Source organism: Aythya marila (genome assembly GCF_965140915.1).
Source record: "Aythya marila genome assembly, chromosome: 21".
NCBI lineage: Eukaryota > Metazoa > Chordata > Aves > Anseriformes > Anatidae > Aythya > Aythya marila.
The window spans coordinates 2,983,539-3,121,762 of record NC_139062.1 but is presented as its reverse complement, the minus strand read 5'-3'; the positions used below and the strand labels follow the sequence as shown (position 1 = coordinate 3,121,762).

The 138,224-nt window shown below is 59.3% G+C and overlaps 2 protein-coding genes across 6 annotated transcripts in view; both read right to left on the bottom strand.

Moving 5' to 3' along the window:
- LOC309886151 (tyrosine-protein phosphatase non-receptor type 11-like) overlaps positions 1-34,729 on the bottom strand; it is a 37,638-nt gene extending 2,909 nt beyond the window's left edge. For 2 of the 3 annotated variants that reach the window (XM_082776739.1, XM_082776740.1), the window contains exons 1-14: positions 34,627-34,729; positions 13,660-13,782; positions 5,920-6,114; positions 4,638-4,830; positions 4,440-4,559; positions 4,071-4,184; positions 3,587-3,683; positions 3,167-3,246; positions 2,401-2,556; positions 1,752-1,883; positions 1,431-1,585; positions 1,067-1,134; positions 363-514; positions 39-139 (exon numbers count right to left, since the gene is read on the bottom strand). In XM_082776739.1, coding sequence (XP_082632865.1) covers positions 39-139; positions 363-514; positions 1,067-1,134; positions 1,431-1,585; positions 1,752-1,883; positions 2,401-2,556; positions 3,167-3,246; positions 3,587-3,683; positions 4,071-4,184; positions 4,440-4,559; positions 4,638-4,830; positions 5,920-6,114; positions 13,660-13,782; positions 34,627-34,640 — 1,700 coding nt within the window. In that variant the 5' untranslated portion in view covers positions 34,641-34,729. Of the gene's footprint in view, positions 1-38; positions 140-362; positions 515-1,066; positions 1,135-1,430; positions 1,586-1,751; positions 1,884-2,400; positions 2,557-3,166; positions 3,247-3,586; positions 3,684-4,070; positions 4,185-4,439; positions 4,560-4,637; positions 4,831-5,919; positions 6,115-13,659; positions 13,783-25,820; positions 25,993-34,626 lie in introns of those variants that run through there. The other variant, XM_082776741.1, reaches the window with a different exon arrangement.
- A 4,474-nt stretch (positions 34,730-39,203) lies between these two features.
- On the bottom strand, positions 39,204-112,447 carry AGRN (agrin; the record flags this gene model as incomplete). Of its 3 annotated transcripts, XM_082776866.1 has the most annotated exons (38): positions 39,204-40,380; positions 40,493-40,697; positions 41,350-41,453; positions 42,049-42,273; positions 44,927-45,014; positions 45,444-45,633; positions 45,814-45,930; positions 47,466-47,577; positions 47,702-47,866; positions 48,131-48,227; positions 48,353-48,487; positions 48,938-49,167; positions 49,465-49,680; positions 50,180-50,372; positions 51,034-51,378; positions 51,613-51,732; positions 52,025-52,139; positions 52,989-53,116; positions 54,225-54,359; positions 54,448-54,834; positions 55,014-55,119; positions 55,395-55,519; positions 55,718-55,861; positions 56,399-56,563; positions 57,824-57,937; positions 58,143-58,248; positions 58,382-58,527; positions 59,779-59,979; positions 60,540-60,734; positions 61,903-62,124; positions 65,789-65,995; positions 66,107-66,331; positions 67,024-67,248; positions 68,151-68,366; positions 75,986-76,033; positions 82,975-82,995; positions 105,818-106,079; positions 112,262-112,447. In XM_082776866.1, 37 exons carry the CDS (start codon positions 112,445-112,447, stop codon positions 40,540-40,542), a joined length of 6,174 nt encoding a protein of 2,057 aa, XP_082632992.1. In that variant the 3' UTR covers positions 39,204-40,380; positions 40,493-40,539. The 3 variants fall into 3 exon arrangements, with proteins under 3 accessions (XP_082632992.1, XP_082632991.1, XP_082632993.1); XM_082776865.1 differs by having other exon boundaries at positions 39,204-40,697; XM_082776867.1 differs by lacking the exon at positions 82,975-82,995 and having other exon boundaries at positions 39,204-40,697; positions 112,262-112,392.
- Between the last annotated feature and the right edge of the window lie 25,777 nt (positions 112,448-138,224).

The following is a 138,224-nucleotide window of genomic DNA, read 5'->3' as shown; positions in this document are numbered from 1 at the left end:
ACGGGATTTTTTAGACCCAGCAGAGACATCCAGCTTACACAGACTGGGCCCGTGGCGAAGGAGGCTGCCCTTTGGCTCGGCCTTTTTCCATAGGAGAGTAGCCGATATTCAAGTAGTCTCGCTCTTTCCTTTTATTCCTCTGGAAGAGAAAGCAGAGACATTAAAACCCCAGTCAGAGCTGAGGCAGAAGAAAAGCCCTACAGCATCCCAAAGCCAGCAGGGAGCAGTGGGTGCGGGTTTATTTCCACGTGCTCAAAGCAGGATTTTGGTCCCAGTCCGAGGGAGGCAGGGGAAGCGGTCGCGGTGCCTGGCGTGCGCCACGGTCTGCCCCTGGATTTCCAACCCAGCTGAACAGGACTCACCTGTTCTTCTTCCAACCTCTTCTGCTCAGCCTCAATGAACTGCTGGACTGCCATGTAAACGAACTTGTACTGTGCCTCCGTCTGCACCATGCCCGAGCGCTGCCTGCGTACCATCTGGATAGTTTTGGGGATGTCGATGTCGCAGTCCAAGCCTGCTCGAGGTGAGAGAGGGAGGTTTGAGGGAGCGGCAATGGGGTTGAAAAAATTATTCATGCTTGTGTGGTTTAAGAAATAGGCTCCTAATGGCCCCTGGAGCAGACCCAGAGCTGCCCAAGGAGAGTGCTGCAATAGCGCTGGGGCTTCAGGTAAGGGTGGCAGCCCTCCCATCCAGAAGGGTTTGGGGGACTCCTCTCCAAAAGGGCTTCTGGAGTTACATGCCAATAAGAGAGGGCTGCCCAGGAAACCTTGAAATGCTGGCCCCATTTATGCCAAAAAGAAAATTCTCCCAAAAGAATGGCCCATGCGCACACCCACTACTTGGGGCTGGGGCACAGCTCAGTGCTGCAGGGATGGAGCAACATTTCTTGGCTCACAGGCTACAAAAGCCCCTCTCACCCCACATGCAGACCTGTCCTGTGTCCAAAACGAGTTAAACCCACTGCTGGGAGATTGTGGACCCCCTGCTTGCACAAGAGCAGGGTTATCCCCTAAGAGGGCAGGGTCAGGCAAACAGTGGAAGCCACGAGGTGTGCACGGGGCCGTACCTTGCCTGTGGATAATATCCACCAGAATGTCTATCACGATGATGGTGCCTGTGCGTCCTATTCCAGCACTGGAGAGAGAAAAGGAAAAACGACTGCAGGAGGAGCCTTTGCCCCATTGATCGTCGCAGCTCCCACAGTCAGCCCCATCCCTGGTCCATCCCAGATGGATTTGGAATAGCTGCTAGAAAACCAGCCTGGGCAAAAGCTGAGCTTTTCAGGCCACCAGGGTCTAGCAGGCTGCATTGGAGCTAGCAACTTCAGAGCACGAACCCACCACCAGTTTGTGTGATAACCCAGCTGTGAGTAATGAAAGGAAAAGACACGAGGTTCCCCTTCCCCACGGCACCGCCCCGCTGGCTCGTACCTGCAGTGCACTATGATCGGCCCCGTGTCAGGAATGCTTCGCTGTGCCCGGTTCACTTGGTCCAGAAAGCTGAGAACCCCTCCCGGCTCGTTGGGCACCCCGTGGTCCGGCCAGCTGAAATACTGATAGTGCTTCACCACCCGGGGACGCTCGTCCTGCGGGGAGCAGAGACCCACCGCCTGGTCAGGACACCCCTTCCTTCCCTTCTGCTTAACAAAACCGGGGCAAAACGGCCCAGAACTTCAGCACTGGGTAAAAATCCCCGGGATCTCTCAGCTCCAGGCCTTTCAAACAGCGTGGGGACAGCAGCAGGGGACTCACCCTGTCCGTGCGCGCGATCTCCAGCTCCCGCAGGTAGTAGCCCTGGGCCTCGCGCTCGCTCACGTTGCGCACGCAGATGCAGCCGTACTCCTTGGCGCAGCCCTTGTCTGGCCAGTAGCGGAAACATTTGTTCTGCAGCAACGTGGGAGAGATGCTCGTTAGTGGGGAGCTGGGGAGGGACCCCCGAACGCCTCGCCGGGGACGCTGCTGCGCTCCGTGAGCAGCCCTGGGGTGAAGTTTTAAGGGGAACCACACGTTTCCTCGAGCTGTGCTGGGAAGGGGCAGTCCTAGAAGTGTTGCTTCATGGAATTCCTCTCCCCTTTTGCAAGAGCAGAGCTGTCCCAGCGGGGCTTGAAAGACAACTTTCCTCCCTCACACAGCCTGTGACTCCCTCCCCTGCAAGGTCCCCATCATTACAGGCAGGGACCTGCAGCTGTCCAGGCAGGATAACGCACTCAGGTCGACCACCCAAGATTATTTCATTACTGATTCCGCTTCACGTGCTCACACAAGCCCCTGCTAAGCACCCAGCCTGGCTCTGCACCACCCTTTCAGCTCTGAAGGCCTGGCTTTGGGACTACTCCCTGCATCCAGCCTCACAGGCTGGCACGTGACGTAGGTGACGTTCAGGCTTGGTGGCGGTGCTCACCCTGCCCCGCTCCACTTCCTTGGTTGTCATCACGATGACGTGGCTGTTCTCTTGGTACACCATGGTCCAGAAGTCGTTCACGGTGGTCTGCAGGCAGCCCTGGGTGGCTATGTAGATCTTGCAGTGCTCCGAGTTCCTTCCATCCTCAGGGATGCTCTGAGGAGCAAAGGAGAAGGGGGAAGAAAAGCCAATGAGACCAGAGTGAGGGATTGAGAATAGTTTAGCAGCAAAGCCAGCACACCTTGCCGGGCAGGATTTCTGAGCTAGGTGATTCTCCTCCACTCGCTGCCCTTGTGGACAGGAGCCGCTCCCATCACCAGCTTCAGCAGAAGCTGATGTCCCCAACAAATGGTGCCAGCTCGCCACCAGGGGCTTTGTACTGAGCTGTAAGACATTTCTGAGCATGCACTCAAGCCACCTGGCAGCTGCAGAAGCTGGCTGGGATGAAGCGACCATGAAGGTTTCCCTAAGGCTGGTGCTAAAATGCCTCGGCGCTGCTGGAAATACACCTCTGGGCAGCTCTTCGCTTTCGGGTGACAATTATAATTTGACCTCAGAGATAATGGCCAGTGACAGAGTCTGGGACAGTCCCCTAGGACCTCCTGAGCAGGTAAGGAAAGGAGGGGATCGAGATCAACTCTTGGATGAGGGCAAATAGGACTTGGTAGAATGGAGAGATCCCTTGGGGATACGGCAGAAAAAGACCCTGGGGATGCAGATGGCTCCTGATGGCAGCCCCCTGTGCTGTCCTCCCCTCCCCAGGTACCTTGATGTAGTTGGCGTTGATGTAGTCAGACCCAGGCACGCTCTCGTCCACGTCTCGGAGCGCCACCCGCGTGGTGTCGACTGAAGGAGAAGAGCCCGGAGTGAGCAGGGAAAGCAGCAGCCTCCAGCATCTCTTTTGGAGATTCTGGCTCTGTGTGACTTTTGGAGCTACACTCGAGCTCCATGAAACAAGCTTGGGCTCCCAGCACCAAGTGGATAGCGGTGCACTGATTTCCCAAGCAAAAGGGTAACAAAGGGGATGGAAAAGGCCACGAGCTACCCAGACCACTCCCATGGGACACAGCACACCTCTGTCCAGCTCAGCCATGATCAGAAAGCTCTGCTGGGTTAACTAGCCCCGGAGAAGGCTTCAGGGAGAAAAAAAAAAAAAAAAACAAGCCTATATTCAGCGACTCCTTACAGGGAAGGATGTTCTTGTAGCGATTCTTCGCCTTGTTCTCGGGTCGCTGTCCCTCCTTCCTGGGGTAGAGGAGCTTGCACTCCTGCTGCTGCAGCATCTGTGGGGCAAATCACACAAAACAAACTGTTCTGGGTAGAAAAGGGGCTCGGAGGTTCTCTCGGATAACTGCTTGGCTTCCCAATGCTACAAAGAGCAGAGCGCTGGCAGGAGAGGGCAGGGAGCCAGGATGCAGCCTGGTGGGGGAGTTAATAGGGGGAGAAGGCACAGACCTCTGCAGGATGAGGAAGGAGAAACTGCCTCAGACATAGAAAAGACAAGGAAAAAAAAGGACCAGGAAGCAACTCAGTTAAACACAGAAAAAGGGGAAAGGAGCAACAGCACCACAAAGAGCTGTTCATTGGGGAACCACAGCACTGCCATGCAGGGATGATATTCTTCACTCGTAGGTACTACCAGTGGGACAGAGCACAGCAGCATCCCATACCTCAAACTCTTCCCAGAAGCCCTGCTTGGCCTTCTCGCTATGATCTGCCATTTTGTTCAGCTCCTTCACCCTGTTCTCAATGTTGGCCGCGTTGATGCGCGTGGCATTGAATGGCTGAAAGACAGACGGAGACAGAAAAGAAATCAATGTAAAGAACAGGAAGACAGATCTCGTCCCTTGAAAAATCAGTTCCTGAATCCCAGGGGGTTTCAGGCAGGAGCTGGGTCCATCCCTGAGATCTTTGTGGCAGTGGAGAGCCCGGACAAGAGGGAGAAGTGGCCAGCAGAAGGTGCTGGGGCAGACACGTGCACTCACCCAGGAGCTTGCACCAGCTCCAAACCAACACCTACGTGCTACAGCAGCTGTTACCTGCTTGAGATGAACCACGGCTCCAGATTTCTCCACCATGGGGTTCTTCTTATAGTGCTCCACCAGGTCCGTGAGCGTGTCAAACCTCTCTCCTCCTCCCACGTCGTACTTCCCATCTGGCTGCAGGAGGGCGACAGAAGCACGGTGAGACTCGAAGGCGCCGGGTCACCCACCCGGGGAGGACAGCACATGGCCCACCTGGTAGTGGATCATCACGTGGGTGACGTGGGGTTTCCTGTCCCCCGTCTCCATCTTATCCTCGTTTGTCAGCACCGACAGCACGAAGTCTCCCGGTTTGCTCTGGCTCTCCCGCACCAGAAAGCTGCCCGGCTTCCCCTTCTCCGTCAGAAGTTTCTCTGCCTCCTTGCCAGTCAGGTGCCCGTGGTACCACCTGGAGAGCAGCGTTAGAGAAGAAAGTCAGCTCAGGAAGGTGCAAGAGCCTTGCCTCTAGGCGAGAGCTGCACCAGCTGCTTGGGAAGATGCTGGTGGGACACCGCCTCTGTGCTCCTGGTCTGGCTGCTCGCCCCCCTGGCATCACCAGACGGAGTGATTTTAGAAGTGACGTCCCTCTAATGCTTCACAATGTCACATTGGTATCTTGGCCTGAGGCTGGAAGAGGCAGGATTTTGCTCAGCCCTCCAGCCAAACATGAAATGGCATCAGGAGGTCGAACCACCACGGACAGTGAGCATCAGGGATCCATCCTCACCTAGGGATTTGTGGTGGAGCAGTAAGAAACATGATTCTGGCAGTTCTTACTGGAAGGTAGCTATGTTTTTCTTTATTTTTTTTTAATATTGAAGACAAATAGAATGCTTGGAGCCAGTAGGCTGAACCAAACAGACAGCACAGCCAATGCTGACACGGAGCAAGAGGCTTTGATGCAGTTTGGGAACAATTTTTGCACAGGTTCTCCTTGCTGTGGTCAGTGCCATCACCTCCCAGGATGAAGTTGACAGAGCAGCAGTCAGTGACGCTGAGCCTTTCAAATCCCCCTCCCAGCCATGCCAAGCCTGGCTGGGAAGACCTTTAAAGAGCAAAACCCCTTCCTGCAGGCCTGAGGTCTGCACAAGAGCAGGATGGAGCAGCGCTGAGGTGGCTCAGTACTGCTTATGGCGCTGCTGCTGTTCAGGGCCACGTCTCGGAAATGCTATGATCCTGACGCATCCCGCTATATTCTGACACCACCGTCATTTCTTATATTTAGAGGACTTGGAGCCTTTTCCCTCTCCTCTCCCCGGTGCTGTTGGATGTGTGGTCTGGAGCACAGACCTTTCTGGAGCTCCTTTGCCAAGCCAGCCTCTTCTTGGCGGCAGAGCAGGGGGAAACCCAGCCGAAGGGGCTTTCCACTTCTCCGCAGCTTCTTCTAACGTGAGTGGCTGCCCGGCTGCTGCCCACTGGGATTTGGGACTAGCAGCAAAACCCCATGAGCTGGAGGGGATTCCCAGTGCCCCGGCTCTCATCAGAGAGCATAACTCACCTCTCCGAGGTGGGGTCCTGGCAGTTGAGGGGGTATTTCAGCTCGATGACGTTGCTGTTCTTCTCCCGCAGCAGCCCCTGCTGCTCGGTGTAGTACTGCACCAGCTCCGCAAGGGTGGCAAACTTCTCCCCTCCGTACAGGTCATAGTAATCCCCCGTGTTCTGGATCTTAATGTGTGTCACCTCATCATTCCTCCTGTGGACGGGAGGCAAACAAGGCTTTAAGGGGAGCAGAATGGAAACCAGGAGGAATGCCTGGCTTCCAGCTGCACCATGAGCTCCCTGCTCACGTGGGTGCTGCTGAGCACCTCGGCCCTGTTTTCAGCCAAGGATTTTCAGCCAAGAACGGCCTCAGCACCTCCAAAACTCCCAGCCTGATCTGCTTCCCAGCCAGCCTGTAGAGAAGAGGTGAAAAATTCATGCCCTGCCTTCCCCTCTGCTTCCTGCACCACTTATCCTCTCGGCCAGATGAGGCTGCCACCTTGCTCTGTTTACAACAAACCATATTCTACATAAGGGAGCGCTTGCTGTCATCTAAATAGCTCTAAAAAAACAAGAGACAGAAAAAAAAATCACCCATACTTGGCCTGGTATTCAGAAACCCTACAAACTACAGAAAGGGTTAATGTTTCCTCTCTCCAGTGATGCCCCTCAGGGAATATGGGGAGGTCTGGGGGGTGCCTTTATCAGCCTCCCCCCTCCGAAGGCCACCCCAACCTTCCTGAGAAGCAGGGTAATTGCATTTTAAATGCAATCAGCAGCAGTCCCCCCCCAGCCCAGCAGCTAGGGCTGGAAGCCCGTGGCTTGATGGACGAGCCGGGTCAGGGAGATTTGTAAATCTGGGCAAATTTCTCATTTTCTTTACCGTGCCGAGCTGCTCCCAGCCTCTCTCAATTTGTTGCCAAAGCAACCACGACGGCGAGATGCAGGAGACCCGAGGTGGTGCTAGCAGCCTATCAGGTCGGCCAGAAAAGCCGTTTCATGAAGTGTGAAATTAGAAATGCTACGGCGGTCTGTGCACAAGGTTAAATGGGAGAACGAGCTCTCCCAGCTGCGGTACCGCTCCCCATTTCTGCAGCAGGGCACGGCCCCACGCAGGGCAGGCAGCGCAGCAGCAGCCCAGGTTTCTGGACGCCAACCCCAGCTCCACAAAACCACCTCCTGCTCCGTTTCCTCGGTCTGCAGGTGCCAAAAGGCCAGGCAGCAGAGAACAAGAGGCTCACAGAGCTGTGGGGCTGCAGGATAGTGAGCGAAGGGCACGCCTGTGACGGTACAGCAGCCCTGACAGTGACAGGAGGGTCATCGAATCCTTAGGATGTGCTCATGTCGCCCAGAGCTGTGGCTGCCTTTAGGTACCTCCTGCCAGGGATTCTGCAACTTCCACCTGCCTCAAAGGTTTTAATAGCCACCAATTTTGCCTTTTGAGGGGCTTATTTGTTTTGGGGCCACGCAGATGAAACCCTGACTGCCCACTGAGATGTCCTAGAGCATGAGAAACGAGAGGAGGCCAAGGTGGAGCTGGGCAATGGGGTCTCTGTGTGCTGAGCCTCCCAGAGCCCACAGAAGCACTGGCAGCTCCATGTACCATCCCCTGGGACTGCCTTTTGCAGAGACACGGCCTGAGGCCAGCAGCACTCGTAGCCACATTCGAGGCACAGTGTCACGAGGTCCTTCCCAAAACGCTGCCCTGACAGATGGCCCCAACCCCATGCGCTCCGTCCCAGCTGCTAGCGAGGACCTCGTCAGCGTGTAACCCCTAATTGCGCTTAGTGCTCACGCAGCTCTTCTTGGATGCTTCATTTGGCTCGGGTTGGGCATCGAGGTGACTTCCAATTAGCACCACCCCAGGGGAGATGACCAGCCGAGCGTGAACACAGACCGCATCCACAGCGCTACCATCACCCCGCAGCGGGGCAAAACCAGCAAGGGGCTGACAAACGGGGCCTGAGCTGTGAAAAATTGGCATCTGGGTCTCGACCAGGCACTCTGCCCCTGGTGGCAAGGCTTTGGAGACTGGCCCGAGCCATGTACAAGACGGGAAGCACTGCATGAGACACTGTTATCTCGTCCTGGCCCATCTGCTGAGCTCGGCCTAGCACCTCGCTTCAACCACCGCATCGTCGCAGCCTCCAGAGCTTGGCAGCGTTTGCATCTAGGGCACGAGCAGAGCTCACCAGATGGAAACGAGAACTGGCAGGGAAATTGAGAAGCCGCAGGAGGAGCTGGCACATGGCTTCGGCCAGCAGCCGGGCCTGGATGAAGCTGTGCTCGTGCCTCTTGGCCTGAGGCTCCCCAGTTCCCCGCGTCCCAGCCCCATCGCAGACCGACAAAGGCTCGGTTCACAGAGCCACCCCCACGGCCTTCGAGCACTTGGGGGATGAAAAGCAGGGGAATAATCAGGGTCATTCATCCCACCAGCCCCCAAGGTCAGGCTAAGCACAAAGGGCATTCATCGGCTCCCCTCTCCCTCCTTTTCTTCTCGCAGACCTCGCGTCACCTCTGCAGCCCCAAACGGGGCAGCACTGGGCTCCGCACCAGCAGCATCCACGATGCTGTGCCCTCAGCGTGCTGAATGGTGAAAGAAAGCACAAAAAGACACCCGAGCACCCAGCTGCCTTGTGCCGGAGGGCTCGGCTGCTCCGAACAGCTTTGTACAAGGATGTTATGCTGTTTGGTCACAGCCACCAACATCTTGGGCGGCTTCAGAGGCAAGCAAGAGCTGCCTCTGTCCCCTGCGAAGCTTCTGTGTGCTATCAGAGTGGACTGCCATCCTCTCCAGGCTTTCAGCAGAGAGTTGTGTTAGTCCTAGAGAAGCAGGGAATCGAGCAGTTGCATCTTCACCTTCGCTATGCAACAGGCAATTTGCAACCCAGAGAGAAAAAGAGAGGAGCTCGTGCACAATCTCCCAGCAAGTCGTAGAAAAACTAGAAGCTGAGACTCCCCTGCCAGTCCCACGCTGCCCACAAGATAACCATCCTCGCTTCAGCACCTTACTTCAGCCTTGCTTCACCCCTCTGGCATGTCCTCAGCAAAGGAAACATGTTCCAGCCCCATCCCAGCTCTGCTCTGTGCCATCTTCAATGCAGGAACTCAAGTGCCTGTTAGTATTCAGGAGCGATTTGGCACCACATGCGGGATAATTTGGAAAAAAATAATTCACTGCCACTCAACGCTATGAGCTCTAAAATGAAAACTGTTTCCCAAACCCATCCAATGTGCAATTTAAATACAAAATGAGAACATTTGTTGAATTGCTGCCTTTAGTTTACAATAAGCAGCAGAGTGGTTATTCCTGTCACAGTGCAAATAAGACCCGTTTTTCACGAACAGCACAACTCCTCCCTAGATATCCAGGAGTTTCCTGATCCAAAATATTCCAACTTGAGAATTTGAGTCTAACGTTTTCAGTCCACACTGCACTGACCACCAGTGCAGATGCAGTCTGCTCTTCTTTATAATGAAGTACAGTCAAGGACTTGGAAAAAAACAAAAACAAACAAACAAAAAACCAACCCTACCAAATAGACCTTTTTTTTTTTTTTTTTAATCACTGAAGGCAGAACCACCTCAAACATCAGAAATACATTTCTCTGCATCCCAAGGAGTCTTCTTCAGTCATGTGCTTTTCCTGCCTGCGTCAGACAGAAGACCTAGAGCTTCACAGCACACATGTATGACCCCTCTGATAAGATGCAAAAAGCAGCCCAGAAAAAAAAAACAAACTGAACGATCTGCTTCCAGATAAATCCCAGCCACTCCAAGACAGGAGGAAAGGCTCGATGTAGCTGTCAGAGGAGAAGATACTTTCTTAAGAGAAGAGAGGCCTTGTGATGAACGCACTAGGCTAAGACATGATGATCTAGTGCTGTCGAGTACCTCCTGAGCAAGGACTTTCAAAGTAAGCCAGGATCCGTCATCTCTTTCCCAGCTGTACCACAAAGACCAGCGCTTCCTTTCGCTGGTTGGCCTAGCTTGGAAAAAGCAGAATCAGTCCTACCTCTCCCTAAATATTTGCACAGCCTCACAGGGCCTAAATCGGGTTGGTAGGTGCTGTTAGGACGAGACACAAAGACAAGAAGAGAGCCTCTCGCAAGCCTCCTTCCATTTTTCTCCAGACTCAGCCTTCTTCCTCTGCTGCATCTGGATTGCCTGCAGGCAGCGACTCAACCAACGCAACCTGCCTGTGGTATTGATTTAGTCCTTTTTGTGGAGCACATACTCAATAGGACAAAAAAATCTTCCTTCATTGCGTGTCTTAACCTGTACCCACAGTGCGTTTGTTCATGTCTTTTAGGAAAAAAAGGAAAAAAAAAAAAAGAACAAAACCCAGTCCGTTTAAATGTCAGAATGCTCGGTGGAAGTGTTAATAAGGAAGCTGCTCTGGGAGAGCACAGCTCTAACACGATTTCGTTACCAGAAGCACACTTTGCACTGCATCCCATGAGCGAGCATGGGAACTGTTCCCATAAAACCCGACCCAGTGACCAAGTGAGCAGCGTCTCCTCAAGATGGTTCCTAAATGTCCTGGCATCCTCATCTCTGTTGTGCCCACAGGCCAAGCACCACTCGGGCAAACTTTCAGGATGCCTTCTCCTTTTGTTCAAGCTCTTTACCCAGCCCTGGCCAGGTCCGTAAGAAGCTGCAGAAGCAGTGGAAATATCTGGGCTTCTGCAAACACACCTTGGCAGATCCAGGTGTGCACTGCAGTGCTGGAGATATGGAGCATTTCTCCTCCAAAATCAGGAAAAATCACAAAAATCTGGATACCTATTCAGAGGCCCAGCCCCATGCAGGCTCAGGAGCTGAGGCTTCCCTGGCATCACTGCCCACATCCTCACTCAGCACAGGTTTTGTGAGCCCCCAAGGGACAGCACGAAGCGTTGGGGTGCTGGCAACCTCTGCAGGAGCCAACCCCTGCCACAAGAAGCATCTCCCCCAGCCAGCGATGTGTTGATACAGAGCTGTCTGATTTTCTGGGCTTAGGCAGCACTGAAATACTTCCAGAAAGCAGAGCTGCAGCGGCTGCACGGAACAAAACGAGACAGCTTGCATGTAGGCACAGCGCTTATTACCGCTGCCGTACTCAGGATGACTTCTCCATCATCTCCACCTCCAGCCCAAGCTGCCAGAGCACTTCCCCCCCCCTACTGATGCACTCCACATGTTTGCAAGGAAAAAAAAAAAACAAAAAAAAAAAAACAAAGCCTTAAGAGCACCAGCTGCTGTAATGGAAAAGGCTGAAAGGGTACAAAGGGCTAAAGAAAGGAAGGAGAATTAGACACGGAACTTCACGGAAACCTCCTCGTAACTTCTGCAGTGCTATTCCCCAGCTCCTCTTCTGGATACGCACCAGCACACGGGTCAGCTGGTGGGTGGTCTGCTCAGCCAACGCTCCAGCGCCTGCTTTCTTTGCAGCCCACGGCCTCTCTCATTAAGCTGCCTTTCCCCTCGCTGGCTCTCAGAAACCCTTGAAGGAGCTGGAAGGAGGGCGAGAGAAGAGGAAGAGGTTTTGCTTGCTCCCCTAAGAGCACTCTCACCCACTAACACATCTATTTTAGGTGTTGTTTCAAAAATATCTGTATTATTCCTTTGTAAGCCTTTCATATTTTTTTTGGAAAGAATATACATGCATTGCCCTGTCCAGATGCAATTCTAGGTGAGAATAACACCACACTGTCCCACCTGTATGTGTATAATGTAACAGAGAAAGGCTCTCCAGCTTTCTGAGCCCTTAAATCTGCTCACTGTGTACTCTATCAGATGCTTTGGGGAATTAGAGCTGCAACACCTCTGCAGGTGTCTTGGGGCCATCGATTTCAGTGAGACAAGAGCACGTTGCTCAGATGAAGTATAAGCAAAATCAATCCCTAACCTGGACGACGGGACAACCCCTGCCTCAAGCGTCAGGCCAGAGTGATGGCACGAGCCGGGGAGGGGTTTACTCGTAGGTAAAAGCAGTCGCTGAACATAAATTCTTTCCTCGTCTTCAATTCACGATGCCTCTAAGCTTTGTGTCACGTTTCACGTGCCTTCCTGGAAACACCGTACGTGTCACGGCTTTGGGTTACTGAGAACTGTGAGAACTGGTCAGACTTTCCACCAGGGTACAGCACGAGTGGGCTGGGGCGCAATGGTTCGGTGGCACGGCGCTAGGGCACGCCGTGCTGCTCTGCCCCGTGCTCTTCGTGATTGAAGGGCAGTAGCTTTGCGGTTTTTACGACCGAAATGATGCTGTCGTTAAATATTTTCTGCCACACAAGGATCGCCCAGTGGTAGGAAGTGGCCCAGCCCCCCCGAAAACCTGCTGCAGCGAGGGGTAAAGAGATAAAAGCACCAATAACGCTGCTCTGGGGCTCCCCGGGGGAGGCAGCGGGCTGGGACAGGGGGAAGGTGACAAACCACAGCAGCAGCAACGTGCATGGTCTTCTCCTGAGTCACGGGACGGGGCTGAGGGACAGAAACTCTGCCAAGCCGTGGCGTGACTCCCCGGCAGAAGGCACCAGCACAGCAACGCAGGCGTGGGCACGACTCGCCCGGCAGAGCGATTGACTCTGCTAATTCGGGGTAATTAGGCTGCTGGCCGGGTATCTGCCCACGTCACGACACCGCTGCACAGGCAAAACCTGCGTCTGCTTGCACGTCGCCCGGCTGAGCGGGCGCTGTCAGGACTCACTGCATGGCCAGGCATCGCCCTGACTCAGAACACGACACCAGAAGAGCTCACGTGAAGCCAGCCCCCTGCTTCACCCGTATTCCCTCGCTGCTGCTGCTGGCTCGAGGCAGCTCTCCGTGACCGAGTTTATTTCCCATACTAATTACGCAGTTTCCTGTCTCTCTCATTAGCTCGCCGCCGCCTCTGATTGCAAGCTCAGGGGCGAGCCAGCGGGGTCGGATCCCACCCCTGGCAGCACCCCACAATAGCTGGGCTGGGTCCTGCCCGCTGGGATGCTCCATGCCCCGATGGCTGGAGAGGAGAGAAGTGGCTGGGTGCATTCCCCTGGCTAAAAAAAAAAGGCAGCACGGAAAAAACAAGGCAGCTGCAAACTCGCAGCAAGCTAAGAAATAACTGCACCTCGCAGACAGGGCAGGTTCTAGTCCAGAGATGACTGCAAGGGGGGAAATAAACTTGAAGAGGGGGAAATAACTTGAAGGGGGGAGAAAGGAAAGCAAGAGATGCTCCATCCCTTTCGTCATTTGCACAGTCTCTGCACACAGCGTGGCGGGAGGATGCATAAACTCACTGGGGTTTGCTAAACAAAACGAGGGTTGTTTAAATTAAACAGAAGCCACCAAAAAAAAAAAAAAAAAAAAAAAAAGAGAGGTCCGGCTACAAGTGCCTGGAGGAACCTCTGCAGAGCTCTTTCCCTGTGAGGCCCCAGCTGGATGGAAAGAGCTCGGCCACAACCTCCTCCTCTCGTCTTGGGGACGTGCTGGGTCAGCGCTGCTCCTGTCCCCCCTGCCAGCTCTACCTGCTCATCGCCTGCGCCAAGGCCATCAGCAGAGCTGCAGCTCTCCCTTTCCAAGAGCTTTGCTCCTACGGGACACCAGAGCAAGGTGCACAGCCCTGGGAACACTGCACCATGCGGTCCCGCTCCCTTATGGGGTCTGCACGGGATCCCCTGATGATTCATTCCTGCTGGGACCGAAGATGCTCTTCCCAGAAATTTAAGCACGTTGCCTCCCCTCCTCTGGCATCGAAGGCCCCAAAAGCACACGCAGCAATCTGCTACCAGCTGCTTACCTGACAGAGAGGGTGAAATCCCCGGGGTTGCTCTTGCTGGGCCGAGCCAGAAAGCTGCCATGGACGCCCCTGGTCAGGAGCAGCTTCTCTGCCTCGATGCCGCTGATGTTGGGATGAAACCACCTGCAGAGGGACAACGGGATGTGAGCTACGTGAGTAGCAGCCCATGGGGCAGATGCCATCCTCCTGCCTGCAGTGCTGGCACCGTCCCTCCACCCACCAGCTCCCCATGGCAGCTGCCCCCCAAAAAAAACCCCAACTCATGTGTCACAGCGCAGGAAACCTCAGATATCCCCCAGGAGAGACCTCTTTGCTCTGCCCTCCTCTTCCTCGGAGCAGGAGCCCCGCAAGCTTTCTGTAGTGCCCCTCTATAGGAAGCCACCAGATGGTTTTTGACTTTTTTTTTGGGTCTGATCCCAGCTGGCTGGGCTCAAATCAATTTGCTGCCAGATGGGCTGACCCCAGGAAAAGTCCTGCATCTCCCCGAGGGCACTCGAGGCATTTCTTTAAGGGCTGCCGGGTGGGTTTTACAGCAGAGGACCTGCAAAAAGAAAAGCTCCACCATCAAGAGCACTGAGTTTTTCAGTCTCCTAAGCAAGAGCACAGCCTCAACCCTTCAGTCTCCCCGCTAAAATCCACTTACAAAGAGGGGATGCCCTGGCTGGGGAGAAGAAAGGGGTTCCACTGAGACCCCATCAAGACAGAAAGCCGTGCTCCGGACTGCAACACGAGGCAGGGACGAGCCCTGACACTACAAAAGGGATTTTAATTGCTGGAGCAAACCCAGCGACTCGGTTGCATCTCATCCAAGGCAGCTTCGCCTCTCCAGCTCAAGACGAAGCAGCTGCTCCTCAACCCCTCAACAGCTGGAGTCGAAGCTGTGGCGACACAATCACCTTTCCCGTGAGCACAGAGGAAAAAAAATGACCCAAACCGTGCCGCTGCTGTGCCAAAAAACCACAATTCTCTGCAAGGGACCAGCGCACAGCCCAGGGAAGGAGGCTTTTTGCACGGGGCTGGAAAGCATTAGTGCACGGACGTAATGGGATGGCCTAGGAAAGAGGCAGCTGACCCGCAGGGAAAAGATGTTTCATTTATATTGCACGCTGCTTGAAGGCAGTCTTTGTGCTTTCAGTGTCATCAAACCAGCGACTGCCCTCGCTTGTGATGCTATCAGCCTCGATCAAGTTCTCTTGATGGAATCACAAGAGCTGGTGTTTCCCCACGGCTTTAAGGCGTGATAAATATGCAGAGCGGCTTAATGATTTCCCATGTGGCACCAGCTTCGTGGCTCGATTTTTCGGAAGCCACCGAGAATCCACTGCCTAAATGCCAGGCTCTTTTGAGTAATCTCACGACCCACACACGGGCTGATAGCTGCTCAGCTCGGAAATTCTCTCCTGCTTTCGCTCCGGCACCCGTTTCCACGTGGCACCGCTGCGATGTTCCTCCTGAGCAAAGAGGAGGAGAGGAGCCCTGGCTGATACTGCCTTCTGGGCAGTGCCAGCTGCAAGAGAATTAAGCTGCAGTGGCTCTGAGCCCTCTTTGGAGAGCAGGATGAGAGCGCACGAGTTCCTGCACAGGCGGACGGGTCGGCGGCACCACCTCTCAGCCCAGCGGCTCGAAACCGCAGCGCTGAATTTTCCAAGCAAAGCGAAACACGGCCCTCGAGAGAAGCATCTCTGGAAATTGTGAGTAAGCTAGCTTCTTGTACACAGCTGTCCCGGGGCTCGGAGCAGCTGACACGCCGTCCCCACAAAGGGGTTTGTGACTTGGTCTCGGTTGCTGCAGAGAAATTCGCAGCCCAGCATCTCGCCGAGCGCCTGCCTGGGGAAATACACCCCAAGACTGGATCTACAAACATAAGCGCGCTCGTCAGAGTGTGTTTGTCTCCCAGATACACAGAGAAAAGGTCGAGAAATGTCACGGCCTCCTCCACAATTTGGGATTTCCTCCCTCACACCACAACCCAAACAGTTTTGATGAAAGATCCTTGAGTTCTGGAGGAAGGCGGCGCCGTTCGGAAAGGGCCACGCAAGCAGATGGCAAGCAGGGCTCCCGGCGCTTCCGAGCCTCGTGTTCCCGACATCACCAGTGACACCCTTTTACAAACCCACCCTGCACAGGGCCGGCACTTAACTGCTCTGCAAAACTGCTGCTGGCACGGGAACGGAGCCTCTAATGGAGCTTAATGGAGCTCGGGGGCACGGCGGAGTTGCCGAAAGCGAGGCAGAACGGCAAAAATAACAGCGCAGCGCGGCAGGAAAAAGCCAAGACAACATCGTGGGTAAAGCTGTAGGAGGAGAGCCCTGGCAGGCACGTACTGGCAGCCAAAAGTGTGCTCTAGGGCTGAAAATATCTGGGTTGGTGTGACAGCAGTGCCAGAGGGGTGCTCAGCGCTCAAGGGTTGCCACCATGGGAACCACGCACACCTACACATCGTCCCCATCCCCTTATCACTCACGGATCCCAATGAGGGGGCCAGGACCTTGTGGCTGCCTCCCAAAACAGAAGGATGGGTGTTTGGGGAGGGAGGAAGGTTACCCATCACCTTTGGGGGCAGATCAGGGGGCCTGTCGGCTTTGATGTGCTCTTGGTGCCACCGAATAGAAACCTAACTGCTGAACGCCTTTTCTCTCCATCACTCCCACTGCTTGGACAGGGACCAAAGCACACAAGCACACACAGGCCGCTTGTTATTTAGCTCGCAAGAAGCACAAACAATGGGCTGGGGAGAAAATCTCCGCAGCCCTCGCAAGCAGGAGAAGGCAGGGAGGCAGCTTCCAAATCCCGAAGCAAAACAGAGAGGAGGAGGAACAAAAAATGGGGAAAACAAACCTCTGTAAACATCAGTTTGTACCTCTCCCCTGGCTCTGCAGAAGAAAGAAAACCTGGGGAAAGGGATGGTTTCAAACTCAGGGTCGTCTCCATTTGGGAATCCCAGCTCTGAAATCCATCACTTTCTCCCCGGAGGCTTTTCTGCCTGGATTACATGGAAATTAGCAAAAAACCACGAGGTTTGTCCCAGCGCAAATCCTCGCCCCTGCTGCAGCTCCGAGCTGCAGACAACTCAAATCCACCTCTCCCCCTCCCAGGATCTTCTGGCACACCTATTCCCAGCTGTCAGCCCTGCTCCTGTAAACAGCGGATTAAAAACCGAGAGCAAGACCGGCTAAAACAGGATTTGAGGCTCTTTACGGCTGTTTTTCACAACGTTTTTATACCAAAGTGCATTTGTTGGTAAGCAAAACCAAGCCCCAACGCAGCAGGGGAGAAGCAAGCACCAACCCTGGTGGAGGGAGGGCACCAAAACCTGCACAGAGCAAGCACCGGGCTTCGAGTCCAACCTCCTGCACTTATATTTATGTGCCGAGCTGCAACATTTTGGGAAAAAATGGGAAAAGAAAAGCCAACAAAGAGGATCCAAAACAGATCCCCGACCTAGGAGAGCAAAAAGGGTTATTATTAACATCAATGGCAGCTAATGACAGGCGTTAGCGTGCAGCAGGGCACGGGCAGCCCTTCGGTCGCGAGCTGTTTTGTGGAGCTGAGTCACGCCTGAAGAATTGCTTTAAATAATAAAAAAAAAGGGGATCTCGCCACTTTTCGTGCCTCCTGCTACAAGTCAACATGCGCCCTGCCTGCTGCAGGCAGCGCTGCCTTCTTGCAGAGGAACGAGTTTCCCTTCCACCCGCCAAGCCATCTAGAATAAAAGTTGAATTAAAAACATAGAGATATCGAGTGCCTGTCAGGAACCAAAGCTAGGCAAAAAAAATGTATTGAAATAAAGATAGAAAGCAGGCTTGCACGCAGCGTTAGGTGCCCAGGACTGCCTGCTGGGACGTCGCCCAGGCTGCCCGGGGGCTGGGATTCAGATGGGAATTGCCAGCACGTGGTGGGAGCTCAGACATCAGCCTGGGCTGGCTTACACCAGGCCACACGGCACGTTCAGAAGCAGCAAGCACGCTCTGATGACCACCAGCATGCTAGCGAAGCCCACAACAAAAACCTGGTGTGAGCACAGGCACTGGGCACTAGCGGGACACGTTTGGAGCATCCCTCCCCTACTGGGAGCCCCCACAGCACAGCTCCAGCTCCTAACAGCTGCCCAGCACCCCAAAACACTCCCGTTTCAGACCTACACAAGCAAATGTAGGCTCAGGACAGCTTCTCCAGCTGGGGTTTACCCACTGGAATAAAAGGGCAAACCCTCAACGGGTGATTGCCCCCTAGGCATTACAGCAAGGGCTCGATGTGATGGCACCGAGGTGAAAGGCACAGCAGTCCCCGGGGTGGGAGCAGGGCTCCAGCAGAGGCTCTGGAGAAGGAAACCTTCCTGCACATTAAAAATTCCCCCCTAATTTCTCTTTCATTATTGACGAGGTCCACGCAGCGTTACTCATTTCCTCCCGACCACACGCATCACGCTTTTTTCTGCTGCAAGCGCAGCCCTGGCGCCCTTGGGACAGAGTGGAACAGAGAGTTCACAACGCTGTCAGACCCTCGGAAACGTATAAAATCAGGCATTTTGATAAGCCTTGCCGGGAACCCCTGTATTCTAAACACGTTTTTTTGTTAGGCTTGGAGAAGATCAAAGCAAACGTGGCTCAAGAGCCGCCGCCTACGCGCCGCGTGTGGTTAGCGCTGGGTGGCTGAACACCACGGGGACCTGGCTGGCCGAGGGGCTGGCAAAGGGGGATGAGGGGACCAAAACCCTCAGGTTGCCCCCCCCCAGGAGCTGCTGGTGGCCCTGTTTCCCCGGGAGAAGGCAGGGCAGGATGAGGACCCAGCAGCCAAGCAGATAAAGGAGCGGTGCTTCTTCCAGCAGAGAAACAGGGAGGTGGGCTGGGGAGAGCTGGTGTCACTGAGGGCACCGACTCTGCTTCCTATTTAGCAGCTAGGAAGGAAACTTCAGAGCTGCTTAAAGGATCCCTGAGCTGATTTTCTGTTTAAAAGGAGGAGGAAGAGCCATCAGTTTGTGTTTGCGCGCAGCTGAGACGCTCCCTTCGGTGCCAAACATGAAGCAGACGCATAGCGTGAGCTCTCACCACACAGTTTAAGCAGCAGTGGTGCTGAGACAGGCACAGAATTCACTCTCTGCAAGGTTTTTAATCCTTGGAACGGTCCTAAAAGGTGCAAACATCTGGGCTGAGTGAATGATGCCGTCCTGTGCCTGCAAGAGCCCTATGGACGGCGAGGAACACCCCTGGCTTGGAGAACCAAGCAATAAATCCTCTTTTTGAAGGGTATCTCCAGAGGTTTGCCCCAGACCCTGCTGCCTCCAGGAGCAGCGAGGCTCAGCACAGCACCATTTGCTCTCTACGGCTTTGCAGCTCCCCAAAGAGCAGCAGAAATTCGCTTGGGTCTGAGGAGCTCATGGATTACCTGGGGGCATAGAAGATGCTCAGGGTCACCTCGCCCAGGCTTTTTCTTTAGATCCACCAGGGCTGAAAGTTTCCTCTGCCCAAAATACAGACACCCCAATGCTTGCTTGGCAGACGGGGACTCATTCTGCAGCAGCTCCAGCACCAGGGGGTGATGCTGACACCGACTCCCCTGCGAGGAGCCGCTGAGCAAGATGCTAAAACACTGGCCATGGGCAAAAACCTACAGCAAGGTGACATAGCACATCCCAGACAGCTGGAAAAAAAAAATCAAATAAATAAATCAAAATGACAGCCCTTGCTAAAGGGATGAAAATAAGCAGCTGCATGTTAGCTGGGGAGGGGCCGCACTCATCCTGCTCCATTACGGCTCAATTTAGCGAGGCGTGCAGAGCCAATGCTGCTGTTCTCCTGGTGTTTCCGTACCGAATTATTAGCGTCCACGTCTTCATTGAAAGCTGCTCTCCACGGGCACGCCTGCATCTCGCAAACCCTCCTCTGTTGTCTCTGGTCTGGCTCAATCCAAGCCCCAGCAGAAGCCTCGTTACGCCAAGCGGAGCCCCAGGGGGGGCGCGCTAAATAAACACACCCCGCACACATCCCCCCTCGCTGCCACGTACAGGTAAATATTTTCCTTTTCCTAAAGCAATTAGCCTTGTGACGGCTCGTCACGCCGCCGCGCAACACCTGACATCCCCCAAGACTGCTGGAAACAGCTTTGAAACCACCCCCGAAAATTCTCGTTGCATTTCCAAGTCGGCGCATCCGTTTCCGAAGCAGGTGCACGAGGGGCTCGCGATCTCTGGGGTGCTTGTGCCTTCCCCTTGTCTTTTTCCAGAGCATTTCCTAATGGATTCCTGTCTCAGGCGAGAATAATTTATCTGAGGGGGTGTAACACTTGATTTTCACCAATTTTTACTACAATCTAGATGCCTGACATCCCTTTAGCTCATTGGAGCCCAACCTGTGCGCAAACCAAGTTCTCAGCACCAGCTCAAAGCAAACTGCACGTTTGCGCAGCAGCTCTGGCGTGCCTCCCCCCCTTGTTTAAAGATTTAAGGCTGGTTTAAGCATCTTTTTCTTTTTTTTTTTTTTTCCATAAAACTTCAAGGCGTATGGTTAGTGAGAGTGTGTGCACGGAGGGACTTCCCCAGAGAACACAGCAGCAGAACAACGCAGACACCGTGTCGGAGAGGAGGGACCGGCAGCGGCGGGCACAGCCAGCTTGGCACCGTGGGTTGGGCTTATTAACATCCTGCTAATTAGCCCAACCACCTTCATTACAAGGCTCGGGTCATAGGAGCTCTCGCCCTGCTCCAAAGCAGCAGGAGGGCCAGGGAAATGACCCAGAGCCCTGGTTCTGGGCACCGCAGCCCTGGGGAAGTCCCCGGTGCTGGTTTCAGCAGCCTCAAGGGACAAGCAGCCAGGCTTTCCTTCCCCTCCCAGCACCTTTGGGTGGCTTTTCCAGCCAGTGGCCATGCCAGGACCCAACACCGAGGCACGAGCAGCTTCCCCACTGCACTCAGCAGCCCCTGGATGGGGCTGGACCCTCCTGAAACCCCCCCAGCCCTGCTGCAGGACACCCCACGGGCAGGGGACATCCCCGGCCAGGACACCCCACTGATACCTGAGCTGCAGCAGCGTACCCAGAGCTCCTCCATGGCACGCTCAGAGGGTTTTTGACCCAACCCCATGTGTTTTGCTTGGAAACTTTGGTTTGGAAACGGCACAGCCAGGAATGGTTTCACACGCAGCTCCTCAGAGCTTTGCCATGAACATCACACACCGGGCACAGCGCCTTGAGGCAAAGCAACTGGGTTGAGCTGGAGAGCAGCAGCACCTCGCCACGGCACCAGCTTCATGAATTTGTCATTTAATCCATGTTCAGGCCCGGGGACCTGCAGGAGGGTCCCCGGGCACAGTCCCCAGCTGCCCCCTGGTTGTCCTGAGGCAGGAGAGCGCACGTGCAAAGCCCAAAGCCAGCAGCAGCAGCAGGCACGGGCTCTCTCCTCCAGCCCTTGCAGAGGTGTAGCAGGATGCGGCTCCCTCCTGGCAGCAAGCTGCTGCAGACGAGTTGATTTACCAGCTCCGGAAACCCAGCTGGCATTAAGTTAATTACTCTAAATCCACATCTGTCCCATCTCCGTGACACACGCAGGAGGCTGCGCTCATCCTCTCCCTCTGATTCAGCCCCTTTATCTGCACTGTTCCAGTCCCTGCTTGCCATTGGCACCTCTTCCTCTTTTTAGGCCCTGTCCCATTCTTCCTCCTCCTGATCCATCCACCCCACCTCCCAAAAGCAGCAAAATCCTGTCCGTAACTAGCAGCCCATCAAAGGTACACATCAGTTCCTCTGCCTGGGATGGATGCGGGTACAAACTCAGCCTCCAGAGCGCCTGGCACATAAAATCAAACCATTTAAGTTGGAAAAGACCTCTGGGATCAGCCAGTCTGACCCTAAACACAGGGCCAAGGCCCTATGGTAGCATGGACCAGAGGCAGCATGGCCTGAAAATCACCCAGCGCTTCATGTTCCCATTAAATACCACCTCTAAGCCAGGCCATTAGGGCTGGAAGGAAAATACACCATCCAAGGGACCTGCAAAGCCTCAAAACTCGCAGGCTGACGTAGGGACAATGTCCATGGCCTCCATCCCTGCCTGCCTGCTTGGGGAGAAGGAAAGTCTGCGAGCACCAGCTGCCCCCTCTAAAGGGCTGCGAGCTGCGATGGGAAGAGTCAAAAATGCAATCCCACAGCCACCTGTCAGCTCTCGGGGGGGGGAAATCCAAGGCTATTACCCAGGTCATCAGCTCAGAAATAGCCATTTCCAGAAGAAAAGCCAGAAAAATGTTAAAAAAAAAAAAAAAAAAAACAACCTGCAGATGCAGGCACTCCCTTCTTGGTGAGCGCTTCTGCCCGCTGCGCAGGGCGCATCATTTTTGTCCTGTACACTGAAGAAGCCGGGGTGATCTTTACAGACAAAAGGTCACGTTTTCATGCTTCTCGTTAGATAGTCACCATGCCCGCCTTACCATGGGGACAGAAAACAAGGGGGAAAAAACACTCATCTTGGGATTTTTCGCTTTGACCCAGCCAGCACTCGCCAGGCGGAGCTGAGACAGCTCCACCAGCAGCCTCCTGCTGATGGCAACGCCTGTGGCACAGGGATGCTCCTCGTGCCAGCTAGCAGGGACCAACCATGGACATCTGCACCAGAGCAGGGCCACGGAGGAGCAGCTAGGAGGATTTTGTGCCGTGGGGCACGCAAACCGCCCCGGTTCTGACATCGGTTCATCTGCATGCCCGGAGGGCGGCTCGGAGGAGAGGCTGATTTCGGAGGATCACTGCCTCCAGCAGCCAAATCCAGGCTGGGCCGTACCCAAAGGCCACCAGGCTGCCTCCAGCCACCCCAGCACATGCAGGCAAAGCCTTCAGACAGCCTGGTCCTATCTCCGAGGCTTCCTCACAGCCCATCCCACAGCGCCGATATGGAAAACCTCGTCCACCACCATCTCTTGCACCCCGCAGATAAAGGCCTGACGGCGGCAAGGAGAGGAAACCACGGGCAAAATTAAGATCGGGGTGGACAAAAATACATCTTTGAGGATGCCAGTTTGTTCTGCAGGGCTAGAGCGAACAGCAAGGCGGTGGAGCGTGCGAGCTGGCCTTCCACTGCTGTGAAAAGCCGAGCTGCGACGTGCTCTTTGCATGGCTGCATGAAGGATGTGAGAGAGACGGCACCTGCCTGCTGCCTTCCCCTCGTCCTGCTCCAGTGAGCGGCTTTCAGCAGCATCACTGCACCTGCCCTGGTCCCACTGGGTCCATCTCCTCCCAGGAGACACAGGCTGTGCGCCCTGGTGCACGTGGGCAAGAAACGAGAGGCATTACGGCCGTGTCTGCCACCACCCCAGTATCAAGATCTGCAAATATTGGGTCTAGCAGCTCAGGTCCCGAGGGCAGCAGCTCGCAAGGACTCGAGGATTCAGACGTTGCTTAGCCCTTGCTGAAGGCAGGTCCCCTCTGTAGCTGCAGGGAGAGATGCCTCGAGGAGAGAGCAAGCCCCTGTCCTTCCCCGGGGTGCCAGGTGAGAAGGGAAAGGGGAAAACCTGACCCCACGTTGCTGTAGGGCACCACATCGTACCCCCTGTGGCAACACAAAATTCATAACCTGGCTGGAGCAAAGCACCTGAGCATCTCGGGATGCAGCAGACGTGGCATATTAACACCCACCTCCACGTCTATATCTGTTGGTGGTGTTTCTCCCCTTTCCTAATAAAATAGGAATTGGAGATAAGCAAAGGGGCAACTCCAAAACTAGCTGGGCTGCTCAGAAAACCAGCCACGCACACAAACACAGCCCCTCTTTGCTCCAAGGACGCGGGTCAGGCTTGCAGGACACACATGGTTCGGGTGGAAGGGCGTTACACAAACCTTAAATTAACTCAAATTATTCGACCTGTGTAATTGAGGCTCAGGGCAGAGGCTGCAGGGCAAGCCTCCTGCCCACATCTCCTCAGAGGGTGCTCTGTGATAAAGGATAAATCTTACAATTTGTCCCCTTGCCACCTCCTCCTTCGCATTGCTTGTACCAGAAAGGATTTTGGCTCTCAGCTTAACAGCTGGTGAAGCACAGGTCTGAAACAGCCAGGGAGATAAAACTCCACATCTCTAGGCCACCTGCAGCAAAGAACCGACCCCAGCCCGCACCAAGCACCACGGATGCTGGCGCCCATCCACCTGGCAGCTCTGCAGGGGGACATTGGGGTCCCGTTGGTGCTCCAGCTGGCACAAATCACCGCCGATCGAGCTGCAGGATGAGGGCCGAGTGCCCCAAGGGCACTAAGTCTCTCATTGAGGCACTTTGGGTTTGTTTTTAAAGAAAGCAGCAGAAAACCATACAGGATACGCACGGTGCTAATTTCCCCCTTCGGCGTCCAAATATTTGCTCACCTCAGAAATCAGCAGGCTGCTTCCTCAAAAATGTGCCCTGCTGCCAAGGCAGGGCCTTCTCCTGCCCTCTGCCCAGCTCTGCAACCCAGCCAAGCTCCGTGCACGGCCGTGGGTGCGCTGCCTCCATCCCTCCTGCCTCTGCTCGTAGGGGGACAGATCCTTTGGTCCTTCCCTGCCTGAATAGAAAAGGCAATCCCAAACGTTTGGAGGCTTTCTGTGGCAGGGAAAGGCTGCCGGTTTGAAATCCACCGTGCATTTTATTCCTGCTGATGTCTAAACCCTGGCTTTGCCAGCTGGAGCGCTCGGGCCAGGTACCGCAAAGCTTTCCACGCCCCGGGCTCGGCGCACGCCGCACGGATGGAGAGGAGAGGGATGGCGACACGAGACCGAAACCGCTGGGGGGGGAAAAAGGTACAAGCTGTGCCTCTTCTCCATTTCCACAGGATGGGAGAGGCAGATCCAGCTCTGTCTGGCCGCCCTGCACCTCCACACCCAGCCGTACCCACCTGCACCCGCAGCAAGCCGAGAGCTGGGGCTCCTCCAAGGCGCCCAGAGGATTTACACCCAGGCTCCCTTAATTAAACAAGGTGTAGCTGCGTCCCTCCAGCTGCTCTGGATGGAGGCACCAGCCCCCTGAGGTGTGGGAGGTGATTTTTTTTTTCAGCTGCAGCTTCCACGTTTCCTGAATTAGCTCCCCAAATTGAAATTAAATTGAAGCTCAAGCTGCGTTGGCATCGGGCTCTGTGTTAGGACCACCGTAAAAATGTGCTGTGCTTTACCCTCAGCCAGGCATTACCTCCTGGTCCAAAAAAGGTTTGATAGGAGGAGAAATATTGCTTGAGCTTCCCCCGTTCATGGAAGTTTCCTGGCCTGCCCATTGCAGATGTTTTCGTTCTCACAAAGCGAGCTAAAATTAAATTGCAGGCCCACCTGCCAGACTGTTGGGGCATTAAAAATACACAGCTCTATCTCACCAGCCAGCAACGAAACCAGCCCAGCTGCTGTCTGAGTGACAGCCTTCCTCCCGGAGCAGGAAAAAGTTTGTTTAGCTCTTCGCTGTGACCCAGCGGAGCAGAACACACCCAGGGCAGAGAGGAGAAGCTGAGAAATCAGTGAGTGGCACCAGGTGGGCGAGGGGGCTGGAGGAAAGCCTCGGGATGCTCCGGCCAAGGGACCATTTCACACCCCTACCCAGAGCCTTCCATGTCTCATATGCCTTGAACAACCCCTCCCTGCTCCACAAGACGCCCTTCTCTCTAAATTTTGCTTGTTTTATAACCACAAAATTCAGCCAGAGGTGCCCAGCCCCCCTGGAAGCCCGGTGCCCCCGTGCCGGCAAGGTGGCCGGCAGCACCCAAAGGCACGGCGCACCAAGAGATAAGCGAGCAAGCATCCAGGCAGCCTTGCTCACAATGCAATACACGATACAGATCTAATAACAACCCCGAAATAACCTCCTGCTCGCTGGGGTAACCTCTCCCGGGCACCGCCAGCCTTATCAGCGAGCCCTGTTAATAATTGCGGTGATCACGCTCATGAAACTGCTCGCGCGGCGCTGGAGCCAGCACGAGGAGAAAGCCACCAGCACCCGAGTGACGAGGGGTAATTTCCAGTGGAGAATCTTACACGGCTGCAGAGACCTTGCCAGCTAACGAGCCCTGTTAATCACCGTGCCCACGCTTTTGTTAGTAGCTTCACACAGAACCAGAGGTTTTCTTGCGACCGAAGCGCTGCAGACGACCTCCACGCCGCGTCCCCGTCGCCTTGCTCCCACTCAGATTTCCCATCTCCGAAAGAAACAGAAGCACGCAGAGCAGACATCCTACCTCACCATCCCTGGCCAAGGCTCCTGGCCCCGCGGAGAGATTTCCTCGGTCCCCAGAAACCGCAGGAGAGCTCGAAAAGGCCAAAAGGGTCGCGGGGTACGGGAGGTGGGGACGGCTTGGTTAGGACGTCCCAGCCTCCAGCATCCCCCGCGGGGCTGGCCGAGGTGGCGGAGCGAAGAAGTGACAGCGAGTTATTTACCCAAAAAAAAAAAAAAAAAAAAAGCTTGTTCTGGACGGGAGAGGGGGAGGAGAGAAGAAAAGGAAGTCATCTCCTCCTCTTATCGGCACCAGCCCGGCAGCTGTGAGCTGGGTTTTGGTGGGGACTGGGAGGGCGAGCACCACGCGCATGGGGTGTGTCGGCTGGGGGGCAGCCCAAACGGCAGGGAAAGAGAGCAAAAAGGGAGGGTAACGGGCAAAGTGGCATCCCTTGGAGGTCCTGTATGTGGACAACACCCCCTCACCCCATTATATCTTCCTCCTGCAGGAGATTTCTGCCCTGGCACCGAGTGGCTCTGCACGACTCAGAAACGGGGGCTGATCCTGCCAGGGATGGGGCTGCCACACACCCTCAAGAGGAACAAGGGTCTCAGGACGTTCAGATGTCCCCAGGCATCTGTTGATTTGGGGGATTTCGAATTTAAGCTTAAGAAGCCGTCCCTGACCCGGTTCCTCTGCCATCCAAGGTGGGATTCGCAAGGTGGGGTTGACCCCGAGGCACCCGGGCTGGAGACCTTGTAAAAGGGATTTCTGCAGGACGAGGACCACGACAGCCCTACACACTGCACGGCAGGACAAAACCCTTCCCCTGCCCACATCCTCAGCATCCTTCCATTACCAGCTTCCTAGGGCAGGAGAAACAAGACCTCAGCTATCCTGCGGGCAGGCAACCAACTAAACACACATCCATGGAGGCATTAAACATCCAGGAGCACGGCCGCCTCTGCCTGAGCCTTGAGCCCATTATCCTACAGCCACTCAGCACAATTAGGGCTGCTTTGTGGCTAGCCCTTCATGTGCCAGCAGAGCAGCTGGGGCACGGAGGAGATGGGGATGACAACAGCCCCAACCGCAGCGCTCCAGCCCAGCCCTGGGGGGGGTGGCAGAGGAGGAAATGCCAGGCAGGGCTGGGATCACCCCCAGCCGTGTGGGATTGCACCCAAAGGACCTAGCTGGGCCCAGCAGGAGGTGGAGAGCTCAACCTCCCAGCCCAGGGCATTGGAGACGTGGCACTGGATCAGGACCTGCGCCCCCAGGCCAGCCGGTGCTTTATAACGCACGGCACTTCCCTCCTTCCATAACACCACCCCCAGCGATGGGCAGGAATCAGAGATGCTGGAGATAAAAGCTGTGAAAAGGGGCGAAAAAAAATAGGTTTTGTTGTATTAGCCTTCCGTGGAAGTCCTTTTCCACAGTAGGTCTTGTCCAAACGTGGTTGGATAAACCACCAGCGGGGCTCTTTTCTCTGTCCTCACCCAACCTCGCACCCGAGTCCACCCCCTTCAAATCCCAGACCCGCTGCACCCCAGGGATCAGACGGGACGCCAAAAATCTACCCGACCCCTCCAAAACTGCACCTCCCTCCCGAACTGCCCTCCTTGAAGCACGCCAGTTCCTCCCCGCTTTGAACAGCGAAACGACAGCACCCAAAGTTTCCGCTGCTGCAGCAGCAGCGCTGAAGCACCCAGTTCTGACGCCAGCCCCCACAAGAACAGGACCGAAACCCCACTCCGAGCCGTGGGTGACGGCAGGAGGTGAGGTGGGGTGGGGTGGGGTGGGGTGAGCCTGGTGGTGGCATCGCTGCTGCAGCACGGCTCCTCTCGCACGGGCGAAAAAAACCCTGCTAAAGACGCACTAGGGCGCAAGGAGCTGCCATCCGCATGGCCAGCGGGCAGGGAACGGGCTTGCAACGCCCACCCAGCTCCAAAATCCTGCCCTCTCGCCAGGCTCATCCCAAGCCCTGCTTCCCAGGAGGGGTTTGGAACCAGCACAGAGCCCGGCAAGGCGCTGGGTGCCACCAGTGCCCGCACGGCGCTGGGGACACCTCCCTGCCCAGTGGCAGACCCTGGCCAAAACCTCAGCTGGGGCTGTTTTAAGTTCCTTTGCTCCATCTGGTGGCTGCAAAGCTTTTGAAAGCTTTGCTCCCTCGCGGGACCCGCTCCTCGTGGTCTAAAAGGGGTGGGTGAAGAGAGGCTCGGGATGAGCCACGCTGCGCCGGGTGAGCCCTCTCCTCCAAGGAGCTGGTGGCCTCTGGATTGCCCCACGCTGGATCAATGGGGTCATTGTAAACCTGGATGCAATTGGGGTTCCTCACACAAAGCCCAAGCATGGCCATCCTCAAAGCACGTGAATTCTGGGGCCGAGCAAAGCTGCAGTGGCAGGGCTGGAGATTGGGCACAGCGCAGAGCCACCTCCCCTGGTGGACGATGAAATTAGGATGTTTTCCTAAGCTTAAACCCTCAAACCTGGGCTATGGGAAGACAAACGTCCTCCATTCCACCAGGAGCACAAGATTTACTGTCAGGATGCTGCCAGGAACACCCTGAGCCATTCCCCCAGGAGCAGAAGAAACCCAAAACCAGCCCCAAGGCAACGCAGCCGGCCGAGCAGCTCGGGGTGGGTTCATTTCCCCAGACCCCTTCCCCACTCAGCTGGCTCCTCGCTCCCCAAGCAGGACAAAACGAGGAGATAAAGGCAATAAAGAAGAGAAAAAGAAACAGGGAAGAGCAGAACCCGGGGGCACAGGGTGACCTACAGCACCGTGGCTGCCCCAGGTGGCACCGGGAGGGTCCCGCGGTGCCGTCCCCACCGCCCTGCCAGAGCCCAGGGCATCACGTGCGGGCCTGCTGAGCCCAGAAATCCTCAGCTTGCAGGATTATATAACCCAGCGAGCTAATTAAAACCGAGGGGGGCTATTTTGGAGCTACGGGCAGGGTGACAAGACAAAAATATAGCCCGTAACAGGCCCACGTCCCCTTTGAAGAGTTGCCAAGGCTATTTTTTACCTAGATACATCACGAAGAATCGGAGGGAGAAAAAAAAAAATAAAAAAAAATAAAAATACCAGGGCTATATTTAGAATTTAATCAGTGGCAGGGCTTGTTACACTTCTTAGAGAGGAGACCGATGGAAATATTTCAGGAGGGTGGGAGGAAGGAGGTGGTGGTGGTGGGGGGGGAGAGAAATAAAGACAAAAATAAAATTTGTAATAATAATAATACAAGAAATCCAAGGCCAAAGATAGCCCCGGCATCTCCCTTACATGGAAGAGATGCTGCTGGAATGGCGTGAAGGGGGATTTTCGGTTGTTGTGAAACCAAATCTTGTGCTGTCAGGCGTCCCACCCTCCTGACACCCCTGCGGGCAGGCGGCATGTCCCGAGGGAAGGGCTGTTCCGTGCCCGTGCCAAGCACCCACAGCTCCCTCAGGCTGCCCCAGCTGTCCCCGCTTCCCTTTGTCACATGCGCCCGGTGTGACAGCTCTGGTGGGGACACAAAAAAAAAAAAAAAAGAGCTGGAGGTGGCCACAGGGCAGTGGTTGCAGGGCCACGGGTCCCTTGGAGATGGCAGCTGGCGGAGGTGGCACTGCCCAGCGCCTCGTGCCACCACGCGCACTCCTCCCGATGTTTCCCCAGCTAGAACCCATCCATTTTGTAAAATAAATACTTTTTTTAAATATTTAAAATCTCGTTGGAGCAGAGGGGAGCTGCACATTCCCATCTTCTTGCCCATATCCATGAAAACGCGCTGGGTTAAAGCATCCGGGGCACGGCAGTTCCCTTGAAAGCCAACTGGAACCTCAGCCCGAACCAAAAAGGGAACTTCCAAGCACATTGTTTTGGAGAGAGGAAGGAAAAAAGAAAAAAAAAAGAAAAAAGAAAAAGCCACGTTTGCTTTGGCACCACAGATGCAAACTGCAGCTCGCAGCCGGGCACCAAAGGGGACCCCGTAGGCAGCGGGGCCAGGACCAGGAGGGGCTCTGGGGGCTATGGCAAGGTTGAAATTTAAGTGAAAAACCACTGCTGGAGCAGCCTGGGGAGGCGGGTGGGCTGCTAAACGGAGTCACAGCACTGTGCTAGCGGCGTGATGACCGGACACTGGGAATGTAAGCAATTTCCAGACCTTACACCCCAAGGTCACAGGCAGGATCTGGGCGAGCCTGATAGGAACGAGGAACGGATTGGGTTGCACGAAGGGCCCTCACGCAGCAGCAGCACCGATATCTTCTCCAACAGATGACACGAAGAGGGGCATGGAGGTGCCTGGAGCGCAGGGGGAAGCCACAACCATGCCTGCTGAGCTCCCAAGAGGCTGGGCAGCTGCACAAACCCCTCGCCGTGCGGGAGAGGGAGCGCACGGATGGAGGCGCACACCGATGGGGACACCTCTCCACTGGTACCTGGCCTGGTGTCTTTTCTCCCAGGCCACCAAACAGCTCACAGAGCAGCCTGCTTCTTCCTCGGGGAGATAAGAGCCAGCAAGGCAGAGCCAGCAGGGGCTGGGCACCAGAAAGCCTCCAGCAGACGCTTGCAGAGAGGCCGGCTCCTCACCTGATAACACAATCAGGGCAGGCGCAGTGAGCCCCTGCGCCTTCGAGCAAGCTCAGCTCACCCTTTCTCCCCCCCGCCATCCCTGCAATGAGGGAGATAAATGTAATTTCTGCTCGCCCTGAGGCTGCCCCAGCCCCAAGCTGTTGCACGGGGAGCTGCTGTGATTCGCCCCGGGCACGCGCGCTCCTGCTGTGGCCACGGATGGCCCAGGGGCCTGGCACACGAGGGCATTTCGAAGGCGATGTCGCAGGAGGTGAGGCTCATCCACAGCTTACCCAAACACCAGGAAAATCCCCAGGAAATCCCCTGGGACCCAGAACCCAACACTCACGACCCCCCAGCCCACCTGGGGGATCCCACAACTGGACCCCAGCGGTGCCCTTTGCACGTGGGGGCTGCACGGGACACCTGCGACAGCTCCTGCTGCAGGAGAGCAGCAGCTCCAGAAGGCCAGCAGGAGACCCCGCAGCACACATCTCCTCCAAACATCCCCCTCGGCCACCACGAGCAGGCAGAGGTCTTTGCAGAGCACTCCTGCTACAAGCAGCAGCGTGAGCCGCTTGCATAAAATTAAAAAAAAAATTGCATGTACAGGAAACGCACAGTTCCCGATTTCCAGCTCGGTTTAATGCGAAGAATTTCCTTCTTCCCTTCAGACTCACGCAGGAAGCCTGCAAACACAGCAGCCCCGTAATCTGATTAAGCCCCGTCCTACGCACGTTTCCTGGAACGGTGCAGGGCTGCGGGAGCCACTTTCCATCCCTCCCCGGCGCGCATCCCGCGGGGCAGCAAGTGCAGCCCTGCCCGAGCCCCCGCCTTCGGTCACGGTCACGGCAGCGAGAAAACAACAGAAAAAAGCAATTCCTACTGCAGGGAAAATCAAAGGAAAGGATTTAAAGTGATGCCTAAAGGACGGCAGCCTTCAGGGTGCTTCTCTCCATACGCATCCCAGAGTGTAGGGGGTTTTTTTGGGGACCAGATGGTGTGGGGTTGTTTGGGTTTTGGCTCCATTAGGCCCCTAGGGTGGGGAGGGAACCCGAATTTGGGAAATCAGATTTCTGGGGGAAATCAGCATTTGGGAAATTGGATTTTAGCAAGCCTTTTTGGGAGTCAAAGGGCACCTACAGCGCACAGGAGGAGGGCGAGCCCCAGAAAGGCACCCCTCGGCTGCAGCTCTGCACCCATGGGTGCAGCCTAAAAAGGGGCTGGGCTGGTGGGTTGCTCACGGGGAGGCAAAGGTGATCGGCACCAGGGATGGAGGAGCCCTTTGGCCAGCCCTGGTGCTTTTTTGGTGGCTTTTCAGTGGGTTTTGGCACCAAGGAGCATCTCCAGCTGGTGCCGGCAGCGCCAGTGGCACCGAGCGGTTCCCTTTCCGCAGACCCACACTGCACACCTGGGATCCCTCGCGGCTCTGCAGGGCTCTGATTCATTCGATTCCCGAGAAGAACCATCTCCCAGGAAGCCGAATAAAGCAAACCCTGCTGGAAGAAGCGGCCAGCAGCTCCGGCACCACCCAGCCACAAAGGAAACTCGCCCTGCGCGCGGCGCTGCGAGGCTGGCTTCCCCTCCCGTGCGCCTTGCCTTCGACTGCCGCTGCAGACGGCGAGGAATTCTGCTTGGCAGCTCTCAAAAGAGATACAGCTGCATCCCAGAAACGTGTTCCAGGGTCGAGAGCGCTTCATTTGTCTTGGGACCATAACAAGAGCAGCTCGCTGCCTTGGGGGAAACCATAGGATGCTGGAAAAATCACCGAGGGCCCGATCCAAAGCCCTCTCTCTGGCAAGGTTAGCTTTCCTGCTCCGAGCTGGGCCATTAACCGTTCTCGTTCCCTCCCTGGAGAAGGGCAGAAGTGGTGTATTTATGCATTTCGTGACCCGCAGTAATGCACTTGCCCTATCTGGAAATAAACAGCGGACTGGGAGCTCGTAGCTGAATTGTGACTTCTGCTGGCTCAGCATCTCCCACCCCTCGCCTTCCCGTCCTGGCAGGCTTCGTACACATTTTGTGCAATTTCCCTTGCACAAAAGTCCCCGGGCTCAGCTGAGGCATCTCAGGGCTGCAGGGGGATGCTGCTGGCACAGCCTGGTGGGATGCAGATGGATGGCTCACAAGGAAGACAACGAGGGGGCACATCCGAGGTCGCCCATAGAGTCACCTGCTTCGATTCTCCCTCCCAGGGATCCCCAAACACCTGATCCTGGCCACTGTGGGGCCACCGTGGCCCCAAACCCTGCCCCTGGTTTCGGGGCAGAGCTGAGCGCGTTGGGTGCCTCAGATGCTCAGAAACGTGGCCACCACGGGCACGGGGACCGCACAGCACCACCCTGGAGGATGCGCACAGGATGGCGTCGTGGCCAACCCTGAGCTGCCAGCCCTGCTTTGTTAATAGCAACGAGCAACCCGAGATGTCAGAGTGAGCCACAGCGTCCCAGGGAACCTGACTGGGAAGAAAAAGCCTGCCCCAAAGGCCAGGGGCTTCTGACCTCCAAACCCCGCTGCACCCCGTGCCAGCAAAGCCAGGAAGGGGACAGAAAGGGGTTGTCGTCTGCTCAGGCTTTGAGAACCAACACAGCCGGGCCCTGGCAGCAGCTCGGAGCGGGGTTTGCGACAGCTCTGTGGTTTAGGCTGACGGCAAGCAGCTCGTTCTCCCCGCAGCAGGGCTCGGTTCTCCCTCGTGTCACCCACGTGCCCCGACGTTTCATCACCGCCTCCCCGGCCAGGCCCAGCACGGGGAGAGCGAGCAGCGGCTCCCAGCCCTTGGCACGGCTGCCAGGGCGGCTTCCCAGATGGGCTGAGCACCCAGAAATGGGTTTGTTTCGCCCTCCGCGTGGCCTCCCCGAAAAGATTTGGCACGCGTGGGCACCATCCTGGGGGTAAAGCCGTTCCTTCAGCCAGGGAGGCGCCGCACCTCCACCTGGTCCCCCCCTTGGATGCGCTCCCGTGCAGGGAGGGGAGCTGGGAAGCAGCACCCAGCGCTCAGCACCAGCCTCCCTGGTGCCAGCAGCCCCTCTCCAAAACCTGGCCGCGCACCCCACAGCACCCACCCCATGGGCACGGCCACGGGGATGTTTAGGGCAGGTGCTGAGCCCGGTGGGTGCAGCTGGGCTCGACCAGGAGGCAGGCAGAAGGGGGAGATGCCATCCCGAACAAGCGGGCACCCTGCATTTTAGGCCAGCCCCCGGCACAAAGCCTCTCCGCACCAAACCCTATAACTGGACAGGGTTTTTTTGGGGCTCCTGTAAGCAGCCCGCTGGCCTGGAGGGTGGAGCGAGCAGGGTAGAGGCACCGCAGGCAAATATTGACTTGCCTGTGGGCACGGAGAGCGCTACCAAAAGGAAATCCAGGGGCCCCGAGCCCCAGCTTTATGTTCCATCACCCATCAGCGTGCGTTTTACATAGGGGAAAAACTGATGAGCCCGGCCTCCTCCTAAACTTCTGGGTGCTTTGAGCCACAGATGCTCGCAGAAGACCTGTTGTGCAGGGGACACAGCGAGTGCTGCATGGCAGAGAGACCCCAAAACCCCACAAACCCTCAGCGGTGGCACTGCAGGAGTGCCCGTGAGCAGGATCTGGAGGTGCTGTGTGCTCCAGAGGGCCCATGCCCTGTCCTGTACCAGCACCAAAGGAGCCCTCTGCCCTGTGACCCATCCCATTTCTCAGCCTGAAGCACCCACCCGTCAGCTCCCAAACCCCAAACCTGCTCTGGGGACACCACCAGGCAGCTGCCTTCTCCTCCTGGAGCCACCCCAGGGAAGGGACGATGTCCCCAAGTCCCCCAGGCTCCGGCTGCCACCATGGGAAAGGGGCTGAAGCCACAAAACAGAAGCTGGGGGAGGCACCAGCACCTCGCCAGAGGCACCAAAGCACCTCACCCTGCTCCCGCACCCCACAAAGCTGCTCCTATCAAGTTGGGGCCCCCTGGGGACCCCCCACTCCGTGTTTTTTTGGGGGCACAGGGGCAGGTAGAGCATCACCAGGTGCTTGGGGGCAGGCTCAGGGAGCTCTTCCGCAAAGCAGGCGCGGGGCTGGGGGAAGCAGAAAGGGGGGAGAAAAAGGATTTGGGGGGGGAGAACAAGGATTTGGGGGGGTATGGGACCCAGCTTCACCTCCTCCCCCCCCAAATTTCCTTTGCTCGCCTCCCCAAACGCGTGGGCACGCACCCGTGGGGAGCCGCGCGCGGAGGGGACCCAGGCGTGGGGAGCCGGAGAGGCACCGGGGGGTGCCGGGGGGGGGTCGTGGAGGTGGCCCCCAGCCCCTTACCTGCGGGAGGTCATGGCTCGGCACGGCTCGGCACGGCTCAGCCCCGCTCCGCACCGCGCTGCTGCCGCCGCCGCACCCCGGCGGGGCGGCCGGGCTCCGGGGAAACCCCTCCCAGTGACGTAGGGGAATCCCCGCCCTCTGCCCCGCCCCTAACATAGTGGGGGGGACACGGAGAGACACCCCCGAAGGCAATTTGGGTACCCCCGGGGGCGATTTGGGCACCCCCGGGGTAAATTTGGGTACCCCCGGGGTGTCCCGTCGGGGGGCGCAGCCTCCTCTCATCCAGCCTCCAGTCCACTCCTGGCCTCCGGTTCCTCCTCGCAGCCCGGTTTTGGCTCTGAAAACCCCTGAAAAAAATGAATACAAAGCCAAAAGGAAAAGAAAAAGCACCAAAAAATGGCACCGGGCACCATCCGGAGACCCCCGGTGTTACCCCATCGCCCCCCAGCTCGGGGGCTGCTTTGGTGTCCTGGGGGTCCCAGGAGGGGTCCCAAAAGTGTGGGGGGGTGGAAGTGGTGACCCCAAGCTGCTGCTGGGGCAGGGGTGCTGGGTTTGTGGGAGGGTTTGTGCAAACAGAGCTCATTTTGCTGTAGGAAACGTAAATTCGGGCGTTTTTAACCGACTCGCATCAAACGGACGGAAAAGGCAGAAATTGCCCCAAACGCGTGCCCTGAATCTGGCACCTTTTGTGAAGGCCGGGTGAGAAAACAAAGCCAGCTGTCCCAGAGGGAGAAAAAAACCAGGACGCAGCCAGCTACCTCCCCCCTGGCCCGGCCTGGCTGTAGCGGCAAAAATAGCAATTTCTGACTATAATAAGACTCAGCGAATTCCGCGGCTATTCGGGGAATACCCGGGGAGCTGGCAGCGGGCTGCATCCCTGCCCCGTGTGCCTCCAGATGGCTCCCGGGGCAGCGAGGAGCACAGGGGGCAAATCCAGACCCCGATACCAAGGAGCCCTGTCCTCCCCTTCCCCATTTCTCCCCCCTCTGTCTGACCGGGGGCTCCTTTCGCAGCACTGAGAGCTCATTGTGAGATCCACACTGCGGCTCTGTCTGCGTGACCCCTCTGCTCCATCCCCGGCTCTGTCTCGGTCACTGTCTGGCTGGGAGAGGTTTTGGGGCAAGCCAGGCTCTTTCCCTGCTCTGCATCCCCCAAAAAAAGGTTTTCTGCCCCATTTCTTGCTGCCAGGTGGTCGCCGGAGGCACCTGCTCCTTGGGAGGCACGATGCTTGTCTTGAATTTACAGAGCGCGCACCCAGGCTGGGGGAGTGCCTCAGTGCTTGCAGTGAGGACAGCTTCTAAAGATCCCATTTAAGCTGTGGCGAGCACCCAGAGCTGCCCAAAATCTTTTGGAATTCCCTCCTGAAGCCTTGTGTGCTCGTCTGCAGGGCCGGCTGGGCACCTGCGCATCGCAGGGACCTCCAGCACAGGCTGGAAGAGCCTGTTCAGGGTTCAAGCTGTCCACCTACAAACACTGCAGCCCTGATTTTTTCTCCGAATTATCCCGTTTCCTAATCTGGAGATGTGGAGGTGCATCGCCACGATGTTTTTTTTTGTGCTGCTTCAGCAGGTGGGCAGCACGCGGTGCGAACTGGGGAGCTGCCATCCCAGGCTGTGTTGCAGCAGAGCAGGGAAAGGCATCCCTGGGGATGGACGGGACCACCCAAATCCAACTGCCCTCTCATCCCTCAAGCCCCCTTGCCCCCAAGGAGAGCAGAGCCAGGCTGCCAGGCCTGCCACGCACACGCCGTGATCCCGAGGGTGCTGAGCAGGCTGCACGGGGCTGCCAGCAAGCCTGGCCGCACCATTCCCCTGAGTCACGCCTGCTGCCTGCCCAAGCGTGCCCCCAGCGCGGCTCTTCCCCTTCTTTCCTTCCTCTTTCCCCTCACAAAGGGTTTTTCCAGCGTGTTGTTAAAAAAAAAAAAAAAAAAAAAAAGAAGCCACACATCCAGCTGTCAGAGCTCGGCTTTTCATTCCGGCCGAGACAACGCCAGCTTTTTCTCCTCCCGCTCCGCAGCGAGCTGGCGGCGAGCCTGGGAAAGAGGCACTGACTTTGCAAGCCCGTGCCTGCTGGAGCATAATAAGGTCATTGTCGAGAAGACGCGGCACCAGGAGGCTGATCTGGAGCGCAACACGGCCCCGGTGGAGAGTTGTGCAAGCCCCGTGGCCGCGCCAACACTGGCCCCATTGTTTGCCGCCGGGAGCCGACAAGCCGGTTCCTGCGGAGCCGCTGCAGACGGCGATCAAATGTGCGTCGTCGCCGGGTATCAGGACGCGCTGTGCCAAATTAGCGGCCTCCCAAATGGCAGGATACCCGGACACCCACATCCCATCACCACGAGGTCCTGATGGGGCGAAGCTCCTTGAAGCTCCTGGCCCCGCGGCGTGGTAAAGCGCCAGGGGCAGAGCGAGCGCTGGAGAGGCCCCGCCGAGACCCGTTGGGAACAGGAACCTGGGTGCTGGGATGTCTGAAACCACATCCTGCTTGCATATACACGTGCTGGCGGCTGCCTTTCCAGGGCTCCTCAGCTTGCTGAGGGCAAAAACCCCGGGGGAGAGGGCTGGTGGGGAGAGGGGGGCTGCGGGAGCAGCGCTCGGGGCGTGCAGGCACGGTGCCGTGCCAAACCCCTGCTGAAATTGCAGCCCTGGAGGGAATAAAAGCATGCGTGGCAAGGAAGGAGAAGCTAGGGCGTATTCGGACAGGTGGACACGGAGTAAAATCAGGTGGTGAGAGGAGGATAAAGCCCCAAAATCTCTGGCTACGAGCACTGGGTGGCATCCACGAAGACAGGATGGAGGAAACGCAGCAGGCACCTGCACGGATAGGGAGCAAGCAGGGCGCACGGGAAGGAATAAAAAAGCACCAGGCCCCTTAAAAACATCTTTAATAGTTCTCAAACTTTATTTCATGGTGATTGACGAAAGACACAAGTTAGTAATGGTTATATCATGCTGCTCCTCTACTGTGCATTGCCCTTCAGAATTCATACAGCAGTTCACAACGGTCATTAATTTACCCTATAAATGAAGCCACGTGGACATCGAAATTTAAAAAAAAAAAAAAAAAAAAAAAAAAGGAAAAAAAAAAACAAACTTCAATGTCTGTTTTGTTTTTATGTACATACATGATATAAATGCTATTAAAAATAAAGCCCAAGTTAAGTGCATGGCCCCTAGGGAGCACTGCTGAATCTGACCTTGGTTCAAGATGCTCGACCACGAGGACGCGGCGTCCTGTTTTAAGGCATTTCCAAGCCCCAGCAAAAGCAGACAGAGTTTGCGTTGGCTTTTTTTCTTTTTTTTTGATGTTTGTTTCGATTTTTTTTCTTTTCTTTTCTTTTTTTTTTTTTTTTTTTTCCTGCAGTGACCCTGGCTTCATTTCAGTGGCATTGTGGAAAATTAGCAGCTTCCTCCGTGCGCGCCCAACTCCCTCTGCACCTCCAGCTCCAGCTGGCACGGTCGCATCTCCCGGCTCAATCCCCTTGCTCCAAACACCACATGAGGGTCTCGCAAATCCTCCCACCCCATCCAACACCCCTGGACAGCTTCTGGCTTGCTGCACATCCCGATCAAAATGTTCCCCCCTAGCCTGGCCTGCCTATATAGATGCCACACAGCCTATATACAGCAGCCACTTAAAATGTGGGATTGCCACGCACACACCCAGGTACACACACAAATTCGGGTGTCCTCTTCTCACCAGGGGCACGATATCCCCTCTAACATATCCCCTCTCTAACATTTTGCCACCATTTTAGAGGAATGACAACAGGTTAAAGCAGATTTCTCCCAGGTTTCAGTGGGCTGGGGGCAGGTGGTGCCATGGTTTTGTTTCCTTGGGTGGCAGGAAAATTTCCAGAGGAATCGATTGAGAAAATTGAGGATTTTGATTGATAACTGAGGAGATAAAGGGAAAAAAAAAATGGGAAGAAGGAGGGAAGAGGAGAAATTCTGGGAAGGACCACCAGCAGCCCTGCCTTGCTAAGCATCATCCTGCCCCCTGAAAAGGGAACCGCAGAACGGGGCTGGCTGAGGTGCTGGGCACAGCTTTTGTGTCCTGCAGGTGAGTGGTTCTGACTTCTGAAAAGGAGCCCATGCAGCCTTTAAATTAAAAAAATAAAAAATGGAAAGAAAAAGCAGGCTGAGTGGTTCGCTGCCGTGCTGTTCCCCTTCATTAGGTCCGTGTTCAGAGCTCGCCCTGCGAAAAGCGATTCGACTTCTCACAGCTCGAAGGTCAGTGCTCGGAAACAACACTTGGAGAGGGAAGGGAAGCCAGGAGGTGAGCTGGGAATGGGTGGGAAAATGGCAAAATGATGGCAAAATGAATGGCAAAAAATGGCAAAATGATCCCCAGGACATCCAGCACCACGCGATTGCCGGCAGGGTCCTAATTCTGTGCGCTCCACGAAGTAGGATGGGCACAAAGCAACGCCACCACGGTGTCCCCATCCCTGGCAAGGGGACACAGATGCAAGGCAGCAGCAGGAATTTCTTCCCATGGAGAAGGAACCTGAGAGCAGGGGGCCTTTTTTTTTTCATATCCACCACCCCTTTGCTTTCCTCCTACATGGAGGAGACCCGGTGTTGGCACCACGTGTGTGCAGGCTCACAGGCACTCGCAACATCCATCCACCCAAGCACACACGCTGGCCGTGCAGCTGGCATCGTGGCATCACTTTTAGGACTTTTTTGGGCGAAGACAAGAGCTTAAAACCTCCCAAACTCTCCCGCCCAGCCGCTCGCTGTGCCCGTTTCCATCGGAGCTGCTGCCGCTGCTGGGCTGGTGGCATCCAGAGGGGCTTCGGTTGCGGCGTGGAAGCCCCCGCATAGCACCGGGTGTTGCAAAAGCTTCAGGTCAAGATGCAAAAAGGACGTGGGCCAGGAAAGGACAGGTCCAAGAGATTTTTTTTTTAGTGGAAAGGGGCCTGATCCCATCCCCTCGCAGCCTGTTTGTGGTGCAGGGAGAGCGCTCCCGGCTCTTGGAGAGGTGCTGCAAGCGCTCAGCGGCGCACGGGAGGGCAGCGTTTGGTACGGGGCAGCTCTGGGAAGAGCAGCCAGGGCGAGCAGGAGGTGAGGACGTGGCTGGGTAAAGGCAAAGCGTGGAAATGAGGTTTCACAGCTGCTTCTGCACGTGTCCAAGAAGAAGAGGAGGAGGAGGAGAGCCAACAGAGAAACCCAAATTTCTCCCGCAGCCCCTTCTCAGTCCAGCACACAGTCATAAGACAACCAAAGAGCAATGCTTTCCTGCCTGCTCAGAGCAGACCTTGGTCTCTCTTCCAGTGCATGGCATCCCTGATTCGAACAGAGCATAAAGGAGAAAAGCACTTGAGATCCTTACACACATAAATTAGAGTGAGAGGAAGGGGGGAGGAGGGAGATGGGGCGAATACGGGGCCGGGAGGAGGCTCGCCAGAGCCAGACCCCGGAGCAGTGGGGCCATCCCCACCTGATGGCCACATCCCAGCTCAGCCAGCACGCAAAAAGGGGCTTTGGGGCCAGGCCTGAGAAAGGCAAGTGGCCAAGCCACTAAGGGCTTGCCAGCACCAGCATCCTTTTCCCCCCGTGGCGTGAACAACGACCCAAGAACGCAAGTAAGGAGGGGAAAAAAAATAAAATAAAAAAAGAAGCTTCAAGTATGGATGAGATTTACAATGCGGGTGCAACGGGGAAGTTCTTCTGTCACTTCTTGGAGACTTGGTTCAAGGTTTGTTCTTTGTTGCTGCTGCTTGCTTAGAGTCTGACCGACCTGGATAGACTGCAACCGAACAAATAACCCAACAAAAAGGTGTTTCCTCCCCCCCCTTTTCCCCCCCCTCCCCCCCAAAAATATAAAAAGCAATAAGTTTACAAAAATAGAAAATAATTACAGCAATAGGCAGGAGGGAGGGAAGGAGAAGGAAGGGTCCCTGGGGGTCTATTTGGCTGAGCAGTGTAATATCGTGGGGTTGTTTAAAGCGTCCTCCACCAGATGCAGTTCCTGGCGGTCGACAACCACGTCCCGTATACAGCCAACAAAGCCGGTGCTGTAAGCCTTGGGCAGCTTGTGGGCCACGCCGAGCTTCTCCATCCCCCCTGCAAGAAAGAAAGGAGAGCTGGGGGGGTGCGAGGACAGCGGGCACGCCGCCGCGCCCCAGCACCCTGCCCAGCCAGCAGGGCGCACCTGGGAACCAGGCTCAAAAAACTGGCCAGAAATATTATATTCTGTATTATTATCATCATTATTATCATTATTATCATTATTTTTATAATTATTATCATTATTATTATCATTATTTTAATCGGGTAAATGCCAGTTCCACCCAACACACACGTAGGTTTCCTAAAGACGCCTAAAATGGTAACGTGCGTTTTTAGATATCGGTTCAACCTGAAACATTTCACGTCGAGGTTGATCAATCACAAAGCCTTCTGGCAGAGCCAGCAGGGAAGCCAAGCCAAAGCTTCTCATGGAAAAAAATTTGCTTTCCCCATGACTTCTAGGCTGCTTTCAGCACCAGGAATAGCATCTGGGATGCTGCCTGCTCAGGGGCGAGGCTGCGTTTTTGGATACGGGCTCTCTGGAAGCCACGTTAGACCTGGAGCTCCAAATTTAGACTGGGAGAAGAGATGTTTCTGGAAGGTCAAATGTGGCAAAGCCACCCGGGGGGCCAAGGATCCCATAGGAACAAGCCTGGGAGCCTCATATCCCACCTGGGGGGGCTCCCCCTGTGTGCCCCCAACGTACCCAGCCACAGGGCCCCGTCCGTGTCCAGCTGCGTGGCGCCGAGCGGAGAGGAGCCAGCGACGGGGGCTTCGTTGCCAACTTGCAGGGACCCTTCTCTCTGCACCCTGCTCCGGCGGGGAGGGAAGGAGAGACACAAATTAACCACCCCGCAGGCAAAAAGTTACCCCTAGAAAATAAAATACCCGTGGGCTTTCTGCAAGACCCACCGCTGCTGCACCCCAACTGGATGCTCCGGCACACCCCGGCCACCCCACAACCTCCCCAAAACCCACCCAAATCCTCCTCCAAAGGGCAGAAATGACCCCAAAAGGGGCAGAAATCCCCCCCGAGGTGGAGAAATCCACTCCCCAGGAGCAGAAATCCCCGGCACGCCAACCACGCCAGCCAGCCACCACTCCCCATGCCACCCGAGCGCGGGGCCGAGCAGCGTGCCGGCGCCTCCGCCAACCCGAAGAGAAGGCACGAAGCCCTCCGCACCTCCCCGAGCCCGTCCCGTTGGCACTTCCCAGAATTTCGGGCAGGCGTGTCGCAGCACGCGCCCCATTGCCCACATGCCTCTCCTCTATTCTTATCCCAGGAGAGCGGTGACCCCCGGGGACCCCCGGGAGCGGGGCCAGAGCCGTGACTCAGGCTCTCGACCCTAAATCACCGCTGGCCCGTCCCGGAGCCACCCGTGGTGGCCCTGCCAACCCTTCCCACCTGGAGGCTTTGATGTGGACCCAACGGTTGGTGTTGACGGGGACCGTGGAGCGCAGGACGACGGGCTTGGAGCCCAGGTCGTAGGTCATCTGCACGAAGCCGTCGACGATGGCGAGGGCGATGTAGTCGGAGCGCTCCAGCCCCTTCCCGCTCCACAGGATCAGGCCCTGCGTGGCCTCCGTCTTGATGCTCAGCTCGAAGCGGTTGGACTGCAGGGCCTTCTCGCTGCGCCGGGAGGCGGGAGGACAGGGAGAAGGGTTAAAACATGGCCGCGAAAAGCACGAGCCTGTGGGGTCTAAGAGAGGGTCCACTGGAGGTCCCCAACCCAGCTCCCACCCATAAAATTGGTGCCAGAGACGGATGGGGGCACCTGGGCTCTGCCCTCCTGAGCCTGAAGGCACTGGGGATGCAAAGACCAGGGCAGGAGCTGCCCAGTTCCCTTGAGAATGACTTATTTTTTCCCCAAAAGTCCAAATTGAATGCCCCCATTTTGCCCTCCGTGGAGGCACCGAGCCCTGCAAGCTGCGGCACCCCAGGCTGGCTCGACCAAAACCCAGTGGGAACCCAAGGGGGTGGAGAGCGTCCAGAGGCAGCAAAACCTTCCCCCTCCTGGACGCAGCACCTTTCTCCAAGGGAGGAATGAAGGACAGGATTTTCCCCACACTGGCCTTCCCATTTTTGCTCAATCCCTTCTGGAATGGGCCAAAAAAAAAAGGCTTTTGGCTACGTGGCCATACGGAGTTGCCAACTGCCACGTCACCAACACGTGCACACGGACAGGACAACACAAACAACACGGGGGGCTTTTTATTCCCAAGGGACACTGCTGGACAAGGGCACCACGTGCCCCAGCCTCCCCCTCACCCATTTTTGCCTTCTCATGTCTCCCCCAGGAGCAAGGGCCAGAGCCGGAGCTGCTGCTCCTCTGCTGGAGCTCCCTCCACGTTCGCCCTCATCATGTTCGGAGCCGGATCCCTTAGGGATAAAAAGCCCGGAGCAGGGACACACGGAGCAGGCATGGACACACAGACACGCAGGGTGACAGCAGAGCACGGGGAACGAGCTGGAAGCCTGGCACGGACTCACCTGGGCTCGACGGGGTAGTCCTCGTCGGGACTTAAGATGCGGGAAGAAAGGGGAGCGTGCCATAAGCGCGGGGCGGCGCGGGGACCCTGCCCTCCCACCCAGCACCCACCAGCAGGGAGCCCGGACCCTCACGGTCCTCGGGGCTGAGCTTTTAGGCAGCCGGGGGGGTTTGCAAGTCGCTGTTTTAGCTGGGGTGGGCACTAGGATGTCACCAAGCAAATGCCCCCTTGGGTCGCCCAGCTCGCCCGCGCTGCGCCGCTGGGGTGCGCGGATGGGGATGGGGAAAAGCGGTGCTGGGGAAGGGACCCCTTGGTCCTGAGCGACCAGCACCCCAAAAGGGCAGCCCCCCAGCTGGCTTTTGGGGCCAGCAGCGGTCATGTAAGGCTGCTGTGAGTCAGTGCGTGGAGAAGGGGAAACCCAGAGCCACAGCTGCGCTGCTGGCACTGCCTGCGGGCGTTTGGGGCTCCCGCGCCGCAGCCAGCTCCAGCCATCCGTGGGGATAAAAATGGGTGTTGGAGACAAAATGTACGGGCATGTCGCGGCCGGCAGCGCCCCGGGAAGCAACTGGAGCCTTAATCCTGCCCCAGGCACTCCCGCTGGCTGGCCCCAGGGAGATGGGATAGCTTTTTATGGGCAGCCCAAGGAGCCCTTCAGGGCCCCAGCTGCCAAAATCCCGGCTGAGGGACCCGCGGAGAAGCTCTGAGCTCCCTTTGCAGGACGAGGCATGCACGGCCGAAACGGGCACAGGCTGGCTCAGGTGGGGAGCAGCTGGGAAGGGCGACCTTCCCCACGGGGGCAGGATGCAAAGGCAGCAGCTTTCTGCTGGGCTGCAGGCTCGTGGCTCCTCGGTGCCGCCCCTCTAAGCCCCCGTCTGCCTGCCCGAGCCCTCCTGCCGCCCCCCGTGCTGTGCTGCACATCACCTGGAGCACACATCCAGGCTCGGGAAGGTTTTCCCAGCACGGCCAGGCTGGATGCATCCATTTTATGATAATATAGAATACCCATAATGATCAAAACTCATGCTGGGAAGCCAAGGCAGGCCTAGCCCCGCTCGCTTCCCTCTCCAACGCTTTGCTGCTGATGGGAGAGGTTCCCCCCGGGACCTTCCCTCCTCCATCCTCACCCATCTGAAGGCTGAATTGCAGCTGGGACAACATCTCCCCGCAGCAAAGGGGACTCACACAGCTCCCACAGCCCCCTGAGAGCCAGCAGAGCTGTGAGATCCTTGCCCCGAAGCGGGGATCCCACCCACAGCAGCCCCCGGCGGGTGCCCCCCTGCCTGCCCAATGGATGGGCTGGGGTCAGGGTGCTGGTGGGGTTGGTCTGGGGAGGGGGCGCGGGCTGTACTTACGCAGGGATCTCATTTGTCAGGTGGCTTGGAAATGAAAAATAGGGACACTGAGAAGAGACAGACAGACAGACAGACAGACAGAGCGACAGACGGGACGCAGACGCTGTCCTTGGGGAGCGGGGAGGGGCGCAGGGGGCGAGGGAGGGAGCGCAGCACCCTCCCTGCTCAGCACCGTGGGGCTGGGAATCACCATGTCCAGCCTCGTCCCACCCCAAACCAAAGCGTGCCCCCCAAAAAGAGGGGGAGCACCCAGCCCCGACGTTGGCCAGGCGCTGCGCTGCCATCGGGGCAGCTTTTTACTGGCTGGAACTTGAGGGGAACCCAGCCCTGGTTTGGCTCGCCCCGAATTTGGGCGCTGCTTTTCGGGCATCCTTCAGCCCCGTGGTTGCTCCTGCCCAAACCCTGATTCCTCCTCCTGGCCGTGGCTGGGCTCAGCGTTACCTCCTGGTCACGGCGTTGTGGTACTCCATGTACGTCCTGCCGTCAAACGCGATGGCCTCGGCGTCTCCAGCTGCCTTCTCGATGATCACTGGAGGGGGAAAAACGGGGAGCTGCCATGGAACAGAGCGTGGCCAGGCCAGGAAAACCTCCCTTTATCCCCATCTGCCATGCCCGGGGACATGCCAGCACTGAGCCAGCCCCTGGAGAGGTTTTACTGGGGTTTTAGGGCTGGTGAGCTGGGAGCAGGATCCTGTTTTTGCAGCCAGCCGACCTGAAACCCGCAGCTTTGGTGGCTTGCTGGCTGAAATCGGGGAGGAAGCTGGTGGCTTGGTGGTGGGCACGGCTTGGGGAGGGAAGGGAAAAGGGTCCCTGAGGCCAGGAGCCATCAACTCCTGCCTAACACCAATCTCTGCGCACGGAGCAGGAGCTGGGGTTGGCACCGTGCTGCCAGCACCCCCTAGGGCCACGCTGGAGCTTTGGGGTCGTGGGGAGGGGGTCCCAGCCCCTCCAGCCTCACCTTTCTCGCAGTGAGCCCCGGAGAAGCCCCTCTGGCAGGCACACTCGTAGCTCTCCAGCCGGGGGCTGCAGGTGCCCCCGTTTTGGCAAGGGTTGGGCTTCTGGGTGCAGGGGTGGGCTCGGAAGGGGGAGATCTCCATGGCGCTGCGGATGTTGGGCTCCTTCAGCACGGGCACCCCCTTGACGGAGATCTGCCAAAGGGGGAAGCACAGGGTCAGCCCTCGCCCCCGCGACCCCCACGGCACGTCCCTGCCCCTCCTCCTGCCGTTCCCAGCCCGTTGTGCCCCCCGGGACCGGCGAATCCCCCGTGCGGACGGGACGGCACCCCCGGAACCCAGCCGCCCTCCCCAAGCTGCCCGGCGGGGCCTTACCCTCTGCACGGCTCCGCTGAAGCCCGAGGAGATGGCGGCTGCTCGGGCCAGCTTGCTGAAATCGGGGGCTCCCCCCACGTAGAACGGCTCCTTCAGGTTCAGGAAGGTGTGGGGCACCTGGCGAGGAGACACGGCGAGACAAGAGGAGACGTGAGGCCTCGCTACGGCACCAGCCTCCTCCCTCCAGGGTGCATCCCCAGGCACATCAAGCCGGGGCACCGAAGCCATCTCCAAAGCCCCTGGGCTCTCAGGGGGCAGCCCCTGCCCCGTCCCAGTTGGCCACCGGTAGCCACTGGCCACCAAAAGGCCACCAAGGACCACGGGGAGAAGGCGAGCGCTGCGCATTTGGCACCAGGGGAGGCTGAAAGGGGCTGAGGAGCTCCGAAAAACCTCCAGCTGCGAGGTCTCGCCTGGCAGCAGGAGAGCCAGGGAAGGATTTTCCTGCGAATTTAATTTGGGGAGATGATGCTCCAACGCTCTCGGGCTTGGAGGGCTCAGGATTTGTGTGACAGGAGACGAAATATTGCTCCTGTCTCACCGGGGCAGCTGCTGGAACCCAAACTCATAGCAAAGGGATCCGGCTGGGATTTGGGGACAGAGATCCTCAGGTCTGGGGACAGAGATCCCCAGATTTGGAGAAGGAGATCCCCAGATTTGGGGACAGAGAGCCTGCGGCCCCACAGCAGGAGCCGCGTCCCCTCCTGTGCCCCCCGGAAGGGTGCGGGGATGCGGTGACGTGAGTCTCTAGCTAATGCTTCGTGGAGTTAACAGGAACATGACTGGATTAATTGAGATGCTTCCGAAATAACGACAAGGAAATGCGACGACTGGCTGGAGATGGATGGAGGGAGAGGGAACGGGTGTCGCTAAGCTACGGGGGTCCTAAAAATGCTTGGGGCGAGGGGAAGGGAGCAAGGGGTAGAGGTCTGGATGGAAAACAGAAAGAGAGCGACGTGCCGATGGCAGATGGGATGGAGGTGGCAGGTGATACTTATCTGTACCTTACGGGATTTCTGGGATCCAGACAGCAGGGGAGGGAAAAATACAAATCAGAGGGAGAGAAAGAGAAAGAGAGAGAAACGGGAGGTCAGTGGGTAACGTAACGTGCAGGGCTGCCGCCGGCAGGGGGCACGAGGCACGGGGGCAGCGGGTGGCCAGGGTTGGCGTCCCCAGGGCCATGGCTTGGGCACGGAGAGGAGCAGGGAGGGGACAGGGCATGGTGAGAGGCAGGAGGCGAGCTGCTGGTTGGGGAACAGAGCGGGGAAGGAGGGATTCGGCAGCAGGAGAGCGGTCGGGTTTTAGCTGCTGGGTGGCTTCTTCCTGCGTGCGCGCAAAGGGCTCCGAGAGTTGTGCAAAAAGGGGCTCTGAGAGTCACAAAAACGGGCTGAGCATCATGGAAAAGGGCCCAGAGAGTCGTGAAAAGGGGCTCCAAGAGCCACAGGGTGGCCACGTCCCCTGCAAAGCTCTGCGTGGAGGAGGGACAAGGAGGGACGAGGCGCTGGGAGGGCGCAGGGCTGCTGTCCCGCAGCATCCTCCTCTCCCAGGTCCCCAAATCCCCCTCCACGCACTCCTCCAACCCTTTTCACACCTCCGGGGATAAAAGCCCATGGCTCTGAGAGCTCTGATCGTCTCCCCCTGCCCTGTGGACGTACCGGTGACTCTCCCATCACCCGCTCGCCGTTGTTGATCCTCATCACCCCCTTGCGCCCGTTCCTCTCCAACAAAACGCTGATCCAGGTGTTGAGGGGAACTGGCTCCTTGCTCCTGGCGGGGAGAAGGGCGGAGAAAAAGTGGGTGAGAGCCCTGCTGGGATGGGCACAGCCCCTGGGGCCAGTGCTGGCCACGGGAAGCCCCCCCTGGCCCTTTCCCTGCCCCCAGCCCCCGTTACCTGAGCACGGCCGCCCCTTTGCCCAGGTCGTATCTGTACTCCAGGTAGCCGTCGTGTAAGGCCAGGGACACAAAGTCCCCCTTGCCATCGGTCTTCTGCCCGTTGTAGAAGATCATGCCGCTGGGGCTCTTGGCCAGGAACACCACTTCCATGGACATTTTGTCCCTGGGGGCAGAAGGATGAGGGAAACCCTCCAAACCAGCCACCCACACGCTTCTTTCCTCCACCCCAGAGCCCTCTGCCACCCGTCCGAGCCCGTGGAAGGACCTGGCACAGAGGAGGTGCCTCTGCCACCTTCAGGATGGCAGCCAGCAGTGCCGGCTCCTCCAGCCCCCCACGCCTCGGGCACAGCCCTTCTGGTGAGATTTGGGGTCCTGCGGGCAAAACCCCGCTGGTTTCAGCGCCGGTGCCGCGTGGCCGAGCACTTACTGCAGGTCGGGAACGAAGCTCTGCAGCCCGCTCAGCTCCAGGTAGGAGAAGCCGTTGAACTCCGGGAGGAAGGGCATGCTGAGGTCCTGCTCAATCACTGGGCAAAAAAGCAGGGAAAACGGTGAGGAAGAGGAGGCCGAGCAGCCCCAACCAACGAGCGCAGGCTCCCGGCCACGTGGGGATGGGGAAATCAGAGCCCCAGCCCCGCCGTCCCTGGCTCACCTCGCTCGCAGAAGTCCCCTTCGCGCCCCATGGGGCAGGCGCACATGAATCCCCCCTCGGGCAGCACCAGGCAGGTGGCGGAGACGTGGCACGGCGTCGGCTCGCACGGGTTCCTCTCGTCGGCACACGTGGGACCTGCGGCACCAGGGGTCACGTCGGCACCCCCAACGGCCGGCGGGCACCAGACGGGCAGAGACACCCCAAATTTTGGGGTGGGCGCACGACGGGAGGGCTCCTGGGGGCCCTGAGAATCTTTTTGTCCCATCCCAGGTTGGGTTCACACGGCCCCAGAAGCCCCCCTGCGGTTGACCCCACAAAAGGGGGAGGTGTACGGCCCTTGCCAAAGTGCACTGAGCTGCCCTAAAATACCATGGGGGATTTTTGGGGACAGATCCTGACCCTTATCTCATCCACGTCTGGATAGCTCTGTGCCCAAAACCGATTCCACCTTCGTTGGACACGACTTTATCCTACAAATCTGAGAATCACTGCCAAGACTTCGCCGCACCCTCCTCCTCCCCGTGACCCCAAAACCTCTGCGACCCCTCAGGACCCCCCAGCAACCTCCCCCCCGTCCCCGTGTACCCGTGTAGGCGTGCAGACACTCGCAGTGGAACATCTCGGCCTCCTTGACGTGGCAGATGCCGCCGTGGTGGCAGGGGTTGGGGTGGCAGGGGTCGTTGCCGCACTCGCCCACCCCGCTGCCATACAGCACGTCGCTGCCCTTCTCCCGCAGGTCATAGAGCTGGTTGTTCACATCCAGGAGGCGGATGCAACCCTTCAAGCCCCCCGTGGCCGCCGTGCGCTCCGCCACCCTGAGGGGGACAGAGGGCACACGGTGGGTTGGGGCTTTTGGGAAAAACAGGGGGGACCCCACACGCGCTCGGGTGATGCTTTCAGGGGAATCAGCGGAAAAAAACCCTCTTGGAGGGCGCTGATCCCCGTTAGGGATGCTGCAGGCTATGAGGGATGCTGCGCCCTAATAGGGATGCTGCACCCCACACCAGGGGTGCTGTACCCCATTAGCGATGCCGCACCCCACCACGGATACTCCACCCCTCCACGATGCTCCCCGGGGATCCCCCACACCCCGCAGCCATCCCCCTGCTCACGCAGCCATCTGATCCTCGGGCGCTCCCCCGATGAAGAGGTCGGTGTCGAGGTTGAGGCCGTCGGTGCCCGGGGGGCTCTCCCCGCCGACGTGGGGCTCGCCGTCCACGGCCAGCACGCCGCTGCGCCGGTTGCGGTTCACCACCAGCTGGTGCCACTTGCCGGGCTCCACGCGCACCTTGCTGCTCACCACCCCGGTGCCGGAGCCGGTGTTAAACCTGGAGGGGATGGGGAAAGCTCATGGCCGCAGCCCGGAGGCGTTGGGAGCACCCAGCCTCCTCCCCAAAAGTCTGCCAAAATCCTGCCTGGGTTTTGGGGGCTCCAAAGCTCTTCCCTCCACCTCACCTCGCCTGGAATCCGTGCCTTTTGGGAACTGGAAATGTAATTTCAGCTCGGATTCCTGTTTTTTTTCTCCCCCCCCCCCTTTTTTTTTTTTATTTTTTTTTTATTTTTCCCCTGAATTTCTTCTCCTGGTGCCAGAAGGGTGCCAAAAAAAGAGCTCTCGCTTGCCCAGAAGCCACCCTCCCACGCCTCTCAGCTTTTCAGCGTTCAAACCGAAACAAGCAAGTTAATCCTCTTGAAAAGCGCCAGAATCCCCTTCAATTTTCCCAACACACCAGGAAAAATAAAGAAAACATTCATCCTCTTAACCACTGAATGCTCCCCTCCCTCAACCTGGCAGCCTGTGCCACGGGGACGGGGAACGAGGGCACGCACCGGAGCTCCACGAAGCCTCCGACCAGAGCGAGGGAGATGAAATCCTTGCCGTGGCTCTGCCCGTTGTAGAGCAGCAGCCCGCTGAGCTCCACGGCCCTGAACTCGACGGCGATGCGCACGGTGTGGTACGCCTTCATCGTCTTGAAGGCCAGGTAGGACTTGCCCCCGAAGCTGGGGATGAAGTACCGGATCGCTGCCGGGGGTGAAGCAGAGGATGGAAATGAGGATGGAGAGGGGATGAAGCCTCCCAGACAGCGGGACCGGTGGCCCCCAACACCTCTCGTGATGGCAAGCCCTAAAAAGATCGCTCCCAGGCTTTAGGGATCCCATGGGGCTGCCTCCAAAATATTCAATTTTTAATATTCAAATTAACAAGACCGGCACGGAGCTCAGCATCCCCGTGCTCAGGGCGCTGGGGTGGCACAGCCAGAGAGAAATTGCTCCTGGCACCTTCTCCCCTTAAAACCTCGCCTCTTACGGCTCACACAGCCTGCTTTGGGTCACCGGCACTGCTTACGGGTTGGGTTTGGGGGTGCCCCACATCTCTCCGTGCCCAAGCAGCCGGCGCGGGCTGCAGCAGCCTCCCTGCACCAGCCCCAAAAGTTTCCTGGGGAGACCGTGCCAGAAAACGGGCTGCGCTTTCCCAGCTGGATCCTCTCTGCATCCTACGAGCCCAAACTTTGCAACAAAAACCCCGAGGAGAATCCCTTCCCTGCTTTTTTAGGGGGCACCTTGCTGTCCCCGCTTCACACCCTCCCCACCCCACGGCCACGCACCCGCTGCCGACACCCGCAGGGCTGCTCTGCCGGAAAAATAAAAGCTCCTGTTGCCCGTTTCTCCTACTTTTCACCTACGTTTCTCGCAGACGGCCCCCCCTTTGCCCGCCGGGCAGCTGCAGGTGAAATCCTGCCCGTCGTCCTCGCAGGTGCCCCCGTGCAGGCAGGGGTGGGAGTCGCAGGGGCGCGGGGGCTTCTTGGTGCCGGGGGGCTTGCGGCGAGGGGCGGCGGGGAGCGTGGAGCTGGGTCTCCGGGTGCTCAGGGGGCCGGGCGGCTTGGTGCTGGCTCGAACCGCGGCGTCCTGGCGCAAACCCTGGGCCGTGGTGGCCGCCGAGGCCGTGGTGTACCTGCGGGTGGTGGCCGGGGCCATGGTGGTGGCCGTGGTGGTGGTGACGGTGGTGGTGAAGAGCCTGGGGATCCAGTCTGCAAGGCAGCGAAGAGCAGGGAGGGGTCGGGGTTTTTGCAAAATGCTCCGGAGAGAGGGGGAAAGGAGGTTGGGGTTGGGGTGAGGAGGGAGAGGGGAGGCTGCTTGGAGGCTCTGCTGGTTGTGGTGTGTGCCAAAAGGAGGGGAGCCCCCATCCTCTGCCCTACAGACCCCGCAGAGAGGCTGGGCTCTGCCCCGGGGGTGTCCCCGCTGTGCCCAACCCGCGGGCTCACCGAAATCCATGAATTTGACGTGCTCCTGCTGGGGCCTCTTCACCAGGATGGTTTTCTTCTTGGAAGCTCGGATCTGCTTCAGCAGGGCCGCCTGGACGTCCGCCGCCGTGTAGGACGTGGCTGCTCCCAGCCAGGAGGAGAAAAGAGGAGGATGAGCGTGAGGATGCGAGCATTTCCCTTTGTGCCCTCTCCGTGATGTGCCTGAACCATTCCTTGTCCCCAAAAAAATGCTTCCAGCCTTCCAGGCACAGCCCCTCCCAGCACCTCTTGGTTTTGGGGGACACCTGGCACGCCCCTGGCTCATTTTTACGGGGCTTTTTGGTGCTCGTGCTGGTTTCGGAGGCTGGCAGCATCCTTGGGAGCGATGCCCCGTCCCAGGCTGATGGGGAATCACCGCCGGGAAGGGTCTTACCTGGGTCAAAGTGGGACTCCACGATGACACGGACAGCGCTGCTCTGCCCCAGGTCCCGCACGCGGATGCTCTTGAAATCCTTCTTGATGTCGGAGCTGCGGAACAGCTCATCCAGCTGCCAGAGGGGAGGGGAGGGAGGAGAGACAGACTGAGCAGTGGGCACGGGCTTGGGTTCCTTGTGATGCTGTTACCCCACCCAGGGCTTCTTTGGTGTGCCCAGACACACACAGGGCTCCGAGCCCCTTGCTCCAGGCGCTGGAGATGCAGGGGGCTGGCTCTATAAAGGTAGAAAACTGGATTTTTTTTTTTTAAATCCCAAGCTGTGCAGCTGAACCAGAAGGGCAAAGGTCCGTGGGACGTGGTGTTGCCTGCAGGCTTTCTTGGAGTTACAGAAGCTTTGGGAAAATCCAGGGCGTTAGGCAGAACCTCTTGTTGGGCAGCCCCACCACCGAGATCAAGCTGAAAAAGGAGCAGCTCGGCCCCAGCACGTGGTGAAGGACGCGACCCACCGACACGGCACGGGGAAGAGCCTCGAATGCACGTAGGCTAGGAATAAAATTCACCGAGGGTACCTGCTGGGCACAAGCGGGCTGTGTCCCAGCTCCTTACACTCTTAAGCGCCCACCCCGGAGAGGAGCCGTGCTCGCCCCCAGCCTCCACAGGCTAAATTCATCTAAAAAAATAAAACCAGAAGAACGTGGGGCGGTGCTCCTCTGAGAGCAAAGAGGTTTTTGTGCTCTCGGGTGATGGAAAGCAAGGGCGAAGTCGCTGAGCATGGAGAGGAGAAGCGGGGGACCCGGGGGTGATGCTGGCGCACCCAGGGCGCAGCGCCCGGCCCCCACCTTTGTGGGGTGGCTGCCCCAAATTGCAGGCTCCTTTTTTTTTTTTTTTTTTTTTTTTTTTCCCTCTTGCCAAGCCCAGAAAGGCCCTTCGGCAGCCTCCTGCCCCCGTGGCCAGGACTCACCGCGCTCTCGATGCTCCTGGCCGTCTCCCCGAAGAGCTCCGACTTGGGGTCAGCCATCTCGGGGGTGTAGAAGAGCTCCTGGCCTTCCACCTCCTCCAAGATGAGCACTCCTTGGAAGACTTTGGTAGCTGAGGGGAGGGAGGGCAGAAAAGACAAAGCTTTTTCAGTGGGCTGGCGGGGAGGGGGCGGGCGTGGGGCTGAGAGCCGCGAGGAGCGTTTCGAGTCCCTGGGGGGGGGGGGGATTTAGGGGGATGGCAGTGCGCGGGTAGTGCCAGTGTCGGGGTTAGTCTGGATGGGTCTGGGAGAGCGCCATGGAGGATTAGTATCAGAGGGTGCTGGAGCGGATGGCAAAGACCAGGCTGGAGATGGCAGCTTTTACCATACGGTTTCCTCTGAGCTCCGGCCCGGAGAGAGCAGCAGCCCCCCTGCACCGGCTGAGTAACAAGAGAAAGACGTTAGCCAGAGCAGCACACAGGGCAACGCGGCGGGATCGGACGCGCGCATGCAACCGCGGGGCACGGCGGGGCCAAACTGGGCCGGGAGAGGCGCGGGGAGACCCCGCCAGCGGGCTGCGGGGAGCCTGGAGATCCCCCAAAAACCTCCCCGAGGTGTGGGTGCCTTCCTGGAGGAGCCGCCTCAAGGAGATCCCTGCTGGGGGTAAAGTGGGTGAAGAGTTTCGGAGCTCCTTGCGCGGGGTCCAAAGGAAAAGGGGGTGCCCAAGGAGGAGCTCCAAGAGGAGACGCCTGGGAAAATGCCCCAATGCAGCATTTTTTTGGGCAAATGTGGGCACACATTTACTGTGGATGAGCACAGGTCTCTGTGTCTCCTTGCCATGGGCACTGTGAGGCCAGCACCAGTCACCAGCACCCCAGCGGCTCTCCCTCCTGCCCTGGCACTGGGCTGCTCCTGCTAAGCCCAGCTCCACCAGGTAAAAGGGAATCCGACCGATTCCCTCATCCCCCTGCGCGCCAGGAATGCGCTAAAAAAATAATAATAATTAAAAAAAAAAGTGGTGGAAGTTTGAAGGCTGAGATATTCGAGGGAGAAAGAGGTCGGCTAAACGAAGAAAACCACCGAGCAGCGCACACGTGGCTGGCCGAAGGGGACCGTGGCGGGGGACACAACGCCCGCTGGCCACCACGGCTCCGGCACGTCCACGGGGACAACCCCGCCGGCACCAGCTCGGGACCTGGAAGAGCTCAGCCCGACTCAAAAGCCCCACAAGGACCGACTCACCCGGACAGTTGCTGCCCTCTGCGTCGGCGGCGGCCGTCTTGCCGTCGGAGCAGCAGCCGAGCGGGGTGTTGTAGCACGTTGCCCTCTCGATGGCCGGCGTGGGGGCTACCTGGCTTTCTTCCGCCTCCTCTTCCCCTGCAGGGCACGAAGGAGAACCTTAAGGACCCCAAATCCGTCAGACCACGAGGATGCCGAGCTCCTGAGAGCCAAAGTGGCCGCTCACCGGCAGAGCCGGCCCCGCTGGCCTCTTGGTCACCGCTGGTGCCCATCTCCTGGTCCCCGCTGCCCTCGGCGCTGCCCGATTCCACGTAGGCAGGCTGGGTGGTGGCCAGGACCACCGGAGAAGTGGCCAGAGGGCGGACGGTGGTCTTGGCCACCCCGTGGGTCATCCAGGGGGTGGTGGCCGGCCTGGTCGTGGTGACGCGCCTGGTTGTAGGGTGAGCTCTTGGGGTGGGCTTGGCTTCTTCCGTCAGCGGGGGGCTGCTGGCCAGCTCGGTGGGCTCTGGAGCCCGGGTGCTCAGCTGCAGCGGCGGAGGAAGGATGAGTTTGTCCAAGGGGAGGGTGGGCAGCGGCGTGGGAGGCGCCGAGTGGCTCGTGTGGGTGATGGACTCTGCGAGGAGCAGCGAGAAAACGAGCTGAGGAAAGGGCAGGTTTGGGAAAAGCTACCCGTGACGCCGGGGTGCACGGTGCAAAGCAGGGGCAGGGCAGGAGGAGGTAGCCCCGAGGCTGGGAGCAGCCTCGGGGCACGGAGGTGGCCCTGTCCTGGCGCTGGGGACAGCAGGGACTCACCGTGGCACTGCCCCGTGTGCTTCACCGTGATGAGCTGCCCCTGCCGGCACGCGATGGTCTGCAGCTGGCACTGGTCCCCGTAGGTGACACCATCGGAGCCACACACCTAGCAGGGCGACGGGGCAAGGCGTGAGCTGCGTCTGCTCTCTGCTAAACCCCTGGGCAAAATTAAACCTGCCCCCAAATTCCCTGGAGAGCAGCTCAGAGGTGCCACCGATGCCCTTTGCCGGGGACACCCACGTGTGTGGCACGTCCCCAAACCACGCAGCGAGGAGGCTGCCTGCTCCTGCTGGGCAGGGGGAGACCTCGAAGTCCCAGGGCCGGCAGCACCAACCCAGCCATGCATCCCTGCGCCCCCAGCCCCTCGGCGATGCCCCCAACCTTGGTCATGTTGGCCTCGGAGCAGAGCGGGGACGGGCACTCGCAGTGCGCAAAGCCGTTCACCTCCACGCAGGAGGCGCCGAACTCGCAGCTCATCTCCTCGCAGGATTTGGGGGCCGATGGGTCTGGGGGAGGGAGAGAAGGAGGAAAAGGGGATAAAAAGCCTGTGCCAACCTTAAAACAAACCGATGATCAAAGCCAAGAGGCGATGCTGGATCCAATCCCCTCTCCCCTCCCAGGGACTCGGCAGAGCAGCACCTCTGTCCCCACATGTCCCCAGCACCTCTGTCCCCACGTGTCCCCCTGGGCCGTGGCTCCCGCACCTTTCTCGCAGCCGGTCATGCCCAGCTTGCTGCCGTTGGGGCACTGGTTGCACTTCATGCCGGTGATTCCCGTCTTGCAGGAGCACAGCCCCGTCATCTGCTCGCAGTCGTCGCGCACCGAGCCCACCGGGTCGCAGTTACAGGCTGGGCAGGGAGGGGAAAAAGAAAAAAGGTTCTGCTGGGGGGCTGGCAGCAGTCAGTCCTCCAAAAAAAACGAGGAGAAGGATGCGGGGAGAACCACGATGCCGGCTGTGACCCTGTGCTCACCCTCCCAAAGAATTGGATTTAAAGGCTCCAGGTACGAGCAAACGAGGTGTACGCTCGGGGAGCCTTGTCAGCAGCGCAGGTACAAAGCTGCCTGCATGTTTCTAGCTTTTGCTTTCTGGCATCCATCTCCAGCTACTCAATCCTGCCGTGCTGGTGCTCCTGGGGCCGGGGAGGAAGCCAGGAGCTTGCCTGGAGCACCGAGCATCCCTACCCTACAGCGGCACCGTGTCCATCACCCGGCTCCCCGCGATTCCAGCGAGAAACGGGCAAAACCACATTCCCTGCTGAGAGTTTCTTTACAGAAACAGCTGTCGCCAGCACGAGGGTTCCCGGTTTTAAATGGCACGATGGCCCCAGAGTGCCCAGAGCCTTGCCAACAGCAGGAGACCCAGGGCGAGGGGTGCCGGCACTCACGCGTGCAGCCGCTCTTGCTGTCGGTGACGATGCCGCGGAAATTCCAGAAGCCGGGCTCGCAGCGGTCGCACTTGAGGCCCCCCACGCCCGGTTTGCAGGAGCACTGCCCCGTGGCGGGGTCGCAGGCCCCCCCGTAGGAGCCGTAGGGGTTGCACTGGCAGGTGCCTGCGAGCAAAAGGGAGGCCGTGAGGATAAATCCTTGCCGAGGAGGATGGGAGCCGCCGCGGGGAGCACGGAGCCACCCGTGCTGCTGAAAGCCTCCTCCTGCTCCAGCTGCAAAGGGCAGGACCTCCAGGGAGGGCCCCACTGGCTTTGCTCTCATCTACAGCTCCTTTCACATCGACATCAAAGGGGGAGGAAGCTCTTAGGGGTTTATTATTAATTCATTGATTGGGAACTCGGCGGAGGGAAGCGATCCGAAGACGGACGGAGAGGCGCCCCCTGAATCCCCAGGGAGGGGTGGAAAAGGGGACGTGGGACAGAGCTGGAGAGCAGCACAGGTGGGACAGAAACCGGTGGGATCCCGTATGGGTGGAAAAAGAGGTGGGAAGCTGTCCCCATGGCTGGAAGGGCAGGGGACAGCGTGGCCAGGGGCGCACGGGAGCATCACCAGGAGCCACCAGGGCGATGCTGAAGGCGAGACGCTCCGTCTCCTCCCCGACCTGCTCCCGCTGTCTGGGCTGGCCCCTCTTGGCCCCAGGAAGAGGCAGCGGCCGAACGCTGCTGCTTTTTAAATGATCTGGCACATCAAGCAGCACTGCAGCCTCGTCGGGCAGCTACAGCCCAGGCACAGCTCGACTCACGTCTCCGCGGGGCGATGGGGATCCCTGACAGGCAGGCGCAGCCTCAGCTGTTAACAGCTCGCTAATGCCTCTCAAAACGGGCCTTCTGCTCAAGCCCCGTAATTATTTAATAAATATTAATGAAACGTTTGCCCGGCTCAGCTCCCTGCACGGTGTCACCAAGCAGTCACGGGTCCCGGGGTGAAGGGCCGCGAGGGAACCCGAGGGCGCTGCCCCAGCTCAGGCAGAGCCCGGCATCGTTTGTCCTGCCCCAGCTTCCAGCAATGGGATGAAGGCACAAAAAAGGGCACGGCCTGGCCCCAGGGGCACCTTCTGCTGCGTCCAGGACAGGCTCAGCACCAGGCAAATCCTCAGCAACCTCCCTGAACTGCAGGGGGCTTAGATGGAAGATCACCGCTAGGAGATGGCGAAGGGAGCGCGCACACCTCCGTGCGCACACGCTGCCCATGAAACTGAGGACAAACGGAGGCTTTTTGAGCCTTTGGAAATCCCTCGCTAGCTCAGGAATGGGGAGGACCAACCTCTCTTCATTTCCCCTGCGATGGGACCCCAGGGATCCCCTCCCTGCCTTCCAGTCACCCTCAAGGGCCCCCTGTGCCCCCTAAAAATGAGCGTCACTTACTTGGGCACCCCGCTGCGCCCACGCCGAGCGCCAAGGTGGTGTTGTCCGGGCAGCACCCGTAGATGGTTTGGCTGCAGTGCACCACCAGGAGGGGCGGCGGGGTGGTGGCCAGGGCTGCGGAGGAAAGCAGAGAGGCACGCGGGTTATTTTGGCTGCCCCCAGGCAGCGCAGTGCATCGAGCAGCCAGCAGCACCCCTGCAAAACCACGGGGTCCTCGCGGGGATGCTGGGGAAGGGGTGACAAAACGAGGTCCTGGCTTTGGCCAGGGGAAGGACGGGGCACAAAACAGGGCCACGGGGGCACCGCCGCGGGGTCTCACCGCGGCAGGCTCCTTGGCTGGTGACGTAGAGGTCCTGGCGCTTTTCGCACCGCGTCTTCTTCAGCTCGCACTCGTTGGCGTAGGTCACGCCGTCAGAGCCACAGACCTGGCGGGACAGCGCGGGGAGCTGCTCAGGGCAGGTCCCCCAGCCATAGGATCCCCTCTCAAGCCCCGGGATGCACGTGGAGAGAGGAATCCGGGTTGGAGAGAGAGCCCCAAAAAATGCCCGGCGTGCTCACCGGGCTGCGCGGCACCGCCAGGCAGGTGAAGTCGCAGACGCAGCGCTCGTCCTCCGCGTCCTCGTCCCACCAGCCCCCGTACTGCCGGCACCGCTCCTGCTCGCACTCGCTCCCGTCTCCAGAGCCCGAACCCCCCGAGCCGCACTCTGGAGCAGAAGAAATTTGGGGTGAGAAGGGATCCTGGCCACCGGGGCAGGGCTGGAGGGGAAAAGACGCCCCCTCCAAACCCATCACAGCAGGTTTAACCTCAAAGGCATGGAGTTATGGAGGAGTTTAGTTTGGAAGGAGCCTTTGGAGATCATCTCGTCCCCTCAGCTCAGCAGGGAGAGTGCTGCCGCCACCGCAAACACGCAGGGCAGAGGGATGGATGGGGTCTGGGCTGGCTCCGACGGCCAGCCAGGCACAAATTCCTGGCTCGGCAGGCAGGCAAACAACATAAAAACCCTGTCCCCGGCCCGGCTGCCTCTTCGTAAGATGCTCAGAGCTCCGGCAGCAAGAATAGAGATGTTGCTGATTTCAAAGGCTTCTTTAATTAAAAGGAAAAAAAATATAAAAAAAAAAAAAAAAAGAGAGAAGGGAAAAAAAAAAAAGTGAAGCGAAAAAGAAAAAAAAAAAGGAAAACCTGCCCCTTTTTATTGAGCGATCAAAGGCTGGGAGCTGGCATTACACAGGGAATTATTTAAGATCTTCTCCCAGGGGGACATCAACCTGCAGCTCCCGAAGGAGGGCCGTGATCAAACACCGTGCTCTGCCTCGCCGTCTCCCCAAGCCCTGCCGTGCTCTGAGGATTTTATTTTTTTTTTCTGGTGCAACGAGCTGGGGAAGCTCAGCTGGCCGGGCTGGCACGTCCCAGCAGCCAGGATTTGGAGAGGTTGAAGCTCTCAGCCACTGTTAACACCCCCAACGGGGGGCTCGGGGGGTCCTGGGCAGCAGCAAAGCGAGTCAAAGGGCTGGAGGCTTCCTTCCAGGGGGTGCTGATGTGCTTTTCCCAAAGCACCCGGAGATGGGGAAAGGATGGGGTTGAAGGAGTGGGATCGTGGCTAGCAACGGGGGATGCCACAGCCGATCTCCTCCCCAGCTCTGCCCGGCTTTTTTTGGGGGGAAGGACTCGGAAAAAGCAGCCTGGGGGTGGGTTTTCCCCAGCTGCCCAAACCCAGCTGGGATGATCCCAGCGGAGAAATGGATTTGGGACCATCAGGGAGCACAAATCCCCCCCCGAAGGGGGACGATGAGCATCGCAGGGTGACCTCAAGCACCCCACGAGAGGGTCCGGACACGGAACGCGCGCGGAGAGCCAGCACCCCGCCACCCGAAACACCACCGCTCCCCCAAAATAAACCCTGGGGAGCAGGAAATGAAAGCGGCCACACGTCTCCGGGGGCAGGGCAGCGACCTACCGTCCTCGCAGGGCCCCATCCTGGCCACCTCGATGCTCTGCTGGCGCTGGCAGGCGGCCGCCCGCAGCTCGCAGCGGTTGCCGTAGGTGAGCCCGTCGGTGCCGCACACTTGGCCCGGGGGCTGCCCCTCGCAGCGGGGGCAGACGCACTGGCCCCCCACGCACGTGCTGCCGAAGGAGCAGACGGTGCTGCCGCAGGATTCTGTGGGGACAGGGGGGGCGAGGAATCCCATTTTAAGGCCCTGCTGGGGGAGGTCGGGCTCCGTCAGGCACCTCTCCGGGATTTGGAGAGGGGCTGCGCGCTCCAGCCCCCGCAGCGCCAGGCTGGGCGGGTGGGATGGGGGCTCCGAGGCTTTAAATTCGTTAAGGAATTAGCACAGGCAGCTCGTGAGGAGGGAGGGAACAGGCAGGCAGAGAGGAATTAACCCCCAGGGACGGAGGGGAGGGGGAGCTGCCGGAATCTGTGCCACCAAACAGCCCCTCGGTGCTTCCCATTTTGGTGTCCCATAATAACGTGTTTTCAGCCCGATTTCCTCGCTCGGCTCAGCCAAAGCACAAAGCCACCCCCGTCCCCAACCCGGGGTGTCTCTGGTGCCTCCCACGGTGCCACAAACACCCGGGGAACCTCGGGTGGCCATGCCCGGGCACCCTGAGTAGGCAGGGAAGGGGGGAAGGGGGGGGAGGGGGGGGCTGCCCATCCTCTCCCCAAAACGCCACCGAAAGGAGCGAGAAGAGGGACGAAGGGGACCTTGCCAGACTCACTGCAGTCGCCTTGGGCAGCCACCAAGATGTTCTTCTGCTGCGTGCACGCCCGGACGTGGAGCTCGCACTCGCTGCCGTAGGTGTTGCCGTCCGTGCCGCAGACGGGCTGCGAGGAGGGCACGCACTCGGTGGGGCACACGCACCTCCCCGTCTCCGCCTCGCAGATGGCCCCGAACTGGCACTTGCCACAGCGGTCTGCAGGGGCGAGGAGCATAAAAAAATAAAAGAAAAAGAAAAAGAAAAGCAGGTTAGAGCAGCGGGGAGGGCATCGCTCTCTAACCAAGCTCTGCGCTGGAATAAAATCCCCACCGCAGCCCCCTCGCCCGCGCGGGTCCTCGCTGGGCCAGGAGGTGAGGCTGGGGGAGGCAGAGGGAGGAGAACTGCTGGAAAAAGCTGTCAGGGCCAGGAGAAATCGTGATGAAATGTCCCCGGTGCTGGGAGTTGTTACAGCTAAATGAGAGGGCGCGGGGCCGAGCGCAATTAGCAGGTTGATAAATTAGCGGTGGCTGAGGGGTGCGGGGCGCAGGCTCCTGGGGACAGGGGAGGCAGGACTTGAACACGAGAAGCCAGCACGGTGAGAGGTTTTTATTGCAAGCCCCGAAGCCAATTTGCTTCCCAAAACAGGGTGTGGGTGCTCCCCAGGGGCACCGCTGCCTCCCTGCCCAGCACCCTGGGGTGGCCGCGCTCCTGGGGATGTGACACGAAGGTGACACCGCCGCCTGCTGCAGCCACGGGGGGAGATCCAGAGGCTGGTTTCATACAGGGAAGGGAACAGCCCCAGCCCGGGACCAGGCTGGGCTCCAAAATCCACCACTGGCTCCCTGCGTGCAGGTCCAAGATCCTGCAGATTGTTTTTTTTCCTCATTTTCCTTTCACCCAGCAGGAAGGGGAAACGCCTTGAAGGCACCGAGGCCGGTTTCGGCAGGGCCACGGGGCTGTGCCACGCCGAGCTGGCAGGCACAAAGACAGGGCTCCCAACACCCACCCTGCAGATTGAGGGCAAAACAGCAGCATTTTGACAAAAAAGTGCAGGAGCCCAGCCCTGCGTGCGCACCCTGGCACCCTGCGCGAGGGGCTGAGCGCTCTGCCCGTGGGCAAACACTTTTCTGCCTGGCAAAGCTGCGCTGGCACGAGCGGAGAGCTGGCAGATGGAAGAGCTGCACGCGGGGCTCGGCTGCACACCAGAGCTCTTGCTACGAAACAGGACGGATCCTGCACCCTCCGGGTGAGCTCGCTGCATCCCAAACCACCCGGCAGCACCCTCCGGGGGCGAGGACACGCGCCGATGCCACCCTCCCCTCCTTTCCCCGTGCACCCACAGCACAAAGGCACCCGGGCGGCCCCGCTGGGGGCACCTCCTTACCGCAGGGCCCCTTGTGCTTCACCCTGATCTCCCTCCTGAGGACGCAGGCCATGGAGTCGAGCTCGCAGGGGTTGCCGTAGGTGCGGTTGTCGCTGCCGCAGACGGGGTCGTAGCGGCCCTGGCACACCTGCTGGCACTCGCACACGGGCTCCCGGTTCTTCACCACGCACGTGGCCCCGAAAGTGCACTCCACGCTCACGCAGGGGCTGGGGGTGCCCAGGTCTGCAGAGGGGAGAGAGGAGAGATGGGGAGCGGGGATCAGCCCGCTGCGTGCCGGGCACCCCCGGGCACGGTGCACGGCGAGGCATGCCAGCATCTCCAGCACCCCCCCTGCCTCCCCAAAAAAGCCTGGGCAATCACGCAGAGCTCCTGGCCTCACAGCAGCCCCCGTTCCTCCCGTTCCCTCCCCACGTGCCCTGCTGAGCGTCCCCCCCATGCTCGGTGGAGGTTGGGGTGGGAAGCAGGCACGAGGTTTTCCCCCTGCGTGCCCGGCTGCTCTCCTCCATCCCGCGTCCCTCGAGGGGGCAGCCAGGCTCTGATCATCCCTGCAGATTTTTTATGGCTTCCTGAGCCCCCCCCCAAAGATATTGGGGTCTCCCTGGCATCGGCAGGCATTGTTCTGGGGTTGGGGGGGGCAGCACAGGCTGCAGGCTCCCCTTCGGCAGCAGCCAGCACCCCCTCGCTCCGCGCAGCCGGAGAGGTTTGGAGACGGCACCAGGGCTGAGCTGGCGCTGCCTGGGGACCCAAGAGAAAATCCCTGAGGACACGGGGGGGGGAGGAAAGGACGTGGACTGAACGAGGACACAGCGAGAGGAAGGATGTGGGGACAGACAGGGGTGAGATGGATGCAGGCGCAGGCGCGGCGCGGCCCCCGTGGCGAGGAGCAGCGGGGCAGGCAGGGGGCGGGGGGCCAGGCAGAGCCCCCCCAGCTGCCAGCACGGCCTGGGGGTGCTGGTTTGCCTCCCCTGCTGGGCACAAGGGGGTGCAGGTGCAGGGCATGACCGCGGTTTGAGCCCTCTGGAGCTTGGCTGCGTGCAAGAAACCAGCCTGGAACGGGGGCACCGGTCAGGCTGAATTTGGGATCTTGATTTTTTTTTTTTTTTTCTCTTTGGGAAGTCCCTGCCAAGTCAGAGCTTAGAGCAAAGGAGGATGATTCGGGCACGGGGTCACTGCCTGGACCCTGCCTTCCCACCCGTCCTCAATTTCCCTGAGGCTGAAGGGTTTACAAGCAGTTCCCGAGCACCAGGAACCTCTCTCGCCCTAAGACGCTGCTCACACCCCCTGCTTGTGGGCCCCTGGAAACCAAAACCAAGCACCCGTACCATCAGCACATCCCCCAAACACCCACGGGGCAGCGTGCTTGTATGGAGAAAGAGCCCAAAATGTGGGGTTTTTGTCCTGGGGAGGGAGCAAATGGGAGCATGGAGAGGTGCCAGGGCTGGGGCACAACGCAGCCCTGACATTTGGTGCCCTCCCTAAGCAGAAACCCCCCCCGAGAGGTGGCACCGGAGGCTCCTTCACAGCCCAAAATCAGCCTGTGAAGCTCCCCTGGGTGCCCGCAGAAGTCAGTGGGGTTTTGGCCCTGGTTTTGGCACGGGTGGATGCAACGAGGAGCTAACCAAGCCCCTGGAGCTGGGGACCCCGAGCTCTCCTGCAAGCCTGGGGCTGGCGAAAGGGAAGAGGCTCCGAGGCTGCGCACAGCCCCTGGCATCACACCCAAAGGGCTCCACCACCAGCTTTATGGGGCCGTAACGGGGTTTTCCTGGGGGAGAACCCCACGTGAGCGCAGCCAGCTCCTCGGTGCTGCCAAAAAGGGGCTTCGCTGGGTGCTGGGGGGGCCACCCCAGCGAGCGCAAATCGCCGCGGGGAGCAAGGGGACGAGCGCAGGAAGGAGCAGGAGGGAAAAGGGGGGAAAAAGGAGAGGGAAAATCAACCGGGAGCAGTCCAGGGTGATGGATCGGCCAGAGCGGGGCTTGCAGAGGAGGGGGGGGGTCTTGAAAAACCCACTCTCATTAACCCCTAAGGGTCAAGGCACAGCCAGCAGCAGCCGAGCCCCCGCTGGGTGTCTCCGTCGCGGTGCGGGGTAAGGGGATGGGGGCGAAACCGGGGGGACCTCTCCGTCCCAGGGGCTCTTTAGCAAAACTGGCGAGGGAGGGAGCGGCGGGGAGAGGCCAGGGCTGCCACTGGCTACGGAGAAGGGGAGAAAGCCGACCTCCTAGCAGAGATGTCCGGGTAGGGAGCAGAAGGGTGCTGCGAGGACACAACTCCTTCCTCCGCACAGGCAGCGCTGTAAAACACAAGACACAGACGAAAGAGGAAAGAGAGAGAGCGGAGGGGAAAGAGAGCAAAAAGAGAGGCAGGGAGGAAAAGACAGATGCAACTCCAGAAAACCTTCCCTCCGCCTCCTGTCCGCACCGGCCTCAGCCCCAGCCCTCCTTCCTCAGCTGCCCCGACACGGGGTGAGAGCAGGGAAGGATCCAAAAGAGGGGCTGGGCTGTTGTGCTTGGCTTTGCCTCTTTGCCTTTGCTGCTGGAAAAGGCCACGGCTGGGCTTAAGAGGTGGGGAGGTGGGAGAGGTTCCAACGCAGCCCCCGGGTGCCCCCTGCATCCTCCAAAATAATAAAAAATAAAAAGGAGCTGTGGACACCTGGGCTGGGGCATCTCCGTGTCTGCTCCCACTGCCTGCTGGCCTCGCTCCATGAAGATCGTGTCCAGGATGCCAGCCGGGGAGCAGGGCAACTCCCAGCAATTCCCCCAAAATCTGGGGTGCCTTCCAAGCCCAGCTGAACACGGCAGCCCCTCCAACGCTGGCCACGGGCACCTCACATCTTGCTTTGTCCCCATCCTCCTCCCACAGCAGGGACAAGGGAGGCAGAAAAGCGCCCTGGCTGCCCTCCCCGTGCAAAGAACCAGGGGACCTGACTCAGAAGCATCCAAAAGCCAGAAAGATGCTAAAACGGGCGATTCAAAATAACAGTCATCGTTACGCTGAGTGGGATTTTGGGAGCCTGACAAGCAATTTTCCAGCAGCTGGGCCTGGCAGGATTAAAACGGAGCGCGGGAGCGCAAAGCCAGCAGAACAGACCCAAAAAAACGCCGGGCGGCCTTTCCAAGTGCTTCAGGAGGGTTTGAAGCCCTGATCCCTTAAAGAACATCAGCTTAGGACGACGTCCTGAACCTCCGGCGAAATCAAAGCCAGGCTGAAACCACCGGCCCTTCGACCTCATGCAAACCAAGCTCGCTGCTCGATCTTCTTCATTTTTTTCCATGCAAAAATCTTAAAAAAAAAAAATAAATAAATAAAAAAAATCGGACGTTCCCAACGTCCTAGGGCCCTGAAACCCCCTCCTATAAGATCTGTTTCCATTGGGAAGGTCAAAAGCTGCTCGTGGAGATGTGACAAAGCCACGCTGAGACCTCCGGAGAGCGGGAGCGCTGGGGCTGGATCCTGCGGGAGAGGACCTGGAGCCGAGAGAGGTGGGCATGGAGGGGAAGCATGGCAGGAGCTCGGGGTCTGGCACTACCCTGGGGGCGAGGAATGAGCGGGGTGGGCTGCGGGGGGACCCACACGGCGATGGGGACGTGGGGGGTGGAGGCGGTGGATGAGAGGAGCTGGCGGATCCCAGCGAGCAGAGCGGAGAGAGAGATGAGAGCGAGGAGGAACACAGAAAAAACACACACACACATGGGACACCGGGCTGCTGGAAGGCAAAAAAAAAAAAAAACCACGAGGAGCCGCTAACGGGGGGTGGCCGGCCGGCCCTAAAACCGAGGTGGGCACCCAGCCACACCACTTACCTGCTGCGCCCCGGCACCGACCCCGGGACGGGGTTGCCGGGACGGGAACGAGAGGTGCGGGCGGGCGGCCCGGCGGCACCGGTGCTTACCACAGGGTCCGCTGTGCTTGACGGGGACGGCAGCTTTCTGCTGGCACTCGGCTTTCTGGCGCTCGCACTCGTTGCCGTAGGTGCGGCCGTCGCGGGCGCAGAGGGGCCGGTAGGCGCCGTGGCAGGAGAGGCGCTCGCAGGAGCAGCGCGCGGCGCCGCGGCGGTTCAGGCAGACCCCGTTGAACTTGCACTCCTCCTTGCATTTGTCTGCGGGGAGGGAATTCGGCTGCCGGGCTCGCCTCGAGGATGGGGAGCGCAGGGAGGTGGATGGAGGGTGAGTGTTCCCGTCCCCCCCCCCAAGGGGTTGGGGTTACTCACCCTGCTGCTGGCACTGCCCCGATCGCACCTTCTGGATCTCCAGCCCCCGCAGGGCCCCCGAGCGCCCCATCACGCACTCGTTGTCGTACGTCACCCCGTCGTCCCCGCACACCGGCTCCCGTTTCGGGGGGCAGTTTTCGGGGCGGGGGAGCAGCTCGGCTCTCCGGGTGCGGGGGTTCACCCGGCACACGCGGTTCATGTCGTTGAGGATGCCCTTGCAGGGATCTGCACGGAGAGGAGGAGGAGGAGGAGGAGGTCAGGCACGCTCGAATCCTGCCCAAGGAGGTGCTTCCAAAAAGCCCCCCCAGCCCCCACGCACCCCTGGGTGTCCACCTTGGGGTTCAGGGTGCCGGTCTCCCCCCCAAGATCCCCATCTGGGGGGGCTCGTGTCGCTCAGAGCCGCTCACTGGGGACACGCACCCTACCCGAGGTGACCACGGAGGGGATGAGCTGTTTAATTTTTGAGCGTTTCCAACATTTTAATCCTGTTCTATGAAATCCCTGAATTTAATCCCTGAGGAGCTGAAAGGAGCCGTGATGCTCCGAGCCTCCCCTCTTACCCCAGAAACCGGGAGCACCCAGGGTGCCACCAGCCCCGTTGCGCCTCCCACTTGCACCCCGTCGCCCTACGTGGGGCTGAGCAATTGATTTCAGCTCTGCAGCCTGCCCAAAAACACTTCCACGCCTTCCCCCGGGGACAAACGGGGCCTGGCACGTTTCCTGGTGATCTCACGGCTTCCCTAACGAGCACGGTTGCTTTTAATTAGCAGCACCCATCGCCAGACAAAGAGGAAGCAGCATCCTCGGAGCGGCAGCACCGCCGGATTTCCCCCCCCAGGACCATGCCTCAACTTCTCCCGGCGCACACACACAAAAAAAAATAAATATGTGATGTCCACCGGGGGCTGGGGACTCACCGCAGGCTCCGTCAAACTTCTTGAAGACGTTCTCCTGCTTGTCGCAGGCGTGCTTGTTGAGGTCGCACTCGCTGCGGTAGTCCTTGCCGTCGCTGCCGCAGACGAGGCTCTCGGCCACGCCGCTGCAGGACGCGGGGCAGACGCACTTGGCCCCCTGGCCGTCGGCCGAGCGCACGCACGTGCTGCCGAAGCTGCACGTCACCTCGGCGCAGGGGTCCTTGGAGCCTGGGGGAGGATACGGTGTGAGCATCGCCGGCGTTTCCCCGACAGCTGCCTCCAAAACCCCGAGCGTCCTCCGCTTGGATCCTGGGGGGATGCTGGAGCGAGCACCCAGCCCCGCAGCTGCGGCGTCCACCCCGGGGATGAGGATGGGGAACCCGCAGCAAGCAGGGACGGGGAGCTCAGCCCCTGCTCGCTGCACCCCCAAACCCCCTCACCGCCAGCCCCTCGCCCTCCACGAGCCCCGAGAGCCTCCTGCTCCAGCACGAGGGTCCTCGAGGCACCTCCGCAAGCCATAATTAGAGGAAGAGCTTAAGGAGCAATTTCCTCCCCGCCAGGGGATTGCCAGAGTTTGTTTGCCAGCTCCTTTTTTTTTTCTTTTTTTTTTTTTTTTTTTTTTAAAAATTCATCACTTTTTCACGATGATGATTTTAAATAAATCACCCGGCGCTCTCCCCTCCTCTACCCAGCGCCCCGGCAGGGGGGCCGGGTGCGGGTTTCTTGCAAGCCAAGCGCGCGCCGCGTGCGAGAAAGGTCAAGTTAATTTACTCGCAGACGAGGAGGCCGGGGTCTCATTTACACAGCTCTCTGCTCCCAGCTGCTGAATGCCAGCCAGGGGAAGGGCTTTCATCAGCCCACCCAGCCCGTGCGCACGCCGCCGCAGGGGTGAGGCGCGGCGGGGAGGCTGAGCTGGCTGCGAGGGGGCTGCTCCCAGCGGGTCTCCATCTCCACAACACCCCCAGGACGTCACCGTGCCCGCTTCTTACACCCTGCTGGTGTTTCTCTCCTCGTCTTTTCCCCACAAGTCCGTGCCCAGCCACCCAAGAGCATCCCCACCGTGGGGTGGGAAGCATCGCCGACCCGGCACCCCCCTCGCCTCCTGGCCCCAGCCCCGGCGCGGTGCTCACCACAGGGTCCCTTGCTGATGACCTTGATGCGCCTCTGCTGGTTGCACTGGGCTTTCTCCAGCTCGCACTCGTTGCTGTAGGTGGAGTAGTCGGAGCCGCAGACGGGAGCCACCACCACGGGGCAGGCGGTCTTCTTGCAGACGCAGGAGGCCTGGGAGGGGTCGGTGGGGCTCCTCTCGCACACCGCCCCGAACCCGCACAGCATCCCTCGGCAGGCTGGGGACACAGACGGGGGACACCTGAGGCACAGCACGCCCGAGATGTGGGGCAGAGCCCGGCTCGGGGGGCTGCAGCCCACCGGGGACCGGGTTGGGGATGGCAGAGGATGCTCCAGGCGCAGGGCGGGGAGGGGGGTGCCATCTCCAGCTGTCCCCTCGTTGACACCCAGGGGGAAAAAGGGACGTCAAGGGATGGAAAGGGAAATATCCTCGTGTGGGACGCGTCGCCCTGCACGCGCTGCTTTATTTGGTGCTGTTTATGCAAAGCAGCTCGAGCCCGTGGCTGGAGTGTCTCGGAGAGGAGCCGCACGGATCTCTTATCACCTCCGCTAATCAGAGCAGCCAGCGCAGACCAGTTCAGCATCTGAATTGCAAATGCAGCAGGGAACGGCGTTTTTACGCTCGGGGGAGGGAGAGGATGGGTGTCCCCAAACCCAAATGGGGCAGGTGAGACGGGGAGCAAGAGACACCCGAGCCTGTGCCAGCGCCGCGCACCCCGCGCACAGCCTGCGTTGGAGATGGAGCCTGACCTACATAATGGCAGAACCAGGAGTCGTAAAAGGCAAAATAAAATGAGCCCGACAGTGGCTCATTTACACTTCAATTCCCGGGCATTTGCCTTCGACCGCCTTGAGATTTTGAGCTCATATGCACAGCAACAACGCGCCACTAAGAGACTAATATCATCAAATAAAGAAGAACTCTCTTTCTCTCCTGCCCAATATCTAAAAGCAATTTATCATTTTTATGAAGCGCTCTGGATAGTCTCTCCCGCTCTTGCCATTGCTGCTCTTTCTCTCTCCCTTCTGTTTTTTGTTTTTTTAATAGAGATAAGCCTGTTGAGCTCTGAGCTCTGGAGGTGCAGGGGAGGACAGGGAGGGATGCGAGCAGCAGGACCCATCCTGTCCCCATGGAGCAGGAGAGTGACCAACCTTTCCTGCACCCCGATGAGGAGCTGGAGGGCAGCTGGAGGGCCTGAAGATGTGCCCAGGGACATCAAACCGCCCCATGGGCAGTGCCTTCCCGCACCGTACCTCAATTTCTGCCCCCAAAGGAGCAGTGCCCACCAGCATCTGCAAACCCCCACCTGCTTTGCACCGCGCTGCTGTCCCGGAGAGATGGAGCAGGGTTAAAAACACAACAGGAGCCCATGGGTGCTCTGCCCGGCCCTTCGGGATGCGCCAGCTCCAGCATCACGCAGACAGACCAGGAAAACCAGAAGGGAAAAGTGCCCAAAATTTTCAAGGAGGTGGCACAGCTCGCACATCCCTCCCACTTCTCCCTCTGGGGACCACTGTGCCAGCAGCGAGGTGTCCCCGTCAGACGGGACTTCTGGAGGGGTTAAACCCCTGCCAATGGTCTCGACCCTTCTCCGAAGGACCTTTGGGGGTTGTTAATTTGGATTTGGAGCCAAACTCTTAGCGCGATCGGCGTTGTACTTGGGTCGCCCATGCGTATTTAAGGGCTCGGTTTGAAGTGATAAAAGCAGTGGTGAAAGACAAAAAGGCCACAAAGTCAATGGGGCCAGGTCACAGAAGGAAAGCGGATGGTTTATCAGAAATGAGGTCTCTGCTCCTCCACCTGGAACCTCGTTCCCAACATACAAACCAAAGAGGTGATAAAGGGCATTTATTCACCTCCCGGCCCTAAGAGGGAGGTAATTCCCATTCCCGTGAGCTCCATCCCCACACACCACGGGCTGCCAGGCACACAGCGCTCGGGGACAAAGCTCTGGGTGTCCCCAAAGCCACCAGGGCAGCACAGGGTGGCGGGGCGCAGCGGGGCCAAGCACTGGAGCACGCTGCGGCTGGGGACCCTGCATCGCTGATTTTCCGTCCTCGGGCCGAGAAACAAAGCAAGACACACACAAATGCTTCAAACCAGAAACAAATCGTGATGGGCAAATTGGCTGTTTGGGTTTCTTTCCCTTCTAATCGCCACCAATGCCTCCGCTGAGGGAGCCTGCTCGTTCCCAGCAGGAGATTTTTAAAGCTCGCCCACCCAACACCGCGATGCGCTCGGGTGGCGCGAGCTCAGAACTGCCCCGAATAAACCCAAACGCCTCGAATCCCCTTCCGTGGGGTGGGAGGTTGGGATTGAGAGGGGTTTTCCTCCTTCCAGGCACCTCGAAGCTCTCGAGGAGCAGCCCCAGCGAGGTGTCTGTGCACCGCTCAGCCGGGCGGAACAAAAGGTAGGGCTTGGCTCGCTGCAACCGCGCCGAACGGCAGCCAAGCCCCGCTCCATCTCCGAGCAGCACCGGAGCAGAAATAGGATAAATAAGCAATAACAACAATAACCCTAATAACAATCATAAGAGGTGCACCTGCTGAAGAGGAGTGGGAGAGCAGAAGGTGTTTGGGACAAATAAGGCAGGCTGAGCCAAGCAGCGTGGTGCCCGCGGGAGGACAGGACGCGAAGGAGGAGGGGGTTGGAGGAGATCAGAGCTCAGCTGGGATGCACGGAGGAAAATGAGGGGTTTTTCCATCTGCTGGTTAATTGGGGAAGGGGAGAGGGCACAGCCAAAGCGTTTACCCTTTGCTCTGAGCGGTGCAAAGCAGGGGGTGGCACCTGGAGGGGTTTGGGGAGAGGGAGGATGGGGGCACACACACAGAGCCGCCCGTGGGAACGCCTTGGTTCTCCTGTTTGCAAAAAAAAAGAGACGTGGATAATAATAATCATCAAGTCCCTGATGTCAGTAGGTAAATAACTCGCTGCCAGTAGTGGGGATAAATAGCAAGCTGCCTTTGTCGAGTGCTTTGAGATCTCGAGGTGAAGAGCTCTGCCTAATAAGCCCCGAGCGTTCGCATTACGTTTACGATTATTGTTATTAAAGTGGAGAAACATTTTAATGTCAAAATTGCTCTTTTCCACCGAGCAGGGAAGAAAAAGAAACCCACACCGGAGCAGCAGCGTGCGGGGATTGCTTCCTGCACCCCCAAGGTCCCCCCCACATCCCCGGGGTGATGCCTGCAAAGGTGCAGGAGGCTGCACCCCACTGAGCGCCACCGCGGGGACACCCTGGTGACGTGCCACGTCCCCAAACACCTACATGGCAGAGGTGAAGCTGCCTTCATGGGGCAGGCAAGAAGCGTTCACAGCGCTCCTGAAGCAAATCTCCTCCCGGGGAGGGTGGTAGGGCTTTGGGATGGCGGAGCCCCCAGCCCTGGGGGCATTTCGGGGAGGTGGGGACGTGGCACTAAGGGACGTGGCTCGGTGATGGGACACCGTAGGTCAGGCTGATGGCTGGGCTTGGTGGTCCTGAAGGTCTTTTCCAGCCCCTGTGATTCCAACAAGGCACTGAGGATACATTTTGAAGGGGCTGCCGACACGAGCACGGCGGCAGCAGGCGCAACGGCAAAGGGCGAGAGCAGATGCACCACAAATCCCCGGGGGCTTCCGTTTGGAGACGGGAGGACGCCCCACCGGGGGATCTCAGCGAGCAAAAACCCTCCGTGGGCCAGCACGAGGACATCACGGACAAAAATAAAAAACAGGACAGGGGGGAGCAAGCCCAAAGCAGGACCGAGCTGGTGCCGGGATGGGAAGGGAGGCCGGGGCCGGAGCGGTGCGCGCGTGTCGGGGCGGCGAGGGCCGGCATTAATTCTGCATGAGCCCGGCACACGTTGCCATGGAGATCGGCGAGGCTGGCGCTCCCGCCGCGCCGCTCATCTGGTGCGCATCGACTGCTCGCCGGGCCCCCCCCCTCTCCCCGCCAGCAATATTAATTACGGCCCCGGGAGGCGGCACGGGGAGGGCTGCGCTCCCCTGCGCTGGGCACGTCTTCGTGGGCACCAGGACGAGTCACCAAAGCACCCGAAGTTTCCCAGTTTGGAGAAGGGAAGGTCCTAAAGAAGCAGGGAGAGCGGCAGGTGTCCCGTTTGGGAAGCCCTGTGATGCTCTCAGCTCGCCGAGGAGCGAGCTTGGACAGCTCCGGATATGAGACAGCTCTGGGAAGCCAAGCATCTCCTCCAGGACCACAGCTGGGGGGCTCAGCACCTCCAAACCCACTCCTGGGCAGAACCCCAGCAGCTTGGTGCCCACCAGCCCCAACCTTTCAGAGCCCAGCACCCGAAATTCCCCTTCTTGAGAGCCACCAAAACGTGTGCTGAGCGCTGCAGCCCCAGCTCCCCACCTGGAGCAAACAGCCCGGCCCCGGGGGGCAGAGGAGGGGTGGGGAGAGCCGACCGCACGCTCCCGTAATTAAGAGAGGAGGGGGCGGCGAGAGGACGAGCTTTGGGGAGATCTGAAAGCAAAATCTCGTGCTGGAGGCAGCGAGGAAGGTGAAAGTGGTGCCGGGGGCGGGCAGGGCAGGGGGGAGGTTAAAGCATCGCCTCCTCGGGATCTGAAACATCAAAGCCGCTCTCGCGAATCCAACACCATCTTAAAAGGCTCCTCATTAATCTGTCACCAGCCCCGCTGCGAGAACGGCTCCGAGCAGCTCCAAATCAGCTGGAAGGATTCGTCAGCACAGAGGGGAGAGGTTGGGGAGGAGCCCTCGCAGCGGGGTCCTGCCCGTCCCAGCACACGGAACCCCCCCCGGGGAGCTGCACGGCACCAAAACCTGGAGCCCGACGCGCACCCCGGTGGGACGCACAGGGGAGAGGCGAGGGGAAAACACCTGGGGATGGCTCCGAGCTGCTCCCACCCTCCTGCTGGAGCAGAAAGGGGTGTTTACAAGCTGCTCCCACCCTCCTGCTCCAGCAGAACCGTCTGTTTACAAAGCAGGGAGATGAGAGGCGAGGAGGCTGCAGCCGGCTGGGTGCCTGCGGGGAGGACGGCTCCTCCCCAGCCGCAGCAGCAGGTCCAAAGCCTGTCCCCATCTGTGCCACCCGGCCAGCACAGCACGCTGCCCTTTGCTGCCCTTTGCTGAGGCTGCAGGCTCTGGCCAGCCCTCGTGCAAGGTCTGCGTGCAGCTTGCTGGACCCACGCTGCTGCTCCTTCCCCCCCCCAGCCCAGCACAGGGCACCCCCAGCATCCCCAAAACGCGTGGCCACGTGTACCAACAGCTCCTGCTCTCAGCCAACACCTCCCCGGCACCAAAGCAGGTCTGTGTCACCCCAACTCGGTGACACACTCCTGCAAAAAATAAAATAAAAGCAGCGCTCGCAGGTCAAGGCGCCCTCGTGCAGAGCGCAGAGCCCGGCCGCGCGCGCTACCTGGGGAGCTGGCAGCGAGGCACAACGAGACCGAGGGGGAGAGAAGAAAAAGCAGCTCCACGGTGTTGTTTCTTGGCCACCAGGCTCCGAGACTAAATGGCACATCCTGGGAGATGCCAGGCAGGGATAAGGGGGCAGCAGGGTAAATTTAAGGGATTGCAATCCTAGCCAGGAGCTGATTTAGGGAGAAGTGGCAGCACCTGTGCAGGTGCCCCCCATCTGCTCCTCCTCCAATGCTTAAGCCACCTGATGTGAAAGCACAAATTGATCCCCAGGAGAAAGCTCAAACTTTACTGCAAATGGAGAGGAAAATGCTCTCGAGAGAGCAAAAGTGGTGCCTTAGCTGCTGCCGCCTCACCTGCCGCTCAGCTGTTTGAGCTGTGCTTAGCAGCTCTCCTCTCTCCACAGCAACCCTGCGCTGCTCCGAGCTGCCCGGGCTGAGGCAGGAGCCACGGGCACATTTGGGGTGCTCAGGGGGGACGCGCCAAACGTTTCGGGTCCCCACGGTGCTGGCATCCCCATGGGATGTCCCCTCCTGGTGCCTCCGCAACCACGTCGAGCGCTGCGCCCCCGGCCTGGCACGGCACGTTGGGGTGGCATCGCTCCATCCGTGCTCAAAAGAAAAACGTGGCCAGCCCTCTCCAATGTTTCCAAACCCATCAGGACGGGACCTGAGGCTTTCCCCCTGCTGCTTGGCACCCGCAGAGGTGCACGGATGCTAGCAGAAGGTGGCACACCCCAAGCGAGCCCTCCACAAGGGATGCTTGCTAGAGGAAAGCTCTGGTTGACCCCTCACCAAGACCAGGACCATGCAGGGGCACGGTGGGGCTGAAATTGCTCTCCCTGAGCAACCTCCCGAAAGAATTGCACCTCCTGCACGTGACCCCACACCAAGGGATGCTGTAGAAAGAGCTCCAGCCCCTCCTCACGGATGCTGGAGGAACGAGGAGCAGGGGTGGCACCCTCCAGATCCTCGCCCCGGGGGGTGCAGGAGGGCGCAGCCACCCCGCACTGCACCTGCCCCAACCCCAAAAAAACCACAGCCAGCCCTGGGGGGGGCTGCGGCTGAGCCAACACCGCCCCCGCTCCCCCTGGTGCAGGGAACAGAGGAGCATCAACCAACCCCAGCTACTCCAAAGAGCACCCAACAAACACCCCCAGCACCTTACCAGGCCACCTCTTCGCCCCCCTACCCAAAAAAAAAAATAAAGCCCCCCAGGACCACGAGGCGCATGAGGATGCGCCTCACCTGGCCAGGCAGCGCTTTCCCCATCTCCACCGGGGACCTGAGATTTTTGGGAGCCTGGCATCTGGCTGGGCCGGGCTGCTCATATTTTGGAGCCCCGAGCTAGGAGTTACACCTACGTGCGTTTTTATTTTTCGCTTCAGATGTCTCCACCGGTCCAATTATAGATTAATCACATTTTATCTCGCATCCGTTTCTCCCCCGCCTCCCTCCCCGCCCCCACCGGCGAAGGGAAAGAGAGAAACAAACGGGTTATTAATTGGCTGCAGCTCTCGGCCGGGCTCTTATCTGGGCACATGAAACGAGGGAGGGTGGGGAAGAGGAGGTTGAGGATCCTGCCAGCAGAAGGCAGGGCATTTTAAGCCCGATTTTCAAAGAAAACACAGCTCGTAGGGCGCCGTCCGCTGAGCACATGCTTGGAGCATGGCCTCGGAGAGCGAAACTCCACGAGTGCGGGGATCTGGGGGGCTTTTGGGGGGCTTTGGTGAGCCGTACTGGGCAAGGTCAGCACCTGGAGGACTGCCTGGTGCTGTTAAGAGGGGATGGGAAGGCTGGGGAACTGTGCTCCTGGTGCTGGAAAAGCTGGCGCCGCCGAAATCCCTGCTCCCCAAAGCACACCCCGTGGCGCAGGGCGACTCCTGCCTGCTCAGGTGCCACCTGGAGCCTGCAAAACCCACCCCGACCCCTTCCCCAGCCAGCCCAGGACCTGCTGTGCGCAGGGAATCGCCACGTCCCCATCACCCATGAGGTGGGCATCCCTCCCCACGTGTCCTGCAAGGGGTCTCGGGGCAGGGAAGGATGCGGCTGGCTGCCCGGCCACGTGCGTAAAACCCTATAGGACACCAAGGGGATGAGCACAGCACAACCCCAGAGCTCAGGTCCCTTTCCTGAGCCCCCACGGCCCCAGCAGACGAACCTACAGAGCTGCTGGAGCACCTGGAGCTCCCCACCTCCTCCTCCAGCCCTTCCTCAGCTGCGGGACGGGCTGCTGCAACACGCAAGCAGCAGTGCGAGGAGCGAGGCTGTGCCATCCCTTTTATTCCGTGGGGAAAAAAAACATCCCCGGGGAGGGGGAGGGCGAGGGCAGGGAGCACGGCACCGTCAGCTGCTCTGCACCGGGCACAGAGACTGCAAAATAGATCACTGGGTCACCGAGGCTCCAGGACTTTGCTTCTAGGGGAAGCAAGCTCCAGCGGGCTGAAGGGGGGTACTCACCATCTCGTGGGGTCGGCGGGGTCTGGGTAAAATAGCTATTGGGCTTGTCTGCAAAGAAAAAAAGAATGGGGCAATCAGTAGGGTTAGTGGACACGGCGCCCTCCTCCCCCCAGCCTCGATTCGCAGCTCTACAGAGGGTTTGGGGCTGGGGTTTCATCCCCCCAACGCCCTCCCCGTGCAGGGAGCACCTGCAGCAAGGAGGAAACAGCCCCGGGAGCCCCGTCCCTGCCGCTGCCATCGGAGGAGGAGCCCTGGCAGCAGCTCTCCTCGGTGCCATTTGGCCAGGGCTGCAGCAGAAACCCCGTGGTCCAGCGCCGGGGTCGAGCAAGGACAGCAGCGAGGGGGAGAAACGGGGGGAGAAAGGGGCAGCAGCAGCTGAGACATCCCCTGGATGGGGCCGGAGCAAGGTGGCACAGCCCAGCCCTCTGCTTTTGGGAAAGCAGAGGGGATTTTTGGGGGCAGCTGGCTCCACACACCCTGCCACCCCGTGCCGAAACGCCGCGGAGGGAGCGCTGCGCTCACGGTGCCGACGCCAGGTCGTGGCAGAGGGTGCGCGGCTCCTCACCGACCCGCTTCCCTCCTTACCTCCTGCGCCCTGCTGCGGGCAGGTCTTTTTAAAACCACCCATTTTGCCACTTTTCCATCACGCACAGGCGGGCAGGCAGCGCGCCCCAAAGCTGGAAGATCCCAGCTGGCTGCTGGGGGCTTGCCAGCACCGGGGAGGTCGAAGGCGCCGAGGGCGAGCACCCGCCCGTGCCAGGACGAGGCCACAGCGCAGCACCAGCAGCTGCCAGCAACACGTGGGTGTGCACGACACGTTTGGCCACGCCAGGGAGCGAACCAGCAGCCTAACCACGGGGAAAAAAAGCCCCCCCGTCTCGCCCCGACCTCCTGCTGCTCCTTCCTGCCCTCCCTTGGCCCTGCCCTCCCTCGCGGCCGGGGTGCAGGACACCTACAGTTATTGAGGAAGAGCAGCACGGCAAATCCCAGCGTGGAGGTGGCCAGGAGGATGAGGCAGATGTTGCAGGGGATCATGAAGTACCGCACCACCAGGGAGACCTTGTGCTGGTACAGCCGGTCCCGCTCCAAGGCCCCCGGTGCCATGGGGTACTGGCAAGCCGTCATGCTGGGCCGTCACGCCGCGGGCCAAAGCTCAACCCGCCGGCGACCCATCCAAGGCAGAGCAGCCACCAGGCTCACGCGGACGCCCTCCGGCCCCGATTCTTTGCCAGCTGCAAGCCCCAGGCGTCCCCAGAGGTCCCCATCCTCCAGGAGCAGGAGGGCGAAGAGGCTCGGGCGGCGCTTTCAGCAGCAGGCGGCTGGCCCCACGTTGGCCATCCCGGCTCCGAGCGCGCTCCCGAGGGAGCCCTGTGCCCCCCTGCTCAGCAATCCTCCCCCCTCCAGCCGGGGGGGCGTCGATCCACGGGTGCCGAGGGGCAGCAGCGGGCTGAGCAGCGCCGAGCTGAAGTGCCAAGAGCTCAACTTGCGCTGCCGGGATGGGGACGGGGTGGCACGAGGGAGCTGGGGGGGCACGCCGCGGCACCCCCGCGCACCGCTGCCTGTGAGCGGGGCTGGGAAAGGAGCAGTAGGAGGGGGACCAGCACGGGACCCCCCTCTCCGCCTCCGTGTCCTCCCAACGGGAGGCTCAGCCTCCGGGCTTGCTCTGGGGACGCCGCCGCCGCTCCTCCGGGCGCGATCCGGGCGCCTCCTGCAGCCGCAGCTCCTCGGGGTGGGCGCGCCCGCGATCCCCGACCCCACGGGGAGGGTTTCGGGGGGACCCCAGCAGGCTGCAGCTCCTCTCACGGCGACTGCGAATCCATCCCCGCTGGGCTCTGCTTTCTCACGGAGCAGCCGGCGCTCAGCTCTCCCCCGCCGCCTCGCCAGCTCTCCGGCACCCTCCCAGCCCTCCGGCGAGCAGGAAGGGGCCACCGCCTCGCTGGTCCCCCTCCGGGGGCTGTCACCTCGCTGGCAGGGAGCACGCTGCTTGCTGTCACCTCCCAGGTGGCCGGGGCGAGCCAGCTCCCCTGCTCACACCGCTGTGACATGCCAGTCCGTGGCGGAGAGGTCCCCGTCCCTCACCGAGCCGGGCATCAAGAGAGCACCGAGCGCTGCCGGGGGGAGCAGCGGCCGCCTGTGCCCGGTGTGCGCCGTGACAGCTCGGGGACCCGATCCACGGAGCCAGACAATGAAAGAGCCAGGGGAATTAAAAAAAAAAAAAAAAAAAAAAAAAAACACCAAAAAAAAAGCCAAGTCTGCGTCCCCGCCTGCCCCACGCCCTGAAGTTTCTCCGCCTCGCTCCGCTCCTGCGAGCCCAAGTCCCTCCGGAGAGGAGCAGCCGTCCCTCCCCGGCGCTGTGCCGCCGACAAAGGGGGGATGAGGAAGAAGAGGAGGGCGAGGAGGAAGGACGCCGGGGCTGCTCGCCTCGCCCGTGCCCGCGGTTGAGAGCAGGAGGCTCGAACAAAGGCTGCGGGCAGCGTTCTGCCCCCGTGGTTCCTCGCTGGGCAGGAGCACAAAGGCGGTGGGGAGGACGTGGGGGGACCTCAGCTCGGGTCCTCGCCCCCCGCCACCGCTCCGCGGCCACCTGTGAGCATCCCGCCGCTCGCCCCCCAGGAGATGGAGCGGGGTCCTCCTCGCCCTGCTCCCCAGGGAGAGCACGGGAAGGGGAGAGAAAAAAAATTAAAAAATAAAAAAAAAAAATCCCCCTCCTCCGCCTCTTTCCCCCCACCCCCTTCGCCTTTTCATTCGTGAACTAAAGATGTTGGGAGAGGCGGGGACTGCGCTGTCAAAACTCATTATGCCTCCCCCGGCAGCGCCTCTGCCCCGCGCCCCCCTCCCCGCTCTCTGCCCGACCCCCAGGACGGCGGCGGGACTTGGGCGAAGTGGCCAAAGGAGCAGAGAATAAAAAACGGGGATTGGGAAAAATAAAAAAATAAAAAAATAAAAAAAAAAATCAGGCGTTTTTACGAGGTGTGTTCCAGGGAGGTGGAATTATCCGCGCTGGAATGCTCCGAGATGGATAAAGGGGACCACACGTGGCCAAAATGCTGCCCCCAGGGGCTCAGCCCCACTGTGAGCACCCAGGGGGTTTTTTGGGAACAGCACCAAGCTGTAAGGACCCGGCAGGAGCTGGGACCTGGTGCACACCCTGGGCTCACCAGCTGGGTGGGGTGGAGGAGAGGGAGCACGAGAAAAAGGAGGTGCTGGGACGGGGACGCACGGTCACCGCCTGCCCTGGGCAGGATGCGGCCAGAAAGGGGATGCCGAGGACAGAAACAGGGCTGGAAACCAGAGGGCACGGCCAAGAGGTGCGTTTCTGGAGTCCAGCAATGGGGTAAAAGCAAAAAAAAAAGCAGGGCAGGACAGCCCCCAGCAGCACCAGGTTGCACCCGGAGCGCCGCGACCGTGCTCCTCAGCAAAGGGGCTGAGCTCCTCCACGCAACGCAGCAGCTCTGGATATTACAGAGAAATCCCCCCCCCGGGGATTTCTGGAGCAGCACACAAGGGGCTGAGCCCTTCCCAAAAAAACGGGCAGAGCGCCCTGGCTCTCTTCTCCTGGGTCACCACGCCGCACCCTGAGCTGCTCTCAGCATCCTTCCCGTGCGCACAGGTGCCAAAATCTCCTGCGTTTGCATCCCCCCTGCGTTTTTACCCATAGCAGATCAGCCAAGACAAGGAGCAGACACGAAAACAGCTGAGAGGGTGACAAAGGGGAGACAACATCAGCTGGGAGCTCGTCCCTTTTCCCCCCCCTCCTGCCCAGCTTTCTAACTGAAAGCGTTCGGCACCCGAAGGGCTCCGCGTGGTCACCAAGCAGCCTCTGGAAAGGCTGCTGCTGTTAACGGGGTCATTTCTGGGCTTTCTCGGCGAGGATGTCACAGCTGCTGCCAAAATGCTGCAGGTGGGGCTGGGGAGGGGGCAGGGTCCTGCTGCTCCGAGCCCAGTTTTGGGGCTGCACAGGGCTGGGGGCACGCGGGTTGCCCTGCGCACCCAGAGGATGCTCACCTGCAGCTGGTGGGGCACAACCCTGCGGTTCCTTGGGAAGAGACCACCACCAGGACCCCTTTTATTCCCTTCTCTTCCACGCTTCTCCATCCCAAAAGCCAGCTCCTGACCCAAAAAACCCCAAACCTGGCACTGTTTGGGGCTCGGGCTGACAGCTGTCAGTCCGTCCCTCCCCACCGAAGCCCCCGGCTCCTGCCAGGCTGAGCCCCCACCCGGCTCCCTTCTGGCTAATCCCGTTAGGCAGGGAGCTAATTGGGATTTATCTGACAGCACCCAGTGCCTCCAGGGCCATCTCGCTCTCCCTCCTGGGGAGGAGGAGGAGGAGGGAGCCCGCGGAAGGCGCTCGCTTCTCTCCCTTCCCCGTCCCCTCCTGCAGTTTTCCAGGCTAATTACCGGCATTACGGCGAGCCGGGAGAGGGAGGGGGGAGAAAGTGGGGATTTTAATTATTTCATTTAACACTTGGCAGGACCCGGCTCGGCTCCTGCTGAGCAGAGCTTGGAAATAAAGAGCTTTTAAACCCTGTCAAGGGGAGAAAGGGGAGGGGGGGAGCGGGTCACAGCCCCGCCGGCCACGCTCCGAGCATCCATCTGTGCGCACCCCTCCGTTAACCCGTGCTCCCCCCCCAAAAAAAAAAAGCAGGGAGCCCATCTCTCCTCGAGTATGCAACAGGGAATGGGTTTTATGGAGCCTCTGCGACCTCGCTTACCAATTAAAAACCAAATTAACACGAGGTGTGCCCGCAGAAACCCAAGGGTGGCTCCAGCACCCACGGTGCTGCCCCGAAGCGGGTGCAGAGCAGAGCAGGATGGTCCTGGGAGGGAGGAGACGGGGCTCGGTGCTACAGCCCCCTGACCCTAATTGAGGACAGGGACCTGCCCTGACCCTAATGAAGGACATGGACCTGGGAGCCCCCCCCTGAGCTGCACCCAGCCCCCGGCGCACCACGGGCACCAGCAGCAGGCAGCTCCTCTCGCAGTCTCACACTGCCACCTGCCGCCCTCACCAGCTAAATTCGGGCTGTGGATGGAATAAAGGAGCCCTGGCCAAGCTGGGAACGCTCGCTGCACCCCAATCGATGCGGCAAGGGGGCAGGATGGAGGGGGTGATCCCACAGCAGCACGAGGTGGGGAAGGAAAGGAAGCCTGCTCCACTTGCTGGGGGGCAGACAGCATTGAAACGCTTCTGGAAGCGTCACTCTGCCCCAAATTCCCATCAGCCGGAGGCTGCTGCTGATTTCCCAGGACAGCATCAGCTCCATCCGCCAGGGGAGAGCCCTGCCCGGCTGCTGGAAAGGACCCGGGTGAGCCGAAATCCTCCGGGATGCGACACTGCGTGGGGCAAACGGAAAAATAACCAGGAAAAAAAAAATAATAAAATAAAATAAAATAAAAAAATGGAGAAAGCAAGCTCCAGTGAACAGCCAGGAGGCTAAAATTAGCGGGTAGCGCTGGCACTCTGGTCACCTCCCCGCAGAGGAGCCAGCTGCCACCGAGTGCTTCCAGGCAGCGGGGGACATCCCTTGGCAGCACGGCTGGGGGCACACTTCGGATAGGTTTTTTCACCCCAAAAAAAGCAGCACTGGCTGGATTTTAAAGGAGGAGGGATGCAGGCCCAGCTGCGTGTTGGCTCACACACGGCCTCAGGAGGCTCCGAGTGGATTGGGAAGGCACAGGGAGCCCCCAAACCCCCCAAAGGAGCAGCCCCTTGTCCTCCGAGCAGCACAAATCCCGCTTGGGGGCTTGGGTTTGTGGTGGGCACACACGAGGGGGACCCCAGGAACCCTTTTTCCCCTCTGTTACGCAGGGATAAAAACCAGCAGCACCCAGCCTGCGTGCTGTCAGACACATAGAGCTCTGAGTAACTTTACACCGGGTTGCAAACAGCGAGTAGCACCCAGCCCACTGTGGGGAGCAGGTCCCAGCTATGGGATGAGCAGCGATAGGGGCTGAGCAGCAGCGTGCAGTGGCTGCGAGCATCCCACAGCTCTGAGAACCAGCAGGGGATGCTGTCGGCTTGGCTAGCATCTCTCCTCACCGCTCCGCACCCAGAGAGGCGCAGGGTGCAGGCGGCTTGCAGGAAAACTTTTTGTGTCCCCTCGGTGCCTTTTACAACAAGGGGCACGTTGCCAAGCGAGCCCCCAAACGCACACCTCCGGCTCTGCACGGCACAGCCCACACATCACACGTAACCAGGGGCAGAGAACGGGGAGAAAAAGGAGCAGAAAAAACTTAAAACCCTTCCTCGGTGCCCCCCACCAAGGCTGAGCTGCTCACGTCCCTGCCACCCCACGTCCCACCCCAACGCCGCGCGGCTCCGTGCGCCCGGCAGGCTCGGGCACGCAGCAAGCAGGCTGCTGGCCCCATCCACGTCCCCAGAGCCTTCCTCCCACCCTCTCAGCCCCAAAACAACACAGCCGGCCTCCAGGCCACGAGGAGGTCGGCGTTCCCAGCCCCAGGGATCCCCGGGAGCAGGCACCCACGCCGCGGCACGCAGCCACGCCGCACGCCCTGCGCTCCGCTCCCAGCTCCTGGGGCACCAGGAGCCAAAGGATCGGCTTTCCTTTCCCCCAGCCGACCCGGGAAGGTGGTGACGGTGAGAAGAGATGGAGCAGGGCATGAGAGAAGCGCTAGGTGAGCGGTGGCCGTGCTTAGATCACAGTTTCGCAGCCCTTGGGGACGCAGCGTTTGCTTTTGGCGAGGTCAGCGGCAAGCCAATGGAGCCCAGGGAACAACATCGGGCTGGGCAAGGGGGTAGGAAGGGGTAGGAAGGCTTCGGGGGCAAGGCTTCAGCTCCTCAAACTGTGATCTAAAAGCAATAGCTCCCTCCGGGGTGAGCGCCCACCCTCCCCAGAAGGGTTCCTATTGCTCCGGCACATCCCGCGGGGATGGAAACATGAGAGGCACTAGCCGGTGAGTTTGATGGTGGATGGAAAAAAAAAATAAATGGGATTTTTATTTTTTTTTTAGCGTGACACACCACCACTTACCAGCGAGAAGCTTCCTATGTTCTTTAGAAAGCAGGGGGAGGAGAAAAAGGAGAGAACACAGCGGTTAGAACAGGACAACAGGCAGCCGCCCGACGCTCTCCAGCCCCCCCGGGTCCCCTTCTCCAGCTCCAACCCGCACACCCCTGCCAGGGGGTCCCCGTCCCCATGCAAACAACAAGAAAACCCTCTGCCCTGGCCAAAACCCCTCTGTTCTGTCCCTTGATCCATGGGGAATGCTACAAAGGCAGCTAGAGGACGCCCTGCAGAAGGTAGCGAGCCCCCAAAGCCAGCGAGCATCAACCCGTGCGTGCTGTCAGCGTCAGATTTTTCCGAAACCAGGCTCCTGCTTTGGAAACTTTCAGCCTGGAGCGAGCCACAGCCACGCCAGCTGCCCCATGCCTGCCCCTACCGAGGCTCATTTGCTTCTCATGGGGCTGGAAGGAGCTCATCCTTCAGCAGCTCGATGCCTCCTGCCCAAATGCATCACACCTGAGCCTCAGCTGCTCGTTGAAGGCCAGGAAACCAAAGCACAAGACAAAACAAGGTCCCAAACATGGCGAAAAAAAAAACAAATCAGAGAATATCCCAAGCTGGAAGGGACCCACAAGGATCAGAGCAGGGCAAGGTCTGGAGGTCGTGGTGCTTTGCTCAGCCCAGGCTCTCATCGCCTGCTGGATAAGGATGCAGAGCCCCAGAGGGAGCATAGCTGGGATGCAGGGGATGGAGGTGGCATCCCCAAGAGGAGGAAAAAATGAAAATATTGGGGCACAGAGCAAATAATAGCGAGGATGGGGCTGGAGCAGAGCCTCGCTCACCGCCTGATACCCGACCTGAGGGGCGCAGAGCCCTCCCCAAAGCTCCGCCGGCAGCAGCAGCTCCCACAATGGGCTGTGGGACATGGGTAACGTGACCCTGCGAGGAGCCCTGACGGCTCGCCGAGGCGCTGGAGGGGAAAACAAAGTGAGCATTGAGGGCTGGGGACGGCCCCGTGCCAAGGAAGTGACGTGCAGCCTTCTCCGCTGGCAACGGGGAGCCCGCTCGGCTCCCAGCCGCTGGGAGATGCGGGGAAGAAAGGAAGAGGGGAAAAAAAAAAAAAAAAAAAAAAGCTTAAAAATATCCCAGCGCGGCGCGGTTATTTTGGGATTTTCATTTATTATTTAAAAAAGAAAAAAAAAAAAAGGCAGAAATGAGAGCCGAGGCCCCACGGCCAGCTCTGGTGTGGATGGGGACGGGCTGCGCCTGGCGGGGGATGCTGCAGAGCTGGCTGCCTGCTGCGTTTTAGGGGATCCAGCCCTTGCCGTGGGGAAGGAGAGGGGTGCCCGGTGTGGAAGATGTGCAGCCACCGCAGGGAAAAGTGCTGCACGTCCTGGGGAATCTCTTCTGTCGAGCAGGGAAGCTTCGCAGCACCAGGACCGGAGGCGCAAGGGATGCTCCAGAGCTGCGGCTACACAAACCAGCAGCCGGCATCAGGAAGGGGACAGGGAGCTGATTTTACTGTATATTAAATGACCCCAAAAGGATGGGAGGGCGGCAGGGCTCTGCGCCAAGGTCAGGCACTTGCCTCTGGAAGGTTTTCCCGGCCAGAAAGGCGCTGGGAGCAGGGGCACGCAGCCGAGTCCTGCAGAAAAGCTCCACCGAGGGGGAATGGCACGTTCGGGGAGCGTGGCACCGAGCAGAGGCACCTCTCCAGGACAAGCCACCCCACACAGCTCCTGCAGGGCGGGCAGAGCTACCGAATACCAGCTCGGTTCGGGGATGCCCATCCAGACCATTTCCTCACCATCCCAAACACGTGGATGGGCCCCAAAGGCTCGGCGAGGGCAGCGTGGTGCTGGTGTCCCCCCCCCCCAGGCACCCAGCCAGGAGCAGACACAACATTTGAGCCCCAGGACCAAAAGCCACCGAGGCTGGGGGGCAGCAGCTCGCCTCCAGCTCCTGCCCTGGCCCCACGCAGGACCTCCACGTGCTGGCCCTTCCCCTCCATCCCCTGCAAACTTTTTTGGCACAGGGTTTCGGCACCGCCGCACCCCCACGTGCAGCCAGACCGCTCTGCCCTTCAGCTGAGCGCATGGGGAGATGCTCGGGGGCTCACCAAGGGGATGTCCTCGGGAAAAACCCTGCACCTGAAGCGCAGCTGACCCTGCAGAAGGACCCCCAAGTTGAATAAGGACTCAACCCCGGGGCTCTGCCCACGGCAGAGGGGTTTTTGGGTGCCCCTTCCTTCACCCTAAGCGCCCTGTGTGCCCGGGAATGGCGAGGGGGGGCACGGATATCGCTGGGGAGAGCCAAGTCCCACCACCTGCAGGTGGCAGGGAGCGGGGCTGGAGGGATCCTCCCAGCCAGGAGGGACCTGCAGATCCCAAGAAAGCGAGGCGGTGATGTTTGCTTTGCGCCCCGATAAGGCCGCCGGGGAGCCCCGCGTCGCGCCGCCTCATTCCCAAGGAAACCAGCCAAGGGTTCCCACGCCACCTTCCCGCTGTTCAGCGCATAAAAGCAACACAGACTTCCTGAAATCCCTCTCTCCCTGACCCTCCCTACTGTTCCTCTGTATCCTGCTCCAAGGCCGCGCTCTGCGCCGAGATAACAAGGCACTTGGCTGCCAAAACCAGCAGCCAGAGGGGCCCCGGATCCCCACAAATCTGCATGCGAACAAAGACCCGATTTGAATGGTCAGTAAGTGGAGATGAAGCCCTTTCACTTGGGTTTTCCCCATCCCTGTAAGGCCGGCGTGGGAGCTCTGGAGGAGCTCCTGGTGCCCAGGTCCCACGGAGAGGCGGCAGCAGCCCCGGGGCAGGGACACGGCAGGAGAGGTGCCACCGGTGGAGCGAACAGCAAGGACAGTTTCCATCGGTTGCACATCAAATCCCTACACAAAGGAATGAAACCCAAGCAAGCTCGTGCTCAAAAAATAAAATAAAATTTATCTTTGGTGTTTTTGTTTTTGGTTAATGCAGAAATTTCCCTAAGTCTGGGGCATCCAGCTGGCCTCGCTCTTGGAAATTACACACTAATTAAACACATGACGCTCTCCCTCTCAAAAAAAAAAAGAAAAAACACCCAACATATCAATCAATTGGCATGCGATCAGCAGCCAATAACTGCTGCTGCTGCTGCGATTCGGCCTCCCTGGAGAGGTGTGTTAATTGCCTCGGTTAATTGTCTCCCCTCGGATGGGGACTAACGAGGTGCCCAAGTGGCACCTTGGGAGGAGGGTGCTGCGGGGAGGGGAGGCGGCGGGGATTTTCCCACCTTCCTCCGCTGCCGAGCTGGAAGAACAGTCCCCAAAACAGAGCCAGAATTGAAACCAGCTGTGTAGGAAGTGTCTCATTAGCAGTAATTGCTTTGCGAGGATTTGAGGTTTCCCCTCCGTGCCGCCACCAAACACACTTTTAAGGAGCTGCCGCGCGCCGGGCACTGGGACGCGCTGGTGGGGGGAGGAAAGGAAAAGGAATTAAAAAAAAAAAAAACCCGAGGGCAGAGCCTCGATTACACTAATATTTTTATTGAAGCCAGGGAAAGTTTACTCAGGCCGGGCTGGCGGCAGAGGATCGCTGCTGCAGCGGATTAGGCTGAAAAAACTGAGCATCACAACCCCTGCTCGGCACAGCCGAGGGTTCCCGCGGCAGCCTCCTGATGAGGAGCCGGCCAGGACCTTCTTCATCCCTTACCCAACCATCCCCGTGCCTAAATCTATCCCTGGAGTGATTTTTCCCTGGATGGCAGGGCCGAACACACAGCAAAACAAAGGCAAAGGAGGTAATGAAGCTCCATCGGGACCTCGCACCGGAGCGCAGAGCTGCTTCTGCTCCCTGTGGTGGGGTAGGAGACCCAAGGGGTGAGGCACCCCGCTCCCAGCCCCTTCCCTCTCTAACCCCACAACAAAACCACCCCGCCAGCTGCATCCCAGCGAGAACAAGCCACGAGGACACGAAGCTGCGCAGAGGATGCCACGCATCCGACAAACCAGCAGCGAGGCGTTTGGGGAACGGATGGGGGGCACCCGCCCCGTCCCAGCACCCTGACCCTACAATCCCAAGCAGGGGAGGCTCAGCGGGAACACCTCGCTGCAGGACTCCTCTTCCTCCTTTTCCAGCCCGTGCAAGACAAAGGACCTGCTCTTTGCTGGAGAGAAAAAGAGAAGCAAACATCCCTCGGGCGTTCGAGTACCAAAGGAGCAGTGGGCACCCCGGATTTCGGGTGAGGCGAGCGCGGCGAGGAGGCTGTAAATCTCCCTTCGTCCTCGGGCTCCTTTCTGCAGCCCCCTCAGCCTGCCCTAGCCCCTCTCCCCTCCCGGCTCCAGCAGAGCTCGCATCGCCTAAGACAATAGCTGCTTATGTTCTGAAGCAGGGCTGCTTTCTGGGAAGGGAGCCAGGCCTGGCAGCTCTCAGCAGCGGGGAATAAAAGCCCCGTTTGTGCTGCGCAGCCCCTGCGCACCAGTGGGGCACCCTCGGAGGGAGGCAAGGCAGCAGCCTGCTGGGGATCGGAAACAGGAACGCAGACAGACGCCCTGGGCCGTGCGAGAGGAGCGAGGGAGAAAGGCGTGAGGATGGGGATGGAAAAGAAAAAAAGCCGCTTGTTCAAAGCGCCGGCGGCACCGCGGGCACAGCTGCTCGGCATCCCCTGCGCCACGAGAGCAGCGCACGGGGCGCCGAGGATGCTCTGGGCATCGGGGAACCCAAAGCAGTGCGCCCACCAGAGCGTGAGGTGCACCAGCAGGACCCCTTTGGGGACGGGGAGCCGGGGACCCCCTTTGGGGATGGAGAACCGGGGAGCCCCTTTGGGGATGGGGAGCCAGGGATCCCCTTTTGGGATCTGTTTGGCTGCACGGGGCCATCCGTGCAGAGGGATTTTGGCTGGATAGGGTGGAAAAAGCCCCCCTCCATGGCACAGAGCATCACAGCCACCAGCCCTCCACCCCACGAGCTCCCCAGCGGGTGCGATGCCCACCACGGCCCCGGCAGCCCAGCACCGTGCCCCACGGGGGGGTTTTATGGCTCCACCAAGCCCTAGGCAGTACAGAATTCATCCTCCTCCTCCCCTGCACTGCTGTCAGGTGCAATAAGTGACACCAGCAGCTTTAAAACATCCGCGGCTCACCGCGGTGGAACAAAACGCAAATCAATTAATCTGAAAAAATATATATCAAACTGGCCTCTTATTTCCAACCCCCCCACCTGCCTTTTTATTTTTTTTTTTTCTCTCTTCCTGAAGCTTTAAAGTTGCTTTTCGGCTGTCCTGAATAATTGAAGTTAACATGAAAATTTAAAGTCTTTCAAGATTTCATTAAAATTCATTCCCTTTCCCTTCGGAGAATTGTCATTGCCAGAGCCCCGCGTAGGGCAGACAGCAGAGGCAGCTGCCTCCATTCACAGTAGTTAACTCTGTTCTCCCTGGCTGAAGAAAACTCACTCCTAATCGTTTAATAGAGACCCCCAAATAACATCCCTTCGCTGCTCCCTCCCGATTCGGGCACAAATCCTGCATCAACCCTCTCTCCTCCAGCTGCTTTGGGCTCAATTTTTCCGCTCCCAGCCCAGCACCCCACAGGAGCAGAGCGAAACCAGCTCGAACCATTAACCCCAGCCCAGCTCCTTCGTAGCAGGGACTGTCACGTCGAGTTAGGCACGGAGAAAGCGACCCCAGAGCCCGAGACGAGGAGCAGCACTTGCAGAAAAATGTATTTTTTAAGTGGCAAGAGTGCCGTTTGCTCTTCAAAAAGGCCCCTCCTGAGAACGCCTTGCGCTGCAGCAGGGGTGGCCCTTGGGTAGGCCATCAGACAGCCTAAACCACAGCTGGGGAGAGCAGCAGAGACGAGATAAAATAAAAATAAAGAGGCTTTATGCCAAGGATATTCCACCTGTAGGGTTTTTCTTCTGCTGGATTTTTTTTTTTTTTGCTGTTTTCTGCCGGCGCTGCTCCCAGTTTGGGGTTACGACCGCCGGCGCTCTCCCAGTTTCCCCCCACTTGACCGCCTGACCCTGAGGATTTTCAGCAGCTTCTGTAAATCCTATTGATTTTTTTTTTTCCAAACCCACATGGATTTGGCTTCTGGGAGGGAACTGGCCATTAACCTCGTGCTTTCCTCCAGCCCTGAGCCACCCCCTTCCTCCCCTTGGCACCCATCCCCGCTCCCAGCTCACGGCCCCAGTGCCCCCAGCAGCTCCTCTCCTCTGCCAAGCCCAGGGGGCTCCGCATCATTTCTGCCCGTGGGAGGGCCACGAAGACCAGCTGGGGCCTTCTTCTGGGGTCCTGCAGCATTTTTGGGAAGGCCACCATATATACACAGCTATAAAAAATAAAAATTCCTGGTTTTGTATCTCCTATTAAGGTGAACGGAGAGGAAAGGTTCGGCGCATCCACACGGGTGTGGGTCCCAGCCATGCAGTGGGAACGTGGGAGCACCAGGAGGAGCCAGCCCTGTCACCCTACAGGGATGGAAATCATCGCCACCAACTGGTGCAACTGGAACTGATGGACAACCCCCCCCCCAAAAACCTCCACAAACCCCAAATTTCCCATTCACGCTCCTCCAACGACAAGAAAAAAATGGATAAAGGGTTTTTGTATTTTTTTTTTTTTAGGGGCAGGGGACAAACCCTCCCCGTGCTGCTCAGCCCGCCACCTGCACAGGAGAGCTTTCCACGCCGGGAAAACCCTTGGGGCAAAACGCCCACCGCTGGGCTAGCTGCTGCCCAGAACAGGCTGCTCCGAGGAACAAACCTCCCACGCGCCCGTGCTGGGAGCGCACGTTCCCGTCACACAAAGCATCCTTGTGTGTCCCGGCTCCCCCCTCTGCCCAACCCCGCGGCTCAAGAAGGGAGAGAAACGCTGCTCTTACCTAGTAATGAATAATCCAGAAGCCGCAGGGGGAGAGGACAGCACATGCAAGAGAAAAAAGAGCAAAAGCAGTTGGTGAGACCGCGGCAAAGCGCCCCGTAGGATCACCACAAGGAGCCGGGCTGCTGTGCTCCTCCCTTGGGATGAGGGTTGGTTCTGGCTCCCTCCTCGCCCCCAAAGCTCCCAGCAGCCAAATTCATTGCTGGGCTGATCCTGCTCCTTGCCAGGCTGCTGGCAAGGGTCTGAGTGCCTGCCTTTCCCCGCCGAGGGGAGATGCCCAAGCAGAGCAGGAAAGGGATGCCCAGAACACCCGTGGAAATAACGGATCTGGTGGCAGGAGGAGGCGTGGTGGCCCTGCAGCGTGGAAAAGGGTCACACACCTCAAGGGAAAAGGACCCATCTGCCCAAAAAACATCCAAATTAAATTTATCTGGGGCTCTCCAGGATGGAGCAGCATCGCCAAGGGTGCAGGACACGGCGCCAAGAGGGCGCACAGGGCGAGGAGGCGCTCACCATCCTCGTCCTTCTCCAACTTCTTTGAACTGTTGGCTCCTCTCTCACCACATTTCCACAAGCCCCGGAGCTCCGTGCTGGAGCCAGGCACCCTGCAGCTCAGCAGGCAGGGCCTGACACGGGGACTTGGCAGGCAGGAGGAACCAGCGAGCAGACAGGCAGCCTCCCCTGCCCTGCCGATGTGCCCCAAAATTCGCCGAGGGGGAAGCGCAATTACGGCAACGGGGATCGGGTGCACAAAGCTCGGGGGATCTGAGGGTGGATCAGCCCCACAACCAGCTGGAGGAGCTGGAAGCCAGAAATCGGCTCTGGCCCATGCCGCAGCAGCCTCATTTCCTAATGGCATGCTTTAATCTCCTAATTGGGCTGCAGCAATGCGCCCAGCGTGGGGACGGGGCCGTGCAGCTGAAGTCACCTGGATGGCTCGGACAGAGCTGGGCGAGCAGCCAGGGCTGGAAAAGCCCCAAAAGCTCCAGCAGCGCTCAGGGTGTCCCAGCCCTCCCTCTAGTGCTCCCCAGAGACTGCTTGGCTTAAACCAGGGCAGAAACCACGGTGAGGAACCAGAGGGGCTGCTCTGAGGATGCTCCGAGATGTCTCACCACAGGGACGGCCGGGCACCAAATTTCAGAGCAGGGCACGGCACAGATTTGAGGCACAAGCAGAAATGAAGGGGTTTGGGAGCAGCAGGCGAGCAGAAAGAGGAGCCCATGCCCCCAGCACGTACCCTGGCTCCTCTCCGTGGAGGACACGGGCACTTCTCCCAGCCCAAAGGGCAGCGAGAGCCCGGCAGAGCCGGGGAGCAAGGCAGCTGCTGCCACTGCTCCAGCCCGCCAGGGTTGCCAAGGCGGCTGGCTCTGTATACGCAGCAACAAGCTTTGAAGTCAGGGCAGAGGAATGTGCCCCCGTGCCGCCCCGCCAGGGCAGGGCACGCAGCCACCGCCGCGTCCCCGAGGGGCTCCGGAGCCGGGGTCTGCACAGGGCGCACCAGGAGCAGCGAGCTGGCGCCCCAAAGCATCACAAACTGGGGCTCCTGCCTCCCTGTAGCAGCTTTTGGGAGCTGGAGGATGCTGCCCAGTGGGCTGGCAGGACTCCACGGCTTGCTCAGCACCAGGTAATTCCCTCGTTTCTCCCCCTTCTCCAGCCTCTTCTCGTTTTCAGCCGCCCCGCCGGCCCCTTGCTGGGGGAGGCAGCCCCCCGTGCACATCCCTGCGTTGCTGCCCGCTGTCCCACGCTCCGCCTGAGCGAACTTCCAGCGGGTTTCAAGTGTGGATTCCCACGTAGGCAGCGTTCTGCCTGCAAACAATTATTCCTGGGTTTGGACACCCCCGGAGCGCGGTCCCACCATCTGTCTGAGCAGGGCTGCCGTTAGCTGGGGCTGCAGAGCTGGCACCGGCCCGAAGCCAACCCCAAACCCCCGCAGGGCACTCAGGAGTCGAATCCTAAGCCTGTCCCTCCGACCCAAACCCCACGACGCGGAGCAAATCGATTCCCACCCCGAACCCGAACGCGAGCGGCATCCAGCGCGACGCCCACGAGCCCTCGAAGCGCTCGGTGGCACGGCGGCCAGCCTCCAGCCCCGCTCCCCAGCCGAAATGCAGCGTGTTAAAATGTTAAGCCGGGCGAGATTTCCTGCCAAGGGAAAGCCTTTCATCTCGGGCAGGCTTCGAGCGAGTGCCAGCTCCTTTCAACCCCGGTCCCGTAGAAATATCGGGGCCGGGTTGGCCCCGCGGAGGAGCGTGGCAGCGAGGGCATCACAGGGCAGGGCCCCGGCCACCACGGCTGCTGGAGGGAAAAGCCCCCGGGGAAAGCAGGGCAAAAGGTGCCTGGGATATGTGTGAAGAGGCACCAGACCCTGCTGGGGAAGCAGGAGCTGCTGTATCTGCTCCTTTTCGGGTGGACGCAGGGTCCCCAGGGGCTGCGCTCGCTGCTCGGGGTCACGGGGTGGAGGCTCCAGCCCACGCTGCTGCTTCCCTTCATCCGCCAGCACAAGGCTGAGGATTTCTGGGGATTTTTCCAAGGGTTCCCACGCTTCTGCTGGGACGTCAAACATCCGGGTCAGGGGGGGAGAGTTCGTCACACTCCTAACGAGGCTTTGCTAATGAACCGAGAGCAAAACGCGCGAGGCGCACGAGCAGCAAGGTGCAAACGGCCAGAGGTGGTGCCCAGCCCTGGCGAGGGGACGGTGCTGGGATGGGTGATGCTGACACCTTTTAGGGTTCCTAACGCCATCCATCACCTCGGCACGGGCAGATTCTGCCTCCAGCCCTGCCCCAGCACCCACAGAACCAGGGGATGGCACCAAAAGCATCGCCCGCAGCCCCGCGGGGAGCCCGGCTGCCCTTCCACCAGGCCCTGGTGGAGTTCAGGAGAGACTCCCTCGGGAAAAGAAAGTGCAAGTCCAGCTGGCCAGGAGCCTCCTGGGGCTGTCTGGGAGAAATTATCAGTCTAGGAAAACAATTCCAGCCCGGGTTGCTTCAGATCCCCTCCCCGTTCCTGGGCTTGGGAACTGGGTCCCAGCCAGCAGCCCTGCGCTCAGCAGGCGAGGTTTCTCAGGAGCCAGAAGAGCATGAAGCACATCAGCTGGTGCGGGCAGGCAGCTCGGGACCAAAGCAGGCTTTCGGGGGAGCAAAGCAAACTCTGCACCACGTCACAGCACCGGGGCAGCTGCCCTGAGCCTCGCCAGACCTCCCAAGGAAAGCCTTTATCCTTCGCCGGTGTGAGCAATCCCAGCCAGGCTCCTTTGCCAGGTAAAAGCTGCGTCTGCTGGCACATCTGAGCTGTTCCTAACCCTTCCCAGCATCGCTTCTGCCTGGAAGGGAAGGGTCTCATCCTTCCTGACCTCGTCTCTTTGGGTATTTCCCAGCGGGGTGCAGCAGCACGAGCAAGCACCGGAGATCTGAGCCTGCCGAGGGGCCAAACGCCCTGCAAAAAGAGACTGGGACACAGCAGGGAGGGATGAGGTGGGGAAGGCAGCTCCTTTCCCCCAGGAACGGGAATTCAGCGTGCTTGAGGAAGGGAAAAAACAAAATAAAAATTGAGTTAATCTGAAAAGCAAAACCTCACGGCGCGAGCAGCCTGGCGGCTGGCTTCCAGGCTGAAGGGATGCGCTTGAGGAAAGCAAGCTGTGTCCATCCCAGGCAGCCTGGCGTGGCCTCCCAGCCGGATCTCACAGCACCGACCTTCGCAGCGCCCTTCCTTGCCAGAAAATATTCAGGCTTCCCAGCTCCCAGCTCCCAGGGTGGCCAGCGAGCAGGGACGGGCAGGAGGACGCCGTTTGGAGCAGGAGCGCAGCTTCCACCTGCCCCTGGCTCCGAGCAGCTCCACCAAAACCGAGCCCTGGTTTACCTCCAGAGATGGGGAAGCTGCTGGGAACAACCCAGGACCATCAAAAACCCTCGAGGGTTTTTGCCAGGAGGCATCTCAGGAGGCACGGGAGGAGGGATTTGGCACGCGGGGGTCCTCCTGCAGCACGCAGACAGCGGGCGCTGGCTCTCCGCGTACTTCCCCGGGTAAGAGGGGTGGGAACACCCAGCCTTTGATCTTCCACCCAGCGGCTCCCAAACACAGGAGGGCTCCAGGAGATAAAGGAAAAGACAACAAACACGCTGCACAACGGGACGCATCCGGCAGATCCAGCGGGGAAATTTCATTTCCCTGGAACAAGCTGCACGTGCTCGCTGGAATAACCCGTGGCAGATGCTCTCCACGCCCAGCACACGCCGCCCTGCGCAGGCTGGGTGGTACAGGCTGCCCAAAACCTGCAGTAGAGCATCCTGATAAAGCTGTTCCCTACCAGCACGCCCAACTTCTGGGCAAGGCAGCTTCCCCACAGCTTTATCTCAGCCTGCCCAGGCAGACGGGGCCCTTTCCAGGTGTCCACGGCTGGATATCAGCCAGCTGCTCGCTCGCACGGTCAACAGGCATCGGGAACCAGTGAGCAGCTGGAAAAATTGGGTCCGAAAACCAGTCCCTGTCCATCGCTCATGTGGGATCTGGAAGGTAGAATCGGTGCCAGGCGAGCACGGCAGCTTAGCAAGACGCGGGAGGGAGCGGGTGGCGCGGCGCATCGCCGCCAGCACCACGGACACCCAAACCTCTCCAAGGTGCTCCTGCTGTCCCCTGGCTTTTTGGCTGGCCACACGAGGTGGCCAGGGGATTTGGCCACGGTTCCCACCAGCGTTACAGAAGGACAAAAGCCTCTTTTTGCCAGAAGCAGCAGGGCTCGTGCCCCGGCCTCCTGAGCTCCTGGGCTGCCAAACCTCAAGGGCTTGGTCCGAGGGGTGAGCCAGGGCTGGGAGCAGAGCTGGCCAAGCGATGCAGAGACCTGCTTTCCATAGGAAGTGCCTCCAGGGCATCCTCCAAAACCCTTCCTCCAGCCATCCTACTTCCACCACGCAGAACGGGGCTTGCTCAAGAGCTAAATATGCACCTCCGTCCCTACGGGATGCTGACAAACCCTGGCAATAAGGCTGCAGGAGCCCCGATAATATCATGGGATTGGCCCAGCCCTCTGAGAATAACTGCTCTGCCTGTGATCACGTCGCAGGAATTCGCTTCCTCCTGCCCACCACAGCCCTGGTACCCCCCAGGAGCCAGGAACCTGCTGCTCCGGAGCGGGCACATTGCCTCAAAGGGAAAAATCGCCACCCCTTTTTTTTTTTTATATATATATAAAGATTGGGAGTTTCATCCCCAGCTTCCTGCAGAGAACAGCGCAGTGCTGCGCCTGGTGCCATCAGAAAATAACCCAGAGTTCTCCCCATAAAGAGATTAAAACCTTTTTATATTCATAACGAGCTGCAGGGCGAGGGAACGGGGACGCTGCGGGGAGCGTGCGCGCACGGGACACCACACTTGGGCTCTCCAGGCACGAGCTGCCAAGCCAGGGGCATTGGGATGGCAGAACCCCACTTTCCCCAGCACCGAGCATCCCATTGCATCCCAATCCCACTCAGGCATCGCTGCTTTCCCCTCGCTGGCAAACCCTCTGCAACCCCAGCACCGCCGCAGCCTCCTGGAGAGGCTTCACCCGGCCCAGGCTCCCTACACAAGTCCCCACAAGAAGCCAGGCAGGGATGCCAGCTGCTCTCCGGCAGCCTCCCACCCTAACCACCAGCCCCAGCCCTCGCACCAGCCTTCCCCACGCCCTACCAGGGCTGCTTGCTCCGGAGCCCTCCCCTTCCACACCCTCCGACAAGCTCCGGCGGTGTCCGAAGCCTCCCCGGCGCGGTGCCAGCGCTGCGGGGAAGCCGCCGGCACCTTTGCACGCAGGCGCCTGCGTCTCGGGGGCGCATAGCTGGCATTCCAGGCTGCCAGAGCTCTCTGCCACACGCCATCCACCTGACCGGGGCCGTGCATGCCACGGCAGGTTGCAAAGGGGAGCGCAAAGATCCTCGTCGGGGAGCAGCGCAGGGCAGGAGGCTGCTGCGCCTCCCCCGCGCGTTTAAGGGGCCCGGCGGCTCCTGCTGTGGCACTGACAAGTGGAAAGGTTTCCCCCTTCTGCCAAAAAATAATCCTAGCAGTGCAGAGGGAAGAAAAGAGGTTCACCCAGCCTCTCCTCTTGCCCCCAGGTGGGGGCCTGCCAGCGATTAACACCCCACTTTGGGCACCAGGAGCTGGGATGCGCGCTCACAGGGGACTCGGCACGGAGCAGGGCAGGGAAACGTGCGCCGAGGATGGAGCACAACCCATGAGGATGGAGGATGGAGCACTACCCGCTGCCCCCGCCCAGGGAAACTCACCCAGATAGCCCTGGCTGTGTAGATAAGAGAGTTTTTTCCGGAGGTGAGGCAAGCTGTGCCACTCAGCCTCCCGCAGCTTTCTCCTCCCCTGCTGCCTTTCCCCTGCTCCCAGGCCAGCAGGAGGCCCCGTCCCCAGCAGGGTTTCTCCTCTTTCCTGCAGGAGATACAGGGCAGAGGGCAAACCTGCAGGGGGAGGTTCACCTGGCACCTCGGGTTTTGGCTGCCCAGGCGCTGGTGGCTGCTGTCTTGGCCAAAAAGGAGCGCTGCAACCCGCCGGTTGCTTGAGGTCGAGCCCACGTTTTGGGGTAAATTCCGGGGAGAAAGCAGGTGCCCGTGGGGATGGCACAGTGCAGGAGGGAAAGCTGCAGGGAGGAGAGAACGGGAACCACCATGGATGGCCTTCCCCATCACCCCCTGTGCCTACAAAGCCCCTCTCCACCTCCTCACCTCCCCCGGGTGCTTTAGGGGAAGGGTCTCGCTGCCCCCTCCGCTCCACCAGCGGCTCCCAAAAAGAAAGAGGGGGAAAAAAAAGAGAAAAAAAGCAGTTATTAGGCATGTTTCTGCAGCACGGCGACCTGCCCAGCCTTGTGCTGGGGGAGCCACGTGCCCGCCCTGCGCAAAGCCAGCGCCCCAGCACGCAGCAGGCTCACAGGGCACACCAGGGCATCCCAGTGGCACGGGGAGCTCTGCAGCTCCGGGACGGGAGCCTGGCTCAGCACCCAGCTCCCAGCTCAGCACCCAGCTCCCCTGCCCGGGGGACAGCCCAAAAGCAGGCTGCGAGGGGTGCCCAGCTCACCTCGGGGTGCAGCAGGAGCACCCTGCGGGGTCACCGTGGTTGGCAGCCCCCTGGGTGCTGCCGTTAGCAGATTCTGAAATGAAGAGTGCCCAAAACGAGCTGGCTTGCCCCCAGGAACACCTCCCCCCTGGCCTGGACATCACTCTTCAGGACTTCTTCAAGCCAGAAAGGGCTTGATTTAGACAACAACCCAATGAGTGCTGGAGGCACCCCTCCTGATTTCGCCTAATCCCTTTCCAAGCCCTCCACTGGGACCTTTCCTCCCTGTTCCCTCCTGCCCAAGGCCACCGAGCAGAGACCTCTCAGCGAGGCAGCAGAGCCGGTGGCTAAAATCATCCCCAGAGCGAGCTGAGATTTCCCTCCCCCTTCCCAAGCTTCTGGGGCCGCAGGAATTTGGCACCCGGGCCGGGGACTTACCCAAAGGCCACAGGAACACGCCCCGCTGACCAACGCAACCTATGGAGAAGAGGTGTCAGCCCCGGCGGGGCCACCCCAGCGTCCCCAAGTGTCCCCGTGCCTCGTGTGCCGGCAGCCTCACTGCCCAGGAATGCAGCAGGGGGCTGGTGGGAAGCACCCGGGGCAGAGAGCTGCTCCTGTTCAACCACCCCACAATGGAGCTGGCTGCTCCCGGAGCGCAGCAGGGGCAGAAAAAAGCCCCAGGACCCAGCCCCAGCCTCGCTCCGTGCCCCTCTCCGGGCCAGGACTGGTTTTTACTGGAAGGGAACGGGGCCCTTCCAGTAAAGCAGGGGAGATGCTCACCCCGATGGGGCCGCCGAGCTCCCCCACGGCCCTGCCAGGCGCTGATCCTGCTTTATCTCTTAGATAAACAGCATCAGTCGGAACAATTTGCTCAGGGATTTCAGCGCTGCCTCCACCGGGCAGCCCGGGAAGCCGGCTGCGTGCGGGAGCCGGGCTCATCAAGCAGAGCCAGACCCTGTTTTCCCTAAGGCTGGCTCCCCAGGACGGAGCCACAGCCCCTGGCCAAGCCCAGAGCGCACAAATTGGTCCCCAAATTCTCCTGCAACCATTTGCTCGGGTTGAGAACTCATCCAGCCTGAGCCTGCGGCACCGGTACCTCCTTTAGGATCTCCGTGTCTCTCCCAGACGCCTCCCACCACCGCTGCGTGGAAAACAAAGTTCCTTTGGGGATCCTGGAGACCTCGTGCGCCCCAAAGCGACCCCAACCTGCACCATGCCAGGCACCAGCATCGTGGCACCAGCTGCACCTTCCCCTTCTAGGACAGCCACCGAGGGACCCCTCGCTTTGTGGGGAGCCAGAAGAGGGTGGGCAGCACCCGGCCACTGCCACCGGCACCGCGGTGACCCCAAACCCTCCCCGTGCAGCACATTGCGCCCCGACGGGGCTTACCCACGCCGTACCTGGCTGAGCTATGAGAGGAATGCCAGCCCTGGCCGCCTGCCCGGCAGCACGGGAGCGGATTAGGGTTTATTGAGCAGGAAGGTGCAGGGGAAGGGCCCCGGGACGGAGCCGTCCCACCCTCTCCCTACACCACCCCACCGCTGCTTCCTTCCCCCAACAACTCCTCCTTCCCTTCACGGAGGCACTTGAAGGCCTGAGCTGACTCGAGGATCCCAGAGCATTGTTTTTTTTCCCCAGAAACCCAGCGAGATACGGTGCTTTTTGGCCGGGGAGAGCCGTGCCAGAGCCAAGACACTCAGAGCTTGGCAGCCGGGCGGGAGCTGGCGAGGAGCGGCGCCCTGCTCGATCCCACATCACCCCCCAGCCCCTCTCCTGCTGCCTGGGGGTTTCATGGGGACCCCTGCCAGCCCACAGCCCCCTTTTTCTTTCCACCAGCACAACCATAACCACCAGTATGGATCCATCCCAGTGCGTTATGCTCCCTGGTGGTGCCACTCACACCTCCCGTAGGCGCTCGCCGCGGAGAAGTGGAGCAGGAATTAAAGGGAGCAGGATTTAAGGGGAGCAGGATTTAAGGGGAGCTCCAGCACCTCGCTTTTGTAGGAAGGGATGATGTGCAGCTGTAGGATTTACGCTGGAATCGGCACAAACTGGCTCCAGCCCTGCTCTTTTTGTGAAGGAGGCGGCGGAGCCCGATCCCACCGCGTCTTTTCTTCGCCTGCCCCCGCAGCCGGCTGGGCTGCCAGCATTTCGCAGGGCTGGGAAAGGAGCAGCCCAGGGCTTGCAGGCCAGGAAAACGCTTGGCAGCCCACCCCCGGCACCACACACACACCACCAGCACGCTCTGGGGTCGGGGACGGGCTGCAGGAGGGAACCCGGAGCACATCCACGCTCCCAAACCCCCCTGGATCCAACCCAAATCCCCCTGGGTCCAACCCAAATCCTCCCCAGGTCCACCCCAAAGAGGCAGGAGCCTCAAACAGGGAACCTGGGGCCACGAGTGGGGCACAAAACTGCAGGGATCCAGAGCTCCTCAGCCTCTGTTCCCTTCGTTTTAACCGGGTATCCCCCCAAAATTGAAGCTGCAAAGGCACAGCCTGTCCTGGAGCTCTCTGCGGCTGATCAGCATCCCTGCAAGACGGAGAGAACAGCCAGAAATATTTCCTGAGTGGCTCTGGGACACGGGAAGAGCCAAAGGAGGATAAATCAGAAGAGAATAAGGACGAGCGGTCCAAAGCCTCGCGTCTTCTCCTTCATTTTGCAGCCAGGCTGAAATCAGCCAAATCAGGAGTCAATTACTGAATGCACAGGGGTCCGATTCCCTTTGCCAATCAAAGAAAATGACCCCAAGGAGCTGGGAGTGAGGGACAGAAGCAGTTTTCCCCCAGAAAACGGGGAAGGAGCCGCTCGAGCCCCTCGCAGGGCGCAGCCCCCCGCTCCCCAAAGGGACGGGAGCCCCCTCCCCAGCATCCTCCTCCTATATCAAAGGGCTCCCCACAGCTCCTGGAAGTCACCCCAAAGGAATGCGGGACCCGTGGGGAGTGCTGGAGAAGACAAACAGAGCCAAAGGCACAGCACGGGGGGAGGATTAGCGAGCAGCAAGCCCGGGCGGGCGCAGGGGTGCACGGCGGGCGGCTCCGACACGCACACAGCCCCCGGCCCAGGGGCAGAGCCCCGGCACGGCTCCGTGGGGACCTTTTGGGAACCAAGGAAGCCCCCACGGAGCCTTTCCAGGGGTGTCCTGGCTGCTCCCAGTGCCCACGCATGGTGGTGATGGTTAAACTGGGGCTCGAAGCGGGTGGGGAGCGACAGGAGCAGGGCGCACGTGGAAGGAGGCAGCAAAAATTTGGGCAGGTTTTGGGCAGGTTTATCCTCCTGTTAACCCCACAGTCATCCCTGAGCGGGTGACACCGAGCCAGGTGGTGCAGGGGATGCTGCTGCCAGCCCCCAGCCTGCTGGAGATGCTCAGAGGGAAGGGGAAGCCAGCCTCGATGGGAACAGCCCCTGGGAAGCATCCCACCACCAGCACCCGCAGCTCCTTAGGAACGGGGATTTCTTTAATCCTACAGCCCCCAGAGACACCAAAGGCTCCCTGGGGCAGCCTGAGATCCCCTAACGCCCATATTACCAACCCCAAAGCAGCACAGGGCAGAAAGAGAGGGTGCTGTGGGGATAAAGAGTGGGAGAGGGGCGTGTTGCAGCCTGGTCCCATATGGGAATTGAGCGTATCTGCCTCTCCACTCGTCCTTCCCACCCCACATCCCTGAGGAAGGGAGGGATTCAAGCCCACCAGAGGTGCTGGAGCCTGCAGGTGGGAGCTGCTGGCACAGCTCGGAGCAGGATTGGGGTTCCTTACGGGATGCAAAAAGGAAAAGCAGCACCGTGGGCACCCCGGGGCCGAAGGAGCCTTCCCGGAGCAGCAGCCTCCCACACCAGATTAAAATTCCATAGGAATTTGCTAAACAAGCCAACTCCCTGCGCTACTGCCCGGCACCCGAGGATGTTTTCGCATTACCACCACGCGAGGGAAGCAGGGGGGGTGGGCAGCAGACCCCTGTGCCTGGCCCCAAAATCAGGGCTCCCCCCTGCCCCAGCTGCTCCAAGGGTTGGGGGGCAGGAAGGGGCCCCCAGGATTTCACTGTGCAGGGTTTCCCTCTCCGGGTTTAGCGCATTTTTTTTATTTTATTTTTTTTTTTTTACAGCTGCTGGCTGGTTTTCTCGCCCTCCCGAGCCGGAGGTGTCGGTGCTGTTCTCATTATCTTCGATTCAAAACAGAGCCAAGAAGAGGAGAAAAAACAAAAAGGAAAAAAAAAAAAAGAATAGAAAAAAAGAAAAAACACTTCTTTAAGCAAAAACCCACACACCAACACTTCCAGCCCCCTCCCTGCCTGTTCGGAGGCACAAAGAAGCGCCAGGGAGGGATTCAAAAGAAATAGTTGCGGGGTGAAGGGCTGCAGAGAGACCCGGCCATGGGAAGTGACCGCAGCCCGCATCACCTAACACGAGCCCGTGCCAGCGATTTCCTTGCTGAGAGGAGCCCGCTGTGCATTTCTTACGGCCCCTGGAAGGAGCCTGAAAAGGGAATTTTGCACGGGCTGGCTCGCAGGAACAAAACGTCTCCGTCCTGCAGAGGCAGGGACCTCCGAGGAAAGGCAGGAGGGGATAAAAGTGAAGAGGAAGGTGATGAAACGGGGTGAGCAGCAGCACACGGAGGTGCTTTTAAAGCTGTCCTGCTCCCAAGTCCCCCGAAAAAGTTTGGGCAGAGGGATTTGGCAGCGACCATCGGGCTCGCCCCTATAGAGGAGGGAGCTGGGAGAGAGCAGGGAGCCACACGGGAGAGCCGAGGCTGGATGCACTTCTTCCACGGGAGTAATTAATAGGGTTGCCAGAGAGATGAAGAGTCAGGAGGGTTCTGGACTGGCTATAATAAGGATTTTAATGAGAGCTAAGTGACATTTTTAAACATACGGAGCATCTGCAGCACGGCGCATCTTGAACAGGAGCCAGAGCAGAGAGCTTCTGGCTGGGCATCTATCGGGGGGGGAAAGCATTGCTGGCATCCTCGTGGCAGCACCTGCAGGCACCCCGGTGGCTGTGTCTGGTGGCCAGGAGCCCCAAAAAGCTCAGGAAGGGCCAGGCACACCAAGGGATGCCTCTCCCAGCACCGGACAGACCCCTGCGGGGAGGCAGAGCATCACCCCTGGGCTGCCCCACCACGAGGGATGCATCCATCCCGACCAAAAGGCTGGAAAAAACCCCACTTGGTGCGTGTTTTCCCACTTCATCTGAGAAAAGGAGGTGAAAAAGGAGCTCCTTACAGGTGTGCTGCCCTGGGATGGGGGCTCCGAGCCACCGGCAGCGGCACAGCACCCCGTGCCCGAGGCTGTCGGGTTCCCCTGTGCTCACTCACAGCTTTTCCCAGGAGGTTCAAAGTCCAGCCCCATCCCCAAAGCCAGCACAACAATCTCGGCCGGGGCTGCTGCAGCCGGGTTCATGCAAATCACGCCTGGAAGGAGCCCTGGCTTCTCATTAACCAGGGCTCCGCCGCGGCTTTCGGCTGAACTTCCTTCCACCCAGCCAGCTCACGCTGGAGTCAGCGCCTGCCCCTCCCACACCGCACACAAAAATCTCAATTTTTCCTCCAAGTGGAGCCGCGATCAAAGGGAAACACGAGCCAGGCAGACCCGGGGAGCATCTCCCGGGCTGCAGAAGCGGGTGCTCGATGGCACTGTCCGGGGACGGAGCAATGTCGCCAGCACGGAGCCGCGCTTTGGAGCCTCAAGCACCCGAAGCACAGCGACTCCAACCCCCTTTTTGCGACCCTGAGGCTTAAAAGGCACCCAACCAGCAAGGCTGTGCGTCCTCGGGGAAATCTTCTCCCAGGAAACCCCATCCGGATGTCCCAAAGAGCAAGGGGAAACCTGCACGAGGGGAGCCCGCGTGCGCCTTCCCACAGAGGCAGGAGCGAGCATCCCCCTGCGAGCATCGTCCCAGCCCTGGGGGGGCTCCTGCAGTCCCTGGGGGGCTCCCACAGCCCCCTCGCTGCTGCAGCCGGTTTGCAGGCTTAGCCCAAGCCCTACATTTTGGCTGCAGCCAGCCAGAGCTCCTTTAACACAATTAAACATCACCAAACCGATCGCTGCTCCAACCCCAACCTGAGCGGTTTCGCAGCCTCGCCCTGGTTTGAGCTCCCCCTTTTTAGGGCAGGAAAGGTTTTGGGTGTCCGGGATTTTTCCAAGCCGCAGCGACAGGAGACGAAGATTCTCCAAACATCCGTGTTTTTCTTTCTTTTTTTTTTCCATTCAGCTGCCACCATTCTTCCAATTCCTTCTGCAGAAGCGCTCCGAGGTTTGTTTTTAACCTCGGAGCGCGGCGTCCTGGGCAGCTCCGCTTTGAACCTTCCTGTGGGGAGCTGATGGGAAACAAGTCCTGGAGCTAAATTCTCAGACTCAGAGCTCAGAAAGGATTCCCAGGGCGGCGGGAGCAGGTTCTCATGGCCGGTTTTTCACGGCCTCCCAGGGCCCAGCTCCTCAGCCACGCCGGGCAAGTCGAGAGGAGCTCGCGCACACCACGGGAGAGGCGTGAGGTTTGGGTACGGCTAATTTTTTGAGGGTCCTGGGGTGCAGCCAGCACGCAGGACGCACACACGACACCCAGGCTTCCAAGACGTGGATAAAAAGGAAAAACAAGCCCAGGGGATGCGACAAGAAAGGCGGCTTTATCAAGGCACGGGAAGAGCTGCCAAAGCAGCCTGAAACAGCACAAAACTGCTGCGCCTCCCCTGCACAGCGCTTGGGGATGAGATGCTGGCAGCTCGGGGCTGCCTGGTGTTTGGTTTTTCTCCTCCTCAGAGGTCCAGGCAGCTCTCACCAGCCTGGGGAAGGCAGGTCCACCACTCACGGCCAGCTCTCCCCAGGCTGTTTTCCAGCCCTTGCATGTCCCCAAGCCCTGGGCACCTCTCCGCGTGCCCGCAGCGTCCTCAGGATGAGGGTTTTAATTAAAGGGAGCAAAGGGATTGGAAAAAAAGGAGAGACACGGAAAGAATCGCCTGCTACCTGACATCAAGAGAGGGCGTCAGCATAGCAGGGAGGAGAAACAAACCCACGGAGCTGTCATTTAAGCACAGGGGGGAAAGAGAAAGCTCAAACAGGCCCAGCTCTGGCACCTCCAGCTCCCTTGCACAAGAGGTCACAGAGCAAACCTTTGCAGCAGGACACGTCGCTTCCAGCCCGGAGCACGCAAGCTCCGTGCACCTCTCCTGGCACCAGCACGCCTGTAGGGCCACGGGGCACAGCCCCATATCCCTGTCACCCTCTGCAGGGAGAGCTGGGGGATGTGTACCCACCATGGGGACAGGGCTCAGTGCTCCTTGTCCCTGCCCAGGTGGCCGGCACGGCCAGATGCTGCACAGCGGGGTTTTAATCAGCTTTTAATCACTGAAGAAACCAGTTTTGAATTTCCCCCGTGGAATAGGGGAGCAGGCACAGGTCCTGGATAAATTCTGAGTGAAACCCACAGCACAGGAGGACACTCAGAGCCCTCACTGCAGGTCTCCGGGGACAGCCACGAGCAGGAACCACCCGGCTCGGCACGCGCCAAGGAACACAAAGCTGGGCGAAGGCAGAATCCCTCCGAGTGTTTGCTCAGGTTTACCAAAAAAAATAAATAAAACAAAACACCAAACAAACCAAAACACACCGCACTCCTCCTCCTCCTCCCACCCCCTCCTATAGGGCCGATGCTTTGGGATCGCCACACAGAACGTGCGCGCATCTGCTCGGAAACCTCCAACATCTCTCCCTCTTGCAAAAGCCACTGGAGCCGGGTGCTGCTGTGCTGAGCTGGCACTTTCCCAGCCCCGGAGGCTTCGAGCTGGGTCGTTCCCCTCCTCCGGCAGCCTCCCCAGCTGGAGAACGGGGTTACGGCCTCTGCTCTGCACATCCAGCGGGGAGGAGGGAGCCGCGCCGCGTGTTTGTTTGTTGCCTGTGCAGGATTCCTGCATTCCTGCCCTTGTTTACTCATCTGCTCCCGGGACGTGCTCAGACCCCACAGAGGGCTTTTGGGGCACCGCATTCCCCCCTCCTCCCCGAGCCCGGAGCTCTTGCTGGAACAGGACGAGCAGAGGGAGGAAGGGAGAAGCCAGCAAGTGAGGGATTGCAGAAGTATGTTTTCGTGGTGGTTGGGCAACCAGCTCAACCCTCTGCGGATCTGCTCTCCGTGGGGGCATTATTCCGTGCCTGGAGGTGCAGGACCCTATTACAGAGGGCAGGCGGGCTGCCCCCCACTCGCCATTTCCCAGCAGCTGTGTTGTTGCACACCCACGGTGCCAGGATCTCAGCCACCTCCTCGGCACGGGAGCTGTCCCACGGAGGGACAAAAGCACCGAGAGCCAACCCCGTGCGCGTTTAATCCACGAGCTCAGCACGCCGTGACCTCCTCGTGCAAAATTTTGGGTACGAGCGCAAAGGCAGCAGGGAGGTGATGCACACAAGGGACACCGAGGCTCGCCACAACACCACCAAAGCTCTGCTCATCCCCCCTCGATTCCTAAATTGCTCGGCTTGGTCGCGACCTGGTTCCACCCCGGAGAAGCAAGCTTTGCCCCCAAGGGGAACTCAGCCGGCTTCTCGTGTCCCTGCACGAGTCCACAAGGCAAGCATGGGGAACTGGGAGTCGCTGTGATGAAGGACAGGCCTTCACCACTGGGTTAATGAGTTCACTTTTCAGCAATAAACCTAAAAAAAAAAGAGAGGGAGCTCAGGTGTGAGCCTGAACTCCCCAGGGGTGCCAGGACAGGGCTTTGCAGCGCGACCTCTCCAACCCCATCAGATGCTTTGCAGAGAAGGCTGAGAACCTGCATAAACCCAAACCCCAAAAAATAACACGAACCAACATCACCTGGCTGCAATCCCCACCTCTAACAAGCTCAGCTCCAGGCACCATCCCTTTGCTGACCAAATCCACTGAGCAGCCAGACCCTGCCCCACGTGCGGCCAGGACGAGCGCGCCCGCCCCGCGGCCAGCAGCACCGCGTGCCCAAAACTGGGTTCCAAGCCCCGAGCGCGCCCCGCTCACCTTCCACGCAGTGCTCCACGTCCTCCAGGTTGCGCAGGGTTATCCGCATCAGGCTGGAGTTGAGCATCAGCTCGTTGCGGTGCGCCGGCCACATGTACTGCGGGGCCGGGTTGACGAAGAAAATCCGCGTGTCCCCCGTGGAGACCTGGTTGTCGCAGATCAGGGGGTCCCCGAAGCCGCCGATGACCACCTTGTTGCCGCCGTCCAAGAGGATCTCGTGGGTGACGATGTCTTTGCCCTTCAGGTAGCGCCACACTCGCACCTGGGACAAGAGGGACACGGATCAGGGGAGAGCTCTGCGCACCCACAACCCGAGGTGTCTGGCACCATCCAGCCCCGTTTGCTTCCAACCGTGCTGTCGCACGGTGTTCGGGAGCAGCTCAGGCTGGCAGAGCCTTCCTGCAGAGCTGATTTCACGAGGCAGCCCTCTACCAGCACAAAATGTAGGGCCAAGGCTACAGCGAGCACTGCTTCTTGCCAGAATCGCACCCAGCGCCCCAACACGGGCACGTGGTGCTCCTCACCCCTTCCATCTTCCAAGGTCTCCATCAGCCACGCGGGTTTTTCCTGGCAAGGGACTCGCTCCCCTATTCACATCTGGGCACATCACTGCCTTTCGAGCCCCCAAATTCACATTTTGCTCCTGCCTCTCCTACCCTGGTGAAACTTTCCGACAGGGAAAGCCCTCGTGCCCAGGGACAGGCAGGATGGCTACGCGAGGGTTTCCTGTGCCAGAACAGAAATCCGCTGAGTAAAACTAGTAAAATAAAGGTGTTCTAAGCAACTTCTTCCCCTCCTCTATTATTTTAGCCTTTAAACCCACAAAAACCATCTCAGCTGCCGCACAACCAGCTAGGGCAGGGATGCTGCTCTCCAGCAGCAGGCACTGCACGTGGCCATAGAAGGGAAAATAAAATCATAATAATCAATCAGAGCTGCTGCCTGGTGCTGGTAAGGAACCCAAATCCCGAGCAGGAGGCTCCCTCCTGGGCTGGGTGATTGCAGATCCCACTCCTGTGCATCGCCTCTGACTCCAGCCCTGTCCCCAAGGACCCTGAGCCAGGTCCCCAGGCAGCGCGCGGGTCTCAGCCCAAGTGATCCCCCTCTGCTCCCAGGGGATCTTCTGGCTCTGGGAAGGCACCAGGGGGTTGGGAAGAGAAGAGGCAGAGGGGATAACGCCCCTAGAAATGGCAAAGGAGATTTATTTTAAGTGACTGAAGACAACCTGCGCGTTAGCAGACCGGATTTGCTAAAATACACAGAGGAATTGGCAGTAGCAGCCGGTTTCCCCTAAATCAGCCGAATTTCTGGAAGAAAAATCAGCCCTGGCCACAAGACTTGGTCCCTCCCTCCCTCTCCTCAGCCCCCGGAGCAGCCTCCCTGGACGTCCACCAGGCACAGACCTCCCCATTGCCCCAAAAGGGAGACGTGCAAAAAACCTGCTGGCCAGCCCCGCTCCAGCACCACGCTCTCTGCAACGAGCTGCCCCCCAAAAACACCCACCGAGGACGAAAGCAGCAGCCCTAAAACAAATGATTTATTGCACACGCGATAGGAGACGTGCCCACGTCCAGCCCTGATGGGGCAGAAAGCCTCGCCGTGCTCGGGGTGTGCTTTATCGGGGTGTGCTGTGCCCCCTCCAGCACCCCAGGGCCCCATCCCCTGCATTCTCCAGCCGTCTCCCCTGCCCGGAGAGCACTTCAGCACCCCGTGCCAAGCACCGAGGAGGCCGGGGAAGCGGAGGGTGGGTGATAAGGAGGCTCTCGAGCCTCCCTCTGGAAGGAGCACGCAGGTGTGTGCCCGAGGAGTGCAACCGCAAAGGGAACGCAGGGAGCAGAGGGGATGTTGCGGGCAGGTCTCTCCCACCCCAGGGGACAATCTGGTGGCAGTAGGCAGTTGTTCACCCTACAGACCTTATTCTTGCCATATTTTAGCTCCGTGGCTCGTTGCAGATGAGCAGGAGAGCACAGAGCAGACATTATCCCCCTCCAGAATGAGCCATTCTTGCAGCTCTCCGCGCGGCCCTTGGTGCGCATTGTGCTCCCCTACTGACTTCTTTGGGGCTGTTCAGAGGGGGAAAAAAAGACTCTCACTCTCTGCCAAGTGCCTCCGTCCCATTACTCAGTGACTACAGGACACGCACACAAACATCTGACACTGCAGGGGTCAGACACGAGGGTTACAAAAAAGCGTCGGGAGTTTGGGGGAAATGGGAGCCTCGTGAGCTTTAGTCAATCCTGTGACTTTCTGAAGATGTCACTCCAGGATTTCAGGGCTACAAGCTCAGCACTACCTCAGTCCCAAGCGGTTCAGGGGCCACGGCCATCAAAAGCTGCCCCCGTGGGACCTGGAGGTACACGGCGAGGCTGGCAGGAGGCGCCGTGCCCGTGCGCTCGCACACATCTGCCTCCAGGCAAGGAGGAAACCAGCTCCACTCAGACCCAAGGGCTCAGCAGTGCCCCAACAACCAAAGGACGAGGAATAACTCATCATCAGGCTGTCGTCCTGCCCCGTAGAGCCCAAATTTGGGGTGAGACGAGCCGGGGAAGCAACGCCTCCTGAAGCTACCCACCCGACAGCCACGCGCCGCGCACAGCCCCGGCACCCAGAGCTCTGGTCTCGGTGCTGGCAGCCGAGCAGCAACCAGAGGGAGCTTCAGCTGGCGAGGGGCTGTGACAGGCAGCTCCCCTCCCTCCCTATCCTCTCCTCCTGAATCCCAGTGCTCACACCAAGACATCTGCTCCCCACGGCACCAAGGAGCCCATTTGGGGACCCCCAGCCCCTGCCGAGCGCCACGAACTCCGTCCTGCACGGCTCTGCTGCGAGCCTCCTGCCTCGCCGGCGCTGCTGGCAGCTCCCCGGGGTGCTGCTTCTCCCCGCAGTCAAGTCAAGACACCTTCCTTCAGCAGCACCAGCCCCACCTCCTCTTCCTTCAGCAGCGGCCCCGCAGGGCGAGCGCTCGACAAGGTGAGGTGCGGGAGCAGCCGGGGCAAAAAAAAAAATTAAAAAAGTAAAATAAAAAGCGGAACACAAAGGGAACAAAAGGGTTGGGGGGAGAAAAAACAAGAGAGGCAGGTGGGGAGAGCACCCCGAGGGTCCTGCTGGAAGGCAGCAGTCGGGGCATTTTCACAGCTAGGTCTTTGGGGGAAGAATGGCTGGAGCCTAGCCCCTCTCCCGAAGCAGATGGTAATTTGAGTTAATTAGCAGGGCTGTTGTAGTCATGGCTCGCAGAGCCAGGCCACAGCATTCACAAGCAACATCAGAGTCCACCAGCTTTCTCCCCACCCTCATCCTCTCTAATGAATGGCCGCGAAGGCACCAAAGACCCAGCGATTACCTGTAGGGCATCCCATTCATCACCACGCACAATTAAGACCTTGTTACTGGTGACTCACTGGCTACAGCGTGGATGGGGGAAGAAAAGGGAGAGAGAAAAAGAAATCAGGCTGGAGCCCGGATCCAGAAGGTCCCTTCTCGCAGCCCTGCTCGCTCTTTCACCGCGGAGCGCATAAAACACTGGATTAAGGCTGGTTTACAAGGCTCCTGGCAGCTGTGGGAAGGTGCGGCGAGAACAGTGAGGACTTTATTTAGGCAGAACCTCGCAGAAGGAGGTTTTAAGTGCGGGGCAAACCCGGGGAGTAAAAGGATTTTCCATGGGGGTCTGTCACAGCAGGGAACGGGACCACCTGCACGGGCACGTGTGGTGCCGGGAAGGCGCTTCAGGAGCGCAAACCTTGGGCTCGTGGGGTGCCCAGGGAGGTGAGCAGAGCCCTAAGAAGAGAGGGGACGCTTGGATCAGAGCAGGAAAGGTCACCAGGAGACCTCGGCAGCCCTTTCTGCAGGAGCCAGTCTGTGTCCCCCAGCCCTTTCCACCCAAAAGGTGGGCTCCATTGTTCGGCACAGGATCCACATCCTTCCCAGCGCTTCCTATAGCGCATATAGAACCTGCATCTGTCCTATAAATAGGAGCTCCCTCCAGAAATATCAGGTCAAAGCAGAACGAGGCACGGCACAGGGCTCAGGAGCGGGGAAGGACAATGCCAGCAGCCGGCTGCAAATAGGCTGAGCAGAGCAAAAAATAAATAAAAGGTCCGGGGACACGGCAAGGAGCAAAGCCCTCGTTCCCAACCCAAATCCGTCCCTGGGCGAAGGGGCACATCAGCATCACTTTGGGGAAGAGGAGACTGAGAAAACTCCTAACTGTGACCCCCCTCCAGCAGCACCGAGCGGCTGGTAGCTATTTCAGGGTGTTCCTCTCCCATTAGCCTCCCGTTTGCAACGCGCTCCCTCTTCAGATATCAAAGGCCCCGGCGGGGAGGGTTTCGGGTTTAGCTGGGAAGAACAATGCAGGGCTGCAGCACGCAGCCACCCGCGGACCACCCAGCACCAGCAACGCTTCTGGGGGTGGGCTCGGGGCAACTCCTCCCGCACACTTGGCCCTCGCGCTTCCCGTGCAGATAAGGAGCCCGGCGGGAGATAAGGGTGGCATTCGGAGGCGCCTCGGGGTGTAAGGAGCAGCGAGCAGGGGGCTGGAGGGGGAAGCACACACGGGTTTTCTCGCCGGCTTCTGCGCCTTGACTCGTTGTGGTTCAGTAAGGAACCGGGGTCAAGGAAGAAGCCAGCGGCCAGGTTTAATGCCAAAAGCGCCCCTTTTGGGGTCAAGGTGCTGGGGAAGAAGCGGAGCCAGCTGTCAGCCCTCGAATCCACAGCGATCCCCAGTGTTTGGGGAGATTTTAGAATAAAAACGGGGTTTTTGCTGATGTAGAACTACTCCTGTACCAGTCACGGGTGTCATGCAGCTAGAAGAGATTTTGATTTGTCCCTTTGCAGGTCCTTATGACACCTCAGACCCCTTTTTTTTTTTTTTCCAAACCCTCTACGCACACCATGTAAAGTCCCTGGAGAGGAGCACAAGGCAGTACGGAAGGCGCAGTAAATGCCACTGGGATGGGATGGGCGCTGCCACGGATGACAGGAGATAAGGCTCTCCTCCTTTCAGTTTCTTTTTAAGGACTGGAAAGAAACCCCAGAGGCAGGTTCTGGCCTTCAGGAGCTGCCACAACCCCATTCAGCAGAAGAAGGGCCCTACGGTTAACCCTGGAGTAAGCGGCACAAACCTCCGCAGCATCACTTGGGACAGCTCGGGGAAAGATGAGCAGGAAAATATCCTCCTGAGCCGAGCAATGCCACCTGGGTTTCAAATAAAGCCCCCACACACACCAGGTTCCTCACCCCACAGTGCTCCCACTTGTATCCGATGGCACCCTCCTAAAGGCAGGGCTGCTGAGCAAGCAGCTTTACCACCCCAGGAGCAGGGACAAAATATTTGTTCCCAACTCCAAGCCTGCCTGAATGAAATGTGGATTTTATACTAGCTAGGAAAAAAAAAAAGAAAAAAGCTTTTTGAGATGAGCACCTCCTGCCTCGCACCACAGCCCTGCCCCAGCATCAGGCGGCTCGCGCCCAGCCATATGTGCCCCAAGCTGCCACAGGACGACACCGGCTGCTCGCAGCAGCTTATTAGTTTTCCACGTAGCACCCAGGATGTGCCAGACACGCCGCAAACATACGGTCCCTGCACCAGCCCGGAGGGGCTGTGATCTAATTTACGCGAGCAGGGTACAGATTGTACCCTCTGGTACCGTGAGGGGCAGAGCTGGGGAAGCAGGCGAGGAGCAGCAGGCACCAGCTGGATAGACAGGGGCTTTTCAACTAGTTTATAGGGCCGAGAGGTCGTCCAGAAGTGAGGACAACCCCACGGCTGCAATTAAGGCCGGGCAGACCTTGCCCACCAGCACGCTGCTGGGCATCGCCCCAGGCCCCCTGCGGCACCAGCACCCGTCAGGGACCTCAGCGTGCTTTAGGATGGGGAAAAAGGGATTGGGAGAAGAGGTGAGGGAGGCAGCAGCAAGTCCTCGCAGGCAGGATTCCTGCCCTGGGAAGGGTTAAGGCAGCCAGCACGTTTTCTGACAACCAGGCGGATGGTATTTCAGGTTGCTGAGTACTTCACCGTCTCGCAGCTCAGGGGGGGAAAAACCGTAGCCAGAGGCCAGATTCATAGTTAAACAATAGCTCGAGCTAGAGGAACTCAAGATGCTGTTAAAGTAAACAGGGAGCTGCGTCTGCAGCCAGCCAGCGGCTCCGAGCACCTTCCACGGCACCCGGAGCCCTCCCGAAGCTGAAAGTTGGGAATCGGCTCCGCACCGCGCAAAGCAGGGAAATGCCCATAAAAAGCAACCTCCAGAGATTCCCCTCGAACCAGCCGGTGGAGCAGCGACGGGGCGAGCCTCCGCAGTCTAAAAATACCTAAATTACCCACCAAAGCCTCCCATTTCGACAATAAAAACCACATGTGCCAGCGGGCGGCGGGGCGCAAAGTTTCCCTTGCGCCCAAGCTGGGGCGCGCCCCCCGAGCCCCTGGAAGCCCCCCCCCGGCCCCCTCACCTTGCAGGAATAGGTGTGGTGCACCGGGTCCACGTTCATGATCTCCTCCACCGTGCCCGTGAGCACCACGTTGGCCTCCTCCTCCCTGCGCTCCAGCTCCCGCTCGGGGCAGCTCGCCCCGCCGCCGCCCAGCGCCAGCCCCAGCGCCAGCAGCGCCAGGGCTCCGGCCGCCCCTCGCCCCCCCATAGCCCCCCAGCCCCCTGCCCCCGGCACGGCCAGACAAAGCGGGGCCGCTCGCAGGCAGGGCTGGAGCAAGAAAAAGGGGGTTACTTTTGTTCCAGGAGGTGAAAAGGAGGAAAGAAAGAGAGGGAGGGAGGCGGGGAGGGGGAAGGAGGAAAATCCCAAGAGGAGGAGGAGGAGGAGGAGGAGGAGAAGGAGGAGGAGATATCTCTCTCTCGCTCTCTCTTTCCCCAAAGCCGCGGCCGGGGAGAAATGCTCTGTCCCCTGCCTTGCCCCTGTAAGAAAGCCTGGAGATTTGCATGCAATCTGAATTGCTGATAAGGGGGGAGAGGGAACGGGGGGGGGGGGAAGGGAGGGAGGGAGCCGCCGGGAGCGCGGAGCCGCCGGGAGCGCGCCACCCCCAGGCAAGGGAGCTGCCGGCAGGTTAATGGATAATCGGCACGGCGACGTGAGGAGACTTTTAAAGGTGCAGGGAGCCCGGCACACAGCCTGCCGCCCCCCCGGCACAGCCCCCCCGGCGGCGTCCCCCTCCTCCGGGCAGCCGCGCCGGGGCGCGCAGGGCTGGAGAGCCGGGGGGAGGGAGGAGGGGACCCCGCTTCCAACCCTCCCGCACCCCGGCCACGGCGAGGGGCTCGCTCCCGGGGTGCCCCCCCCCGACACTTTTCCGCATGGGGAAACTGAGGCTCGGCCGGTATCCCCCGGGGACCCCCGGAGGTGCCGGTGCCACCGTGCGCCACCGGCCGCAGGCGGCGCCGGCCCCCGGGGCTCGGTCCCCTGAGGGGGGGGGGGGGACACAGCAGCTCGGGGTTGCCCCCAAAACACCCTGACCTTCTGCCCCCGGCCTCCCCCAGGGAGCGGAGGGCAATTTTTCCAGATGTCGTGGGCGATTACCGCCGCTGTGAAATGAAAAGTTAAGTGGCACCAGGGGAGGGATATTGTTTCGCCCCTCTATAAATTAGCCGGCTCCCGGAGGCGTTTTTACAAGGCTGTTTTCCTCCGCGGCCCTAAACAAGTCGTGTTGGTGATCCGGGGCCGAGCAGGTGGAGTTTAGCCATGCTAGGGCCACGAAGCCAGTGCAGGACACGGTGTGTGCCCCGATGTCCCTCTCGGAGGGGCCCCTTTCTCCACGCACAGCATCCTCTGAGCTTTGGGGACTGCTCCCTGCGCTGTTTGCCCCCGCGGCTGGCTATGTGCCAATCCTTTTTCTTCTCTCCTCTGGAACATAAACACGAATTAACTCTAAGATAGGAACAAATGAATCATATTGAGTGCTCAAAATGCTGTCCAAGCCTACCTTCTCCCCTGGAGAGAACAAAACACCAGAGCTCCCATAAATCTGTCTGGAGATAGCACAAGTGCTGCGCTTTTACACGGGAGGCATACTGTGTATCCTCTGCCTCAAACCACGCACCTCACATCTCAGCACTGCCTTCAGTCCCAGCACCCGGGCTGTCCCCCTAAACCCCTCCCGGCTTCCTTTTGCCCAAAACCTCGATTTCTGTCCCATAAAACAGAGCTGACACTTCGACACCTAAGGAAGGCCGCGTGCGCAGAAGCGTGCAGTGCTTTATCGCTTGGACAAGGACTTTAGGGCCATGATTTTTTGCAAGAAAGTGGCCTACAATGTAGGTAGATCTTCAGGAAATGTGGTTTTCGGGAAACGTGTGGTTACTTTCCGAGGGGCACAGCACCAGTGCTCAGCACCAAGACCCCACCGTAAGCCAAGAGCGGCGCGGAGGCCAAACGGCTCCGCGACGGCGCTGCCGCTGCTCTGAACTCAACACTCAACCAGCTAGAAATATTTCCCTGCCTGGCAGATTATTTTTGCTATTTTAATTATTAATTTTTATTGTCTTCCTCCAGCGCCGCTCGGCAGTAAATCGCAGAAACCACCCCAGCTCCAGGTGGAAGAAACCAGCCGCGGCACTGCGCTCCCACACTTTGCCAGGCGGAGAGAGAGGGGAAGAATTATTTACGCTTTGTTTGTATTATTTGCTGTTTGCTAGCTCTCGCCTAGCCCCACCCCGCCATCTGCTTTCAGAGCTGTGAAGAGAAAAATGGATTTAACAAGCCTTTCTGGTGCGTTTGCCCCTCTGCGGTCAGCGCTTTCAAGTGGATCTCCTCGAGCTCATGGGCTTTCGGGTGGAATTGCCACGGAAGCCACCCCAGGACCTCCTCTCTGCTGCAAATACACAGTTTTAATGAAGTCCATAGGTAGAAGAGAGCTCGTCCTCTTGAAGGACAGCTCCAGAATCCCAGGGGAAGAGCACCCGTGGTGGGAGCACCTCTTGCAGCCCCTCTGCTCCCCCTTTTTCTGCTCCCCCCCCGGGCGCTGAAGCCTCACGCGGCCGAGAGGAGAAATCGGCCAAGCAACTGTGGGAAAACTGAAACAAAATATTTGGCAAATCAATGCACAAGATAAATAAACCATGCGACTGACAAAAGTAAATAAATCACTGGGGTTTGTCCGGGCTCTTTACAAGACAGCTATTGTAAACCTGGGGCTTGCAAAAACTTCATTGAGCCAATCTTACGACTGAGGTATCACATTCAGCCTCTGAAATAGCAAGAGATCTTGGAAAACTGGCAGGGACTCAATGCCATGTTTGCTGCCTGACACCTCGGCGTGCATTTGCATTGTATTTCCCCGGTTTTCTTGCAGGAGGGGCCTCGAGCAGCGAGGGAGAGGAGAACAAAGCAAAGCAAAGCGCCGTGATGCTCCCAGTCCAGCGGTTACAGAGGCCAGCAGTTTTGCCAAAACCCCCGGTGTGCCAAGACCACTGCTGGCACCAGATGGATGTGCAAACCCTGACCTTTATTCACCTGTTTAGCTTCCAGCCCCGGTGATGTCCACGCATTTTCTCAGGCATTTGAAGTTAAGTGCCTGGGTACGGCTCTGCCTGATCGGGGCTTCTCCCTCCAGCAGCAGCAGCTGTCGCATTGGAGACAGGACTGTAATTTTTCAGTGTCCTTTGAAGATTTTTCCAATTTTAACAACTCACGGCGCAGGCAAACGAGCTGCTTTTTGGCTGGGCTGAGTAATTCCGCAAAGGTCTCTCATTTATTGCAAGTTATTGCCTCCCCGGGATGACTGTACAGCCGCTCCTGCTGCACTCAGCACTTTTACGCCGGCATCTCTCTGCTGGTTGACCCCGGAGCATTTCCCTTCCCAGATATTCTTTATCACAGCTCTCAGCCAAGACTTTATTCTTTGGCGGGGCCCCGGTGTCTGCGGGCAGGTGCTTGGCGCTGCTGCAGGTGCCTCGATGTGCGCCGGGGTGCGCACGGTGCAGCAGCCCAGGGACCCAAAATCCCAGGGGAAACGCATCGGCAGCTCCTGTCTCTACCTCTCACTGGTGGGACATGCTCACCCGAGCAGGAAACCCTCAAGATCTCAGGCCAAGCCTTCAAAAAGCAGATAAAATTGCTGCACAAACACCCTGACTGAGCAAAAGCAGAGCCCCAACATTAACCAAGGGGAGCGAGGGGCCCCCATCCTGCTGGGGCTGGCCCCCCATTTCCCTGCTCTTTTCCCCCCGTGCTCCACCAGCTGGTTTTCCTGCTCTGAAGCTCTCCATCTCTGATAAGCTTTAAGACATGTTTTAATGTGTGTTTTTCTCCCCCCCACCACCACCTTTTCTCTTTCAAGTTAATCCCTCTCGGTGGTTCCTGACATTGTCAAATGGCTTTTGTGTACCGTCAGAAACCCTCTTGATGTAGCTTCGGAGCAGCTGCTAACAAGTTGCCCCTGGGATCCCACATCCACGAGGCTGTCTGCCTGGATAATGATTTTCTAATAAGTAAATCTATTAATGAGGGCTGGGGGGGGGAGCGGAGCAGTGTCGGGCACCCCTGGCCCGGTGAGATTTGGGTGCCGTGGGGGCTGCAGCATCACCGGAGAGGCTCAGGGCTGCTGTCCCCGGGTGGCAGCGGGGCACAGGAGCTGCTCGGATCGGTGTCAGTGCTGGGTACAGCACGGGTACGTGGCAGTGACCCGCACAGTCCTTCCCCTTTAGTTATAGGGGAAAGGGAGGGAGCACGCTTGGATCTGTCCCTTGTGCTGGGAAGGGACCGATCCCAGATTTGTTCTCCAAGGAGGGAACCCAAGAAGCCGGTCCCCTCCTCGCCACATCAGGACGTCGGCTATTCCACAGCTGCTCTTTGGGTTTGTCCCAGGGCTTGGGAGCTACTGGGATCCACACTATTCTCAGCAGCACAGCCCTAAATCTTTGATATTTATGGGTGTTGACCCATAAATGCCGTGCTCCCCCCCCATGCCATGCCCTGCAGGATTTGCAGCGAGCTCGGCACCGCTGAAATCAAGGAAAATACATCGAAGGTGCTGGGGCTGGGAATGGAGAGAAGGGCAAGGAGATCCCCGGTCCCTGCCACTTGTTTTTTGGTCAAGGGGATGCAGGAGCAGCCTGCTGTGCTTCCCCAGGCTCACAAGGATGGGTTGGAAAAGCAACGAGCACCGTGCAGGATCGCACAGGTGGCATCGCAACCGATTTTCGGTGGCCACGAATTCGGGGGCTTCACCCAGCAAGCTCCAAGCCGGGAGGTGAAAGTATCCAGTGAACCACAGCGACTCTTTTAATTGAAAAGGGGGGGGGAAAAACACGCAGCAGAAAGAAAATCCGGTGTGAACTTCGGGGCAAATGATCCTCCATTATCAAATCCCATCTTAAAAAGTGCACGGGGCTAATTGAATTACGCTCGCTGGATTTCTGTGTAGCCATGAAGGCCTCTTAATGTGGATTGATGGCATAAATCTGGGCTCCATTGAGGAAAAAAAAAAAAGTGAACGCTGGCCCCCGACATCTATCTTTCTTTCCAGAAATCCCATCTAACTGGACGTCTCCCTAGGCCACTTCCCAGAGAAAGATGTCTCTATCCATTACCCCCGACACGCAGCAGCGAAAGGAAGCGAGGGCCGCTCACATCTAATTACTCCCACTCCCGGATTTATTACGATCATGCCAGGATTAATTGGGAAAGTAAAAATGCTTAGTTGGGTGATCAATCTCCTCCGAGTTACTTACCTTGTCACTCGCTAATAACTGTAAAATAAAAATGCCCCTCTCCGCTGCATCTCGGCAAATGGATTCCTATAATACATTGCTGGGAATCTTTAAAAGGCATTTGAAAGCAGTAAGGAGACAAATTGGATTAGCTGGAGAGAAAGTGCAACCCAAGCATTTTTTCCCCCGTTCCTATAAGGCACAAGTTTCCCCTCTCCAGGGCTGCAGGTAGCAGCTTTGCAGGCCAGATCTGTTGCCCTATATCAGGGTGCCCGGGAGGGTGTTCGGGTCCTTGGCACCCTGCAAGTTTTGGCTCAGCCCCTCGTGCAAGGAATATTTGCTAGTAACCCAGCCATAACGTTCCCAAAGTGCTGTCCGAGAGAAATATCCCATTTTCCCATTTCCCATGCCACTGGAAAACCCAGAGCCACCACAAAGCCCCGCAGCTTTGGGGAGCCCTCCGTCACCAAAAAGCCATTACGGGCTCTGGGAAGCAGGGCCGGGGCTGAAAGGGAAGAGATTAAGATTCCAGGCATGCAGGATATGGGGCTTTTTTTTCCTTTTTTTCCCCTTTTTTTCAAGGAGCGAGGATCCAAGGTTTTAGAGCTCCGTCGGAGGGCACTTGGCAACCTTTCCAGGGCTGCTGGCAGATGGGTTTTCTGCTCGGGTCCCCTCGGTGCTGAGCACCCAGTACCCACCAGACCTGCGAGGGGGACCCAGCCCTTGAGGTTTCCCACTCCCCTAACCCCATTTCCTAGCTCGAGGAGGGATTTATTGGAGCAGCCACTCCGGGAGATAGAGGCTTTTGTGTTGAGTTTCGTCCAAAAGAGTCAATGCAGCTGCTGCTCTTGCCATTAGCGTGGGCAAAAGAAAGAAAGAAAGAAAAAAAAAAAAAAAAAGAGACAAAAAAAGGCGAAAAGAAAAAAAAAAAATAAATTAAATTACCAGCTCTTAAAAGATTTCTTTTTGTATCTGAAAGCCAATTCCTCAGCACACACCCCTGGAATAACGGGGGGATGTTGCAGGCTGTCGGTGCCAGCACAGGGCACTGCTGCCCTGCTGCATCGCCCAGACGCTCGCCTCTGCGTTGGGTATTCTGCGCACACGCACAGGGAGCAGGGATTCGGGCTGGGTTAACCTCTTCCTGCTCCTCCAGGGCAAAGCGAGGGGATGTTGGTGGGGCAGAGCAGGACCTCGCACCGCAATAAATGGGATTCCCTGGCCTCCCATCCCCTGGGTCGTAGGCGAGGCACGGCCCTTCTGCTTAACGCTTCCCCAGGGGGAAATGGAGAGGATGGGAGGCATCCAAAAGTGATAAGAGAGGGGTAGAAGAATTAGCCTGAGCAAAACGGGAGAGCAACAGGCCTCTGTGCACGCCTTGTCATGGTGCTTTGGCACACCAGCCTGACTGGGGAAATTATTATTTATGTAGCACTGCAAAACTGGAGAGCTGAGCTCCCTTCACCAGCAAAGCAAGAGCGTCTGGAGGGTGCACAAGGGATGCACGTGGAAAATGCACAAGGGGATGCAGGTGGAGATGAACGTGGAGATGCACAAGGGGATGCAGAGGAAAACGCCCATGGAAAATGCACGAGGGGACGCACAGCCACTGCAGCAAAAGGTTGAGGGTGACTACTCCCTTCCTGCTGAGCCACTCGGCTTGCTGCAGGGCTCCGGAGGCGAGCCAAGCAGCGAGCAGAGCCAGGCTGGGGACAGAGCCACCACACACCGTGTCATCTACGCAGGGCCCGTCAGGGGAACCACATTCCTGCTCCCCTTGGCAGCCACAGGCAGAGCCTTTCAATTAAAGAAAGTGCCTGGGTGAATTGCTGCCTCATCCATTAGGCTCATCTGACTCAGGCGCTCGCAGACTGTCTGCTCGGCGCTGCGCTTCATTTGGGAAATTAGATCCTTAAAAAAAAAATAAAATAAAAAAAAATAGAAAAAAAAAAAAAAAAGCAGAAAGGGAGAGGAAAGGCTGAGGTTTGTGCAATGACCCCAGGGTGAGGAACCAAAGCTTGCAGGTGGTTTTAGCACTCTGATGGCTTGGGGAACAGGGGTGCAGTGCTCGAGGAGCAGGAAAATGGGGGGAATTTCAGGAAATCCGTGGAATTGAGGGGCTCCAGCAGGAGCTCAGCTCCTCTCCACGATGCTGCCCATCCCCTCTATGCAGGCATTTTCCTTTCTTCCACCTTCCCCACGGGAGGAGCAGCCCAGCCCCGTGCTGGGTGCTGCGGAGGCGCTGGTGCTGAGCCCCGCCACCCTCGAACCAGACGGCTGCTGCGGAGAAACCAAGTCCTGCTTTTTTTTTTCTCTTTTTTTTTTTTTTTTTTTTCCTGCAGTCATAAAAGTTTTCTTTGTTAGGCAATCGCTGGAAAACAGCTGCTCCCAGAGCTGAGGGCTTGTTCAGACACATAATCCTGGCTGAGGAGCTGGGCCGTTCACAAGGGCGAACAGCTCCTGCGTGCGGATCTCGGCGCTCAGCAGCTCCTCGTGGCCTGGCTCTATCTCTGCAGGCACCCTCAGCTGCCAAACGGGAGCCAGGCTGGGCTGGGGAGGGCTGCTGGCTCCCACCACCCCCTGCCAGAGCCCGAAGAGCATCGGGAACAAGGCGCTGTTAGACCTGGGGTTAACCCCATCTGATTTACTGGGCGGTAAATGAGGCACAATTAGAGGTAAACTTGCCAAAATAGGGCCGAAATGGAGCAGAGCCAGATGTTTTAAGACCAGAGGCTTGCTGGGGGGAGGCAAGGGAAGCTAACTGGCCTCGTTGCTTGTGGTTTAGCCATTTAATTCAAAGCTCAGACCCGGGACCGAGGATTTACCCCCCGTGGATGCTGATGGATGCAGGAGAAGCAATGGCAGGGCTGCGAGCCTGGCACGGCCCGTCCACTTCTCCCTGGCAAGGCCCTGTTATTAATAGCATTTACGCTAATTATAGCAAGCACGTCCAAATCAGGCCTGCTGGAGCTAGCCACCATGGAGAAAAGGGCTCACAAGCCTTAGAAATCCCCTCCCATCACTGATCCACCTGGGTTACAGGACCCCAAACCACAGCACTCGGGTACACAAAGTCTGAACCCAAACCGATTTTGCCCGCAGCGGCCGGCCAGAAGGAGCTGCCGTAACCAAAAGCAGCTCCAACTCCATCCTGCTGGGCTCCCAGGGCACTTGGCACGAGCCTGCCTCTGTCTGGACAAGGGGAGACAAAGCTCTCAGTGACCAAAATCCCCGCATTTCCCTCCCACCCGTGCCCATCAGGACCTTCCAGCTCATTCCCCCAAACCCTCGCCCAGTGCCGGCCCCGGGTCAGCCACCGCCGCGTTCATTCTTCTCTTTCCTTGCAAGGCTGGAAGGAAATCAGGGCTGAATTTGCAAAAGTGAGACAAGAAAAGAATGTTCAATTAAAAACACAATGCGAGCGGGGCCGGCCCGGGGAGAATTAATACGGTTAAAGTAAAAGGCTGGCTGGAGGCTCTGGCAGCGGGGAAAGCTTCTGTGAAATGAAATGCCATAAACCTCCACCAAGTGGGGAACAATAACGGTGCCAAGATGCAGCACTTAGATATTACTCACCCGGCCTGAGTTATTGAGTGGCTATTGTGCTGGCAGGACCGAGGGGATCGGGTCCTGAGTAACCAGCGGGGCTGTTCGGTGGCACGGGGGGGAAGGATGGAGGAGAAATTTGGAGCAGGGAGGGCTGGGGCACGGCTCTCTGCCCAGCTGCCTTCTGCTCACAGGCTGTGGTGCCCAAAGAGATGAGGCACAGGGTTTTTTTCCAGCTCCTTTGCCCTGTTATGGAGTGAGCCTTCTGGGCTCACATCACGCTGGAAGAGAACCGGAGCAGAGCTGGATCTGCTGGGGGGCCCCATCTCCAATTTTTGGTTCTCTGTGCACCCTTTTGGCACCCGCTAAGCTCAAAACCAAATTGGTGATGGGGTTGGAGAGGTGTCCGAGCATCCCTAGGTGGGGGTTGGCACACGTCCGAGCATCCCCAGGTGGGTTTATCCAGGCAGGACGTGGCACGGGCGCTCCAACACATCCACCCGAGCGCTCCCACCTCCTGCAGCCTCTGCCGGGTGCCCAAACCGTAGCGCAAAGTGGCCCCTGGCGGAGGAGAGGCGCGGTGCAGAGACCTGCAGCGCCTGCAGCAGCCCCGGCAGAGGGCACGCGTGGGCTGCACAGCCCCCTCCGGGCAGGGGGCTGCATCCCACGGCCCTCCCCTGGGATAAAAACCGGGCTGGGTTGGAAGCTGCCCTTCCTTGAATTGCTTGTGGACACCGGGAGCATCCCTCCGGGCAGAGCGCACCTTGATTTTTATTTTTTTTTTCCCCCTTAACGCAATAAAAAGCGGCTCTGCTGAAATTAACTCGGTTGCTCGGTGCACGGAGCTGGGTTATTAAAACATCAGGAAGGACAGACAGACAGACAGACAGACAGGCAGCAGGAGGCAACCTGGTGGAGGCAATGAGCCATGCTGCTAGGACAGCTCCGGCTGAGCCTCCCCTCCCTCTGCGCTGCCGGAGCTGCTCGCCGCTTTGTGGAGGGAGGGAGCCCGCTTTATCCAGGTCAGCGCAGAAGGAAAATGCAGCCGAGCTCCGCTTTCAGAAGTCGTTTTGTCCTGAACAGCGGGACAGAGCTCTGGGAAGAAGGTTCCTGCTGGTGCAGTGAGTGCTCGTCACCGCGCAGCTTTGGCGAGGATGCTGCAGGTCACAGCAGAGGGGAGCCAAAGTACCCCCGGCAGCATTATCCTGTCCCAAAAAGTGCCCAGTACCTCTGGACACCCTGAGGCACAGGGCAGGCACACATCTACCCTGCAGAGCCCCAAGGAACCAGCAGCAGAGCTCACAAGACACCATCGCAGTGCGTGCCTGCCCCTTGCCAGGGTGCGCGGTGCCCACAGAGAGCACTTGGGGTTGCAAAACGCCAACATTTGGCACAAAATACTCTGCTGTCAGTTCCAGACGGTGGTGACGTGCCAGCCTGAAAGCCCCCGTGTTCCCGTTTCTAAGAAAAAACCACAATTCCTCACCCTTCTCCCCTCCCTGGCACACTCAGTGATGCCCGAGACGGCGGCGAACGGCGCGGAGCTGCCCGCGCAGGAGAAAATCAGCCCTCGGCTCCCAACCCCAAATCCCACACCCCTCACAAAGCAGCCTGGCCCCGCTATTGTCCCCGGGGAGAGACAAGACCGGGTCCGGAGCCGATATTATTCTGCTGGCTGAGATTCATCACGGCGGTGGCTCGCTCCTGGGCATAGAGTCATCAAAGCGCCCGTCAGAGCTAACCCGCGCTGACAGCCGCGCAGCGGGAACAAAGGGGCCATAACACTTATTAATCATATCCCTCCCCACCGAACCCAAGCCATCCATCAGCCGCCTCGGCCCTCGCGCTTTGAATTCCCCGAGCTGCCGATCCCAGGGCCGTGCCGGTGGGGGACCGGGCAGCGGGACGCGGCGTTGCTGGGACACCGCTCGCCGCCGTTTCCTGTTTGCCCAGATGTCGGCCATGTGTTGCCATAAGACCAGGGCTTGTCCCCGAACCAGATGGAGCCACGGGGCTCTTTCATGGGCTCGGCAGCAGCTGCGGCAGCCCCTCGCACACAGATGTTGCTCCCTACTCCTGCCTTGGCTGTCCTCGCGTCCTGGTGGCTCTCCCTTCCCTCCGATCCTCCCACCATTGGAGGCCCGTTTATTTCAACCCCCTTGGGTGGTTTTCAGCCCAAATCCTTCCAGATCTGAGGGCTCCTGGCTTCGTCTGCCTCCCCGCTGCAGAGCTGGCGCCCGGCACCAGGAGCCTGCGTGCCCCCGCTGGGCTGAGCACACCAAATTTTGGGGGACACACGGATGCTCCATGCGACGGACAGACACCCCGACACCCCAGCCGTGCTTGCCGGCCTGTTCTAGCTCAGGAGGCACAAGAGATGCTTCTGAGATCCTCCAAACCTCGCTGCCTGCTCACATCCAGACAGAGATCTCCCCTGCAGGTCTCCAGCTGAGGGCGGCACAGAGGGTGGCACACACGAACCCATCACAAAAAACCTCAGGACCTTCCTACCATGCTGCCAGCCCAATCCCTTGAAGTTCCAGCCCGTCTGCATCAAATAGCCCGAGGTTATCCCAAGCAATACATCCGTGTGCAAGGGCTGATGAGAGCTTTTCAGCACACGCATTATTTTTGTTTGCTTTTGGGGGGCTGCGGGGGTGTCCCTTGGCTTCGGAGCCACCTCCTCCCCGTGCTCCTGATGCACGTGAAGCTGGAGAAATGGCACAGGCTGCCCCACGGACACCTCCAGCTCCAGGGAGCGCTGCCAGGGCTGCTTCGGGGACCTGCAGAGGGGAGCCAAGGCTCTCCACGCCTCCCTGCTCAGCATCAGAGGCTGCAGGGAGCTCACAGCTCGTTTTATCACACAAAGGAGCTGCCCGCAGCAGGCTGAGAGAAATCAGAGATGTCCTTGCCTGGACCTGCAGCATCCCCTCGTACGGAGAAAGGCTTTGGACCAGCTGGAAAAGACCTTCAGGATCACCAAGCCAGCCACCAGGTCCCGTCACTGAGCCATGTCCCTTAGTGCCACGTCCACGCTGCTCCTAAACACCTCCAGGGGCCGCAGCTTAGAAACCAGGAGCTGCACCTTGGCCACTTCTCGGCTCAGGGGCTTCCCAGGAAAAGCCCCCCCAGGCTTTTTCCCTTGGCTCCTTAGGGAAACGCTCGGAGCAGCGTGAGAAGAGGATTCAAACAAGACCAGGAGCATGCCCCAGGACCTCTCCCACCCCACACAAGTGGTCCCCAGCTACCTACCCGTGGAGCAGGAGCACCCTCACCCCCCTATTTGGGGTTAGGGCTGGGAGCAGGTGGTTAATTCCCCCCCCCCAGCACAACCCGCCGTGGCGACCCCAGGCTGCTGACCCACGGCCCCCAGGAGCATGTTCACCATTTCCAGGTCATTGGAGGGGAGGAATGGTGATTTTTTTTTTCTCCTCCAGGGGATAAAGCTCTCACAGCCCCCTCCACGGGCCGGGAGGGGGATTCACAGCACCGTAAAACCCCCGCCTGCAGGGCTGGAGCCCCCCAGGTCCCTGTCCCTGGGCTCGGGTCCCTGCACCAGCAGCCCCGGGGGGTGGATGAAATGGGGGTGCGATGCAAAAAGCCAGCCCACCAGCTGCCGTGGGGATGGGACACGAGGGCATCACGTCCCCTCGTCCCAGAGCAGAGAGGTCCTGGGCAGCCAGGGCTGAGGAGCAGAGGGAATTTCCTTAGAAAAAGGTAAAAAGCGAAGATGAAAATAAGAATTATGCGTTTTCCTCGTTTCTTTTTGCTCTTATCCTGATTCTCCCCAGAAATCTGCTTGTGGTGTTGCACCAAGAGCTTCTTCGGGGGCTTTCTGAAGCACCTGAGCTTAAAAACTGCTGCTGCTGGCACCAGGTCTGAGCCCATTCCCCTGCCCCACGCTTGTCCCCATGGGGTTGGGGCACTTCTACCCCTTCGACCCCCCCAGAAACCCCCAGCTCCAGGGCGATCAGGGGCAGGAGAAGCTGCAAGGAGGGCTCAGCCCCCTGCAGGAGGATGATGCTGGATGCTGTGGGGTCCCGGACCCACAGGGGATGCCGAGCAGGACCAGGCAGCATCCCCTTAACCCCACATTCCCACACTCCACCCCCACGCTCTCTCTCTCTTTCTACCCCCTCCTTAATGAGATTAAGGGAGAATAAATTATGCAGAGCCCACCCCTCTCTCCTCTCCCCTCCCTGCGTGGTTTCTAATTAGCATCATTAATAGGGGTGGGGGCCGCCTCGCTGCCGCAGGGCTGCGACAATCGGAGCTGTCAGCGAGGCCCGAGCCCCTCGGAGAGCAGCCCAGGGCTTTTGTCCCCGGGCAGGAGGGAGCCGGGGGGCTTAAGACCACTTTCCTTTTGTGTCGGGCAAGGGGAAGAGGAGGGGAGGCTCTCCTTGCCCTCCTCAGCCCCCCTAAATTATTCCCGGGACCACCGGGAGAGGGGATGCCACCGGGAGCTCTCCGGACAGGTGATGGAGCAGCAGCAGCAGGGGCTGGGGGGGGATTTGGGTGCCTCCATCCTTCGTTTTTCCATAGGATTTTTGGGCAGGGGAGCACCACAAGCAGGTGGCTGGCCCTAAACTTGTAGGGGGGGCGTCACGGAGCTCCGGCCACCCCCATCAAGGCCCCTAACGAGCAGCAGAAGGGGGCGCGTCGGGAACGGATGTGTTCAGGGTTTTCTGGTTCACCGGAGGGAGAAATCCCCACAAAGGAAGGTGTACAAATATTGTGGGCAATCTATTGGCCCCTTAATATTTGATGAAGGGCCGGGCCATTCAGCCGGGGTGAATTCCCCCAGCAAGGTCTCATTCAGGCAGCGTCAATGGGAAACTTTTAATTGAGAGGCACTCGGCTCGGGTCATTCAGCGCCGGGGCCTTTCAGCAGCACACGGGGGCCGTGTCTTCCCCGAGGAGCACCAGGAGAAGAAAAGCCGACGGCGTTAATCCACCCCCGAAAGGGAAAACCCGTTCCGTTCAAAAATAAATGTCGTAGGAATAAATTCGTTTCTTAGACGGCGAGGAAGGAGGGGAGGTGGAAAGGGTCTTGGGGAGGGATGGGGAGCGGTGCCCTGCGGCCCCGTGCTGCCAGGAGGAGGGCTGAGCTCCTCGGGGTGATGCTGTGTGGCCACCCCCTTCCCAACCTGCCTTCAGAGCGCACAAAAACGCAAGATTTGGGGCCACAGGTACAAATCCGCCTCCCTGCCCTCCCCCTGGAGACCATGAGGATGCCCCAGCCTTCAACACTTCACACCGACACCATGCAAAAGTCCCAAATGAGAGGGGAACCCCCGTTTTCCCCCCCTCTGACCTTTTTTTTGAGGTCTCCCTGGAACACACCGTGCACCCCCAGCCCCAAGGAGACGCTCCCGTAGCAGCGCCAGCCCTAAAACCCCCCTACCCGAGCCGAGCTGCCCCAAACCCCACAAAAGCCTGGGCCGAGGGGGATGCCCCTCATCCCCGTGTGGTGAAAAAAAAAGGCGAGGAAGGAATTAAAAAGCGGTGGGAGGGAAGGGAAGGGGCTGCTCATTATGTCCCCGGCACGGCGGTCTCCAGGACGACTGCTCCGCCGCCGCATCCCTCTCCCGTCCCGCTGCGGCCCTTTGCAAGTGGCCGCGGTGCTGGCGGCTGCTTTCCCTCTGTTCCCAGCTGTCCCCCAGGCCCTCTCCCAGGGGAGCCGGTCCAAGGTGGGCTCGGCACCAGATGGGAGAGAAAAGAGCCCCCTCCGGCCTCCCCGAAATGTCTGGCGGGCTTCGCGCGGCGCCGGGAGCGGGTGGAGTTGCCGAACAGTTGGGGCCATGATTTTCCCCTTTTCTTCTTCTTCTTTTTCTTTTTTCCTGATAATTCCTTCATTTTTTCAAGGTTGTGATGTGAAGTCATTAAAACTTCCCCCCCACCCTGCAGGGCAGCAGCGATGTGAAGGCATTTCCCTCCCTGCCCATGGCATTCAAGCCCCGGGTCTTTGGGGAGCACGCAGCCAGAGCCAGGGCCCTGCCTGGAAACAGAGAAATCCAGAAAGTGCATTAATTAGCCACAAATTAGAAGCTATTTACCGGGTTTTCTCTGCATCCCTTAAAATCCAGGCATCCCCATGCCTGTGCACCACGGAGGGGAACCCCAGCACCCGCCGTGCCCCGTGTCCCCCCCACCCCATCCCACGCCCGCCCATGCGCGCATGAGAGCCCAATCAGCTCATGCATGAGCGCCTGGCTAATTTATGCACGAGGGCCCAATTAGCACGCGCACAAGCACCAGATTAGTCCCTGCACGAGCACCCGATTCATTTCTGCTGGCTGGCTGGCTCGCGTGGCCACGCGTGAGCAGCCGGCAGGTTCCCATCCGAGCTGCGAGCCCCTGCCTCGGCTCCAAGCGGAGCGTGCACGAGCTGAGCACCCAATTCAGCCCTGCACAAGCTCGCAGCAGCAATTTAAATCCTGCACGAGCTCACAGCACACTTTTTCCACCCCGCACGAGCACCCAAGCAGCTCTTGCAGGAGCACCCGGTCCGTGCCTGCGTGACCGGGTGCGTGCGTGCTGCGTTAGGGCGCACCCGAGCACCCGTTTGGTGCTCCCCCCCTGAGCAGGGGGAGGTTGCAAGGAGGCTGGGAGCTGCCTTTTGGCTGATCACGGCCTCTTCCAGGCAGCTCCGCAGCCAGCACCGTGCCCCATCTCCTGCAGGAATCTGGCCGTGCACGTTCCCGTGCCTGTAGGGCCGGGAGGGAACCCAGCAGGGGACGCACGAGGAGACACCAGCAGAGCTGGGCTGCACAGCGAGGGCAGAAAGGAGCAGCTCGCCCTCGGACTGGCCGTGCCAAGCCTCTTTTTGGGCTAGTTCACCCCATGAGAAGTCGAGCATCAGCTTCTCCAGCCACTCGTGCCTTGGTTTAGAGGAAAATGGGAATAAATAATAGGAAAAGAGCAAGAGGGGAGCAGAGGAGGGCGAGGAAAGACAGCAGAGGAAGGGAGGAAGAGCTGTGCCAAACACTCCCCGTCCCCTTGAAGCCCCGAGCTGATCCAGCGCAGGCAGGTATTTACAGGACGGGCTCAGCTTTCCCAGCTTGTTCCCAGTCTTGGCACAAAGGCCAAGAGCAGGAGAAGAAGAGGGCCAGAGAATGGCAACAGGGCCGCTGAAAGCCCCCGACAGACCCCATTGAAGCGGCGGCCCTGTTCCCATCTGTCAGCAGCCCCTCGGTGAAAGGGTGCGCAGGGGAGGGGGCGGCGGTGTGAATCGGGGGCTGACACAAAGAGGAAGAGACTGATTATGCTGTTATTTCTCCACTTTCAGACCCCATTAGGGGACATGCCGGGCTTTTCTCAGGGTCTTTGGGATGCTTAAGCTGCCCATTTAGCAGCAGGAACGGTCCAATTAAAAGAAAGACAAAGGAGGAGCCCGGCCTGTCTTAATTGAAATGGGTTTCAGTCTAATGAGGATTAGGTTCAAGAACAGACCTAAGGGAGCAATCCAATACCCATTACCCTCCCGGGCTGTACCACCGTGCCTTTTGGTGGCTCAGCTGGCCGGCCTGGCGCGATGGAAGCCACCAGCCCTCTCAAACGGGCCGTTTGCCACCGAATTTTGGGGCAAAATGTGCTGGGAATCCTTGGCTGCAGGGCCATGTTGGACTTAATAGTCTTTGTTGGTCCTTTCCAAATGAATTATTCCATCCCGTCCCATCCCATCCCCATCCCATCCCATCCCCATCCCCATCCCCATCCCCATCCTATCCCATCCCAAATTATCCCCCAGATGTTAAAAAATCGATCAGACTCTTGGGGTGCACAGCCTGGGGACATCTTCCCCCCAGTTCAAGCTCCCTTCACCCCCTCCGAGTGCTGCTCCCGGAGCCCTCGGTGCCCTTTTCCTCTCAAACCCATCCCATACATCCTGGTGTCCCCTCTCCCTGGGGTGGCTCTGCCCCCAGTGTCCCCAGTGCCTCCAGTCCTTAGGGTGGCTCTGCCCCGGTGACCCCAATCCCTGGGGTGGCTCTGCCCAAATTCCCTCATCCCTGGGGTGTTTCTGCCCCCGGTGACTGGTCCCTGGGGTGGCTCTGCCCCAGTGACCCCCGTTCCCGGAGTGTCCCCCCCTTGTCCCCTCCGTGTCCCCCCGGTGTCCCCCCGGTGTCCCCCCTGCGCGCCCGGCGCAGCGCGGTGCCAGCAGAGGGCAGAGCGCGCCCAGGCTCGGCACCGCCTCAGCCCCTGCAAAAAAGCCTCGGAGCTGGGGAAAGCTTCGGGAATCGAGCCTGGGGGGCTGAAAAAGCTGCAGGAACCGGGTCCCGGGGGCTGCAAACCCCCAGCAGCACCGGGGGATGGAGGAGAGCCCGGAGCCGGGGAGGCTCGACCCAAAGCCCGAAGGTTTGGTGACCGTGGATCGGCGAGCACGGAGCTCAGCGTGGTGATTCCAGGGCTTGGGGCAGCTCTGGTTTTAATCCCAGCCGCCTGCTACTGGTTCCTGGGGTGGTCTGGAGGAGCTGGTTGTGTTCCCTGCTCCCACACGCAGCCTGGAGTGGGAAGGTGACCCCAGAGCCCGGGCTGCTCGCACGCCGCAGGGCTCCGACGGGGCTGTAAAACCCCAGGGGGAACCTGAGCCCCTTGGGTCGTGCTGAGAGCCCCCGGCTGGGAGCAGCTGGTGGCTGGCAGCAGGCAATGCCATCCACTCATCACCTTAATGAACACTAATGGGACGGGCAGGAGCATTTCTTGCTTATACATCACTTCATTCCTCTGCCAAATGCTTTTGGGATGGACCCGCACAGGTCCCGGCACAATCCTGCATACCCATACCACCCGTAGATCATCCCTCCAAACCCATCCTCGTCCTGCACGTTCCTCGTCTCTCCTCGCACACCCATGCCCCCTTTTCCTGCCCTCCACCCTCTCTCCCTGGCAGCTCCGGAGAGGATTTGGGAGGACCCAGCCCTCCGGAGCCCCCGGGGAGCGAGGCTTTGGAGATCACCCGGATCCTCGCCCGCTTCACCTCTGGGCTGCCAGGAGCTGGGAGGGAGGGAGCCGAAAGCAGCCTGGGAGGCAGCTGGGCTGAGAGATGCCGGAGATTTTCCATTTTCTCATCTGAGTTACGAGCTGCCATAAATAAGGCCGGGGAATCGCACGCAGCGCGAGCGCCGGCCTCCCAGGTACCCCCCCCTGGGCAGAGGTGGAAGGAGGCAGCAGGCAGGATTTATCATTTCCTGGAGGGGTGTGTGTGTGTAGGGGGGGGGATTTCTGGTGGGGACTGACAAGTTGGGCCCTTTCTGGCTGTGTCGTTCGTCTCTGCCAGCCCTCGCTTATCGCTAGGGCTCTCTCTGCCTCCTTCCAACCCCCCCCCCCCCAGCATTAATCACGCTAGAGATGCTGCCCACGCCTCTGCTGGAACCAGGTCGTGAAACTCGCATCCCACCCACTTCCCACAAAGCAGCTCCCAGTCACGTTTCAGCCTCCGGCACAGCCGTGTGGGGGCTCTGCGGGTTGGGAAAAGCCTGGCTGCTTCTTAACACCCCCCCCTTCATTCCCCCGGCAGCCCCCCGGGGCCGGGATGGCGAGGGATGCGATAAGGGATGTGATAAGGGATGTGATAAGAGATGTTTTGAAGGATGCTGTTAAGCAATTGGTGGCGAGATTCCCCGAAACATCGCCGGGAGGAGCTGGAAGGAGATGCTCGGGGGTCTCGGGGGGGGGTACCAGCGAGGGGAGAGCTCGGGAAGTGGATGGGGTCTCACCTTTTTTCTCTCCTCCAGCTCCTGGCTCGGCCATCCTGCTGGCCACGGGGTTTGGGCAGGTCTCCTGGGCGATGGGAAAAGAGGTTTTGGGCCGGGCTACCCCGGCACAAACCTTCCCCAAACCCAAAGGGTGAGGCCTGGAAGGACCAAAACGTGAGATCTTAGCCTAATCTGCCCCAAATGGCACCACAGACGCAGCTGCTGGAAAAGCTGGGTTAGGACCTGGTGGCCCAGGCTTTGCTTCTGAAGGCAAAAAAAAAAAAATCACTTCCACCCCAGCCCTGCTCCCAAATTCCTCCTCTGCCGATTTCTCTGGCTGCAGCCCCGCATTCCCGAGCGCAGGGGAAGGCCTGCAGAATGTCTTTTTATCCAAAGGGGGTATCAGGCTTTGCACTAAAACCCTGCAAGAAGCTGAGAAAGGGCAATAAAAGAAGACAAACGAGGTGCAGGTGCTGGCTGGGATCCCCTGGAACGAGCAGCGCTAAGTCCCCGGCTCCTCTCGCCATCCCGTGCGCTTTTCCCACTGGTTTCTTTGGCTGGGATATATATTTTATTTATTTTTTTTTTTCCTCCTCTCCACTGAAGTGCGTGGCTCATGTGCACGGAACGTGCTGGGAATTTCCACCCTCCGGTCCCGGGTTAATGGATCCAGCTGCAGAGGAGCTGCGGAGATGCTGGCCCGGGGTTTGCTCGCTCAGCTCTGTCTCTCATTTCGCTGCCGAAGCGGGCGAGGGGGGACAGCTCCAGCAGCCAGACGCCGAGCGGAGCGTGGTGGGGAAGAACCTGCGGAGGTTGGAAAGCTGAGTGGGAAGCAAGCGGAGCTGGAGAGCTAAGGTTGGGCTCCGAAAAAAAAAAATAAAAAATAAAAAATAAATAAAATCCTGCCTCTCCCAGACCTGCCTCAGCTCCAAACCACAGCTGGTGGCGGCCCCTAAATTACAGGCAGGGAGAGGTTTTGAAACTCTAGGACATGGGAACATGGGAGCACGTCCCCGATAATCAACTGTAACGCCAACAGGGCGGTGATGGCGGTGGAGACACGAGCTGTGGCAAAGCACCCAGAGGCTCCTGCGGCTTTTTCAGAGCTCTCCCAGCTTTGTTATCACCACACCGAGCTCTCCTTTTCCCCTCTCCGGGATATTCCCGGGGTGATCCCTGCCAGCAGCCGAGGAACTGGGGTGCAGCAGCTTGGAGATGGTGCCAGGGCCGTGGGCAGCCTTTGGAGAGGAGAAGGAGAGGGAAACGCTCCCCTGGTGGTTTTTATTAGGGGCTGGCTAGCTGAAAGGGCCAGCTGGGATGGAGCCGAGCCAGACTGATGCAGGGGTGATGGAGCACGGAGCTGCCCAGGGCAGGATCTCCTGCGTGAACCTGGGAGCACACGGCTCCTTGGAGAAGCTGTGAGCACCTCCGCGGGGTGACAGCACAGCCCAGCGCTTCTGGAAATTCGGCACGCTGCTCCTCGGAAATTTTAAGCCCAAGGCCGCTGGAAATTCGGCAGGGTGCTGCTGGAAAAAAAAATAAGCGTGCTGCTGCTGGAAATTCAGCAGGAACGCTGCTGGGTGCTGCGCTCCACGTGGGTGCTCGGCGGGGCTTTGCAGAACAGATGGGGATGCGGAGATGCTGGGGGTGCTGAGCTGCTGGAGATGCTCAGCCCCCAGGGATGCTGAGCCCCTGGGGATGCTCAGACACGGAGGAAGCTGAGATCCCGAGGATGCTCAGCCCCCAGGGCTGCCGCACAGCCCCACAAAGAGCCCCAAACCCAGGCTCCCCACCGGCAGCCCCATCCCTGGTTGCCTGCCAGGCGGGGAGGGCGCTCGGGGCTGACTCAGCAGCTGGATGGAGCCCGGCAGCGCCGCGTTATCGCCGCCGAGCCCCGATCTGCTCGATTGCAGCCTTGGGCGCCTTCCAGATCTTGCTTCCCCGGGGAGCCGCGCTGACTCACGGGGGCTCCTCGGGTGGAGGGCACGCTCCCCGCGGCCCTCTTGCCCCCCGTTTCGGGAAAGGAGGGGATGTCATTTGGTGACGGTGGCCGCCGAGGGGAGCGCCGGCTGCTTGGCGGAGGCGTTTGGCAGCGGCTGCCGCCACGCTCCCGTCCTTCAGACCGCAGTGCAGGCGCCACGGGGAGCGCACGGCCGCCTCCCTCTTCCCAGCCGTGCTGCAGCTTTGTCGTGCTGCGCGTGTCCCCGCGTGACATTTGTCCCCCCAAGGGGGAGGCTGAGCGGCTCCACGGCACGTCCACAGCCCCCTGGGGCACCCGCAGCTCTCCTGCGTCATTTCCAACAGCCCAGAGCTGCTGGGTTTGTGTGCAGAGCCCCCCCCCGGATGGGATCCCCCTCCGGGGAAGTGCCACCTCCGAGCCAAGCAGCCTGGAAGCGGGCCAGGTGAGGTGCAGGGCCAGATTTGCTGGGAAACGGGGTTTTCCTGCACCTGCTCGCAGAGGGGCAATGCAGGCAGCAGCCTCTGCTGCCCTCCTGTCCATCCGCCTGGCTCCTGAGATGCATCCCCCGGGATTCCCCGGGCAGACATCAGCAAAAAAAAAAGCCTTCCAGGAAGGCTGCAGCTCACAGCCCCATCCCTCCTGCCCTATTTCCTACAGGGCAAGAGCTGAGGATATCTTTATTTATTTTATTTTATTTTATTTTTTCTTTTTTTTTTTTTTTTTTCACATGTGCTGAGCACGTTCCTGCTTTTTTTTTTTCCTTATCAAATTTCATCTCATCGATGCGAGGAACGCCTGCCAGCCCAACTCAATTCCTTCCTAATGCATTTCTGGTGGAGAGAAGCGTCCTAGCAGGAATCCAGGCGCAGAGCCCAGCCCCAGGGCCCTGCTCTGCACCCCCCCAGCCCCACGCTCTGCACGCCCCGGGCTGCTGCTTTGGGATCACCCTTGCCCCATCCATCCCCCCTGAAGCAACCTCTGCGAGCTGCTGCTGTGGAAACCAAACCCCATGAGGTCCCCCCACGGGTCTCCAGCGAAAAAGGGCGCAGCTCTTCAGCCCAGCTGGCTCAGCCGGGGCTTGCCAGGGCTCCCTGGCACGGGGCTGGCAGCTGGCAGGCAGGGACACGTCCTGCTCAGCACCGAAACCCGCCAAAAACCCTCGTGGCTTAGCACCTGAATCACTTTTTCCTCGTTTCGTGCCTGCCGCAGCGCGTCCGCGGCACGGGGACGGAGCCTGGCGGAGCATCCCGAGCTCAATGTCCTCGGGGAAAATGAACCTGGAGGGGATTGCTGCTCTCACCCTCACCCCCAGCGGCCAAATCCGTGCCACGGGCAGGGCACGGTGTCCCCAGGAGCTCGGTGTCCCCGGGGACCTCGGGATGTGCAGGCTGAGGGCACTGCGTCGGCACGGAGAGCGCAGAGCCTGAAGGGCAGAGCTCCTCTCCCCATCTCCCCCCACCTCCACAGTGCGCACAAGCAGCTCATTTACTGCTCCGCTGAGACGTCTCGGCAGCCTCATTGATAGCCAGAGACAGGGCACGGGGCTAGACGGCTCCGGCGTGGGGCTGGATCCTGCTGCAGGCAGCAGAAATCGTCCCCGTGGAGCCGCCGAGCGGCCGCGCCGATGGAGGGGATGCTGCAGCAGCAGGATGGGGCCGTGCTGGGTCCCGTGCCTTCTTCTGGGAAAAGAAAAAAAAAAAGATAAAAAGCGTCTGCCGGGGGAAAGAAGCTTGGATGGCATCAGGAAAGGAGTCTGTAAACACCTCAAGGCATCCAGCCCTGCTATAAAGCCAAGCGGGCTGCGGGCTGGGTTTATTCCTCCTGCCCTGCGCAAGATGAGGTCTCTCCGTGTCAGCACCCCTGAGCCAGATGTCAGCCCCTAGCAGCAGCTGCTTCTGGTGACCTCGGCTGATCTGGGAGCTCTGGGCTCCTGCCCAGCCCCAACCCTGCTGCCAGCAGGCAGGGGGACGTGATGCAAAAATCTCCCCCAGACCTCGTGCAGCTGCCCCCGGAGCAGAAACCCCGGCAGCAGGGAGCCAACGGGGGCTGCTGCTGCTCTGCCACCACTCCTGCACCTCCCAGGGTGGCTCAGCACCCCCGGGCATCGCTCAGCTTTCTGCCTGATCCTCCCTAAAATATCCTGGTTTTGGTTCAAGACATCTCCTGCGCGCTCGCAGGGGCTTCCCAGAGCCCATCAGCAGGGAGGGACAACCACAATCATCATTAGCAGCAGCCTCTTTGGACGTGCCCAGACCTCACAGGCTTTCTGGATTTTAATTTATGGCCGGGTTGGAGTGGATAACCACGCTGCAGGGGCTGCAGGTGGGCTGCAAAATAAAGCAAGGAGGCTTCGGAGCATCTCCTGCAGCGGGGAGCTGGTGCGCAGCAGTGGCTGGAGGTCACTTTATTTGGTGGGGAGGAGCACGGCTGGGACATCCACAGCCTTCAGCATCACCCAGGCATCCTCTGGGATGAGGCTTTTAATCACTTTTAATCACGGGGGACCCAGCGCAGGAGCCTGCAGGAGATCTTTGCTACCTGCAAGGCCTTCAGCCCAAAGCCTGTGCCCACGGAAAAGGCCAATTGCGGCGTGCGAGCGGCTAATTTGTCCCCAGGGGCGCAGCCACGGAAGGAATTTTGGCTGAATAAAGCCCTTTCTGCTCTGATTAATCGTCCCCCCCTGGTTATGAACAATGCCGAACAAAACAGGGATAATATTCCTGCTAGGGGAAATGGGGAGGACGGGTCACCCGAACGCTGCCATTAACGGGTCTAAATAGCCCGGGCTGGTCCTGAATGCATTAAAGCGGTGGTGGAAGCCCTGGGAGGAAAGAATGTCCCCTATTAGCCAAGCCCCGAGCGTCCCAGCCGCCACAATAGGGGAGAGATGCCTCGCTCCGAGCTGCCTGCTGCTGCCCTGGGTTCAGGGAAATGTCAGCCCAGCACCCCCAGGCTGCAAATTACCGGAGGGCGCGCGGCTCTTTCAGCCCCGCTGAACCCTATCCACGGGGAAATAATCCCAAACCCGGCTGCCTGCCACGGAGGCACGGCCCCGGCTGCGCCCTGCCCCCTTGGCAGGATGCGAAGCTTGGTTTTTAGTCACAGGGATGAAGGTTTGGGGTGGAAAGCTTTTGGGTTTGCTCCCGAATCCAGCCACGCAGGTGTGCGGAAAGGTGGCTGCGAGGTTTCCTGCAGGTTTGGAGCCCCCTGGAGATTTGGGGAGGACAAAGGGAGGGTAGAGGGGGACAGGGAACCTGCTGTTGTATGTAGCGTGCAGGATGCGCTCCTTTCTCAGCAAAAAACCCAGTGGCTTCATGATTTCACCACCGCCAGCACGACGCAGAGCATCCATCCCCTGCCTCTGGGCTTTATCCGCGCTGCATTTTCCCTGCGCCACCCCACGGAGAGCCCCTGCTGGAGCGCAGCCCGGCCAGGAGGAGCCCAGGGCAGGAGGCTGCGAAGCCTGCAGCAGCTCCAGCACCTTTGCACGGCCACGCACGAAGCCACCAGCCCTGCTCCAAAGCTGCCCTCCGGCACCCTGAGCCCATCCCGCAGCCAAACCAAAGCGGCGCGGTGCCATCAAGTCCCTCTAGGTTATTGCAAAGGTGCTGGGACAGCCGTGTCCCCAGCTCCGGGCCCTTCCCCAGGTCCCTGCGGGTCCTGGTGGTGGTCAGAGGGCAGCACGGTGCACACCAAGGGGCATAAAATAAGCGTGCCAGCCTTCCCCGCCGTGCAGCCCGTTAATAACCGCGCACAATGCGCCGCAGCCCCGGGGCGGTTCTCAGGGGGAAAAAAAAAAAAAAAAAGAGGCTCCAGGCCATGGCTGAGCTCCTCAGGACACCAAAAGATGCTGGCCGGGGCGTTGATACACTTATTTTGCCATTGTTCCTGGCAAAGGAGGCGTCGTGCCTCCCTGCTGCTGGTTTTAAACTAATTACATTCCCTTCGGAGCAGGGGGGAATAAAAGGCGCTTGGCCGGCTGGGGAGCCTGGTAGCGTTTTCCAATTGCCACCAAGGCGCTGAGCTTTTAACCACAACCCCCCCTGCTCACCCTGGCCCTACCTAAAGCTGCCTTCGGGCAGCGACCTCGGTGGCAGGGGACCCGCTGGAAGCAGCTGAAATGTGGTGGAAGGCTGCGCTTTGTTCCTAAATGCTGCCTTTCAGCGCGCAATCCTTCACTCCCCGGCTCCGTCTGGGGCTCCTGAGCCAAGCCCTCTCCCTGCCCTCCCCCATTGTTCTCCGCTGTTTATTTGGTTGGAATAGATGCATTTGGAACAGATTGCTAGGAGGGTTTGGGTTTTATTTTTGTGTGTGTGTTTTTTTTTTTTTTCTCCTTTCCAGCAAGCCCTGAGCTCTCCCTTTGGGGCCGTCTGACCCCACCTCACCGCTGCGCCCTGGGTCATGGCACGAGGTGGTGACGCACCCGCTGGTGGTGCACCCGGTGGTGTTGCACCCTGCCGTGGTTTTTTTTTAGGCTGTGCCATCCCCCATGGGTGCAGGGCAGAGGGGCAGGTGGGATGTGACCCCCCCCTCCAGGTGCTCTCACTCCTCCGGGTGCATGGGCACCGCCGCGGGCGCATTGCCCCAACCTCTGCAGATCCCATGGGCGAGTCCCTACGGCCCCAAATCCATCTGGGACATCCTCCAGGGGGGGTTCACAAGGAGCCAGGCAGCTCTGGAGAGCTCTTTCCAGCCGGAGAGGGAAGGGTTCATGGCGATGGCCGGGGGTACCTGCCCCACGGGGGGGGGCCCCGCCACAGCATTCCCACGAGAACCAATTCCCGAGCCTCCCCCTGCCCTCCCCGCCTCTCTCCCCTGCTTAATTACTTGGCGAATGGGAAATGTTTTGGCTCGCCCTCCAAACCCCCGTCTGGCTCCTGTAGCTACGGCAGAACCCTGGGGGAGCTTTGGGGCTCCCGGCCCCTTTGCCATAGCAGCGAGCCCCCGCCGGGGACAACCATTGTGTGTGTGTGTGTGTCCCCCCCCCAAGGCCGGAGCACCTGGAGACCTTCTTGTAAAAACTTCATTTGCTGGGGGAAAGCTTTGATTAAAGCAGCCTGGCGGGGGGCTGCCCGGCTCCCGAGTCAATATTGGTTTTGGAGCAGATGGGGGGGGTGCGGGGTGGAAAGAACGAGGGGCCGGGGGTCCCCGTGGGGTGGGGTGGGGTGGGGGGGGCGCCGAGATCAAAGTGGGGCAGCCCCGGAGAGGTGGAGCAGCCCCGCGCGCTGGAAACCTCGGGGAACAAAAGCATCAAAGTAAATCAAATGAAACTAATTGAAGTGCTTTCGCATTAAATAACGAGCGGGAGGCTTTCATGAAACGCCAGCTCCTTCCCGTCAAAAAAGCCGGGGACGGGCTTCCAAGAAGAAGCCAACGCGGCGGCTCCCCCCCCCTTGACGATGAGGACAGAAAGCCCCAAACCCAAAATCCCCCCCCCCCACAATAGGGTGAGGAGCTCAGAAAGGAGCCTGCACCCCGAGCACGTGGCGCTTTTCCCCAGCCTGCTTCATCCTCCGAGTTGTCCCATATGGCCAGGGGTGCTCGGGGACACCGACACCACC